This window comes from Rhopalosiphum padi, chromosome 4 (genome assembly GCF_020882245.1).
Source record: "Rhopalosiphum padi isolate XX-2018 chromosome 4, ASM2088224v1, whole genome shotgun sequence".
NCBI lineage: Eukaryota > Metazoa > Arthropoda > Insecta > Hemiptera > Aphididae > Rhopalosiphum > Rhopalosiphum padi.
In genome coordinates this window covers 27,475,219-27,596,642 of record NC_083600.1, presented here as the reverse complement: position 1 = coordinate 27,596,642, position 121,424 = coordinate 27,475,219, and the positions used below count along the sequence as shown (strand labels likewise).

Here is a 121,424-nt window from a genome sequence, read left to right as displayed (position 1 = left end):
TTTCTGATTATAATTTTTTGAATTTTTAGTATGTTTTATGGAGTTTTGATATTCAAACACTAGTAATAACTAATAATAACCTATATTAATGGATTAATTTATTATGTAAATATTTCATTTTTGTAAATATTGTTTTGATAAAATTTTGCCTAATACACAAAATTAAGTCTCCTTAAATTATATCAGTAGGTTTTCCATTCTTAAAACAGATAACTATGTATAAGATCTTCAATATTATTTTATAAATGGGATATTAAAAATAATAACTAGTAAAAGCACAATAATTTGATGTTAGATCTTATTGTAACAGACAACAGTATTACTGCTGTTAATTCTATAAAATCTAATTTAATCACTTAAAAAAATATATACAAATAAAATATATCTTTACCTTAATAGAGTTATAATACTATGGTTGTAGATGAATTCTGTGTACTATATAGGTTTGGAGATTTATATTTTTGCACCTTAGGTTATATTCATAATTTTGAACTGCTGTAGCCTACAAGAACAAAGTACTTTGTATTAAATTTCCAAGCTTTTTGACTTTCAAATGGGTATGTAAATAACTTATAAAGAATCAAAATATTATGGAAATTTAATCATTTGTAAACAATGAGTATAAATATGTTGTATAATATGTAAGGTTATTCATTTTTGTTGTAAATTATATAACAATATAGGTTATAGGTAACACACAATTTTGCCAAAAACTAGTGATGCATTTATCTTCCCAATTATAATATTTTTGATATTTCCCAACTATAATACTGTATCTATAAAGAATGAAATATTGAAAATATAAAAAATTGTTTAATTAAAAGTAAATCAGAACTAAATGAGTGAGACGAAACTAGTTGGTAGAAAATTTTATAAATACATACAAACAGACAGAATTATCCTCAAAGAAATTGAACATCTATTAATTTAATAAGTGTTAACTGCATAGATTTTAATCATAACACAACATTAAGGTATCACAAGTCTTAAGATAACAGTTATATTCTAAAAGAAATAATTAATAAACTTTTTATGTACATAATACAATACCTTTTATGTATATACTGCGTATTATTTTATTTATAAAAAAAAAACTGAGAATTTTACTTTATTTGTATTTTATTAAAATAGATTACATTTGAGTATAAAATATGAAATTAAAAAGTAATTAGATGCCTATTCAACAATTATTATGGTACCAATGTCCAATACAATTTATTAGACAATGAGCTGCGTATAAGGTATAACCATCTCCGTCACATTTTAAGTTTTCACAAGTTTAGTGTTCATATAGTCACTAAAAATGTGTTATCATAAACTATATAATATATAAATAGATTTCTATATTATATGCTATAGTTGAGGTACTTTTAATATTACAGAACAATATGGTATGTGTAACTACCTAATTTCTTAAGATTTGTATAATCAAGTATATAATTTATATATTAGTCACTTTAAAAGTTAAGCTACAGAGTACAAACATTGTTTTTAATTTTTATATTATTTACTATTATAAATTAAAAGTTCATAACCACTATAAATTATATGCAAATGTGAGTTAAAATGATCCAATTTGCACGAGTCGTTTTAAAAATGTTATCAACTTTTTTAAAATATTGTTCAAAATTAATTTTAATGTTTTATTTCCTGTAAGATTATTAAATCTAGTGTAATAATTTTGTGAGTAATTAAAGTTGATGCTTGAGAAAATGATTTATTGCAAATAAAACACTTGTATGGCTTTTCTTGCATATGAATCCAAGTGTGAGTTTTAATTGTTATATATCTGTTGACCGCATTGTAAATTGGACTAACTATCCGTTATTTAAAAATAAGTAAATAAGAATATTTACCAAAAAAAAACTAAAAAAGTTCGTTCGGCGATCAATTAACCATTAACCTGGCGACCAATTCACCGGATACCTAATTTAGGTACCTATACATATTATATATTTCAATCTTCATTTTATCTGTGTTCTGTAGTACTTACTAGTTACTATATAAAATTGTTTTGTAAATACAAAGCTTAATTCTTGTCTATTATTATTTATATTACTATTCTGCATAGTAAAATATTCTTCGTGACATTATTTTGTTCTTAAAATAGCAGGCACTGTTATGTTAGAAGATTTTATGAACAATGTTGGCATTCATTATTTAGGGAACGTTACACGAAGGCACTGTGCATTTAAGTCTAAAATATTTTTTACTTGTGTACTCCACGGTTTATAATTATAACTTATTAGTTATTAGTTAAAAGTTAAAAGTTAGCATCTATTCTGAATTCTGACTACCTGTTGCCTCGATATTAAATCAGAGCAGCAACTTACTTAATAATATATTAAGTTATTTTATGTAATTAAAAATAAAAATACTAATGAATATTTTTATTTTTAATGTAACATTCTTCATTTGAAATGTAAGTATAATAGTTCAATATTGCCTAAAAGATAAACTTTTAAATACATGGATACCTAACAATAAAATATATACCAGTAAAAATGTAGTCCAAGATCCTGAAAAATGTTCTTGATGAGTGATGGAGTGTGACCATATGAATTATTTAATTTTAATTGAGGGATTTTTGTTATTGTTATTTCAACAAATATCCAAAAAGATTATTTGTTTTGATGTTCTAAGTTGAACAATAAAAAAAAAGTCATCAAGTTATTTTTTTTATTTATTTATTCATTTTAATTGTTATTTTAATATATTGTGTATACTATATGTATTTCTATATATTTTTACAAAATTACTAATTTACAATATAGGTATTGTTATACATGGGAAAATGGGAAATCGTCTTTAACAATTACCTATAAGATTTTTAAGTGCTAAATATAATTTTATAATAATTATATTTGTGTAATATGTGTTAGTTTTTTAGTTGTTTGATTGGTCCTCTCGGGATAAGACTGTTTTTTGCCGTTGATTTTTTGGTGGAGTGTACTTTCAGTTTTATTTAATCTTTCGTGGAAGTTTATAAATTGGTTAATTATCTACGAAAAAAAATTATCTTGTAAGTGGACAGATAGTGTAGTACCTACAACAACTGTAGTCTCGTGTTCTTGTAAAGTAGCTTGTTTTACATGAATTATGGCGTGTATTTTAATTTTTTTTCCGCTTATTTTTTTAAATTTTAAATAAATTTATTTACAAATGTATAATCTATAGGGGTGTCTTTAATGCTATTTATTTTAGGTGATTTGAAGTTTTTAATTTTTGTTTTAGAAGATTAAATTAGTTGACACGGAGAGAAAATAAAATTCAATCAATATTTTTTATTTAACACCCGGGTACTGAAAGGTTCACTATCCCTGTGACCCTGTCATTGAGAAATATGATTTTTATTTTTAATATGATCATTTTCGTGTATCACCAAAATATATACTATATAATACTATAATATTACCTATTACCTATATTTTGTTTAACTTGAGCGCCTCGAACTCTTGAACATGAGATAATTTGTGGCCGATCGGCGCTCACTACTATGAACAAAAGGAATCGTGCAGTTATATTGAAATAGGTACATAGCGTTAAATCATGTGTTCACACGGGACAGAAAAGGAATACGTGTCTCGTTATCTAAGTATTTCATCAGTTCATCATCTTTAGTAATCTGAAATTATCCATAGATTATTAAGATAGAATATTTGGTTCCCAAGAGTTACTAGTCATAGATCGTTTAATCCAATGTGTATTTTGACGATATTTGTCGGCTAGTTTTTAAAATCATTAGTTTTATAAAATTCTTTGATAATAAAACAATATAAACCATAAGGTTTGGAAATGAATTCGATATTAGTCCATTATTTCATCAAAAATAATAATAATAAATGTACCTATGTATTAATTTTAAAGAAAAGAAAATAATTTTATACTGTAACAAATGTAAGAATAATGATGAAAATATTTTATATTTTGATGAGTGGGTGAGTTGGGCGTAAAAATGAATTAGATTTTGTGGGATATGATTAAACTTAAAATTATTTGTTATAATTGTTTATCATTTTCGTAAAAGTGAAAAAGTGAAAAATTAAATTTATTTATATATTATTTTTTTTAAATTTTCATTTTATATTACTATTTTTAGGAAATTAATAAAAAAAATGATTTAAAAACGGGGATCAAACATAACCCAACAGTTAATATTCGCCTCAGCTAAAAGTCTTATACCTTTCTGGGACCAAAATATGCACTATCTTTATATTTGCAGGCTGTAAAAAAAACGTCAGTAAGCTCAGTTTTTTGACGGGGACTAAATAGTAAGGTCGAAATGTACGTTTTAATAATAGCTGTATTCCTATTTATAAGTAATTACTAATTACCAATAAATTTGAATAATATTGTTTATTATAAAAAAATAACAATGACTAAAATATTACATTAAAATATTTGATGTTTGTTGTACGGTAGATTTATCATAGTTTGTATATTAATAAATACTCTTTTTACTTAAAATTAGGTATCGATTATCATGCTACATTATACCTATGTTTTAGACGTTTTAGTGCAGTAAAAAAGCTATAACACTATTATTTCTTGTAACTTAAGTTTGGTGCTTAAAATTTTTTTTTTAAAATACAAAAATACCTGCTTTATTAGTCCACCTAACTTCAACTAAAAGGAAAAATATTTTATCAATTTTATAAAATTTCATATTTTTAGGGATCTAAGTACAAGTGCAACCTGTTCTATTGATTTTTCGTCAGTAGATTATTCAAAGTATAGTGACGCAAATAACATTAACAAATCTCATTGTGATATTACATTAAACACCGATGATGCAGTAATTATAATAAAAGCTAATATTTAATAATGTTTTCAAACTTATTTTTGGTTTTATTTGAATTTTAGGATATATTTCTTTCAATTTATTGGAAAAATGGTATGTTGGGAGCTGCATCTTATAATACTCAATTATCTGAAGTAATCAAAAGTTTAATCAATTAATAAATTATTTTTTATTCATAATTTATATCTATATTTAGTATTTATAATAATATATATTTATTATTTTGAAAATTGTGCTAAGGTTCAAGTTTTGCATGATATCATAGAAAGTAATTTAGACTTTAAAATGTTGAATGCTTTATTTATGCAAGTTAGACCTGTGTAAGTTGTATTAATTTATTAATTTATTATTTAATATATTTAATAAAAGTGCCTACTCAATTAAAATATTAATATTTGTATAACAGAAATATTATAGTATGTAGTTTACAAGATGGACATTTTTTAAAAATTATTAAGCAATTAGCTCATAGTGGCGAAATAAATATCTATTCTAGTCCAACTAATATTGATGATTATAAATCAGATGAAAAAGTGCATATATTACCCAAACAATTTTTTAGTAAATATCTATATATTATGAGTATTTATTAACCTATACCCATCTATAATTGATAGTTTAAAGTAATATATATGTATTAAAAATGATACATTAAATTGATATTAAATTAAAATGATATACATTTACAATATGTATTAATATATATGATATGTATATATCACAACATATTTTTATAAGAACTAATTTGTTACTTGGATGGAATTGAGTAAAACAACTAGAATATAATATACTATATACATAAAGTTACATATTATAACTTATTCAACTATTAATCTTTGTAATGGTTTGATTAAATTTCCACACATAAATAATATTTAAATTAAAAGTTGTTTCACAAATTTAATAATATAAAAAGGGCAGTGAGGTATAAGCATATTTTTTTTTATACTACAATTAATAAAATAACTGTATACCTATATAATACATATATATTAGTTTAATCTATTTATTAAAAATAGATTTTTCTGTTTAAATAAATATATTGAATAAAGTATACTACTTTTATTTTTAGAGTTTAAAACATGTGAGCAATTAATTTTATCCATGTCATTGGCGTCTGCTCCAAAAAATGAAAAATCCCGCAAACTTTATATACGTAGTTTAGTTGATTTCACTCAAGAATTAGCTGTATGTGCACTGGGTGCATTATTACATTTCTTGGATACTCCATTGGTAAAATTTAATTTACCAACCAACTTCACAATAATGTCATTTAGAATTCTTAACATGGATAATTTACTTTGGCTTGGTATTAGTACATATGAGTCATTACAAATATTTTCTGCACATGAACACCCTTCTATATACAAATGGACCAAAAATTCAACTAAAGAAGGCCCAAGCATTTTTAGTTTATTGAATCGGTGTAACTCAGTTATGGGTTCAAAGTTTTTAAAGAATATTTTAGCCCAACCTACTAAAAACCTTGATATTATAAAATATAGACATGAATTTATAGAATTTTGCATAAACCCTTGTAATGAAAATGTAATACTATCATTGATTAATTGTATCAAACATTGCCGTTGTGTGTTAGTAAGTACTTTATTACCTTAATATTTTTAATATATCTGTTTAAAGATAATTGTACCAGTTATAAAAATATAAAATTTAGTATTTAAGTGTATAAAGTATAATATATACAGTGAAGATAAATTTAAACTTTTGTGTATTATAAAATATAACATTAGGTACAATTATTTTTTTTAAAACTAGAATTTTATCATGCATTAATAAAATAACATTTTATATTTTTAATATAATAATTTTAGTCTACCGTAGTAAAAATGAATAGCGGTAATGCTTCAATGTACCAATGGAAATTATTATATCAAGTAAATATGTATATTTTAAATATTCAAGCTAAATATAATATAATAAATAAATACAATTTATATTTTACAAACCACACATAATGATTACCTATTTACCTATTTCAATTTTAGACAGTTATAAATGCTGTAACAATTGGAGAAATTTGTCAAAGATATTCTGAACAAATAACATTTTTTACAAAGGTATGTTATAGATTTTTAAATTAGGTACTTATCATTATTTTTTTAATGTTTTACGATGTACTTAATTATTTTATTGAGCTATTACGTAGTTTAAATTATAGTTTTGTACCTTTAATAGTCTAATAAAATTATAGATTAAAGAAACATTAAAAGATAGTCTTTATACTATGGTTAATTCTATGTCATGTATAATTGATTTTGAAAAATCCACTATACAAGATAGATTTGTAGTGAAATCAGGATTCATACCAGAACTCGATGAAAGTATATTATCATTTTTATAATAACCTGTAGATTTTTAAGTTTTGTTAATAGATAGATACTATTTTATAGAAAAATCAAAAATTGAAAACATATCTGAACTATTGGATGAAATTACATTAAAAGAACTACAAGATTTACCTTCGTACATTAATGAGTGTTCAATTTGTAAAATGCCAGAAATTGGATTTTTATTGTGTCTTCCATTTTGGAAACCTTTTAATGCGATGACTGAAAATGATTATAAAATCCAAAATTTAGAATTTAAGGTATATTATTATTTATTAACGCAGTGAATTGTTTAAAATATAGAATATCTTTGTATTGATTTTAGTTTCATCTGACAGACAATGTGTACTACAAAACTTCAAGATGTTATGGTTTGTATAGTACATGTATTTTAATGTTTATTTGGTTTTTATTATTAGCTTATATACTAGAGGTGGCTAATTATTTAAATTAAACGCTACGTGCCAAAAATAACCTTTTTTTTCGAGCCATGAAAAATATTGTGTATAATATTTATTATTATTCAACATTCTAAGAAAAAAATTATTGTAATTTTATTGTATAATTAATGCATTACTATAAAAACGGTTAGTTTAGGTAAATAATATAATAACATTACTTTGTTAATTATTTATTTTCTTAATGTGATATTTTGTTTAAAACTTGATGCTAATTCGTTGATAATTGGTTTATAAAAATATTTTAATTTTTCACGTGCCATGGATTTGTCATCCCTGTTATAAACTATATAAAAAGGCATGACTAACCTTCATGGCAAGGGAAGCCAATTAACATGTTTTTTCCCCTTTTTCCTATTATAAGCACACTATAGTACCTTAACTGATAAATACATACACCCAAACTTATTAATTTCCTGATTTATAGCACAAGTATTCACAGGGGAACTTGATGGATATTTGACTACTCTCATAATTACACCTATGAGCAATGACTATATTATAGTCTAAATTAGGGTAACGGTATCATAAGATATCTACCTTAATTTATTTATTCTACATAATCTAAACCCACAAGCCGATAAATTTGATTAAATACTAAATATAAAATACAATTTACCAAAATATATACTGCAAAATTATAACTAATATAAAAAAATATAATTACCTAACCTTTTTTTTTTTAATTAATAATTAATAAAGTTTTAATTTGTGTATAGTTTATGGTAGATTATTTACAGTACCAGTGATATACATGTAAATTTCTTACAACAACATTACAAAAACTAGTAATTATGCGTTAAGCTTATTAAATTGTTTATAAATTAGAACTAGATAAATATTTTGGTGAAATTGAATCAAGTATTATTCAAGAAGAAATTCAAATAATGACAAAACTATCAGAGCTTATTATACAACACTGGATAAGCGATCTACATTTAATTTTAAGATTAATTGCTGAATTAGATTGGTATGTTTGATACAAAAAATTAAAATATTTTCATAATAAATCTACATTTTGTAATGTATCAATACAAGATTTTTAAAATATTATTTTGTTTAAACCACCCAAATGTATCACTTCAATGATTAGTATTAATTATATCATATACATGAGTTTTTTAAACAAAGTATAAAATGTATAATAATATTTAATTAATCAATTAATTAATTATTAGTTTAATAGGTTTTGCTGATGTTGCTAAAGATTTAAAATTAATAAAACCTAATGTACTTCCTAAAGAACACTGTATAATAAATATAATTAATGGTCGACATATTTTACAAGAAAAATATGTGGATAAATTTGTACCAAACAGTTATCATTCTTCAAAAACAAATCAATCTATCAAAATTATAACAGGATTTAATTCAAGTGGAAAAAGTATTTATTTAAAGCAGGTCCAACATTTTTGTATAATCTTATGAATTTATTTTTTCCTAATAAGCTCATTATTTCATATTTTTATATATTAATAGGTAGCATTAATATCATATCTATGTCATATTGGATGTTATGTACCAGCAGAGCACACAGAAATAAGTATATTAGATCATATTCATACTAGAATTCAATCAACTGAATCAGTTAGCTCTTTAATGTCAGCTTTTATGGTCGATTTAAAACAAGTTAGTACCAACATTTAAACAAGATTTATGAAAAATAAATATAAACCTAAAATAATCTATTTAAATCAAAAAGAAAATAATTGAATTATATGATTTATTTAAAATAAAAAATAGATGTCAGTAGCATTAAATGAATCGACATGTAGATCTCTTGTAATAATAGACGAATTTGGAAAAGGTACATCTGAAATCAATGGAATAGCTTTACTACTATCAAGTATTAGTCATTTTGTGCATAGACCATTACATTTATTGCCTCACATCATTATTTCAACTCACTTTCATTCTTTGCCACATCTTCTTCAACAGATTATAAATAAAGATATATTAAATGACAATATAAAAGTAAGTAAATAATAATCAACTGTTTGAATAATATAACAAATTAAAGGAATTATTTAACTAGTTTCTTAAATAAATGTTTTCTATGTAGTATCTAAGTATGAGTTACACAATAGAATGCTCAAAAATAGTATGCTTATATAGAGTAATCGATCAAATAAAAAACCAAAATATGAGTATGGCTCACACTATAGCAGAACAAAATGGTTTACCAACATCTATTGTTGAGAGAGCTACTGAAGTATAAAATAATATTTATTAACTTGTAAATTATTAATTATTATCGAAGTATAAATTAAGTTATGTTTTAGGTTCTTCTATCTATTCAACAAAATGAATGTATAAGTCCAATGACAGAAAACCTCAGATATAAATTATTTTATAGGTATTGTTATGAAAATAGTTTTATTCAAAATATAACTTGTAGCTTAACATTTATATTATTCATATTCAAAATCTTATAAAATAGATAGATGCCTGTCCAATTTTAGTTATGTAGAATGTTATAACTTATAAGTTTATAACCAATAATTGTAACCGGAGCTAATGGTTCATTATATCTATAACTTTACTATAATAAATAAGAAATTACATTACAGATGTTCATGTAAATTAAAGTTTTATTATGTACAAGTTAGGAATATAGTTTTCACTAAAGTACATATATAATGAATGTCTAAACACAGAATTTTTAGATATGTGTGTGAGGTAGAATTTCAAGAAAATGTATTACTCACCTTATTCAATATGCATTTTATTTTAATGAGCAACTTTCTTTGTTTAATTAGGAGAAAACATTTTATTGAAAAAGCACTCGAACTAATGCAAAACAAAATAACAGATGGTGCTTTTAAAGGCTTGGTAGATGATATGGAAAATATAAGGTATCCAAAAATGTTCAAATAAAGCTTAATAATTTTGTTATATTTACCTCATTCAAACTTTAACAACGTACAGTATATTAGTATAAAATGTAAAAACAATTGGAATATTAACATATGAAATTTAATTCAAGCTTATATCTATTTCTTACTAACTAATAACTATATATTATTATATTAATTCTATAAAACATTGGACGGGACTGTTCATAGTATAGGATTATTTTACTAGTCTAATATGTTTTAACATAATATTTAAACACTGGATACTAATGATTTTAAGTTACTAAGTTTTATCCATACATTTAAAATATTGTTAATACTACAAATAAAAATATATGTATAAAAATGTTTTCATTAAAATGTATACTGGGTAACTTATTAAAGTGTAGAAATATAATTATATTTATATTTGTTAAATTATAACAAATATACCTAAACATCTGAACAGTAATATACAATTTAATAATAATAATATAAGTCATGATAACAAATTAACTTAATTAAAGACATTTGGAATTATTTTAGAATTTATATAATATAGATTAAGTATTAATTAAAATATAATGTTTTTGATTTCAAACAGAAAATGTATTCAAAATTGCAACTCTACATGATGTATGTATTATATTTTATTAAATCAAAATGTATTAGAAATTGTTAAACTTTTCTAATTATAATCAAAGACTTAGTATACTTTATTTTATTTATTGAAATAAATAAGTATAAACTAAGCTCATTCTATTTCGTTATTATAACACGTAAAATCCCAAACAAAAGAAAAAAATATATATTTATAAGTGTTGGTAAAATTATATACTTGAAATATAATATTAGGAATTGATCCCACAGGGATAATACATGATAACATTAAAGAATAGTTTTGAAATGAACAAAACTATATTAAAAATATAATAATAACATTATTATAATTTTAATATATCAAATTTCAACAAACAAACATATTTTTTCATAATAAAAAGTGATGATAAATTATATATTTGGAATAAAATAGAAAGAATTGATCCCATTTAGGTAAATTCAAGATAACACTGATAAACAGAATTGGTATATACCAATACACCATATTAAAAAATATATAATAATACCAAAACTTTGTTCAAGTAGAAATAAACTAAACTTATTAATAAAATTATTTATTTTAAAATAGGTAGGTAGTAAAAAAAATTACTAACAACTATGGTAAATAGGATAAATAATTAAATTATTGATAACCTTTGGTTGTATGTAGTAATAATGGATGACTTTTTTCATGTTTTCAATATACTATGTCGATGTAACACCTCTTCGAGCAACTAATAAATTTAGTATTTTATGCTTCTTAATATAATCCACAGCTTTTTTATGGGTTACCATTGTAAAATCATATCCATTACACTAAAACACAATTTCAGAAAAAGTTAATTCAATTATTAATATTAAAATATTGTTGTTTTATACTATAAATAGGTACCTACTTGTAATATTTTATCATGTATTCGTAATCCAGACCTAGACGCAGGACTTCCATCATGTACTTCAGTTACATAAATACCCTTAAAAGTTAAAATTGTTCTATAGTTAAGCTAGGTATACATTACATTTTCAATAAATTTCAGTTCTCACATTATCTGTATATCCTTGAGGACTTTTCCTAAAATCTTGATCAATGCCTCCACCAATTTTGAACCCACATTTCAATAATTCACGACCATCAGTATCAATAGCAGATTCTTTTGTTAAAGTAATAGGTATCTAAAATGATAGTTAATAATAAATATACTTAAAAGTCTAATACACATAATTGTACATACTTTAAAGTTAATACTCTGTAATAAATGTATTTTAAATTGTAATATAGGTACTTACACTAAGGCACTCCATGGCAGTGCCAGGTTGATGAGTGAATGCCATTTTAGCACACATTGTATATTGTTTTTGATTAACAGTGCTCGATGGGAAATCTGAGGGACAAACCCCTTCAAAATATCAAAGTTAATACTTTCAACACAAATGTTGTTATCAGTTGTCACAGTAAAAGAGACATTGAATAAACTATAGAATTATAGTAACTCGAGTAGTTGTAGTATATACCAAACTACCAAAGTATAAATCTGTACTAATAGCTATAGAATATAGACTATGGACTGACTACTCACTTAATCACAACAGTGTGTCACTCAGTCACTGACCACTATGAGTAATAGTGTAATGTTATTGTTAAATTTATCACGGTGACGTCATACGATTGCTAAATCTTATCACTAATCAAACGTTGTTTTGTTAAATTCATAGATAATATTAATAATCTACAATCGACACACTCGAGACTCGACATTTGATCACAGACATGACGTATAAATCGTATAATATACATGTCTGTGCATTCGACTCGAATGATTCGACAGTTGTGATTCGTGATTGAGTACTGACTAGTGATTACTATGTTTAGGGATATATGGTTCATGTGGGAATATATATATATACGAACAGGGACAAATGGACGCAACCGTTTGGACGCGATTTTATTCGTAATTTTATATTAGGGTATACATATAATACAATTAAAAATCTAAAACAGTTATTAAAAAATACAAATTACAATACAATTAAAAATGTGATAATTACTAAGTTACTGTACAGAAATATTTTGGGCTATCCCTCTCAAAAATGACAAAATTCCACTCTGTTTATAATTTTGAACGATTTTTAAAATTCTCTTATCAACATCAATATATTTTTTTAATTTTTTAGGTGGACTATTTCCAGCTTCTAATTGACTATAATAAAAGTCTCTATCTGACTGTACTTTATGAAGACACGTTATAAAAGACCACAAACTTGGATGATTAACGCCCATCTCCATGTTTAGTCTTCGATTAGCAGCTTCGGCGTACTTATATTTAAATAATTGTAATATATCGTTATTTTACTCGATTTCGTAAAAAAATAAATTTCATACGCTCATAAAATTTTTTCTATATTGACACTGAAGTTTTTTTTTTTACAGTTATTTGAAGAAAACGTTATAGAGAACCTTGTGTTGGATTTTTTAACCTTAGATATAAATCAAAAAATGTCAAAAAATTCAAAATTCCTTGCAAATTTTCGTGATTTTGACATATTTTGTAAACATTTGAACTTTTAATGCTTATAAACAAAAATTGTGACTAATGATTCTTGATTTTTTTTTTTTACTACAATAAGAACAACTTATAATAAACCTTGTATTAAATTTTAAAGATTTTTTAGATAAACAAATTTTTTTTTATTGGCATTTCAAGAAAAAAAATTTAGAAAAATCGAAAATTTTAATGGCCTATAGTTTAAAAAAATTCTAAATATTTTGAAAATGTTATCGTAATTAGTTAACGCTAATATAAACATATTTCATATTACATTTAAAGTATTTACAATGATTTGTATTTTTGAGTTACAGCAAAATCAAAAAAATCGACTTGGTCGAAGTGGTTATGCGTAAAAATTCCCGTTTTTCCGTTACTTTTTCAGGATTTTTCCTGACGCTTTTGAAAACTTATTGAAGTTTTTTACATTTGACTCCCCCCAAGTACCAACTAGATTCAATTTCATTTTCAAAAGGGGGCTGAAGTCAAAAATCAAAGCACTATTACTAGTATTACTACTCCAAAACATGATGACAGACACAAAAATAAAAAAAACACATCATTGTAGATACATTCATCACTCCGTTAAGAATTTAAAAATTGTGTTTATTATAATTTATAGGTACATACAAAATTATTAATTATGTACCAATCATTATCATAACTACCTATTATTATAAAATTACTCGTATATTATATAATTTATTAATTATTATTCTATACTTATTATGTTATTATTAAAGTAATTCAATAGTAAGAAAAAATGTATACTGAAAACATTGCATTTGAAAATGTCATGATGTCGATCTTCGGTGTCAATAAAATATAAATATTTAATACCATGCGTTAAAAGTTTCAAGTATCCACAAATAATATTTTTAAATTACAACAAAATAACTAAAATCATTAGATAATTTTAATTTAAATATTTAATTTCATCAACATTTAAACAAAATGTTTAAAAAAAATTATATTTATATACTTTTTTTGTTACACGAAGAAGCAAGTCGCATACGTATTACTATTTTTCAAAAATGTTTGTGCAAATTTACTCTACAATATCTTTTTCGACGATAAATCTATTTTTCCCCTACTATATATTATGAAGGCGAAGTTATTGGTACAACTAAAAAAGTGATTATAATATATACAGAGATAATGATTTTTTTTACTTAAATAAAATCCAATTTACAAAATATGTAACAATTTATAACTTAATCTATACTACAAATATAATATATTAATAAGTGTAGTGTAACAACAACTATAATAAGTAATACAAAATGAAATAAAATATATAATGATATAATTTGAAGATGAGGTGACTCGGCGTTGGACGTAGGTACTGTAGTCAATAGTCACTACTCACTACCTATAGGTACTTAATTAAATACAAAACATTATTAAATAAATTTAAACTGAGACATATTGTTCAGTCAAAAAATGAATTGTCATATAGATCTATACATAATATGTAGTTTCGAATTATATTCTTTACATTAAAAAACTGTACATAATATTTAGACATATTTTTAGAATAAGTATATATTAAAATATATTATTTCTTTAATTAGTTGTGTTGGTTTTAAAATCTAGATGTTATATTAATTTTGTGCAATCTACTGCAATAATGTTAAACAATTTATAAAGACATTTCAAATTTAACACTTCAATCGATTATGTAAATACATAATGAAGATTATTAATCACATAAATTATCATAATTAGCCTTAGCACTCACTTAAAGTCTTCTATAAACAGTATAAACAGTATAAACATAATAATATCTTGTACATTGCCAATTAATGTAAATTATAAAAAGTTATCGTTTTGTATTTAAAAAAAATAATATTTAATTTATAAAGCATTAAAATAAACTACAAACTTGTTTATTCTTTGTGAGAACGAACTAAGGTAAAGTATATTATAATAATTTAAGTGTACTCGTATATCACCATTAACATCTTACTCTTAAAAAACCTCATAGTTTGGACAGTTTAGTTAGAGTTTTATAGTGATAGTTTTAATGTGTAATGTGTAAACGAAAATTCGGAAAATTTAGTTTCATGTCAAAAGTCATGCTCCGATATAATTTATTTCATTTACTCGAGTTATTTTTATATCTAAATTAGTTTCCCGTTAAACATTTATATGCTCAAGTTTTTTTTCATTATTTTAAAGAATTCTATTTATTACTTTTGAATGTTGTTCTAAGTACCAAATAGATCCAATTTTCTATCAAATACCTGCAGCCTCAAAGGTGAGGTTGATTTTTTTTTTTTTTAATTACACATCGCGGACATGTTCCCTCGCGAAATATATCAAATAAAACACTAATGACATTTATATAAATGATACGGAAGATAAATTTGATCGTAATTATACATTTGTATGTATTTTTTCAGGTGTCCGCGCTTATTACGTACCGATTTTTAGTAACGATACGGAGCAATAAGACGCCTACGATGAATGCTATTAGTAGCATCGCAGCAAAAACGATAGCGACACCCCTGCAACACGAGAAGGTGACGCCGGTGAATAGTAGTAACTGACCGCCGCGGACGTCTTTTCGGACATCGATGACATTTTTGTGCACGTCACACGCGTACCCTCCGTCACCGCCCACGGTCACCGCGACGCGTCGAAGCTGGTCGAGAACAGTGGCCGTGGTCGAGGAGGTAGGCGTGCACACGATTTCGTGCCGTGACACGGACGTAACGCGACAACCGCCCGTCGAGTTTCGAAAACGGACGGCTACGTCGTCAGCCGCGTAGCCCCGGCCCCGACGTCGGACGATGGTGGCCGCTGGTTATCACGACGGCGCCGTCGCGGATTTCGAAACCAACGTAAACGGGATCGGCGTACACCGAAAACGGACTGCGGACGGCGGTGATGGCGGACGACCGTAGCTGCAGCGCCGGCAAGTCGGACGCACGGTGCTCGCCGCAATACCGCGCGCCGAACTCCAAAATCCGGCAACGCCGCGGGTACGTGGACGGCGGGTCGTCGCGTGCCGCATGTCCGGCGAACGGCACTCCATGTACGTGTCGTTCACCACGCGGCAGCCGGCGGCGTGCTGGTAAATGACGCCGTCCCTGTCGTGCACGTAAAACTGTGCGTCCGCCACGCATTGAAAACGGACGCCGCGCACGGGCACCGCCGTGCCGCCCGAAACTGTGCCAGCGAACGTCTGTTCCGCGTCGAAGGCCGCGTCACCGCCCGCGCACTACCGTCCACGAAGCCGGACTCTGCACGTACTTGATCGGACCGCCGTCGAACTGGACCTTCACTCGGGCCGACGACACGCCCGCGGACGCGTTATAAAAATAATCGCCGTGATGGCGGACGGCCGCGGCGGTTCGGCAGACGATCGTGTGCCGGTCGCGCGCGACACCGTGTCGCACGTCATGATGACCGTTTCGCCCGCCTCTTTCTCGCCGGCGTCCGCGACGACGGATACGCGTACGGCGTTGCCGGTGTCCAGGAATCGGCCGCGTACCGTCAACGTGGAACCGCCGGACGCGGGCCCGCAGGTCGGACGCACGCTAGTCGTCCTCGGGATCGACGAAACCGACCGTTTTCCGATGATCTGAGCGCGAACCTCGTAGTCCGCCGCGACGACGATGACCAAGACGTGTACACGACTTCAACCGGACCGGCGGCGGCGGCGGCTACTGATGCAGACGACTGCGGCAACCGAGCACGTTATCGTCCGGTCGTCGTACATCACCGGTCCTCGCAGTGGCGTCCGGCCACCGCCACTGTCACCGTTCGATTTTCGGCCAACATCCGATGGTTTCGGACGGTTATCGTCATCGCGGTGGGTGCCGCTGCCTGTTCTCGGCGCGTACAGCGGCCGCACCGACAGGATGCTTAACTTGGCGCACCGTATGCGCACCACATCGTCGTCGGCGGCAAACCGAAACTTCATGTTGCCGTCCTCGTCCCGCTTGTCGTACACCCAATACGATCCCGTTGCACGGGTGGCCGGTCGGACACAATTTCAAATTAATGTTTGTAGCCCGCGTCGTTCCACAGGCACGTCGCGCAATCGTCCGCTGCAGCAGTGGTCACAGACGCCGCGCAGTCGCGGTCATAGATGGTGTAGTAGTGGTCGGCGTCGTCGTCGAACCGCAGTGTCTTATCGCCAAACATGACGTAGATGTAGGAGATCAAGGCGGTCGCGCCGTCCCGCGAAATACGACCGCGGCGTGCGTATCGCCACGCACACGATGGAGTCGTCGATCACCGATCCCCGGAAGTCGCAGGACTCGATACAACACGTGATTGTACTACTATTGAGGAACGCCGCTACCGCACCCTCCGCGTCGTTTAATATCCTGACGGTGTATTTAAAAGACGCGCCGGCTACGGAAGATTTGTTGACCACCGTGAACCACGGACAGTGTGTTTCGTTGTGGATTATCAGGTTGCTCCGCGGTGTTTGCAGCAGTTTGGTCTTTAAGCACGCCTGTAGTTCGACGGACCAACTGCACAAAGGTTTTTTTGTGCATGTCGTGCATGTATTAGATTCCGGGCAATCGATTTTCATGACCACAGATTCGGCTTTTAATGCGTTTTCGTACGTCGTTAACATAAGTACCTGCAAATGTGTTACATATATAAAAAGTGTGGATAATTATATTGAGTATAGTCGTATAATACACACTTAAAATATTAGTTTTGTGAATGAAAAAGCAAATGTTTTAGATCTTTGATTATAATATTTACTATGGGTATTTTGAACATGTTACTAAGATTTTTAGAAATTTCGATAGATTATAATTTATTATATTTAATTATATATTTTTATTTTCTAATAGTTATTTTATTGATCGATATACATAAAACTGTAAATTTTAATTTGTTGAATTTGTTTTCTTTCTACACAATTCAGGGCCAGATTTAGACTTTCAGATGCCCAGGGCAAATCTTTTATTTGAGGTTTATTTGAGTAAAAATTGCTTGTCGTAGAGGTAAAAATGGAGTGAAAATTCGGTCTTCATTGACATAGTTTAATTATTTAGTAATTAAATTATTCAAAATTTATTTTGTAAATGTGCGTCTAAAAATATAATACTTCCCACGTATGAGTATTAACATTAAACGTTGCCTTTATATTAAATGTATTGAAAATACAAATAACTAAAATTATTTTATAATATTTTAATAAAAAGTAAAATATGTACTACTTTAATGATAATTATTAAGACGCCAATTCATGAAACTTAGAATGGCTAAATACATTTTATACACAGATATTAAAAATAGGAACATTAGAAGTACTATTCAAATTCTAGTGATGCGTAAAATAACAAATTTTTAAGTTAAAATTTTAAAATTTAAAATACTATATATAAAAAAAAACACTGTATATTAACCATATAATTAATAATATTCAAATATTAATTTATACAATATATGAGTAAATAATAATATAATACATATGATATATTATATATTTATATAGTATATACTATACTTACCAATGCAAATATATGTAAAATGTTTTTAGTCGAAAAATGATCCCAAATATTTTCATTTTTTCTTGAACTTTTGCAGTCTACCATGTTGTTTTAAAGTGTAACGTAAATTAGGTAATCCTTTAAAAAGAAATAATAATGGTTTTTTTTTAGATACCATTATAATTTTTTTAATTTTTCATTAAAATTGAATAGAATATATAATTGGGTGTATTATATTACATGTTATTAAGGACATTATTATATTGTGTATTTGTGTACAAAGTACAAAATTGTGCTTTATAAATATAAAATGTTTATTGTTAATTAAAACGTATAAAGTTATAAATTCCAAAGCAATGCAAATTTCGATTTATCGGTTTACATGAAAATGTATTTTTCCAAAATAAATTTTTACTGTTCAATTTATCTAGATTGAAACTATTGGTGGCTTACTGGCTTACTTCTCTCCCTCCCCCCGGAATTCGCCTTAACGTCATACCCCATACAAATATCATAAGTATCCACAGGCTGAAAATCACAATTCCATAATATAATAAATTATTTGCTATGTACCTAATTACCTTACTAGTTACTACCTTAGATAGGCTATTAGTTATTACATGCACCTTGCACCTATTTTAAACTAGCTAGATCAATATATTAGAATATAAATGGACGTATCTAACTTCACGAAGAAACTAGAAAGAAATATTTTCTAAATTTCCTTGTTATTTTCAATAAGGATAAATAAATAAAAAAAAAAAAAATCAATATTGTAATAAGTACTAATTTAGCTTTAAATTTACAGCCATCCGCTTGCCTTTTGGATAAGAAATGGTCACACAACTCTTGTTTATAAATTTACAACTATATCTATTCTATTAATAACTATATTTAGAAAATATAAATTTCATTTGATAAATTACTACTTAATAATTAATAGTGTACCTGTAATACTATTAGTTTATGATAAGTTCGCACTATTTTCCTGAAACATTTCTGTAACGTATTTGGATAATATAATTGAAAAATTAGATGTTTCCATCTAATTCGCTGAAGTAATAGTAGTACTACAGCCTTTAAAGTATAAGTAATGACTATTTACTACAAAATAGTATTGATTGATTATGTATTGTTAATTGTTATGAATTATGAGTACCTACCTAATGACAGTATAATAATAAATCATGATCTACCTATATCGTTAAATTGTAGGCAATATATTAACATAATATAACTATAAAGCGCTATTTTAATAGAGAAAACATCCATAAATCCACTAACCAGATTCTTAAGCTATATCGATAATAAAATAGAATAAAATAATGTATCAATACTGTAAATTGTGTCAAACAGAACTATTACACATAATTTAGGTAGATATACTGTTTACTCATATACCTAAATACCTTACATAATCGTAGCCAAGATTTGGTAAATAAAATTTGTTTTTTTAAATTTGTTATATTAGTGATACTTTAGATACTTAATAGTCCCTCATAAACTTTTAATGATGATATCGTAACGACGTAACCATGTAGAATAGAATTTAGAATTTTTCAGCAAATAACATCACAAATAGCGAAATAATAGGTACATAGTATATTTGAATAAATATAGTTAGGTATACCAGTATGACTAGTATGTATATTATATAGTTGGATTTAAGGTATTATCATTGATTATATAGTTATAGGAGGACTAATATAGGTGTACTTATATAATGTACCTATTCTAATAAATGTATCGACAACTATTTTAATTATCCTATTATCGTGATACATAACAGAATGACAGGATTGTATTACTTATATAATATATAAATAATAATCTAAATAGGTATCTAATCATTAATGACTATCTTACTTAAAGATAATATTTTAGTGTTATCGTTATCATAATAATTACACAATATTTTAAATGTGGGATAAAATGCAATAAAATGTTGAAATATATAGTACAAAATGTTATAATATAATGTATGAATAATAGATAGTACTATTATGATTAAATGCATAAAGTATTATAGTCCCAAATAGACCTTATTATTCGAAGAAACTATTTTTTTTATTGTATTACATAAACTAGATCGTAATTTACTTAACGAGAATATTGATATTTAAATGTTTTTTTAAAAATCAACCACTTGACTTAAATAAATATTTTTACCATCTAAATTTTTCTAAAAATTAGTATTACAAATTGACTATTTTAAATATTTTAGAAATTTTTTTTATTGATTTTAAAGTTTTTTATTTTTGGTATTAAAAAATAAAAAATGTGTAACAAAAATGTAGCGCAAGTGTTTATAAATTATATTTAAAAGAAATTTTTAAAAATATTGATTTGAACAAAAGTTATTTCATTTGTCTGTAGATCCCCATAGGACACCCCGCGCGTAGTCCTATATCTTATTGAGTATATTGACGTATTGTTATTTAAACTTGTGTACATTATTTTTTTTTTTATCTATTTTTATAAATTATAAAATTTCTTTAAATTTTTACATTAATTCACAACCATTTTTTTGTCATACCAAATACTTCGCTCCTAAATACAAATAGGTAACATGTTTGATGTTAAAATATGGCAGTTCCGCCAGTTCCTAAAAGTGAAAAGTTGGAGTCAAAATTCTAATAATATGGGTACCTATTATAATTTTACAACTATAATACCTTTAAATTCCATAACCTAAGATTGAATCCATAATTTAGTGTAATTATTTTACAGTTTTTATCATCACTGTTATACCAACAAAATTGAATAATTACTATTAAATACTCGTATTAATCAATTTTACAAAAATTTAAAGAGAAAATAAATTTAGTGATTATTATATTATAATATGTATGAAAAATTATTATTATATTATGATAATAGGATTTATTGCTATATTCAAGTGTTTGGTGTTTTTTTTTCAAATTTCCAAGTTTTTGGAAAATAAATATTATGGTGCTAATTTTAAATGTTTATGATTTACAGATAACTTGTTATAAAGAATAAATTGTGCAACCAGGTCGGTAATATGGAAAAGTGAATTTATTAAACTCATTAAGTATATTAAATTGTTTTTGAAAGTATTAGCATTGATTATACATACTAGTATTTATAAATGCATTTACTCATAAAAAAATTCAAGTTAATTTTTTCTTTTTATAATAAATTTAAAAATAAACAATTTTATATTTAATGTAATAAATATATTTTCATTACCAAATAGTATAGTACCTAGTTATTTCATTTATTTAATAGACATTCTTAAAATAACTATCTCATTTTTGCTCTAAATCAGATTATGTAAAAGGTAGTTGTGCACAGTCAGTATATGAGTTATTAATTTAATATAAACGCAAAATTTTAATGACCTGTAAACAATCCAAGTCTCTTTCAGTACTACCTGTAAGATATGTCTTATGTAAATTCTCCCAATTCTGTAATAATTTATTTTGAACCTAAATTATAATTTATAATTTAATGTTTATAATAATATAAACATAGAATACAAAAATATAAATATAAACATTTAACTATTTAAGTAAATAATAATCTAAATTAATTTCTTTAGCTATGAGCTGTAGTCAAGATACTATACTACGGGAGAATTTACCATTACTTCCGTCATTTTCTCGCAGTTTTTACTTAAAGAAAGTATGTAAGCTCTTCCAAATATACATTCATAATTTGAAAAATCCAATTTTTATTATGAAATGTAGGTACTATAGGTAATAGCGAACAATACAACTTATGTGTGCACATTAATTGTACAACTCGTTTGCCCACAGATTATTTCTTGTACTACACTAATTTAGGCACAGATATAGAGTATATTATATAATACTATTGATTATAAATACTATAATACTAAATACTAGTATCTATAATCAATGATAATACTCTTTTTCAATTTTAAAATCCCTATGGAGAGATTCAAATCTAATATCTATTATATTTGGATGTTCATAATTTAGTTTTCCACCCCACAAGGATGGATCAGAGTTTTAATTATGTGAAAATATTTGATACAAAAACACAATAAGTGAAATCTTACAAAATCGTATATAATATATCAAGTTATTAAATATAGTTATTCAATTTGAAAAATATATTTTCTCAATTCGATAACAATTACGTCAAACTAAAAAAATATTTAAGCCATTACATTAACATCCATTTACCTAAACATCGGAATTATTATTTTTATACTGCCATATTAGTGAATTACTAATTTGTATTCTACAAAACTAAGACTTTGTACAATATACAGGAGAGATAGGTAAGCATTAATAATTAATATTGAATTTTGAGTTTATCTTTCAATACCGATATGATAAGTAATATCAAGTTTATATTTTTATAATAATTATTAATTAATAATAAGTAAATTTACTTAAGTAGCCGATTGAGAATGTGAAGCTAGTACCGAAGGGAGGAAAATTTGGTGTTTGTAGTGGAGACGAGTACAACGTATTTCTTTTTTAGACTTCATTCTCTCGGCAAATGATGATACGATGAGCTAAAATTTAATGTAATCATTATGAAAATTACAGTAATGTATCTATTTTGCCTATACTATACGCCGGGCAACACTTAATATTGACGTGAAGTATGTAAAATTATAAAAAAATAATTAATATTTTATATGTTCAGTGTTCACACTACCTTTTATAAGTTTTCAACGATTTTTAGTATAGTCTATACCAAATATGACAACTGATAAGTACCTATACAATATTTTATAATAATTTTAAATATAATATATATATAAATAAACTTCAATATTAATTAGTTATCAAGACTCGTTATTAGATCCAGAAGGATTACATAAATTAAGAATTCTAAAATAAAGTTACAAACTCTGCTTCTAAACACGTACTATTTTTACGATATTGAGATTTAGAAACAGACCCAATCGTATAATATATTGAACTATGAGTGAATAATAATATATAAACATAACGTGTTCAATCCTTCAATCATAATTTTTCATAAATATTTAATAATAATTTAGGGTATCATACTTATAAATTAAATAATCCACACTCATCTGAAATTCTGAATTGACTGAATTTGGATGAAATATTACTAAGTTTGCCACAGTTTCGACATAATATTCGAAATAGAAAACTAGATCACAACGAGTTCTACAAACTCGGATTCTTACACATCTTTTAGCTTTATGTCATAATGTCTATCGTCTATGACAAATGCCAATTTTATTATCGTAAATAATTAATGATTCTAATAATATTTTAATGAACAAAAAAGACATAGTCAACAATAGGCAAACAAGCCGTTACTCGCATATTTAATTTTTTTTTCATAGAACATCTAAATACTTCTTGTTCAAAACACGATGAAGACGGATGAATAAATCTATTTTATCGGCAGTGGTGTATTGTATGTCTGTACTCTAGAATCTAGATAATATGGTTTAGCTAGATTTTATCGGAAGAGTCAATCAGTCAATGTTTACTGAAAATAATTAGGTATAGAAAGTGGTCAATAAGTAAAAATTTAGTATACTATAGTATTTTAGCTAGAATATACTACAACAGCTAGGTAGTTCAAACTTCAAACTATGAAAATATAAAAATATGTCTATATTATACAGGTTGGGTGAGTGGAATATCAAGTCAAGAATTAACCGTATGTCGTATAAACAATAAAACAAAAAATCAAAGGATTTTTAAAATGGCTGCAAACGAGTTGTGTCCCAACTCCCGTACTGAATTGTATCCCGCAGTTTTTTTCGGGTTACGCGAATTGTGTCCCTAACCTCTTATAGGAGATGTTTTGTTTGCATATTTATATAATTTTCATTAAATGATAGAAATGCGTCAAATATTATACCTAGGTCTTTATTCTTGTAGACGGGAGCTACTTCTGAATCGTTTAAGTAATAATTATAAAAATATATGATAGTATGATACCCGTTTTTCCAGAAGGTTAATACTTTGGAAATGGCACTTTGTATTTTTGTGCCATTTTCACAATAAATCCCTTTGTCATTCGTTTCCATAAAATAATGTTTGTCGACGAACAATTTATTTACTCTTTCTATAAAATGTTCAATTATTGTACCTAATTCGGCTATTTTGTATTGTTTACAATATATATTTAATGATATTACTGATATTAGTAAAGGTACTGTAGTTATTTTAATTTTTATGTACCTATATATATTATATGCATAATATTAATATGTTACAATGTAACAGTTACATTGTAATAAATACTTAAGTAAGTTTGATAGGTATTTGGAAAATCAAGAAGCGTACTTACCTACTTGATAATCAATTTTAACGTAATTGATTTTTTATATAATATATTGATATATTATTAAGATAATACAGCAAATATTAGTTCCTATAGGTATTATTGTATTAATTTTAATACAAATTAAATTTGAATAAGTATTATTTAATAGTATATAACATAAGTATCTATTTTAAGGATAAAAAATTAATTTTTAAATATTTCTAGTAATATTTATTACCCGTACCCGCCTATTTAATTAATAATTAGATAATAATAATAATATATAGGTACATAGGTATGTTATTTTTTTCAAATTGTCCCTCTTTTTTACATTAGAAGTTGTACCAAAAAAAATTAGAAAACAATTTATCATTTGAAAATGTTGTATAAAAATATTAAAAGTATTTAATTAATAAATGTATGTAGAAGGCAAGTGTAAACGACCTCCAACATTCTAACTCTTTTTTCTGTTGTTAACTATAGGCACAATTTGGCTTAGCCGCTTAGCCCCAGCCCCCTCAAAAAAAAAAAACTTGTACTCTTTATGTTTTTAATGTTAACACAAGTCACATATCCATAATATTGAATAATAAAAACTTTGAGCAACTTTGTCCTCTTTTATTTTATCGATGTTATTAAATTTCGTGATTTCTAAAAATAATATAGAAGTATGAGTAATTTTATACAGACAAGCAGACAACAAAAAATTTCCTAGGTATAATCCAGAGTATAGTATCACAGAATAGATTAAAATATAATATATTCTAATCACTGACTTCTATACTATAATACACCACGATGACACGATGTAGAGAAGATACATACATTCTCTACATCGTGCTATACAGTATACACTCACAGTATAGGTATATGTTCATGCTCACGGCCACGGCTATACTAGATGTTATAAGGTAGGGCCGGTAGGGGCAGTCGTCCGAAAAATTATAATATATTAGCACGATTAAAGATATATCTTAAGTCGTGATTACTAGTTTACTACCATAGAATAGAACATTTCTATGATACAATCACTCATTTTTTAAATAAAACTTTTTACTTATTTTTTTTTTATTGATAATAACTCTGTTATCATTTGCAAAATCTATCATATTATAAAAAAAAAAAATAGTGATTCACTATTCAGTATTAAGTCTCTTGAAATTTTACATTAAAATTTTGCTTTACAACATTTTATAAGCTTTTATTTAGTGTTTTTATTCAACTAATTTTATTAGTTAAAAATTATATGGTGTCAACAATTATTGTTTTATTATATAAGTTCTAGATTAATTACATGTTATTTGTAAATTGACATCACTCTCTTATAATATAAAATTGTAAGTAATACTAAATTTAGAAATGGATACTGACAATACCGACAACATTTCTCTGATGTTTGATATGCAGACATTTTCAAAGGTATGTATGCAAATATTTTTTTGGAACAAATTAAACTAAATAGGTACCTATCTTATTATCAAAATATGTGTTTTTCTGCTGAATACAAAAATTATAAATGTTGTTGAATATTTTAAAAATTCAAAATTTATTAATACAAAGTAGATACATACTTTTTAGTACTATCATATTATCAAGTAGTTACACAAACTACCCAAGGTAGGTCACCACTTAAATTTTTATTGTACATTTTTTTTAATTTGGCATCAAAAATACATTATTTTTTTTAAATTAAAAGATGTCCTTAATAATCAATGAGTACAAATTAATATTTCTTAGACTTACTTTGAAAAGGCAAATTGTGTGACTACAGTCAAAGGTGTTAAAACCAATATAAAACAATTTAATTATACTATATCAGGCACCAGCAACCCCCGGCCCTCGGAACTTTTTGCTGCGGCCCACCAAATATATTTCATGGTGTTTAAAATTTCAATTTTATATCTTAAATTGATATAAATTAAATTTAATTATGACTTTAATATAACAATGTGCACATCTCATGACTAAAAATATGAGCAAGAACGTAATCTAATCGTTATAATGTATATATCGTAATATATTTATATATATATAATAAATTATACTTTTTAATATTTTATTTTTATATGTGGCCCTCAATGAAAAACTAAAAAAAAAATTATGGCCCGTGTAGGTAAAAAGGTTACCGACCCCTGTACTATATTATATATTATTCAATATTCCATGTTTTTGTCTACTTCAACTGTTAAGATAATAGACTACCATAATAGTATACTGAATATATCTTATATTATAATGAAATAATGAATAATACTAGGTATATTGATTGAAATTCTTTTAAGTAATTCAGAATTTTACTTCATGGTCTTTAACGATTAGGCCTGACTGCCTGAGGAAAATCCCACCTTTACTTGCATGTAAATACTATATTTTATTCTATACTGCTTCTAACCATTTCTCAATTTAAAGGTTTCAATCACTTGTCTAATATTTTTTTTTCTTGTATTTATTTTTTAAGTATGAAAACTATAATAATATGGTTTGAGTAAAAATAAAATAATTATCAGTTATTCAGTTATTATACAAAATATTTGAAAAAAGTAGCTACTCAGTGTTGGCAATTCATTATTTAACGAATTATCGTAAAAATCATTATTTTAATTGAATTTAGTGATTAAAGTTTATAAATTTTACAATAAATATTAAAATTTCCTAGTTGATATAATATAGAAGATATATTTATTTTAATGTTTTTCTTGAAACACATTGTTAATTTCTATTTTACATGTACTGTGTATCTGAATAAATACAGATTACCTAATTATTCAGTACCTTATTGAACATTAATTTAGTTATTAACAATAATCATAATAATAATATAATATATTTTGCAAAATAAACAAAGTGATACATTGTATATATACAAATTAAGTATAAATTAGATTGCAGCACCATTGGACCATCAAATTGTCTGAATTGTCTGAAATGTTTGTGTTTTGAGCAAATTTATCAAAATGTATTTTTTGTTAATAATTGAAAAGTATACTTTATCTATCAAGTATCACCTTGTATTCTACACCCAAAATGATCAAAATTAACTCAATGAGAGCTACAAATTAGATTGTATTTAAATGCAGCTTAAATTTTTTTTTATTAGGTACTTAAATAAATTAATAATTTCTTTAATATTAAACTCAAGTTAGATTGCATTTTAATTGTATTGTGGTTCTAAGAACTAAAAATACAAAAATTAAAAAAAAAAATCCAATTTCATATTAAACAAACATTTTTTTCTCTTAATTTGAAATGTTCTAATTTAGTCAATTTTGCATTTAGAATACAAGTTTGTGTGTAAAAATGAAGTCTTCCAATAAAGACACTTTGTCAACAATTTTTTTAAATAAAAATTGATAGCCCATACACTTTCTAATTTTATGTTTTGCAAACAAAATTATAAAATATGCATAAGGTACTGAGTTATAGAGCATTTTTTTCTGTGGACAGATGAACATGGTATAGAACAGGGGTCGGCAAGTAATTTCCATTGGAGTCCTATAGATTAAAATAATAAATCAATGAGGTTTTGTGAACAAAATCTTTGTCAAATCTTTAAATTTGAAAAATAACAGTATAAAATTAAAAATAATTATCTAGTTATTACAGCAATTTTAATTAAAAAATTACAATATTATATAGTACTAACAGGGTCCAGAGTTTTACCTTCCGCGGCACGCCAGTTGCCAAACCCTGGTATAGAATATAGAAGAATATATTATATAAAACAATAATAATATGTAATTATGTATATAAATATTATAATATTATATGTATGTAAATATTATCATATTATATAATATATATTTTTTTTTTTAGGAAACATTTTCTGTTGATGAATTTTTAACAGAAAATCGTAATAAAATGACACTAGAAAACATGCGAGTTGAAATGGGAATTTTTCTTAAAGACCTGCGTACTAAAATGATAAATTCACTCAATGATGATTGTGACAAGTATTTTCATTTATCTAGTGGATTAATTGGTATTGATCATCAATTGGCAACCATAAAGCCAGGATTAAGTTTGTTAAGTAACTCTGTTAATGTATGACATTATATATTATTTGGAGTAATTTCTAGAAATATAACAATGTTAATAATTTTATTCAGGAAGCTAAAAACAATTTGGAGAATACATTATGTTATCTGGATAATGAAATACTGTTAAATAAAAAACTATGTGAAGATAAACAGGCATTTCATGCTATTCTGAAAGTTCAAAAATCTCTAGAAAAATTAGATGAATTATTATTGGATCAAAATGATTGTAATATAATCATTTTAACTCGAGCTGTGGCTGAATATAATCAGCTTTCATCAAGTATGATACAATGTAGTGATATATTGAAAACCGCGCATTTGAAGGTATAAAATATAAAGTTTTCTTTAAATTTAATTTTATGTTTAAGCATAAATCATACTTAATCTCCATATAATTTTATGATTCATTTTTGTTTTCTTAGAAACAAACAATGCTGAATAATTTATTAATGAACAGATTAAACGAAGCATTTGTGTCCTCAGTATCAACAAACGCAAATATGGTAAAGCGTTTTCTTGAACTGTATTTATCTTTAGGTAGAATAACATATGCTGAAGACGTATGTAGGACTGATGTTGTAACACCAAAATTGAGGTCTATACTGAATGAAAATTATTTACGGAGTTGTAAAGATGGTTTAATAGAATTATACAGTCATTGTTATGCATTTCTTCAAGAAGATATGAAATATTTGCTTCAAGCTGCAGAAGAACAAAATAATATGTTTGTTTCATAATTAATATTATTTTTTATTTCAATAAAAATGATGTACATTAATATGTGTATTATTTACTTAGGAGTAACAAGCTTAGCAAGTTTAATTTTGTTTCAAAAAGTATCTGGCCTGTTATATTTGATCAAGTAAAAAATAATTTACAGTGCATCTATAACTTCAGAGAACCTGATATTTTTATAAAAGTATGATTTCTTAAAATATTTTATAAATTAAATGTATTTACAACTCTTAAATTGGAGCATGGATATTTTAGAATTATAAAGTAACATTTAATGAATTTATGAAACATTTGGTTGAATTATCTATCTCACAACATGAAAGTGAGCCATTAAACAAAGAACAAAGTTGGAATGATTTTAAAAAATGCTGGAATCTGCCAATTTATTATCAATATCGGTAAGCTAAAATATATTTAAATAGTTAATTATTATAATTAATGGTTTAAGATATTTTTTCATAAGCTATTTTAAATATTATATAGTATAAAAATATTAAAATTTTATAAGAAATACTTTTAATTTAAATTTAAACCATTAAATTCAAGTTTTCAAGAGATTGGATTTTGCGCGGAAAATGTTATGAATCACGAAAGTTATGAGTCATGTAATGATGAAACATTTAAACTAAAAGTCACAAAAGCAGTGTGGAATTCTATGTGTTCTTGTTTAGACCCAAATATCTTCATACATCAATTGAGCCACAGGTTACATGACTATTAATAAATTTAAAATTAAGCATCAATGTTTGTTATAAAATTTTATATACATTTTAATTTATTATTTTAGATTTTTCAAATTAATATTACAGTTAATATCTAGATACCAGACTTGGGCAGAAGATGCTAATATCAAATCTAAGACTGATTTAAAAAACTTTAGCACTCGAATTAAATTTCTTGAAGATTTGGAAACTGATTTAAATATATTTTATACTAAATTAAATGATATATATTTCATGTTTGAAGAATTATTACGTACTAAGGTACCTGCTGATGTTTTAGAAATACAAAAAAGTAAGTATACCAAATATTTGAAACATTATTTGTATTTTTATGTTCCTTATTTTTACAGGTAGTATAGTAAATGAAAATATAAACACATTAATTAATAATTTAAGCAAATGTAAAGTGCAATCTGTGACAGATGAAGCAATGTCTCATGTAATAAGAGTAACTGATGTTCCAAGGTTGTTCAGGCATACGAATCGAGATTATCCAACTGAACCATGTGCTTATATGAAATCAATTGTGGTAACATTAAAGACATTACAGAATAAAAATTGCAAAAAACAAGTGTTAGATCATATAGTAACACAGTAAGTACTTAAACTAATAAAGACAAAATATGTATGATTTTAATTGTCTATTTATACTATCAACTTTTATTTTAGATACGTGGCTTATGTTGATGATGTAATGAAAGCCATAAAAAAAACAGAAGAAAGCTTAAGAAAACTGAAGAAGATTAGAGATCCAAACTATAAAGTTAATTCTGATGATGATAAAATTCGTTTCCAGCTATCATTGGATATAGATTACTTGTTACAATCTGTAAGTTAAATTTATATTTGTTATAATCTACTGCTATTAATGTTATATATTATTTTATTTTCATTAAATGTGTTAGTTTTTAAATTAAGTGTAAAGGCGTAAAGCAATACCTATCGAATTACTTTAGTTAATATTTTTTTTTTTTTAAATATGAGGTAAAAATTATTTCACCTACCAATTGGTTTATTGAATGGAAATCGTATTTACTTGATACTCTATAACGGTCATTAATTAATCTCTAAGTGTTAAGTCAGATGGAAAATTTCAAAAATTAAAAATCTGAAAAAAACTAAATGTTTATAGGTATTGATGAATTTAAAGGCTTCTAGTAGTTTCATTGTTAAAAATTTAAGTAGCAATAAATATTTAGCTTATTTCTTCATTATAGTTAATTTTATCTTATTTATCTGAATATCTGTTAACCTATATAAAAAGATAGAAATATTTGAAAAATATGAAAGACAAAAATAAAATTGTTGACACATATAGTACCATGAATTTTTCTATTATTCATTACTATGGGTAATACGAGTATACATTATACATGTTATTAGTTTTTATCAATAAATGCTAAGTTGTATAGAATTATAATGTAATATTGTTTCAATTATAATAGTGCATTATTCAGTAGAATTATTACTAGCTATTGGAATTAATGAATAAGTACAACAAAAAATTGAACTGTATGCCTGTGTAATTTAATTTTAAATTACTTTTTCACTTTTTTTTTTAATTTATGCATTTTAGATAGCATTAAATATTTATTTAGATCCAAATGATCCAATTATCAATTCTTAATAAGAATAAATAACAATTGTGAAGTAACAATAATCATCCATATTGTAGTTAAAATCTTTTCTTTAAATTTTACAACATACTACATAGGATATGATTTACATATTATGTATTATATTATTAAAAATAACAACAATAATATAGCAAACAATTAAAATTCATCTTGTTTAAAAATTAAGAACTACAGCATCCAATTTTTACAAATTTTCATTTTATATTAAATGAAAAGATCACAAATAATAATGTAATGTTTTCTTTATCATTTATGTATAGAAATACATTATTTAAGTATAAGAGATTATTAGTGAATTCTGCAAAACTTTTTTATAAAACTGTATTTATTTTAAACTATACCATTTGATGTATACCTAAGTATAATTTATTTACATATTTTATTTCAGATTGGCGATATGAGTTTACCAGAAGTAAATGATATTGAATTAAAGTTGGACACTGCAAAACAAACAATCCTTGTTGATAAAGTGCCATAAACATTAGAAACATTAAAAAAAAAAAAAATTATACAGTTTAAATATTTATCTTTATTTAATATTAATAAAAAAAATTACTTAAATTATGTTTTTATCAACTCATTCGACAATCATTAAAATCATCAGATAATGGATCAATTCCAAATTGATCACGTATAGTATCCAAGTCAATACTGTCAGGTCCTTGTTCTGCAGTCCTCCTCATATTACGTAATATAACTTCAAATGGATCAGCCAGCATACGTCTTTGGTTTAATATAGCTGTTGCACTATAATTTTTTATTATACATGTGTTATCTACATCCTATAACATTACATTACATTACATTAAATATTTTAATTTAATTTTAAGCATAATCTTATAAAAAAAATATTTAATGATTTTACATCTGACAACGGACTCCATAATTTGACTTCATTATCAATACCACTAGTTGCTAACATAAACTCTGAAGGATGAGGTTGTACACAATTTACGATTGAACTATCACCTTTCAATATGAGCAAATTATTCTCTGTATTTTTATCCCACACAAAAAATAAACCATCATCTGATCCAGCTACTATGAATTGATTTTGACTATAAAAAATATAAATTTTAAATATTTAAAAATTTATAATATATTATCAACAATAACTTTACTTTCCAAAAAAGTTAGCTTCTTTGATGTCAGTAGATGTATTACAATGCCCATAATATCTATGATGATAATCTTTTGAGCGATTGCTAAAGTATTTTTCAAAGGTCTTCTTTTTAGTTTGTTCAATGTGTATATCATCAAGATATTCTGGCGGAGGATCAGGTAATTTTTGTTTTTCTAAATAGAAAATACATTAAAAAGTTAATTAATCAATAAATAATTTATATAAAATATTAAATAGATGAATACAAAAATACTAATAAAATAGTTACCAATTCTTTCTTTATTCATAGATTGTCCATTTACTAAATCTTTAAAAAGACATTTGTAGGCGGCACTAGTTTTGTATGATGGGTATTTCTTTGTGAACTGATCTAAATACATTTTAGAGTCTTTTAATTTGCCCAGTTCGTACAGGCATACTGTCAAACGAAAATGTGCTTTCATATGATTTGGCTCCAGTTTTAACGCAGTCACACAATCTTTAAGGGCTGCATAGAAGTCTCCATGCCACTTTCTTTTAATGTAAGCTGCAGCTCTATTTGAAAATAGTACACTGCATTTATGAATATCTATCGCTTCATTATAAAGAAAAATGGCAGCAGTGTAATCTTCGTTTTCAAATAAATAATTTGCCTGTAAATCATAACAATACTCATTTATTTACTGTTATATAATGCATAAATAAATGACATTACACAATTTATAATCTATATTTCATACCTTTAATTTTAATTGCTCTACTTTATCTGGTAGTGTCGAATGGGAAACAGGAACTGGAACATCTATCAAATCTAAAGAAGAACCTTCCCCATTTTCTCCTTAAATTATACAAATTATTAAAATTGAATGATTAAATAGTGTATAAATCTTATTATTGTACAAAGAAACTTACGAGGAACTTTCATAACTTTAGGGACGTTGAAAAATGCATTATCAGCTTGATCCATTAAATTATATAGATAAACATATTCACCACCATAATTAACCAATAACTCTTGTCCATCAGGACTAAAAGTCAAATAAGTAATTACATAATTCTTTTGTTTTTTGGGTAATATTTCATTATTGTATGTATGGATATGACCCGGTACAAAATATTGAAGTGCAGATTGAAATTTATTTAATGTTTCAGTTGCGTTATCATCATTACATTCCAAGACTAAATCCGAAGAATTTTTTGGAAATGCATATTTTACAGAAAATGATGACAGTGATCGAATCATCCTGCGGTCATACAATCTTACATACTGATCATTGGCACCAACTGCAAGCTGCTCAGTTTTAAGTTGGTTTATATCTAAACATTTAGCTTCAATCGTTTTTCCCAAATGACCATATATGGATACCAAAGTAATTTTAGATTTGTCATTAGGACATTCATGACTCATTCTCATATCATGTTGACTGTATTAACATCGACAAACAATTAAATGTCAATAATAATATTATGACTACATTGAAATTAAATTAGACACATTCACTAGAGAACCCATACCTGATGCATCCATCTTCTGAGGCACTCCAATAAACACTTGGTGTATCATTTGCTACAGCCAGACGTTTAATTCGTCCTTGAGAACAAATGCAATTGCTTAATTGTTGACCTGTTGTTACATTATATGTATGCGAACTCCAATCACCAGCACCAGTTGCAACTATATCATTATTACAACTAGGTATAAACTATATATAAAAAAAAAAATTAATATACCTATTAACCTACAATGTTTTTTGTAGCACATCAATTATAAAATAATATTACCGTAATTATTTATTTAAATTTGTTTTCACTTTTATTAACTAAGTACATTTACTTTGTTTGCCAAGAGAGTGTGGTTGCGCACAAACCAAAACAAATCATTTCCCACCATAACCACCCAAGTCCCACCTCCAGTCATATTCGCAGAATAACCACATTTGCTCAGCAAACAAAGCAAATATAGGTTTTTTTTAAATATACTATGGTGTTTAATATACCTTGACAGAAAATATGTTGCCACGGTGTAAAGTCTTAATAGTGGTTTTAACTTTTTGTAAAAATGGATCCCATAATATAACTTGATAGTCATCAGATGCTGATGCTAAGGTGCTGAAAAATGATATAACCCTTAATGAACATATCTTTTAATAATCATAAATTTCTTTTTAAATGAATATTTTCAATAATATAATATACCTTCCACTTTCATTCCATTGTAAGCAATTAACACATCCTTGATGTCCTTCTAATTGAGCGAGTAATCCAAGTTTTGAAATACATTTGTAATTCAAATTACTTTTTAATGCATACTTTGTGCTGATGTGATCCTAATTATCAATAATAGTTTTTAAATTAACCAAAATAAAATGTATGTTAGAATGTTAATATTACGTTCAATTCTCGATCCCTTATCAACTGTAAAATGTTCCGACTATTTCTTGCCGAAGACATTATAATCGATATGACAATTGACTTTCACTCCAGCAATCAATTCTACTACTTATAACATTATAACAGAATGATATTTTAAGGGTCAAGTTAAAATATAGAATTTAAACTACTCAAAACTACATTAAAATTGAAACTCTAGAAAAAAATAAGTTGAAAATCTCTAAATTAAAACAAAGAATAAATAAAATACGAAAATAGCATTAATCATTAGTCTTGGTAGCGTAGAGTAGATAAAATGTATGGTAAAAATAATTATATGCTTAATAGTTTATAATTATTACACATAGATTTCTGTGATCAATGATCAGTAATCAAATAGTAAAATGTAAATATTGAATACTGTGTTACACTATTACTCTATAAACGTATAATATTAAATATAAATGGTTACGACTTTAGATATCACAGAACAAACTGTCAGAGCTCAGAGTCAAGATTTGACTAATTTAGTACTTTAACATTTTCATAGTCAGTGGCCTGCAGTGATCATCGCCAAGATTTAACTTTAACAAAGTAATTAGGAAATTACACTGAACGACTGAAATTATCTTATATTATTGGATAATAAGTATAGATAATAAAGTAATATATATAAGTTAATGATAAAGATAATAAATGAAGTCAATATCCACCATTTTTGTGGATATTAACACATATGGATATTATCACAAAACATTCTGGCCACCTTAGATCATATACTGTGGTCTATGGATGCACGAGCCAACTAATGCCTCAATTCCGGTGGCAGAGATTACCTTGTTATCTTATATATATTATCAGTATTTTATGTTTATAATGTAAAATATTTAACAAATCAACCATTCTTATAAAATGTATCCAATGAATTTAAAAATATGAAAATGAAACCTAAATAATAGCCTGGGTTCAGTTTCGACCTTATTATAGTTTATTCGAAGAACTTTTAATTTATTTGTACGTTTAGTACGTATTTGTTTCTTTTTGCATATAATTTTCCTTCATGGTTAAATATTTTTCCAAACAACGCAAACAATTGTAGACACTTTTTACTTTCAATCTGCAAATAATCTTTTCTTTCAATACTCTAAATTCATGTTTGTATTACAACCGACATATTGCCTATAACAATAATCCCAATATTGAGGATATTGGCTCATCTATTGATGCCGGATTCTGTACATAGAGTATGTAGTATCATAGATATAATTCTATTATGTTTATGACACGATTTAAGATCTGTGGTTTATGACTTGTATGGATGTGGTCTATGTAAACTATATGTCTATATATTTGAAGTTCGTATTAGCATTGAACATTGGCGACGAGCATAGACATATAAAGAAATTATAATATATAATATTTATAATAATATCATTATGTCCAATTATATCATGATTATGTCTATGACGCACGATTACTATCTTAAATCGTGCTATGACGAAGAGTCTCTCGTTGAAATGTGTTATCTACTTTATTCTGTGTAACTACGCATGCGAGAGTATATACTCGTTGAATATTTATTTGAGTTATCACTCATGACTTACCATGCAGTTATTAGAATAAATATGCGACGAGTATATACAGTATACACGCTTGCGATGGTAACACGCTCAACTCGTCGCTTAATGCTTATATCAAAGTATTATTCTATGCTTACATTATGTGCTTCAAAATATCGGGACGTGTGATATGGCTCCATTCATAGCATATGATCTAAATTGGCCACGCTGGCTAGAGTTGCTACAAATACCTCGATAATCATTTGCTTCGATTTAATGTCTACTACTATGATTCGAAACTTTGAAAGTTTGAATGACGATTACAACTACTCCGATATACTATTATTCCGAAATTCTATATAAATTATTTATTATTATTATACTCGTTATAAATTGTTACGATGTGTAACTTACTTCGAGTATAATATGCTATTGCCCGTGGTCATATATTTACAACAAACTTGCTGTACTATTGCTTTTTGCCTTTTCTCCGAAAAGTAATTATTTTTTGTTTACTTGAAAAAAATATTTATAATAATCAGTATAATGTCTATTCTTGATATCGTTTTGTTTTTATTTTGTTAATTTTTATTAGCAAAAACTCGTAATCAAAACATGTCAAAAACTTACTCATAATCTTATGTTCATGACTTACGTGTTAGTGTGTTACGTTTTAAACGTTATCTCAGAAAATTAGAGAAAAGCGATTATTAGTTTTACCTATTAACTATTAAGATTAAAGTTCATTCTTCAGTCTTCACATACCCATACAGGTTAAATTTTACAAACATTGAAAGAATCATGAAAAAATAAGCTGAAATTGATTATCAATTTTATAGCTACACTGCTACAGTGTATAGGCAATAGGCATATTAAAAAAATTAATAAATCTGTTAAATTGTTTTACTCTAATAATGAAAAATAATAATCAAATGTTATTTCAGTTTTTAAATAATTGCATTTAACAAAAATTAAACTATTATTTATAAAAAAAGTTTATAGTTAACTGTCTTATACTCTTATCTTACAAATTGTATAGATTATATTATTATTTTTAAATAATATATAGGTATTTATAATATAATATAATATAATATAATATATTATTATATGTATATTAATTTCATTGTTTTTCTTTTTAAACTGAATAATTTTAAATTACTATAATGACGTTCAATTTCTTTAATGTTCGCAAAATTTGTACTAAGACTGTTTTGTATAAAAATGTTCAGTTAACTAAAGATAGATTTCCTAACATAAAAAGAGGATCTTATGCTATGGTAAACCCTACAGATGTTGACTATTTCAAAAACATTGTAGGCGTTAATAATTTTATTACTGGCGAAGAAGTAAAATCTTATAATGAAGATTGGTTAAAATCTATTTCTGGTAAATATTTAAAATGCCAATGATTATTGTTTTAATAATGTTTAAATTGTATGCATAGGTTTCAGTAAGTATGTGCTTAAACCAAAAACAACTGAACAGGTATCATCAATTTTGAAATATTGTTATGAGCGTGGTATAGCAGTTTGTATTCAAGGTGGTAATACTGGTCTCGTTGGAGGTAGTGTTCCAGTTTTTGATGAAGTAATTTTGTCTACTTCTGCGATGAATAAAATTATTAGCTTTAATAAATTATCAGGTAAATATAAATGTCTAATAAAATTATACTTATTAAATAACATGTTAAGAAACCAAATTTACTTGTTGCATACTTAATTGATGTGGGTTAAAATTTCAATTACATTATTTAGACTTTAGAGTGACCTACTTCCTACATATTACAATTTAGTTAGATTTATAAATTGAGTTTATTTAGGTGTTTTGGTATGTCAGGCTGGATGTGTTCTAGAAAATTTGATGAATTATGTTCAAAACGAAGGATTTATAATGCCATTTGATTTGGGTGCAAAAGGCACCTGTCAGATTGGAGGTAATTTAGCAACTAATGCTGGAGGTTTAAGATTAATTAAATACGGAAGTCTACAAGGAAGTGTGTTGGGATTACAAGCGGTAGTTTTGTTAATGGTTATTCCATATTATTATGAATTTAATATAATTGCATTGTTAATTTATACCTTTTAGGTATTGGCTGATGGACAAGTTTTAGATTGTCTTAATACATTGAAAAAAGATAATACGGGATATCATTTGAAACATTTGTTTATTGGTTCTGAAGGAACATTGGGAGTTATTACAAAAATTGCTATTCAATGTCCAAATACTCCAAAATTTGTTAATGTATCGTTTATTGGTAAGTTAAAAATTCTATAGTTGTTTTTTAAATGTATTATGTTCAGACAATTATTTTATATTTTCTTCTTTAAAGTGAAAACTTTAATATTTCAGACATTATATAAAAAAAATATAATTTTGTAATTTTAATAGAATTGTGTCTATGTGACAAAATTATAATGGAAATTACTTTTGGTTATTAATTTCAATAATATAACACATTCCATATTTTTTACTTGTTCCTAATATTGTGAATTTAAAAAAATAATAAAACTATATATTTATATAATATGGATATTTGGTAGGTATATAAGTAAATATATTATGTTTATAATTTTATCTTTTCACAATTCAGTTTTCAGTAATTTAAACTATACATCTACTTGAATCATAAATTACAAAAAATATTAATTAAATAAAATAGTAAAATACGTTTCTAATTAAATTTTCTCAGATACTCAGTTTCAGTTTATATTGATTTGTATTATTAGGTTTTTCACCTTACTACATATACATATATTGAAATAATACTTAATAATTAAGAATTATTTTATGTTATTTGTTTATAAATTACAAATACAAGTGCTTTTTCACACATACGTCAATCATATATGCTTATCGAGTATTATATGTATAATTGTATGAAATAAATCTAATTATAATGATTTTATATTTTTATATACCTAATACTTAAAATTTAAATGTTTAATATAAATATTATAATTCATATTTTAAATTACTCTGACACCCATTATCACACTTCATATCTTTAAAAAAAATTATTATTTTTAAATTAAATTTTTTTCACTTATTTAAGTAGATTTTTTTTTATCTATAGTATTTTTACTTGTGTTGTTAGAATATTGATTGTTAAAAGAAATTACTAATTAGAGAAACTGTATTTTTTTTATTTATTTTTTTGTAACATAGTTTTTTCTGATTGAAAAGTAAAATAATTTCATTACAATTTTATTTAGCTACCAAGTAAAGTAACTTTATGACTTATTGTATCCTTAAGTAATAATAATAATAATAATAATTATAGATCAATATTTCTTAAAATTAAAAAAACATTGAATTTAAAACTGTCAAAACTTGATGAAAAAAAATCTAACAAGGAGAACATTTTAGTAGCTATGTTTAAGCACCAAAGAAAAATAAATCAGCAACAGATTTTTTCAAAAAATATGGAATAAGTAATATTTTAATTCTAAAAAAATATAAAGAAACATAAATACATAATTATGCCAATAAATATGGACAATCAATATTCCCGTATCATATACAAATATTACATACGGCTTTATTTTTCATTATTTTATTTAAATTTCTACTTAAATAAATTTAAATACTTCTTTCAGTATTAACACTATGACATTATGATAGTTTTGAATTATTTTTTTTTATTTCTTATAAAATTTTAGATGCTGTCCAATTTAATTTAAATAATTTAATAATTTATTTGATTTTGTTACCTTAAATGGACACATATTAAATTAATTGTACCCTAATAATAAACCTAATTGTGTTTATTATTATTTATTTACAGGTTTAGAATCATTTGATAAAGTATTGAGTTTCTTCTCATTAGTACGAAAAGAATTTTCTGCTAGTCTTTCGTCATTTGAACTAATGGATTCTGTAGCTATAAAAAGTGTACAAAAAAATATTGGTATTAAATGTCCAATAAATGACGATCTGAAATTTTATGTTCTTGTTGAATTATCAGCTGATAATAATTACATTAATCATTCAATTCAAGAATTTTTAGAAAAAGCTCTCATTGAAGAAGTAATTTTAGATGCTACTGTAGCAGACCAACCATCGCTAATCCAAGTAATGAAGATTTATAGATAAAATATAATAATAAATAAATAGAGGTCAAAGTAAATTATTTTATTTAGAAAATTGAAAATGTTTAGAATTTATGGAAAATCAGAGAAAATATTCCTGAAAGTTTACTAAGATATGGATATGTTTATAAGTATGATATAACTTTACCTCATGAGTTCTTTTATGATATTGTGCCTGATATAAGAAAACGATTAGAAAAACTAGATGTCAAAGCTGTTTGTGGATATGGTCATCTAGGTAATAAACATAATTTATTGTTTTATTAATGTTATATTTTGATTTAATGATGTAATATTGTATCCTTTTTGTATGTATAGGTGATGGCAATTTACATTTAAATGTAGCTACTATTGAACATAATGATGAAATAGCTTCAGCCATTGAACCTTATGTATATGAATGGACTAGTAAATATAAAGGAAGTATAAGTGCTGAACATGGAATTGGATTTTTAAAGAGTAAATATTTAAAATATTCAAAATCCAATTTAGAAGTAGATTTAATGAAAAAAATAAAAAATAATATTGATCCAAAGAAAATATTAAACCCATACAAGATTTTTCCTCAAGATAATATTAATTGAGTTTTAAATTTTATATATATTTTTTTTTTAGAGGTATTAGAGTAGACAATTTTATTATTTTTTTAGACCTGTTATTTTTATTTATAGGTTACTTATTATGTTATCAACCATTTAATTCATTATTATAAATATAATATAAATATATTTTTTAACAGATTGTTCGTTTTTTTTTTTTTTGTAGCACAAAATAATAAATTTACTATTTTAGTCACAGATATAGATAATATAATTATTATCTGTGATTTCAGTATAGTCATAGAATTGAGAATTTAACAATTTCGATTAACGAGATAATAATATCTTAGTCCATGATTGAAATTGATAAAATTGGTACTATCTGGGGGTTTATTTTATTCCATGACACTCTTGATAGAGACGCATCGTGTGTTGTTATTCCTCAGCTTGACGGTGTGTAGACTACCTAAATCTTAATTCATACTTCATAGTGAATAATATTGTTATACAGATTAGTGATTACTGATTAGTGATTAGTGAATAATGAATATTAATTATTAAGTAAAACACTAAAGCATTGTGCCGCCGTCCATGTGTAGTGTGTTTAGTGATTTTTGATGTGGTTTTGTTTTTAGATTTACGTAAAATATTTATTTCTTGTCGGACTTGGAAGTAGTTACTATGGTAATGACGTATTTTAACTCTTAGAATAAATAATATTTTGTATTAAGTCGTGTACAAACATGTCCATTTCTGTGGATACATCTTTCTTAGTACCTCCACCTCCAATTAACTTTTCAATTCCGCCGCCTTCAACCAATACATCCATTCCGACAAACTACAGGTTTCAAGGTCCTATACCTTTACATATACGTGGTCCAAGTTTGGGTGGGCCACCAAGGCATCAACTAAACAAAAGTGCGCCACCAGTAGATGTGGATTTTGATGGCAAACGCTTAAGAAAATCAGGTCTCCGTAAAACTGTGGACTACAATGCATCACTTATTCGGATGCTTCAAAATCGTGTTTGGCAACGAGATTTCAGAGATAGGCCATTTTTACAACCAGATATATTATATACACCTCAACTTTTACCTCCACAGTGTTATGTGGATAACTCTGTAAACTCAGTTACTACTGCTTTTGTCAAAACTGTTACTAATAAAGTACGGTGTCCTGTGTTTTGTTTAGCATGGACTCCTGAGGGTAGACGATTAATAACTGGTGCGTCCAGTGGAGAATTTACACTATGGAATGGATTGACGTTTAATTTTGAAACTATTTTGCAAGCACATGATTCACCGGTTCGTTCAATGGTATGGTCTCATAATGGTAATTGGATGACTACTGGTGACCATACTGGTTTTATTAAATATTGGCAATCAAATATGAATAACGTCAAAATGTTTCAAGCACATAATGAAGCTGTCAGAGGTATTAGTTTTAGCCAATCAGACGATAAATTTGCAACTTGTTCAGATGATGGAACTATACGCATTTGGGACTTTTTTACTAACAGAGAAGAAAAAATACTTAGAGGCCACGGGGCAGATGTAAAATGCATTGATTGGCATCCACATAAAGGTCTTTTAATTTCTGGTAGTAAAGATAATCAACAGCCAATTAAACTGTGGGACCCAAAAACTGGACAATCATTAGCCACTCTACATGCTCATAAAAGTACAGTTATGGATGTAAAATGGAATGCCAATGGTAATTGGGTTGTGTCTGCTTCCAGAGATCACTTGTTAAAATTATTTGATATTAGAAATCTTTCCCATGAAGTTCAAACATTCAGAGGTCACAAAAAAGAAGCTAGTACTATTGCGTGGCATCCATATCATGAAAACTTATTTTGTAGTGGTGGTTCTGATGGTGCTATATTATTTTGGAATGTGGGAGTTGATAAATTTGTTGGATCTGTTGATCAAGCTCATGATAGTATTGTTTGGTCATTAGCTTGGCATCCATTGGGTGAGGTTCTATGTTCTGGTTCAAATGATTACACATGTAAATTTTGGACCCGAAATAGACCTGGAGATAAAATGACTGGAAAATATCACTCAGTAAACACAGTTTCTAACATGTTAAAAACAGATAATATGTGTGCTGATGCTCAATCAACTATTCCTGGAATGGGTCTAGAAGACATCGATGAAGAAGATACCAATAAACCAGTGATTGATAATAATACCATACCACTTTTAGATATTTCTTCTAGTGAAGAAACAGCTAAAGTTCGACAAATTAAAAAAATTCCTTATTCTAAACCTATTCCTAAAAATTTCCAAAAGTTTTGGAATGAATATAAGACTAATGATGAAATAATTGAAGATGATGCCGAAGAAAATCTTGGCCCAGATAGTGATGTAGTCAATAATGTTGTTGAAAGTTTAATGGATTTGATACCAGGCTCTAGACCAGCAAGTGAATTAAAGCCAGAATCTCTTCTTGTTTATGGACAAATGATAAAAGTAGATCAAAATTCACCATTAGCAAATGCAATTAGGGAAGGTAGAGATTCATTAATGCGTCTTCTTCATTCTGGTGCAATTCCAGAAGTACGGCAGCATCTTTCTTTTGAAAGCAACAAAGATCCAATTTATTCATATGCTGCCAAACACCTTCAAAAAGATCAAGACTTGCGTAGAAACCAATTTACTAATAATGTAAATGTCAACTTTCCTATCAATCAAGATGTTGATCTTCGAGTCAATAATAATTTTAATCCAAATTATGGTTCTACTAATTTCCAAACAGCTCCTAATGATAATTTTAATAGACCAGTTATAAATCAACCATCTAATGCAAGTGGATACAATCAACAACCAAGATCTTATTACAATAAATCACATCCTTACAATAACAATACACAAAATAATAGACCATCTCGACAGTATGGAAACAATCAAAACGGCATGCGAAATGGTCCACCACCTAATTTAATGGACTCCACCTTTTCAAGGCCATCCACTTACAGATCAAATTCACAAAGACCGCCTCAAAATTATAACAATATGTGAATTTTTCTGAGTGGATACCGAGTTGAGATATAAAACTATTACATGGTAATATTTCTATTTATAAAATATTGTAAAATACTTGTTCATGTTTTGCATATAAAATATAAAATAATTTCCTTATTATAGGTGTACATATACCTATAGTTATTTTATGTAAACATTTTTTTTTTTAGAATATTAACCAAACAATGTTGAATGTAACATTTTTTTTCAGATTTGTTGTTTATAAATTATTATTGTTTTATTGTATAAACACCTACAATGCATTTACTTATGAAAAGTTAAAAAAAGAAAAAGAGAAAAATAATAATTATATACTAAAATTTCATACTTTAATCCTGTTCCCGTTTTCTAAAAAAAAAAAAAAAACAAATGTATTGCTGCATGTAATTGTTTTTAATACAATGAATTTTTCAATTGTTGTTTCCAGTCTGAATCTAATTTTATTTTTCAGATGGAGCCCTCTTGGAATTAATCCCCCCCCTCCCCACATAATATCATGTATTTGCAAATATATCCGTGTCATGGAGTAAGAGACTGTTGATTACATAAAATCATTATTTATTTTAAATAAACTGTAAAAAAAATATATATACTTGGGTTTAACCATGATGACTTCATGTTTTGACCAAGACAGCACTATTATTTTTTATAATAAAATAAAAGTTAATTAATATGAAAAAAAGTTGTTTCTAACTGCTATTATTTTAGGTAAATATTTCAATGGGTTTGTTCAATAGGTAATTATTTTTAAACTTTAAAAAAAGAAACATAAATATAGAATTTATTTTAGAATTGTTAATAATTAATTAATGATTATTCAGTCGTCAGTGGTTGTAGTGGCATAATTGGGGTGTTGCAAGTTTAACTTCAAAACATTTATAAGTGTTGTAAAAGTATAAAACACTAAAAATATTCAAGTTCATTAGTTTTTAAATATCCATATAATATAATTATCCATTGTAACAGTAAACAATTTGGAACTCCAAGTACATACATATGATGGTGTGAATTTCAACTTTCCGCATTAAGGTATAACTATTTATTATTACATTTATATAAGCATAATAAATTTATAATTGATTTACCCTACTATCAAGTACCAGCCTATTGTAATACCTCCCTATGCTCCCTACATGTAGATATTTTACTTAATTTATAAACCATGTGTAAAAAGTATAAAAATATCGAACATATAAAAACTACAGTAACGATACTCCGATTCAAACCATAAATCGTAATAGTCGAAGATTACTAAAATTTATTACTCACTGTCGTGATATTTTTATAATTAGTAGTCGCCTTTCTACACAACCATAATGATAATATTATAGACTAATATAAGGTTTATTACGTCCGAATTTTAATACATTAAAATGTTCAAAAAAATCATTTATTGTAAAACTTTAAGTAGGTACAAAAGGGTGATTGGTATTTGAAAAATAAAGCTTTGTCACTATAGGACACTCCTTAATGGTTTTAAAATATCTGTAGATATCTTAAATATTGTCTTACTTATATTTAAATATCCCAAAAATTATATTCTGAATAAGTACATTATTGAAGAAAAAAGGGGTGAGCGTATTTAGAGAATACACAAATACACTATATGACTATATAACCATATTATAGTGGCTCTCAAACTGTACTCCACGAAGCTAGGGCTCTAATAGAATTATCTAGAAGCTCTGAAGACACATTTACACTAAATTCAGTATTTTTAGTTGAATTGCAATGAATAATGATTTATAATTTATTTAGATTAAAAATTAACATTTCTGGTATTTTAGTGATACGTTCGAAAAGTCAACTCTACTTATCCCCAATGTTCGAGGTATTAGATATGAGTTCTCTTCGCCGCTGTTCGGTAACTAGGAGTTGTTAATCTGAGTTAATTCTCGCGACCCAAGAAATATAGATAGGTTCATTTAACGATTTATTATTTTTTTAGTAACGTGAGGCCACCGTTAATCATGATTAAACAAGTTCGAAACCACTAAATAAATATATATTTATTTCAACTTACGTCTTTTATAACTCCTAACTCAAAAGTCAAAATTTAATAACATCTTTATGACTTTATAACAACCATAAAACAGAAAATATAGATTCATAAAGTATAGGTACCTGGCATGAATAGATACTATTTTAAAATAAATGTCGTTGCTTATATTACAATTCGGTGTTATAAAAAATAAATATAGATATAATAATAAAATAAAAAAAACATAAATAAATAAAAAATATATTATTAGATATAATAATGTAATATATGAAAAGTTTTAAATTCTCACGAAAAATATTTTTAAATTATAAAAAAATAATATATATTATGTATATTATATATACTCTAATTTATCGTTTAAACAAGTAATTTCGTCCAAATTGGATCTTAAAATCATTATTATAATTTATAATTATCGTCTTTATACATTTTTATATTTTTATGGTTTCAGTATGAATAATTTATGAGGAATTTCGTAATAAATTTTCAAGACTACCTATTAGATATAAAACGAGAGGTGTTTATAAATTTCTTACTTCAAAGTAGTTATCATTTTTTTTGCAATTTTGACGAATTTTGTCAAAATTCTAAGTTAAAATACACGTATAAAAAAAATGTAGGTACTTAAGTATTTTTAATATTTTTATACATATGTATACAAGAATAACTTTAGTAGGATCTTGTATTAATAGAATGCTACCCATAATATGTGTAATGTGTTGCTCCGTCTTACAATTTACAAATGTAACTACTAACTAATGTAATAAGACGAATGTAAACATAACAAATACTGAATACTGTTTTGCACGAAAAAGAACTGAAAAGGCTACAGCTAGTCACTATAGAAACGACATTTTCACCGTATAAAATAAGTAAAACTGTCTGTGAAATATCGTTTTAAGTTTTTCGATATCGGAACTATAAAAAAGTTCAACAATAAGAACTTTTTTTCATATAAGTAATATCGAAATAATAAAAACCATATTTCACGGATAATTTTTTTAAGAGGCCGTTATGGTACCTAGCGAAAAATCGAGCGTATAAACATGCTTTCGTACTTCCCATTTTCCTCAGCTCTCGATAGTTGTAGAAACATGATTTATACACCAAATTAAACCTGATACGTTCTTCTAGACGACCTCGTGCCATTTTTCAAACCGGAAATATTTACATTTGAAATTTTTAAAATTTTTAAAAAAATCATATACTTAAAATCGAAAAAAAGATATCAAAAAAATGGCACGAGGTCGTCTAGAGGAACTTCTCAGGTTTATTTTGGTGTATAAATCATGTGTCTACGAATATCGAGAGCTGAGGAAAATGGGAAGTACGAAAGCATGTTTTTGTAAGAAAAATCATAATTTTACGGTCGTCATGTGCTGCTCTGCTAAGTATAGCGGCAGCGTTCGAGAACAATGTATTATATGTATAGTATATTATTCTTAACTATTGTATATAAATTTTGAGTTTTAAATATCATTACAGCCTTAGTGGTTTTATTCCACACAAACCAGCTCTTGCTGTTTTACACGTGGAAAGCGGAGACAAGTGACGACAAAAATAAATATGATAGTGTTTTCTTAAATTTTCAAAAATGTTGACCAAATAAATAATTTTTATCGACATAAATGGAAAACAATTAAAAATTTCTCATACATATAAATAACTCAGTAAAAAAAATTAAAATCAATCATAATATGTAATGAAATTGATAATATAAACATTTGTTTTGGTTGAAATTTTAAGTAGGTAGATATTTTTTAAGTATTATTATTTTTTGAAACCCAATAAAATGTCAAAAAATGTTTAAGGAGGAATAATTTAAACTTGAAATGCTTATAAAAAATGATTAAGCTTTTAAGTAATTATTTTATTTTTATAAATAGCTTAAAAAATTAACAAAGAATCTAGTATTTAATTTTTATATCTTAGGTATAAAAAAACAATTTTTTTTTGAATTTTTAATTACAGAATAATTTACAAATTTTCGCTATTTTTATGATTTTTGTCAAAATTCTAAAATTAAATGCATATAAAAAATATTGTAATAATACTGATAATAGATATTCGATATTTTTTAATTGAGAAATTAACAACTTATGAGGATGAGCTTTGTATTAAATTGTCAAGAATTTAAGCAAATAATTTTTAATCGACATTTATAAAAAAAAAATTGAATATTTCTTATACTTCTATAATAAATACTTAGCTTAAAATAATCAAAATACTTTGATAATTTTATCATAAATAGAAAATAATAATGGGAACATGTATAAACTATTTACTTAAGACTTAGTTTTTTGGGAGCGTTTTATAGTCATACAGAGTTTAAAAGTGAGGTAATATTAAAAATGATGTGCCATTGATGTCTCCAAAGTCCTATCTGCTAAAACAAACTAAAATAATGTATTCTAATCAATTTTAGTTTAGATTCATTCCATTTTAAATTGTAACTACCTACATGTTAGATTAAAAATATACTTTTAAAATTTTATTTAAGTACCCTATAAACATATTTATTATGTGTTTAGAATATAACTAATGTAATATTACAGAGATAAAAGTTAATGAAAATTCATTTTTATAAAATAATAATGATGATTATGATATTAATGTTTCCTATCTATTCAACAGGTAATATAATAAATTAGTCGATAATTATTAAGTTCACGTCTAAAAAAATATTATTTAAAAAAACATCAAATGCAGTGAAGTATTGGTAGTAGGTTATAAAAATCAATACCTATGTACACTTTTTCATGTGGGTAAGTGACAATAGTAATTAGTAAAAACCTTATCATCTATATATATTACATAAATCAATCATAAAAAATATATATTTTGGTTCATTTCAAAAAGATATAGTTATATTTTCTTTAAATCATTCTAATTATTAATTAGGTATACACATTAAATATAAGTGTAATTTGTATTATATTTTACGAATTGAGATATATTTAAAATTTAAATTGTGGTTTGTATTTTAAAAAGCGATTTTTGGATATTTATTATTTTCATTTATTAGGTACCTAACCATCCTAACTTTAGGTATGATACATTTGTTAGGTATCTATTAAAATCGTTTGATGGAAATTCGTTATTTAAATATGCGTAAGCATCCAATTTCGTTAAAATTTAAACTTTAGATGCTCATAAAAAATATTTGTTGAATTACGCAATCACATTTTTTGAATAAATTTCTAATTATAAAATGATTTTCAAAGTTTTGCAACTGACGAATTTTACAAAGTTCTAACCAAAAGTTTAAACGCTTTTAAAATATATTGTGACTGACTGTATTTTCAATACCTATTTTTAATTAATAAGTACCTATATATAACTTAAAGTATATTTTGTTATGTAGGTAGTATTAGTTGACACATAATAAACATATTAAAATACCTAGTATAATCACTCATTATTTCATCAATATGATTTAAACTGTCAACTTTTGATTTTCAAATGTCAACCTACATTTAAAATTAATATTACTCTGTATAGACTATAGACTATAGAGTATAGAATCATTAGAATCTATACTATAGATTATAATTTATAGCACGGTGTAAGATATACAATTTTAGATACCTCATAAATTGTGGATTATAGATACTATATATTTAAGTGTAGAAATCTTTAAATAGTATGTTTTATTCCGTGTTATTATTACGGTTCACGTTTGTAGACTAGGTATTGTGGAAGTACGTTATTCTGTGGTGTTTTTTATAATACCTTGTTCATATTTCATAACTTCTAAATTTTTAATATTACAACTATATAATAACTATATAATCTTCAGTGAACAGGGATTGTACATTTTTTTAACGTGACTTGCCAAAAATTGCATGCTTTTTTTGTATTTTTGTTTCTTGTGTGCTATTTTTCAGGCAGCCGTGCCATTTATTTGCTGTATTCCTGCAATCAGTGGCGTATATAGGGGGAGGGTTAGGGGTTCAGACCACCCCTGAAATGTATTGTTGGTACGGGCATTGATTTTGATTATATAATAATTATATAAATTATTAATTATCAATTAAGGAATTAATTGAAATTTAAGAATGGACATTTTTTTAACCCCCCCCCCCTGAAATTAATTCTTATAAACGTCACTGCCTGCCATGAGTACCTATATTAATATATTATATAGGCTATATATCTTCTTATACAAAATAATAATAATATAAAGTTATTATGTCTATATGATGTATTGATGTATAGCTTAGATCATAGAGTAATACTAGTAAAAATTGTATTAAACTATAAAGTATAGACACAGTAGCTACAGATACGGCCACGTACACAATGATGATCTCTTATGTTCATGAATTCATGATGCATATTAGCATATTGTTACCTATACTTATATTATTATCAATGAGGATTTTATGAATTTTTAGATCCACTGGTTATTTCTTATTTTATTCCAAGCTATTTTATTTAATAATTTACGATTAAAGATACATAATAATATAATATATAAGGTATATCGTATATTACGGTATACTTATGTAGTTCTTTAATATATAAAAATAATTAATGATTTATCTTCTATCTTCTATGCATGAAAAAATAATAAAATATTAAATAATATTTTATAATAATTTATGAACTATGGAGCTATGGTATAAGCACAGGTGTATACTAATATAATATATACTAAGGGTGTATTAACCGTGGTGGGTTTGGAACATAAACATAATATTATGTCTATGGTTTGGAACGTCAAAGATAAGGTAAATGCATAGATAAGAATATGATTACACATTATACGAGAATTGGATAAACAACAAATCATTTCAATTTTCACTTTTTCAGTGTAAAAGACAACGGCTATTGTAGAGTTATAAAAGTTTTTTTTTAACAATTCAACATTTTTAATCTAGTCTAAATTCATCACAAGGTTTAATATTAATTTTAGATGTTTATCCTGTAATTTGTGTTCGTTGTTGAGTTTAATAAATGTCGATCGGGCACCTATCTATAATTGTAGCTCCACGTTCTGAGACTGAGTTTTTGTAACTATTAATAAAATTAGTAATAATGGAAACCGATGACAATCAAAGTATTCCATTTACCATATTAAACAAATATCATGATCGTATTGTTCAGGATATTCAAGGAGACGTTATCATGATTTTATTTAAAAAACAAGTGTTGACAGAAAATGAATATCGCAATATTAAATCTGAGGTAAGAAGGTTTTTTTAGTTAGTTAATGCTGTTGTTTTATAAATTAATCATGCTAATTATGCAATTGTGTCATATAATGACTCCTTTTAAAAATTTTTGAATTAATTATTTAAAACTGCATTAAACTTAGCCTAAATCATACATTTATCTCTGAATAGTAGGATTTTCTGATGTGGTAAATCTACTATTACAAGTAGTATGTTTTTTATTTCATGTATTTCTGAGTTTATCGTGGACAGTTTTTGGACTTCACTATGATCAATTTTTCCAAAGCCTTTGATTCTGTAGACCACAACTTGGTTTTTAAAAAACTTAGATGTTTGGAATCTACTCCTATCTAAGCTCTATCTATTTCATGAATCAATCATAGTTAAGCTAAACAATACCCATTCGAATCTAGTTTTATCTGGAGTTCCTCTTATTTTTTTCTGTTCAAGTCCATTTAAAGAACATACAAATCTAATGCAAAATATTTCCATTGTTAAAGATCTTGAGTTGTAAGTACTATTTTCTCTCTTTCTTTCCTTTGATCATCATATTTGCTTTGTTATAAAAATATTGTTTTAAGTCCTGGGATTCATAAAACATAACATCAAAGTCTTAAATCAGCCCATTGTTTTCATATTTTTTACTTTTTACTTGTCAGGTCTGTTCTCAAATATGATGTTGTTTAGCACCCTTTATTTTTGAAAGACCAATTTAACATGTTCTAAATAGATTCTATGCTTATGCTTTTTTTATTCTCAATAATCCAGCTCTAAAGTCAACTATCAAAACTACTCACTTATCCATGAAATTCTCCATATACAAACTTAGAGCCGACTAACTGTTTATTAATTCCCTTATAAATGGGTCTCTAGGTACTCCAAATCATTTCAAAAGAATCTCCTTGAAATCCCTTTTATTCTACCTGCAACAAGATTTTTTCTCTATCTCTACTCTCTAGTCATTTCATATTGTACTGCTATAACCACTTATTTCACCGCATGCTTAGTACATATACTGATATATGTTCTGATTCCTATAATTTTAAATTTGTATGATATTCATAAGTTCAAAACTATACTGTTAATTTAGATTATGTATTGTGTTTTTACCTCTTTGCAATTACTGATGAGTGATGACGTATGTACTGTAATCAATAAAATAATATTTTGTTTGTTGGTTATAGAGAAACCGTGAAAAAGAAGCATGTCGTTTGCTTGAATTATTGCCATCCAAAGGTCGAAATGGTATAAATCAGTTCATAAACTATCTGTCAATACATTATTCGTGGATAGCTGGTCTCTTACAACATTCCATAACAAATAAATATAATTACATGTTTTCAAAAGAAATACAGGAGATTTTAACTGCAGGTGAAGTACCGCAATTATCTTCAAGACATATATCACGAGTTGAACATGTATGTATAGTGTATAAACTAGATATTTAGTTGATGATATTTTTGATGTATGATTTATTATATTAGGTAAAAACATTAAAAAAACTATTAAGAGAGTTAGAAGCAAATAATTTTATTATTGTTAATGGTATGACTGGCTGTGGAAAATCTAGTCTAGTTGTTGAAGTGTTAAATGATCCTTTCATAACAATGCAATATTTTCAGGTAAATATATTACAAATATTATTGATGTTTTAGCTTATTAGTAAATTGTAAATTTTAATTTCTAGTTATAATGTAGTTTCATAAAAAAATCTATTATATTTACAAGAAAATTTATTTATAACCCATCCAGTTCATCTTGGCTATCTGTAACCATTTCAATTACCATCTTGTAATGTAAAGTAATACTAACTGTATTGGGAATTTGATGTCAGCAGATGGCTAAGATGAACTGGATAGGTTATAACTTATAATACATGTTTATAACATGATTAAAGTTCTTTTTTTTATAAAAATAAAAATAAATATATAAATATGTAATTTTTCATGAAATAAATTATGCTATACCTTTTTTATTGATTATTTTATTAAGTAATAGAATTTGTTCTGCATTCATCCAATACCAAAGCATATAATTTTTATAAGTAATATATGATTTGTATAAATATTTAATAAAATATCTTGTAAGTAAGAATAACAATTATTATTTTACATTAATTAATTGTATTTGTTTCATTTATAGGGATTTGTGCAATGGATAAATGTTGGACGAGAAAATTCATCACATGCTGAATGTATTCAAACTGAAATATTAAATAGATTAAATAACCAAGAACAACTTATTACACCTCCTCTAATTATAGATTATGAGGCTACGAGAAAAAAAATTCGACGTTTGTAAGTAAATTACATTATGCAATAAATTATATGTTTAAAATCAGTCATACTGGTACTTGTTTCATTAAAACTAAAGTTAACTTTTCTGGTTTTGCATAAAATGTATGGTGTAATAATTCTTTATTATTTTTGAAAAAAATTTTATTATTAACTAATTTAAATATGTTAATGTTGTAGCTTTATTTAATTGTTTAATTACAAATTATGCATATTAATTTGCTTCTTTTTCTATTTAAATAGATGGAAAGAAAAACAATTGACTGGTTTATTGATTTTGGATGATGTATGTAGTAATGAAATAGTAAAATTCCTGGATATCGGGTGTAAAATATTAATAACAACAAATGATATCAGTATTATGGATGGTATAATAGATACTCGAGTAAAATATTTAAAAGTAAATGAAGGGTTTGAAGAAAAGGAGACTTTAAATTTATTTTCAAAATGTTTAAATGTTGATTTAAAGTCTTTACCATCACATGCGTCAAAACTTCATAGTATATGTAAAGGTATTATAATTTTTATTAATATATTATGATTTGAAAATGTAATATATTTATTTATTTATTTAGGATTTCCATTAACTATTTCACTTATTGCTTCACAACTTGAAATGCACAGAGAAGAAGCCATTAATAATACCGATCGATGGGAATTTTATTTGAATAAGTTATCAGATAAAACTAGTAAACCTTTTAAGTAAATATTATTTTAAATATTTTTATTAGATTTTGTATAGCATACTTTTAATCAGTTTTAGTAAATTGGGGATATAACTCAATTTTCATTTATATTTAAAAATACATTTCTCTTCCCTGTTCTACAAGTAAACAATTTGTTGGGCTATAAAGTAAACTAGTTGTTAATAATTGGCAGCATATAAGGTATACAATAAAAAATTGTATGTTTAATTAAAACAGCTTCTGTACTTTAATATTATTCCAAAATAGAATAATATAAGTTCAGAATTTATGATAGTTTTGTTATTTTGGAGTAATAGATTTTTAAATTTGTTTCCATTATTTAAAAAGAAGTAATACAATATTTATCACTTTAAAAAAAAAAAATAGTATAATTTTATTTAGGAATTAAATATTATATTTTTAATTAACTTTAAATAATTAATTGTTAATTTAATAAGTCAAACCCATAAACATATGTATTTTTTTATAGATATAACTCTCATAGTCAAAATCAGTTGAAGAGTCTTGAGAAAACAATAGAAATGTGTATAAAGAGTTTACCAAGTGATCTTCAAAAGAATTATAGAGATTTTTCTTTATTTGTAGATGATTTGAATATTAAACCAGAAGTAATACAGAATTTAATAAGATTGCATCTATAAGAATATTTTTTATTTAAATATTTTATTAATATTTACATTTTAGGTTTTATCCATATTGTGGAATATAAAAAAAACTGAAGTTACAGATATTATGTCAGAATTAATGCGAAAAAGTTTAGTAGTTAGGGCTTGGAATCAACCTTTAAATAGTTATGTTTATTCAATACATGATTTACTTTTAAGTAATTTAAAAAGAATGATGAATCATCAAGAATATAAGGTATAAACTCAACATTCAGGGAAGTAATTTAATTTTTCTATAACTTATTGTGTTGTTTATATTTAGGAATTGCATAAAAAATGTATTGATCACTATAGAAATTATTGCAAAGGGAATTTTGCCAATCTTCCAAAAAATGATAATTATATATTTTTATATTTTGGTTATCATCTTAAAAATGCTGATATGCTAGAAGAATTTCCTAAGTGGTTTTTAAATTTAAGGTTTATTGAATCAAAAATATGTGCAACTGGTCCTGCTGATTTATTAGCAGATTTGAAAAAATACAAAGTATATATTGTTGTAAAGGTAATATTTTAAATATAAATATAATAAAAATAATTTAATGAATAAAATAATATTTATTTATATTTTAATTCTAATGTTCGAAAAAATATTTTTAGAGTATTCATGAAGAATATATTAAAGAAATTGAAAATTTTGTTAAACGCTATGGACCTAACTTATATCGAACTAAGTGTGATATTGTTCAGCTAGGTCTTCAAGAACCAGAAACATCTTTTATATACAATGAATCATATAAACTTGCAAAAGCTAGTGGGAAATTATATTTTTTCTACGAGTGAGTTAAAATTTTATTATGTGCTAAGCAAAATTTATATAAATAACAACTATTTTTAGTATTCGACCTTCTCAAAATTTTCATCCAGAACCTCATATATCTATTGTCAGAGATAAAATCGAGACAGTTATTTTTGGAAATCGACATGATGAGGTTTTAATTGCTACCAATAGTGGAAGTATAAAAGTAAATAAATATTTTAATACTATGTAATCATGGTTTGTAAGAAAATTAAGAACAATAAAATTAATTCCACCTTAATTATAATGTTACAGTTATGGAATATTATCTCTGATAGATGTTTATATACTTATAATGGTCATACCAAAAGAGTTACTCATTTGGCTAAAAATAAATTGAAAAATCTCTTTTTGTCAACATCTGATGATTCAACAATACGTATTTGGAATATGAACAGTTTCCCTGAATCTGAAAGTATACATTCTTTTTATTTATTTATAATAGTACTGTTTTCTTTAATTGAATATCTTTTTAAGATTCTCAAACACGTACACCATCACCCGAAACTAGGCAAGAACATTGGCAGAATGTTTTTCGTCAAGATTTTAAAAGACCTATTGAAAATACAAATGCTGACTGTATTTATGTGTTGGAACATGATTCACCTGTTATTTTTGCACAATTTTCTCCAAATGATAGACTAGTTGTTTCTTCCTCGACAGATAAAACTTTAAAGGTAATTTTTGTGAAAATAGTATTTTAATATTTTTGAAAATATTATCTTTATTAATACGTTAACTGTAGTTAGTATCACTCGAGGTATAAATTTTATATTTTAAGTTACGAATATTTATTATATTTATTATATTTTTGGAAAATAGATTTGGAAATTGAATGACGACAATTATAAAATTCAAAAGTCAATTATGCAAAATAATATCATCAATAGATGTTATTTTGTGGAAAATAAAACATGTGATAGTGATAAAATACTATTTTCAACATTTGGTTCAATTGTATCTAGTGGCATTTATGGATGTGAATTTCCTTTTGACCATTGTACTGGATTATTGTACTTTAAAGAAAAATTGTTATCATTTTTCCATCTTCCTAGTTCAGAAGGTTAATATTATTTATTGTTTAAAGTATACAATATACATACATAAAAAAAGGAAACACATTTTTTATATTTATTATTTTTTTTAGGACAAGATAAAATGCTAGTTATGACACCAACTTTATTGCAAAGTTACGACTTTAATTGGGAAAATGATAAGAAAACTACACCACCATTAGTCTACCCAAAACCAATAGGCTACCGGCAATACAAATTAATTTCTATTTCTGAGGAGAATACAAATAATTTTTCTCGGTATATAGCATTCAGTTTAAGTAACAGTACAATCAAAATTTGTGATTTATCCAATGGGTACAATTTTTTGGATTTGTATAATTCTAATGAGTAAGTATCAGTATTAGGTTTATTTAATATTGAGCTTATTTAAATTTTTTCATTACAGAGGTATATCAAATTTGGACTGGTTTTGGTCTAAAACAGATCAGAGTTTTTGGTTACTTAGTGCTGCTAACAAATCTATTAGATTGTGGTGTTTAAAAGATATTAAACAATATGCTTGTGCTCATAGAACAATTTCTACAAATCAATCCAACAGTAATATTGAAAATATGTGCAAAAATGAAATGTTATCTATTCAAAATTATAAATTATTTTCTGAAGAACAAAATTTATATTGTTACAAACTTCAACGAAATTTTGATGCTGTATGGCTGGATAATGATTCTGTATTAGTTGCAGCTGTTACTAAATGTGGGACATTAAAGGTAATTTATTGATTATATTCTAATTCTGAAATAAAATTAAATAATGTTCCTAAGGATTTTACACTATTTTGGTATTGGTTAATAAAATAAGAATGTTTTAGATGTTTTTTTATTACATGACATATTTATTTTATAAATCTATAACATTTGTTTAATTGTTTGATAAAAATGTCTATTATAGAGTGCATTAAATTTGTTTTGTAATATAATAATAATATTAAAACTCAAAATTGTATTATTTTTGGGCTATTGGGCATTTGATTAATAATATCTATAGACCGTGATTAGTATGATTATTATATCATAAAGAAAATTGTTTATATAATTATGTATTTATTTATTGAATCATATTAGAAAAAAAATAATCGGTGTATGTTTAATACACATGTATTTTTACTGAATATAAGTATTGTTTATAAAGTTTGATCCATTTTTAAATATTTTGTTTTTAATGAGTTTTTATTCCTTTAATCTTAATTAAAAACAGTTATTGCTATTATGAATTTTCATCGATTTTATGACAATTAAACATATTACTGTTAATTTATTGACCCAATGGATAAGGTCTGCAAATTTTTAGAAATTATAAACTTCCATCATCAAATCTGAGAGTAAAATATATTAGCATTATTTTGCATTTTTATTACACCTATATTTTAAGACTTGTTCTGATTATAAACTTATTATTCTTTTCAATAATAAGGGTTGGGTTGTGATAATACTTTTTTTTATTTTAAACTATGCCCACAAAGAAATATGTTATTTTAAAATTAGCTACCAATACTCAATACTTTGAAAATGTTTACTACAATTTTATTTTATTAAATTAATCACTTTAATTTTGGCTATACTGGTATCAGGTACCTAAAAATAATGCTATAAAATGATTCATTTAAGGAGAAGTATCGAGGATATTATGAAATAATTTCTTAGTGCTTTTGAAATCTTATAACTTCAATTACTCTGTGTCTCCGTGTAAAGCATTTTATAACGATAACTGTACTGCTTAAACCAGGTCTAAAAAAAGGGGGGCAAAGGAGGTGATCTATTTTATATGCAACCCTGTGTGAGACTACATATTTAAAATTTAAACTAATTGATTTAAAAAGATTTATTTCTAAAAGTTATAAAATATAAATATGCACATAAGTTATTGTTTAAAATATTATCTTTTATAATATTTGAAAAATCCTGTTTAAAATTATGTATAAAACAAACTTTTTTTTATTGTCCGATTGTAGTATAATATTATGCCATAATAATACTTTCAATTTTGGCTTTAGAACATAATTTATTAGTTTAAATACAATATGAAATTTATTTTTACCTTGTACATAATATATATTTTTATTAATTTTATGTGTGTAGATACTCTTTGAAGGCTTGGATCAATGGTCAATGATTAATGAAAGTGTTTTAGCTTTGACAATAGTACATCCACATCAATTTTTTGATCAAACAATGATAATTGTTGCATGTAAAAATTTATCCGTGTATTGTATGAAATTTCAAAAAGCAGAATATTTATTTAAAACTTCACAAATGGTAGATCAAATTTTTGCTTGTTTTGACCATGGTGATTTGACCATAGCATTTTTGTTAAAACAATGTATAAAAGTAAATGAAAAAAAAATTGATCAAGCGATAGAGGTAAAAAATTTTTATAAAGATTTATATGGTTAGTTTTTATAATTGTTTTTTTTTTAGATTTGGTCAAATAAAAAGAAGTATGAAGTGTTTGTTCACGATTTTATTAATTGTTTTTTATTTCATGATAAAGTTATTTTGCTGTACAACGTTCATGGAATTTATGTAATTATAATAATATTAATCTATTTTATTTCATTTTTTTTTAATGTTTTGTATTAGTTTGTATGAATATGATAATTTTAAACTCAGTTATGATTTTAAACACTTATTCTAGAACTATCTTATTTTTTAAAACTATTTACATTTTATTTCTTTTAAACAGATATTAAATCTATGTGATGAATCTAAAATAAAATTGGAAATTAATTGTATTAAAATAAATGGAAGCTTGATGCTTGATTCATCAAACTTAGCTGTGGTTGACAATGGCAATTATTTAAAAATATATCAATTAACCTCTGATTTTTGTTTAAATCTAATTGACCAGTATCCATTACCATTCTTAGAATATGAGGTCACACCCATTAGTATATCTAACAACAAGAAGTTAATTGCTATTGGTGGACAAAAACATATTGTTGTAAGTATAATCATTTAACATGTTTTATAATAAATATAATTTAATATTAAATCTTTTTTTTAAGTTAATTGACAACACATTAAAAACTAGAAAATGTTATAAAATTGGTTCAAATGTGAATAATATACAATCAATGGTTTGGTCTTCAGATAATACACGGATAGCTATAAAAGAAGACAATCAAATTATTACACTTGATGTTGAGTCTGGTAAAATATTAGCAAGTGTGAGATTAACAGTTGATAAGTTTTTTGTCAATTCTGTATTAAATAAATATATTGCAGTAAATACCACTGGGCAGTTAGTAAAGTTGAACTTATATAGTGGTAGTTAAAACAATAATTTGACTTTCAGTATTTAAGTATTATTAGACATTTAAATACTTAATAAATTTAAACACTTAAATACATTGATATCTTTCTCAAAAAGTGTACAATTTATGTATGTAAATTAATTTAATACTAAAAAATTGTCTGGTTACTCAATGAATGTATCAAAAATTAATAATAAACACATAACAGAGCCATCACATGAAATGTGTGTGTATATATTGTTTTACTTAGTCTCAAAATGGTGCTATAAATGTGTACAATTGGATAATACGCTAATACATAATTTTAAAATATAATTATTATGTAATTTTCCATTAAATGTAATGATTTGATTTTCGACAGTTTTCCTATTACTTTGATAGAGTAGTTTTAAAAATATTCTTGTATATTTTTTTCAAATAGTTTTTATTTTCTTATAAACATATTAAATTATTTTTGAAATAATAATTATGGCATCTTAAAAGATTTTTTAATTTTGAATATAACTTGCCCAAGAAACGATTTAGAGACAATAAAATATTATTTGCGATTTTTTAATTGACTGATCCAAAAATATAATTTTTAATTTTGTCAAAACTATAAAATAATTTAAATATATTGTAATCTAAAATTTTTACCAGTATTACCTTATTTTATTGTTAACATCACACTTGCTAGTTGCTATGTACTTATTTAGGCATTTAAAACTTTAAAAGTACAAAATAATAGTACAATTGAAATAGTTTGTTAATGCAAACTTTAAATATACTTATAATAGATATTTTTTTATCTAAACATTATATAGTTAATTTTTATACATAATTATGTTTGTAATCAATGATCTTTTTTAAATGTATTTATATTTTTGCGAACAAATTATGATTGTTTAAAAACAATTTTAAAGTACAAATTTAAAGTACATTTAGAAAATGTGATATTTATGTTAATATTCTCTACTGCTATTGACTATTATATCGAAAAACTATATTTTAATCCTGGCTAAAACTTATTGTTGAATAATATTTTTGATACTTTTTGTTATTTTATTATTTATATTTTGCAGCATTGTAAAATGTCTTACAAGGATTTACTAATTTAAAATTACTGGATAATTTAGTTTTCTATTTATCTCATATCATTTAAAATCATTGAATGTTTGTTGGATATAATTATAAGCATATAACTTATAAGATGATAGATGATAGTGTTTACTGACTAATGTTTAATCTTGTTCAATACAATGTTATAAGTATACAATTTTTTGTACTTTTGTATTTGATTAAATATTTCTATATTTTTATTTTTACTGTTAGTATGAATTATATTTGAAAAACATTAATTTATTTGTAATATTTCATATTTGTAATATATATTTATATTTGCTCAAATTGTTTTGATACCTTATTTGATTACTTATAATAATTACAATAGCTTTAACATATTTATAACATAAAACTGTGTATTTCATATCTCTGTTTAGTATTTTATTGATGATTATTAGAATGAAATGTGAATATTAACACGTCTTAGGGCAGCATGGCATTTCATAATTAATCTTTACACATGAGTAAAAATGTATCAGTAGTGTTACTAAGAGGGATCAGAGGGTGCGTTCACTCAGGAGACCAGAAACAATACAATGTTTTATTTAATTTATAATTTATAATAAAATATTAAACTATTAATTTATTTTTAATAGTTCAAAATTATTATACAATTTTGAACTAATAAAACATGCAACAATATTTTTAATAAATGTACAAAATAACTTTAGTAAGATGAATGTACCCTCCCCTTAAGACAGACCCCACATAATATCTGAATGAAGGTGGAGGCTGTTGAAAATTTATCTTCCGGGCCTATATTTTGAAATTATGCCAGTGAGACACAGTATACATTATACTGACCACTGGAAAATCAAATAGTTTGAAGGACATATACAATATCATACATAATATAATAATTTTATATTATGTTATGTGAATATGGGAGTAATACAAAGTAGTTTTTCATTACCAAAATATTTTTTTTCAATTTTTGAAAAAAGGTTCTAACATACTTTTGCAGTATGTATAAATATTAAAAATGTAGTTTTTCTTTTTTTCATAACTGTTTTTTTCATTTTTTTTTTTCTAAATTATATACCATATTCCCATTATTTATAAATTCATATCAAGTAGTCAATTGTTTTACTAACTTGTCATACCTAACATAAGACATAATTATTTATGAGTTAAATATTGTACCAATATAGTTAATTATTAATACTTTTAAATAATTAAATATAAAATTTAGTACACAACAGATTTCCAGGGTTATACTTTTTATAATGTTAATCCACTAGGCAAATAAACTTACTAGGTACACAATAATATAACCAAATGTTCAATATCCTTCATTTATGTTTAAAATTGTGCAAAAACATTAAGACGGGCGAATATTGGTTGTTATTTAAAAAGTTGATTGTGAGTCCTTATATAAATATTATTATATCATTGTGTAATGTAGGTAATAATTATCATATTTATTGAGAAAATTTTTATTTTAATTGTTAAAAATCATCAGAGACCGTAATATTAACAGTCATTGTTGATAATGACGAAAGTGGGCACTCATCTGTTGTGGACTTGTGGCCTTATAGCGGCTATAGGTAATATTAATATTGTTTAACGCGTCGAAATAATCACACTGTATAATAATAAATTGTTGTATTTGTAATGTTTGTGCATTGTTAGGTTTGTTCGATATAATCAACTTGCGTGTCAACCAGTAGTGTCCTCCAATTGACACACTGTTGACGAGACCATATAAAAGAAAGTCGCAGCATAACAAAATTATTATAACAGTTTTATAGTCGTACCTAATATTATAATTTATAACGCCTAGAGTAGGTAGTGGTAATGGTTATTGTCGGTTATTGAAACCGGAAAATTAGTTAAGGTATTAAATAGTAAATAGTTTTACTTTTATGGTAGGCGGGACGTTATTGATAGCGATAGGTCACAAACTCACAACTCACAAACCTTACGAAATACTCAAATACATGTGCGATACTATATAATATTATAATGCGTGTTATTACATCAACATCAGTCTTATCTATCTCACCCATATTAAAATTTTATTAATTTACCTTTGTATATACTATTTAGACATGTAGTACTACAACAGACAACAGCAGTCTGTTGTTGGTATATAAATATAGATTCATAAAAAATATAAATTATATTATATCATATTGAATTACAAAATATTTATTTTACAGCTAAACAGATATAACACGTTGTGTTAAGTATAACATATGAAGGACTGTCGGCAGATCAGGGTTTTATCTGTCAATAATTCAATAATTGTTTTCTAACTGAAATACTTTTCTTTTTTTTTTTTGTAAATTATATTGCAATTATCACTGAAAGTCGGATGGCACTTAATATTATATATATATACATATATATAGTATGCAACATTGGCTACATTATTCAATTTTTACTATTTTTTGTTGTTGGTTAAATCACTTAAAACCAAGTATACTCCACAGACAAAAATAGTAGTTTAATAATAGACTAAGATACATTTTAGTAAATCTTAGTCCGTGAGTATAGTAGGTAAAAATCAACTATCTTATGAATATATTATATCATAATTCTGAATTCATAGGAATGACTAGTAAAGAAAATAATTTTATGAACGTGATGGCTGTTTTATATCGTCACTGTAAAATTTATTAAAATCTTTCGAAAAATAAAATTTCAAATTTGTGTTATAAATATTAAAATGTATATTACAAGCTGTAATTCTATAGTATCGAGTGACGATAGAATAACCGGTGAAACACACTGTATGTTTACTTGCCATAGACTTAGACAAAGTCCAAACTATTATGTTTTATGATTACAAATTTACAGCTAACAGGTGTTTGAACTTATAATATATTTGACAATACGTTATGATATCGATTTTATTATTATTTATAATTTATAAATTATACAATTTCTTACTACAATACTATAATGGTAATGGTATTGTGTAATGTGTTTATATATATATATATATATATTAATTGGTGAATAAGTGGTAACTATTAAGTATTATGTATTTTGTGTAACGTACTAACGTATATAACTATTAACTATATTATAAAGATAATTTATCATGGTAGGACTACGGAAGTACAGAAACTTCGGTATACTCATGACAAAATACATTTTGTCGTAGGTATACTCGGCATAATCGTAGTTATAAAGAGTAGGGTTGTTGGTCTGCACGACTATTCGTGGTTGTTTGTTATTATTCATTGATCGTTCGGTGGTTATCAGTTATCAACCATTATCATTCATTGATAACCGACCAGTGAAACTGTGAAAGGCAAACGTACCTGTTGTCTGTACGCAATTGTATATTCTGTTGATTTTTACCTTTACAATTCGGAAGGTATATTGATATATTTAGTATTATTATGCAATTATATCGAGCATTGCCGATTGATAAGTAGTACTTAACACTGTTGGATGTTGGTAGGGTAGTCAGTTTCATACGTTTCAGTACACACTACACCACGACGCTATGTGTGCGTCGTCTGCCCTTCAAAAGGATTAGCGTTTCAACCACCATTATGTACTTTACGTTCGGAACGGACATCGATCCGTTTCTTGTGAAAAATTTCAACGTGCGATCTACCATTGGCAAGTGTATTAACATCAATGAGTTTTCAGATCTTTATACGTTAGTTTTTCGTTTCAATAGGGCTGGTGACATTATGTGTTGGTTTGTTAGCGCTGGCGGTGGTCTTCGAGTCACTTAAGACTGTACATTTCATGACGAGGGTTCACCGACGGTTGTTATGTTGCAGTCAGCCAGATTGCAAGGAATTTATCAATAAAGATGCATTTGTAGTAACATTTAGAATGAAAGTTTTTGAGTAAGAATCTAAAAATTATTGTCTTATTGTTAAGAAAAAGATCACTATTAATATACAAGATAAACACTTGAGTATTTTATCTTCTGTTTCTAAACACAAGTAGAATATGTGAACAATATTAATTTTATGTTATAAGTTTTATATTTTTGTCAATTTGGCATAAACAATTTTCATAACCTTTTTTTATTTTTGTCTTGTAATATATTATTATTCATCTATTTTTATTTTGACAATAATTTTTGCTTAAAAATTAAACAGTAAAAAACCATTCAAAATATATTATAATTCTTATTTTTTATCTAGCTGTTTTAGAACATTGAGTGTTTACATGTTTCAAATGTTGGTTGGATATATTTTAATGTGTGCAATAATGACATTCAATGGATATATTTTTTTTGCCACTGTTGGAGGATATGGATTGGGATACTGGTTGTTTGGCTTAACAATGATGCATTTGTCAGCAAGGAATTTACTGAAATCTCAAGATGTTCCAATCAGATGTAAAAACTGTACTAGAATCAGTAAGTGTTTATAATATTATCAATTATTTAGTAAGTACATTACTAGTACATACTTAATACAATAATACAATTTTTTATTTATTTTTTTTTATAGAAAAAGATACTACAGAAGATAGTATCAGTACTGATATAAGTGATGATATAGTACCAAGCACAAGTTCTGTGGTTGAAGTGGAAATACATAATAGATCATAATTTTAATAAAATATTATCTTCTTAGATTTTAAGAAACATGTTTTAACTTTTAATTTGTTATTAAGGTATTTAAAATATTTTTGTAGTTACCATTGTATCACAAAATGTTTATTGCCAAACCAAAGATATTATTTATTAATTAAAATCTATTTTATACTGTTGATACCATTATACAATTGAAATTTTAAAAATCTTTATAGAGTATTTTAAATGTCTATACAAGAATAACATAATTGTTATAAAATAATATATTTAATTAGTGATAACAAATACAAAATAAAAATTGCTCATTGTAAATTTTCAATTGAAGTGACAAAATATAAATGTATTATTTTCATAACTTAATATTAATAATTTCCCAATGGTTTTACCATAGCCTTATTAAATTTTATAAAACAGTTTATTTTTATTAAGCTAATACAAGAAATATAAAATGATTACTGTTAGAAGCATGTATAATATATTTTGGAATAACAATGAAAATTTGTTATATTCTCATCAAAAAAACATATTTTTGGTTTAATAATTTCATTTCATAATTCTTAATTGTTAAGTAGGTACATGCTATATTTTTATTTCATACATTGTTATTTTTTCTGATTTTATGTATAGTTGTTAACTAAGTTTAAGGTTCTTAATTTTATACTTACTAACGGAATATTTATGTCAAAAATATATTTTTATTATAAATTTTAAATATATCTGTTAGTTAATATCCCTAACTGCTAACATTTTGTATCCTTTAAAGTAAAGATTTTTTTTTTTAATACCCAGATCTTATAAAAATGTACTATATATATTTTTATAAGAGATAGCTAGTCGTATATTTATATTATACAGCTTACAAATAGAAAAGGAATATTAAATAAATATATTTTATATGAATTTTAATAAAGATTAATTTATTTTTTTACCAAAACGAAACTAAACAAATTGTACAACAAGCAAAATAGGTAAGATTACTCTAGTTCTTTGTAATCTTTCCATTCTTCGGGGTTCACATCGTAATCGACCATTATTTTTTTAAGGCCCCACCAGACATTTAAAAATCCTATGTCTATAGCACGCTTATGTACTGACAATATTGAAGGCTTTAAATATTTACAGTTTGCTTTGTACGCCTGTATATCATCATTAAACTCATCAATCCAAATGACTGAAAACAAAAGTAAATTCAGTCTTTTCACAACGCCCACATTATAACATTTTTCTATATATTCTAAATGTTGGACAGCAGATGGGTTCCTCACAGAAGGTGAAATATACAGCATATTGTTGGAGCAATCAATGATTTCAGACCTGTAACTGCGTTCGTCGGGGTTGGTTGTTGCGCAATAATACGCACAACTAGTAGTTACTGTCACCAACAAGCTTTTTATCGGATTCGCTTTAGCATATGTTCCAATGCCCACTGTCGATTCATAATAATCTTTTGCCACGCTTTCCCAATACTGTTTCCAACGTTCAACAATCGTACCACGGAAACGTTCAGGAAACGAAAATCGGCTAGTGCTGCTGGAAGTTTGCTTTAGGCTGCTGCTACCCACAACAGTACTGTATAACTTGTTCGATCGACGAACGTAGATCATGACTGCGGATTTCCGAATGAACGCTTTCAAGAGTCAGGACATCATCATTTTATCCCGTTGGAAGATTTCGGTCTTAGAATTTTGAACAAAACGTTATTTTGCAGTTTGCGACACACAGTTAAGTTGTACACTGTCCAATACTTCAATAATACAAAATACAGAATATAGTAAAGTAGTAACTACTAACTAGTAAATAGTAAGTACTTCAGACTAGTTTATATGGATCTTCATTATCAGTTTATCAACCGACTATTTTTATCATTTATCACACTACGAGGTGAATAAGGTGAATATATGGTAAATACCATGTATATAGTATATTCCATGCATATTCGCTTATGTTGGTAATGACCACAGATCTGCCAACATCCCTTGTTATCAAGAGCCGCAAACGGTATCGCGATAACAACAAGCCAAGTGTCTGGAGGATCCCGGACTCAAATCCTGAATCCTGGAAGCTGTTGTTGGAAGTGTTGTACTTCATTTTATTTTCTTAGTTATTCCACAGAATATTTTTTGAAGTGTATTATTTTTTTAAATTTACGTTATCATTTTACAATGATTTTATTATAGTAAATTATTTTTGTTAAGTAAGTTATTTCGTTCGCACATTTTACGCTTGACCATCTCAAAATGGTCAACCCAATCGAAATACCATTGAAGGACTCAGACGAGGTATGTAATGTTGTTACTTTACCTTCGAGGCTAAAATTTTCACTATAGTATACAAACCTAAAATTTCTTTTAAAGTTTATGGATTTTGGGTTTATAGACTATAGTTCTGTGCTATACAATTTATAAATGTTGCCTTTTAATGTACCTTCTTATTATATAATGGATAATTAAATAAATATGTTTAGAATTTGAAAATAAATATTATTAATTCACATAGTGGTATGTTATTTTGAACGGTATTTTCATGTTAAAATATTGTTGGATAATTGTACAGTTGGATGTTATTTTGAACTTTTTGTAATTTTAAATAAAAAAATGATAATAATTGTAAGACATGATCATAGTTACGATAATATTAATTTTTAAAAATAAATTATTACCTGAGATTTTAAGAGTACTCACCATAAATCACTGTATTCTATTAGTATAGTATAATATTATATTGTTCAACAAACATTGCATGAATATTATGGATATGTTTATGAAAAGCAGTTGATATCATGAAAAATATAAAATAAAACTAATTAAAGTTATTGCAATATTAGTTTATTCTATCAACATTACTATTACTTTTATCATTAAAAAAAACCCTACATTTTTATTTGTTAGTATTAATAATGTTTTTAAAGATAAATGTATGTTTTCCAAAAATAATACAATTTATTAATGGTGTATTATCTATCTTGTTTTGTTTAAATTATTTAATTTTAATAAATAATTATAAAAAAAAAATGTTTATTTGCTGTTTACATCCTATATATTCTATATTACCTGCAATATTTCATATTAATATCTAACTGAAAATATTAATATTATTTTTTTAGGTTATTGAAATACAACTAGACAAACTGCCAGAGTATGACGAAGTACTTGGCATTTTAAAGTCGGAACATTCAAATTTGCATATATGGGTCAATTTAGCTGTATGTCTTTTTATTAAATAAACTGACTTGAATAGAAATATAGAATAATTTTTTTTATAATAAATTTTAGTTGGAGTATTACAAAAGAGGAAATTCAGCTGCTTTAGTTAGGTTGTTGGAGTCATCACGTAGTAATGCAAGTTTAGAATATAAAGATAGTGATAAGGATCAAATGAGAGCTCTAGATATGTTAGCAGCATATTACGTGCAAACTGCTAATCGAGAAAAAAGTAAAGATAAACGCCGTGAACTTTTTACCAAGGCCACACAACTTTATACAACAGCAGATAAAATTATTATGTATGATACGGTAAGAATATTGTTACAATTTGTATATTATATCTATATGTTTTCAAAATTTAATTGAATTTTTTTAAAACTTATAGAATCATTTATTGGGTCGCGCTTTCTTCTGCTTATTAGAAGGTGATAAAATTGAGCAAGCAGATGCTCAGTTCAATTTTGTACTGAATCAATCATCTAATAATATACCAGCTCAATTAGGCAAAGCATGTATTGCATTTAACAGGAAGGACTACAGAGGAGCTCTAGCCTATTATAAAAAAGCATTGCGCTCTAACCCTCAGTGTCCCGCTGATGTTCGTCTAGGCATGGCACATTGTTTTTTGAAATTAGGAAATATAGAAAAAGCTAGATTAGCATTTGAACGTGCTTTGCAGTTAGACTCCAAGTGTGTTGGTGCATTAGTAGGTCTAGCTATCATGAAGCTGAATGGTGAAAATCCTGGTGACATCAAATTAGGTGTAAATATGTTGTCAAAAGCATATACGATTGATACCACCAATCCAATGGTATTAAATCATTTATCAAATCATTTTTTCTTTAAGAAAGATTATACCAAATCTGAATTACTTGCTAGACATGCTCTACAAAATACAGAGAATGAAGCTATGAGAGCAGAAAGTTGTTATCAAATGGCTAGAGCATTTCATGTACAGGTAATACGGTTTTTTTTTATATATATATATTATTTTACATAATTTTAATATGATACAATTTTTAGAATAATTATGACCAAGCATTTCAATATTATTATCAAGCAACTCAGTTTGCACCGGTTACATTTGTACTCCCACATTATGGCCTTGGTCAAATGTATATTTATGGAGGCGATATGGAAAATGTAATATTTATTCATACATTTTTTTCATCATATAAATTTATTTAAATGTATTATTTTGGAATTTTTTTAGGCGGCTCAGTGTTTTGAAAAAGTACTTAAAGCTCATCCAGGAAATTATGAAGCAATGAAAATCCTTGGTTCATTGTACGCCGATTCAAAAAATCAACAGAAGCGTGACATTGCAAAAAGTCATTTAAAAAAAGTATGATGTTTAAAAATTAAAAATTAAATGTAAAAACTTTAATTTATATTTTATGATGTAGGTTACAGAACATTTCCCAGATGATGTAGAAGCTTGGGTAGAATTAGCTCAAATATTAGAGCAATCAGATTTACAAGCATCATTAGCTGCATATGGTAAAGCCATGGTTTTAATGCGCAACAGTGCAAATAGTTACATTCCACCTGAAATACTTAATAATGTAGCTGCATTAAATTATAGGTATAAATTATGTCAAAGTCTTATAAATTATTAAAATAAAGATTGATTTAATTATTTCTATTATAATTACAGGCTTAAAAATATGGACGAAGCTCGTTCTAAACTTGAAGAATCTTTGAGTTTGTCCAAGAAAATGGTTGAAGCTGACCCACAGCATTATAATTCTATTGCTGTTACAACCACTTACAATTTGGCAAGAATTTTTGAAGCGCAATGCCAGTTTCAAAAGGCCGAAACTTTTTACAAAGATATTCTCAAGGAGCATCCTAATTATATTGATTGTATTCAAACTATTTGATTTAATTTTATGTTATGATTGGTATAGTTATATAATTTTAAATTGCAGGTTATTTGCGTTTGGGATGTATGGCTAGAGATCGTAACCAAATTTATGAAGCTTCCGATTGGTTTAAAGAAGCATTGCGTATTGACAATGAACATCCTGATGCCTGGTCACTACTTGGAAACTTGCATTTAGCCAAAATGGAATGGGGTCCTGGGCAAAAAAAATTTGAACGTGTGCTGAAGGTGAGTCAAAGTAAAGCTTATATATAATTAAAATATAATAACTGTTATTGTTTTAAGAATCCATCAACATTAAATGATTCATACTCATTAATTGCTTTGGGAAATGTTTGGTTACAAACTCTACATCAACCAACTAGAAATAAGGATCAGGAAAAAAGACACCAAGATTTGGCATTACAGTTTTTTACAAAAGTATTGAAAAATGACCCAAGGAACATTTGGGCTGCTAATGGAATTGGTTAGTGATTTTATATATATAATTAGGTTAGTCACCAGAATCTTGTTGAGTTTTGTTTAAACTGTGGTGAAATGAGGCATAGATATATTATTTAATTTCATACACAATGAAGTTATTTTAAAAATAATTAGAATTTTATTTCATTTTGTATTTGTACTATAATAATACAGTTAAGTGCAGTTTTTATTCTAGAATTATTTTGCTGGGGAGTAATATTACATTTAATTTATATTTTAATACATTTATGTATATAAATGAATAATAAAAGAATAACAAACAAATAATAAATTTACTAATTTATTACAATTTATTCAAAATAATTATGTGTATTAGGTTGTGTTATGGCACATAAACATTGTATAAATGAGGCAAGAGATATATTTGCTCAAGTAAGAGAAGCTACTGCTGATTTTTGTGACGTCTGGTTGAATATTGCACATATATACATTGAACAAAAACAGTATATTAGTGCTATTCAAATGGTATGTTGGAATTTTTCAGATTAAAAGTGTTATTAAATATGACTATATGTTTATATAATATGTTATAGTATGAAAATTGTATGAAGAAATTTTTCAAACATGATAGTGTTGAAGTACTTCAATATCTTGGGCGCGCATACTTCAGAGCAGGAAAGTTAAAAGAAGCAAAAACAGTGTTTTTGAAAGTGGGTAAAAATAATTATTTGTTTTATAAACTAATGCAGTCATGTACAATTTTTATTTGATGCTAGGCTCGAAGGGTTGCTCCTCAAGATACAGTTATAATTTATAATATTGCTTTTGTCCTACAAAAACTAGCAGCTCAAATACTGAAAGATGAAAAATCAAACTTGAAAGATGTACTGAAAGCTGTACATGAACTTGGATTATCACATAAGTATAATTACTGGTTTGTTAAATATTATCATAAGTACTATAATATGTATTGTTTTTCAGATATTTCCAATATTTATCTGTTCATGGTGACCGTATGAGATATGATGTTAGTTTGGCTGATATTGAAGCTAAACAGTGTCAAGATTTACTGTCTCAAGCACAATACCATGTGGCACGAGCACGCAAGATGGATAACGATGAGCGTGAAATGCGTCGTAAGCAGGAAGAGGAACGAGAATTATTCCGTGTTAAACAGATTGAAGAGCAGACTAAAGCATTGCAAAAACAAGAAGAACAAAGAAAAGAAATGCTGTTAAAACGTCAAGAATATAGAGAAAAAACAAAGAATGCTCTAGTATTTGACCCCGTTTTAGAAAAACCTAAGAGTAAAGGAAAACGTCGTGAAAACTACGGTTCAGATTCTGGTGGAAGTATTGCATCTGAACCAGGTGGAAATAGAAGTCCTAGACCTTCAAAATCTAACAAATCAAGGAAAAGGTAATATTTTTTACGCATTGATTTTTATTGTATTAATCAATTATGCGTGATTATAATTATTATTCATTATTTATTATAATCATCAGTTTTTCTTCAATTCAACCATTAAGTTATGAATTTAAATACATACATCACAATTAAATAATACTCATATTAGAAAATTATATTATTGTTTTATTGCAGTGGTGGTACTGGTGGAGATAAAGAAAAGAAAAAAAGAGGTGGATCTAAACGGAGAAGAGATAGTGTTGGATCAGGAGGGTCTGGTGGAAGTGATAGAATTGCAACAAAGAAAGGGCGTTCAGTAAGTTTTTAATTTAAATGTGTACATAAACAAAACAGTCTAATAAAAAATTTTGTGTTTAGTCTACAAGTAATAAGAAAGGACCTGTGTTATCATCTAAACAGAAACTTAGAGTTGTATCCAAAGCAACTATATCTACTAGTGAGGATGATAGTAGTGACGGTGAAGTAAAAAAACGAATTTCTGGACAGTTAGTATAATACTTTACTATTATTATAAATTCAAGTTATAACTTATTTGTTAAACATAATATTTAAAAATATTTTTTCAGTAGTTCAAAGAATACTAGAAGATCACATTCAAGGTAAGTACTATTAATTCTTTGTATGATATCTTTTGTATATATCACACACTATGTTATTATGATTTTTGACATTACCACAGCAATTAATCATAATATAATTTACAGCTCAGAGTCTCGTTCACGTTCCGGTAGTCATAAATCTAGAAGCCCATCCAGATCTCGATCTGGTTCACGTAGATCTAGATCAAAATCTAAAAGTGTTTCACGCAGTCGTTCAAGATCTAGATCACGTTCAGGTAGTAGATCTCGTTCTGGTAGCCGTTCACATTCTGGCAGTCGATCTCGGTCAGGAAGTCGTTCCCCTTCACGTAGTCATTCAAGATCTAATAGCCGATCTAGGTCTCGCTCTGCATCTGGTTCCAAATCACGCTCACAATCTCGTAGTAAATCTAAGTCAGTATCAAGATCACCAGCGCGATCAAAATCTGGTAGTCGTTCTGCTTCTAATTCACCAGCCCATTCAAGAAGTAGGTCTGCATCTAATTCGCACTCCAAATCTGGCAGCAGATCTCCTTCTAGATCTAGGTAAATATAGATTTTTATAGTTTAATGTATTAATACAAACATTTTAAGATGAATCATGTTTTAACATTATATTTATATATTTTAATTATTATTTATTTTATTGAAAATATCATTTAAATCAGTGTACTTTTGTTTTTAGTTAAATTTTATAATGTATTCATAAATCAGTGAAACTATAATAAATTATAATTTTTGTTAACATTAATTTCAATATTTAACATTTATTTTTATTTTTTATTTTTTGGCCACTGAATTTAACTCTTATTAGTTGGTTTCACTATAGCAGTGTTTCTTAAACTTTTTGAAATCACGGAACACTAAATAATAATATTTTTTAAGCGGAACCCCTATCAAAATTATCTTCAAAAAAGGAGTATACTACTAAACATGACAATAAACGGCAACAATGATAATATATCTAATATACTAAATACAGCAAAATGTAATAAAATTATTTATTTAGAAGGTATCATAACGTTCAAAAGTAATATAATATTTTACTTTTATTATAATTATAATATTGACCTTTCTTATATTGTATTAGTACAAAATAATATTGACTATATAGTATATACTATTATTTAACGTACATTTCATACTGTAATTAACTAAACGTAAAATAAAAATATATTAATATTTTATAAATAAATAGTATTTATTTATTTAATATTTTGAATATTTTGAAAAAAAAAACTTAAGTTTCGTGGAACCCTGGGGTTCCGCGGATCACAGTTAAAGAAACACTGCACTATAGTAGTATGTATAATTTATTAAAATTTAAAATTTTCTTTTTTCTGAATGTTAAAATACAACAAGTTTAAATAGATTACTAATTATTCACTATTTAAATTCTGGATTGGTTAACTTTACAATAGTATGTTGATGTAATATAAAATTATACATAGTTGGTAATTGCTAATTTTGATATAATATATTTTTTTTTTACAGGAGCAGATCAGGTTCTAGATCCGGCTCAGCTTCACCAGCTACATAATTAAACTTTATAAATGAAAAATTTAATATTATAACTAATTTTTAAAACCTAAAAAGTGTTATATTATTTTCAATTTTTGTTGACATTTATAATTCTATTCAAAACAAACTACAATTAAAATGTAATTTAATCCCAAAATAATTCATATTTTTAAACCGGGAGTTTTAAAATTATTGCATAGCCAAAAAAAATAATATCTATGTATATATTTTCAATTGTGTAAACATCTTAAATAAAAATATAAATAACAGTATGAAAATTAAATTAGAAATCAAGTTTATGTAATTTTTAAATTAGGTTTTTATTATTTTATTTATTCATCATAAAAAAAAACACAATATTTAATTTTTAATAATATTATTGAGTAATAGTTTTTTTTTTTTTTTTGCTGTATTAGTTTTACTTTTATTTGTGTGACATAACTACTCAAGTTCTCTGTACATTAATAAGTAAGGATATTTTTAATTTTAAAATAGTGTTATTTTAATTATTCTTTTTACCACTAATAACAATTTTCTGTTACATTCAATATAGTATTAACTCCTTATTGTTGTCTTTTTGACAATTATTAAGTGGATAATAACAGACTGAATAGGGAAATAATTGCTGTTAATGTAATAAATAATTATACTTCATATTTTTATTGATTTATTTAATGCATTTGTTTTGGTATTATTTATGCTCTAGTCAATTATCTTCAATGCTTTGTAGCTCAGCTTTCTCCACCAATTTATTGTATTTATATTCATATCATTCTAATATCTTAACTCAGTGATTATCAATTGGTGTGCCACAGAACACTAGTGTACTGGGACAGTGAACTGGCCTTAGATGTTCTGTAAAATTATTGGAAATATAAATAATTTATACATATCATAGTATATATATTGTGTCCCAAGATTTTCATAAAATGCTCAAGCGTGCTGTGAACAAAAAAAGGTTGAAAACCATGGCCTCGAACACAATTCACATCATCTAATGACTAGCGGTATATTGTGCTTTTCTCCATATTCTGTAAAATAATGGATTTCATGTTAAAAAATCACTCAAATTTATTTCTCCTAAAATAATACCTTTTTCCATACTACATGTTTGGTTTTTACCGTTTTTGATGAGGTTTAAGTTTAGGTACTCTCCTTGTTTGGACAATCTACCAACCTGACTTTTTTGTAAAAATGAGTTTTTGAATGCTGTCTTTATAAATATGAAAGGAACTTTTGAACAGTTCATATACCATTGACCATTGTGTCTGCAATTTAATTTTAGTTCTACTTTCTCAAAGCTATCCCGTGTTCACATCTCCATCCAAATCTACCAATTACAGACATATCACATACATGATATATATATATATATAGAGGCCTCCCTTGAAGTAGTATCTTTGTAGTTACTAGTTAGTGTTACTCAAAGCCAGACGCTTCAGTACTTAGGCGTGTTCCAGAAAACAGGGTGCAAACAGAATTGAAAAATATTTAAAGGGTTATGAGTGATATAGTGCACTCTGTTTTCTGGGACACAGTGACACACAGTATATAAATATATAATATAGCTCAAAAGTTCAAAGGAGTGAAGTTAACTGCAAGATTTTGGAGTAAATTGAAAATAAAATTAATATATGACCAATGATATATAAAAAAATCATAGTTGTAATTGTATTAATTGTTAGAATTTCAACGAAATATAAATAAAATGTTAACTATAATATAATGTATAACAATTAGTAATTACATATTATAATAGCTGGTAATATAAAAACAAATTTTTAACAACACGCTATTTTTTAACGAGCAATAATAATTAATATAAATGTTATATATATATATATATATTGATAGGTAAGTATTAATGTATTACAAAAATTCAATTTCAATATAATACGATTTTCACTATTTAGGTATATAATATAACCGTATCAATAGTTACTGTGCATTGTATAATATAACAATAAAATAAAAAAATAAAAATCACGCTGCAACGTGATTACACTCATAATGCCAACGGCCTCCATCGCATAGATCTCATAAATATCGAACTGTACGAATCGGTAAAAATGTCGATTACAGTATCTAAAAATTATAATAAAACTAGATTCTAATATTCAATATGTTTATGGTAAGTATTACTATTGTATGTATTACGAATCGATACGTTATACACTCACATATCTTATATAAGTTATAGGTAATACGGTATAAATGGGAAATTATAGGTACCTATATATAGCCATATTGGCGCAACTATCAAATAGGTGGCTTATGTTAAGGTTCGTCAGATATTTGTATGAGGGTGTTTAGTGTGTAGGTACTGTATAATAGGTTATAGTGAAAGTTCCACTAATATTTCATGAACAAAAATAATATACGTATAATATACACCCAAAAATAGAAAAAAAAGTTTTGGTTAGATGCAATTATTTTTTTTTTTATTTGAGGATGCGCGAATCAAAAAAGTTTGGGAACCGCTAGCCTAGGAACTAAGGTATAGTTTATGCGCGAGCAAAGATGTACACTATTCGACAATGTTTACATTTCCCGGGCTAATTAAAGTACTAATTCAAGTACTACCCAATTATTTCGATATGTGATGTCGATAAAACATAGCTTTAGCCAAATATGTAATAATTAAATTTTAATTTTTGTATAATTTAAAAAAAAATTAAATATTGCTTCTCCATTAGACGTGACACCCTTCATCCCTTTAAATAAATTACAAATAGTATAGAGTATACTCTATAGATTTACACAATTAAACATTTTATGTAGCATCCCTTGACATTTTGTAGAATAATATTGTAAAATTAATGAAAATATGTCAGGTTAATACCTTTTAATCGTATTATAATTGGCGACTCCTTAAGTGCTATATTATGGATATTGGATATACAATAATATACTTTATGCCTAGCCGCCTAGGCAATAGAATTTATAAATATTTTAGTAACAAAATAGTAATTAGTAATTATACCTACCTACACGAAACACATATAGAAAAATAATATTCAAGCTTGTGGAACATAATGGGTACTAATGTACTATACAAAAACAAAAAAACGTGTTGTAATATTTAATGAATAACTTATTTACTACATATAGCTGAAAACTGAGAGGTAAAACGACGTCTTTACCACCACTACAAAATGTCAGGGGATAACTGCTTTCATCACACCGGATTAAGCCTATGATATTATGTATTGTCCGTATCATATATATAGTGCAATAGTGCAGATACATATGTGTGCCGGATGGATCGTGGGTGTATGGAGATGATGGAAATAAATTAACAAGTGTATACAATACATATAAAATAACGCATTGTCTGATGCAATTTATTCATATTATTGTCGTTGCATTACGAACACCTTGGAACATAACAATAGCATACTATGAACAGTTCGAAATCTTTGAAACCTGTATACATTGTATAGGTACCTACCCCTATCAACATTCTACATAATAAATAATAATATTATAGCCAATACTCTTTAGGTAATATAATAGTAATATTCTCTTGGTAGGTATACAGTAGAATCCGCTTAATTGGGACACATTGGGCGGTGACCTATTTGTCCCGATTAACCGAATAACTAATAAACCGATACATTCGTCCGGGACTATGACAATCTGTCTCTATTAAGCGGTTGTCCCCTTTATGTGGTGTTCCAAATAAGCGGATTCTATTATACTGTATATACTTTTATGTATAATGTGTACCAATGCTCGTAGTTCATCAACATTTATAGTGGAGGGGGAATTATAAGGGATTATTACTCTCAGATTATCTCACGTTTGACGAGTGTAAGGCTTATATTATTTTTTATATACAGTAGAATCCGCTTAATTGCATGGGACACATTGGGCGGTGACCTATTTGTCACCATTAACCAAATAACTAATAAGCCGATAAATTCGTTCGGGACTATGCCAATCTGTCCCTATTAAGCGGTTGTCACCTTTATGCGGTGTCCCAAATAAGCGGATTCTACTAAACTTTGTTTTTGTACCTAATATTTGTAAATTTATAATATTGGAGCAATACAATTTCAAGTATTCAATTCAATTAATACAAATTAACTTAAATTAGAAACTTTTTGATTTTTACTGTTACACAAATATATGTTTGATTATTATGAGCTAGTAATACTACAGTCTATATAGTTACCCATCAGTCCCATCGTTATTTTTAGATATAATGTCAAATATCATTGTTTTATTATCTATTATTCTACGATAGGTAAATATAGGTAATAATTTTTATAAAAAAATGAAGATATTTGAAAAAAATAGGGGAGTGTTGTTATACCTAAGGATTAGTTGGTTCCTTAAATGTGAGCTTAATTGAAAAATATTTAGACATCCACCACATCTAAACTTTTGCTAAATTATCTATGCCTACATTAGGTACATGTGTTATTTTACTCGACAAGTTTATAAAACTAGCTGAAGAATTAAAAATAAATTTTTAAATAAGTATACACAATTCGAGTAAGAAATTATTCACATTACAGCAAATATCCTTAATATAAAATGCATTTTTATTAGGATACCTAACTGATATTTAGATTTTTTTTAATAGTCTCTATATTAGCCACTATACGTTAGTACCTACACAAGATCTTTGACGCGCAAATCTAACCCAATCGAATAAGTACATAATATTATTAAATTAATACACTTGAGTGTAGGTATATTAATATTATTATATGTATAAATGTAATAACAACAATAGTAATAATAATAAAACAACGAATAACATAATTAATAATGTAATAATAATAATAAGTAAATAAAGGCAAATATTATAAACAATAATAAATACAATACTAAATAATATGCAAAATTTATATTAATAGGTAACCTAATAACTTGTCAATGTATACGCTAGGGCAATACGTAGTGTCTCAACGCCGCGTTCGAGCCCATCAATAACTATAGGTATAACTAATTAGGTATCAATATTCCCTTTTAAACTTTATAATTTATTTTTATTTAAAATCTACGATTACTGCAGCATAATGTAAATTTATGCCATATTGCGGGAGAGCTACAAACGACTGTATAAAGTTCGTAGTGTTTATACTCTATAAAGTCGGAATAAAACATTTTGTCTTCGAGTTTCCTAGCAATTGCAGGAGACGGGTCTGCGCATGTAAAATTTGCTGCAATTTAATTCGTGTAAATATTTTAAAGGTTCAACATACGAGTAATAATATCATATTATAATATTATTTTACGAGGGGCCTTGGTGGTATACTAAACATTCGAAGCATTCCAAATCACGTGCACTGCGGGCCGTAAATATAGGCATACTGCAGGTACGCGGAAGGAAATGCAACGCGCAGAGACACGCCCATGAGTAGATAGAACGGAGTTTACTGACTGCGGCTATCAGTGGCGGCGAATTCTCGACCGATGTCGATGGTCTGCACCGTGGCACTGTCCCCGGGCAACAGGCTCAGCTTCTCGGGCTCCGTGTCCGGCATGATGATGCACATGAACGTCTTGCCGGACGCCCTGTCCCGCGGGTACACCGTGACCGGCGTGAACGTGACGTCCGGGCCGCCGTCCACGTACTCGCACAGCTTCTGGTGCACGTCCGGGAACTGGTGACGGAGCTCGACACCCCTCTGCCGGAGGTGCCGCTGCACGTTGACGAAGCACACGCGGCGGGCGGTGCGCACGTCCCGTCGGTCGCGTCCCGGCAACGAGGTCAGTATCAGCGTGTCCGGGGCACCGGCCGTACCGTCGTCCGCTGCTGGTCCGGATGCTTCGGCGGAGGCCGACGGCGGTGGATGAGTAACAGCGGCGCGCAGACTCTTGTCCAGGTGCATCTTGGCGCACTTGTACACCACGTGCCGCTCCCACTGCACAGGCCCCGGGCCGGGCACCTCGCTCAACACGCACACAGACACGTGCAGCACGTACCGCGTGTCCGGGTTGTACGTCTTGCAGAGCTGCCCGAGCGCGTCCAGGTCCGGGTCGATGTCCGTCCACTTGGCGTACACCGGTTCGCACTGCATGTCGTCGCCACCGCCCCGCACGAACTTGTCAGCCAGCTCGACGCCCGAGAAATAGCACTTGACGGCCCCGCGGCCGTGCGTCAGATAACCGCGCCGCGCGATCGTCGACAGCCGCTCGGCGCACCGGTCGTTCGCCCTGATCGCGTCCACGATGGACGGGCACAGCGCGGCCGTGCGCCGGTTCAAGCACGTTTTCCGGTGGTTCTGCCAGTGCGCGCGCCGGCAGCGCCTCGAGCAGTACATGTGATTGCAGTTGTGGCACATCTTGAACGTGCGCCGGGCCTCGGTAACGGTGGCCGTCAGCTGACACTCCGAGTACCGGCAACGGATCGCTCCCGCAGAGACACCCGGCAGATGGGGACCCGCCGCTTGGTGTTGTTTTTTTGGAGGCGCCGATGCTGATTGTGCCACAGCCGCCGACGCGTTACCTGAAACTGTACGCACCGTACGCACACGGTTCAACATAGATTAGACTATAATGCAACGAGGAGCAAGACTCTATATCTAGATATGGTATATTATATGATGGTGATTTTTTTTTGTTTTTTTTTTTTTGTCAGAGATGGGTTTTAAAATTATTCTTCAAATACCTCGGAGTTTAAGAAATTTGCGATGAATTGAACTTTGACTATATTATCAACGTAATCAAGTTCGAAATGTTTGAGTTCAATGACAGATTTAATCTAATCTTTTTTGTTTTTTCGCAAGTGTCAATACGGTTTTATTGCTATTGTGCTTTGAAATTTGCTAGGGTTAATTTTTAAAAATTTGATCAAGTTTCAAAGTTTGAGTTCAAACAGTTAAAAAAAAAATAAAATTAAGTTTAAGTTTGGGTTTAAAACTTTTTTAAAAAACAAGTTCGATCAATTCCAATTTTTTTTTTCAAAAATTTCTAAAACGATACTATATAGCACACAAACACGACTAAAGATACTATACTAATGCATATAATGATATAATATTTGTATTGTACGAATTATATAGGTATAATAAATAGGTATAGTTACGTCTACTAAAATATATAATATTATACTACATAAAACATTCACACAGCAACTACGGTTGAAGAATAAATAGAAATAATACTGCTGGAATGGCGGGGAAAATGATTTTGATTTAGTCGTTGTTGCGATTTCTATACAAACGCATTTTTAACACACTTACACGTTGGCCATACCTGAAGCAGCGTAGGGCCTTCGTCTAAGGTCTCTACCGCTGCTTTCGTTGGCATCGCTGCCGCGACGGTGTTGATGATACCTAGCGTTATTAGCGGTCGTCCCTTGAAGCTGCAACCCTAACAATGAGTTTAGGACGTCGTCCATAGTCGTCGAACCGGGACTGGGCCGATCTGTAATTATTCGTGCCGAAAAGTGAATTCTCAACAATCGCAAAAGAAATAAAAAAATTTTTCTCAATATAATAATAATAATAATAATAATAATAATCAAAATTAATTTTAATGAACGACATGATAAAGCTCAATATTTTACAGCAGGTTGAAAACAATATAATAAATAATGCATATGGCGCAGTGAAATAATAAAATCGCGTTGAGAAAACACATGCACGAAATGGCACTATATAGAATATAAAATGGAATGGCAAAATGCACAATCAACAGTTTGGTTGTGTTGTACCTCACAATTTAGGAAATATTATTAAATAACTTCATGAAACATTAAAAAAATGTAATTTAGCTGTGAAAGCAATTTATTTTTAAACATTTAAAATTGTAAACAAAATACACTATTTATTATTGTCTTATTGTTATTAATTTTTTTTGAGGGGGAGGGACAAGCGCGACTTACATTATATATAATATAATATATTATATTTAAATAAAAAAAGTACATATAATAAAATAATTTGCATTATTATACTTATATTATACTTAAACAATATTGTTTGATATACCTATACGGCTATTATATTGTAATTACAAAACTTAGTAACACATTTTGTGTATTTAGTGAACAAAATATTTATTAGGAAGAATAAATAAAACTATTAGTCTATAATAATATAGTTTTACTGGCGAGGTAAAAGAACAATATTATAAAAATCAATTTAGTATAATTTTATAATATATTAGAAATTACTATTAATTAAAGATATGAGGGAAGAATAAATTATTTAAAAACAAACTAATATTTTATTGAGTTATATCCGAACTAAAGTAATATTTAAATGTAAAAAAATTATAAATTATAATAATATAATGTGTAAGGTTGAAGTAGGATTGCTTAAACATTAAATTATTAATATTGTTCGTAATATAGTATGTAAAAAATTTAAAAATGTAAAATTCAATTAATAAAAAATAAAATAGGTTTATGGTATACTGACCATATTTTAAATATTTTTGGGTAAAAGCTTAACTTTGAAGTTTGAGTAACAAATATTTAGTTCACCGGTAAAAAAATGATTACATCAATCATCATCATGTTTGAAATTTGGAAATTTTTATAACTAGTCACTAAAATTAGCTTATTATTAAATCATTATATATGTACATAATAATGTGATAAAAAAACATTTAACTAGTAACATTAAAAAGCAACATATATATATTTATTATATAGAATATAATTTATAAATAATTATAAATTTTGTAAATCAAATACAATTAAAAGTACATGATAAATACATATTTGTATACAACAATGTTTTTAAATTTCAACTGAAATGATGATAGTTTGCAGCACCGAGGGAAGTATGTGAGATACATAAAAAGGTCATCTTTGTAATAGTATCTAATTTCAAATTTTCTTTATTATTAAATAATAAATTATGAATAAACATAATGAATAAATGTAATAAGTATGAATTATGATTAATGAAAGTAAATGTGTTGTTAAGTTTCTAAAAAATAAAACAATATTATAATACGTTTAAAAGCCTATTCAAATTCATGAATTTTTTAAATAAATTAGCGTATTATATTGAAACTAATAACGCAAATAGTACTGCGCACAAACTTAGGTAAATTTAATTTAGAAAATTTGAAAATAGATTGAGATAGTGGCTTCCATAAATGGTTTGATAAAATATTAAAATTTATCTAGCACCATATATTCATATTATATTAATTACAGTTATTGATGTAAAAATAAAAAATATATTTGCAATTTCTTAATATTTTTAGCTCCACAAAATACACAATACACTTCAAAATCAACATAAAAATTAACTTTAAATAATAATTAATAAGACTTGTCAATATTTGACAATATTTGTATACAATGTATAGGTTTATTAAAAATGTATACTTCACTTGATTTTTTTTTCATTTATAATGTCTCAGTTCATTATAAATCAATTGGTTTTATAATCAAGTAACAATTAAATTCTTATTTAAAGAAATATTTACACAAAAATGTATTGAAATGTCCCAGATAGTTTTCTTTTTAATTAGATATTACCTTTTTTTTTCATTATAACATCATCAATTGAAATCAATTAATTAATACTAAAAAGAATTAAACATACAAAAAATAATCATTAATTTTGTCATGCTCTACGTTTTCATTCAGCTTATTTATAAATAATAATAAAAAAAAATAATCTACAATGTTTAAATTTTGCTCGAGTGCAACATACATAAAAAAAAATAAAACATTTTTAACAACTAACTCGCTTATACTAAAACGAAAACAAATTACAAAATAAATAAATAAAATCTAAAGGTAGTCCAACAAAAGCTGTTCAAGTGCTATATCATATGATATTGTTTCGATAAGCATTTTATCGGCTTCTACACAGCAGGCAGTGTCCAATTTTTTGTACGTGGCTGCAAGCCTTGTCTACGTATATTCACACTCACCATTGACCCAACTGCCATTATTTTGAATTTGTCTGACAGGTGTAGCTTTTCGATGTGATGGTGGTGTGGTTAATTCTGATGGTGGTGTGTCTCTCGTTAAACTGGGTCGCTTGTTTCCCACAAATGAACTTTCCAACCAACATAAGCGACCTGTGCTACCTTTAAATGATGGGCATCTAAAACAAAATCAATTCGAAATAGATTCAATTCATTATATTTTTACATTGTTATATAACTAATTTTTACCTAGATGGGGTATCCTGATCAGTATTCAGCCTTTCTTTACTTCCATCTGGCGTTGACGACGATACATAGTTGGCTATAGCTGATGTTACTTCTTTAATTGATGACTGTACTTCAGATAAGCTTGTTTGACATGTCTTTATAACAGAAAAATTGAACAATAATCCAATATAGAATAAATAACTAAATACATCAATTAATTACTATTTAAAATTGAAATATTTGATTTTTATGTTTTTAACTAATTAAAATATTGAAGTAACTAATAAAAGTAGATTTTAAGTAATGAAAATTTATTAGTATTAAAATCATAAGCTGTAGATAGTACTTCATTAACTATTTAGTAATCTATTGAACTATGGTATTTTTAAACATTAGTTCTGTTTGGAGATGATATGAGTTATGGACGTTAAAATGTAAAGGTTGTAAACTATTGAATCATCTGTTTATTATTTAATAAAAAAAAATTAATATTTACAAGGTTTATGCAACAGACCTAAAATTACTAAAATGATAAAAATCTTAATGGTTAGTTATAAAAATTACCGGTTCGTGTTGTTGTTGAGCAAGTAATCCAGCAGCAAGTCGTTCGGCTGGGGTTCTGGGTTTGGACAATTTTTCCTGAGATCTCCAACCCAAATATGGTTGACGATAGTTAAATGACGATCGTGTGGAACTACAAGGAGATGTACTATTTGAATTTGATCCATTCAAACGGCTAGTACTCCAACGTGAGAAATTCTTAGTTGCAGCATGTGTTTGGGGGCTAAGCAGTGTATTATCTGAAATAACAATAATTTTTAATTTTAAACAAAAAAAGAATATTGCAATGTTTTATTTTAAATACTGCTTACTGTAATTAGAATACATTTTTGGTGACTGTGATTGGTTTGATGATAGACTAGACATACTGGTCGTATAACCAGCATCACTATGTCTTTTCAAAATAAATCCTTGAGCCGGTACATTGCATGTTTTGTACCATTCAGGAAGATTGAGTCTTTGCAAAGAACGCTGTATGCGTAACTCATGTTCAGAAAGTATCCGTTCTCCACTGTTAACATTTACTTTACGAAGTTCATTTTCTGGAGCCTAAAAATAAAAAATAAAAATATATAGTTTATTAGTTGGAAATTAGTAGGAATTAAAAAATTTGCAAATGACATCACTAATAAGGCACTGACACTATAACGGTATTCTGGATTTTCATAACGATTCTTTTTCATGCGAAACACAGACATTGGTAATCGTTTAAGGTCCCAAATTATACGACTCTCAATGTAAGCGTGCATTGATTTCGTGAACAAGTATTCATCTTCGTCCAACCATTTTCCAATTCTATCCATGTTAAATTTTATAGAAACTTACGAAATTAAATTTAAAGAACGACGCAGAATACAAAAAAATACTACTAGAAAAAATTAATGTAATTTAAAAAATATTTTATAAATTTAATACCGTTCGATCTGAACAGTGTGCAACGTCTAAAATTGCAATGACCGTTATTCCCTATTTTACTGTTTGAATGTTTGATTGTTAGTGTTATCGGGGCCTATATCAATTACCTAATTACCTTCCTCACCAAAGGTCGGTGTATACAATAGTATATACTATTTTTAGATAATAAAGGTACCTATATACATTGTACATTAAATATTGTAGTTAACTTAATGGTTTAATCATGAACTAAGATAGGAACCTTTAATGAAAAGTTTTTATTGATAAATGATAAGTATTATACTGATATAATATACTTAATTATAGGCAGTTAGTATAAAATAATATTTGTATCAAAAGTCCAAGATAGTATTATTAATCTACAACTATACGAACATTTGGTTACATCGCTATACGTGTGTCAGGAGGGTTTAACATCTATTATTTCAAAGAAATATAATATAAAGGGATTAACTGAGTATTAAAAACAAAAAGTTGAGACCTATAACTCCTTATTAAAAAATTAATCCAAAACTGTCTCCAAGTAATTTTATATAGCCTCACTCCTCCCAAACTAAATCAAGATATTCAGATACAAATTAGTTATTAAATAATATAATACAATTATATTTTACAATTTTCGATAATTGTACAAAGTATCAAAATGCCTATTATAGTGTTTATAGTACTATAAATCATGTATGTATATGTATGTACTATGTATAACACTAAAATATACTAATGTATGTATATACTATATGCACAAACGTAATACAACGAAAATAAAAATAAAAATATGAAAGCTAAATAAATAAGATATTTTAAAATAAATTAGCCGATAGAATATATTTTATACAATTTATAATTGACAAGAAAAAATACTAACACTGAAACGACTTGTTTTAAATGTATGCTACATCTGTTTATGTAGTCTCCGTCTTAAAAGTCGTTTGTATAGCAAGTTGTAGGTATCTTCACAGCAATCCATTTTACTGTTTATTTATTTATTTTTTAATTCAAGCTAATTGACATATTATACAATTGTATAGGTAATAATATTACGGAATATCAGAATTTTCTATTTAATAGATTTTTATATCAATTTATCCTAACCTTGCATTTATTTTAATTTTTTTTTAGCTAATACCGTACTTTTATTATTAGTATTTACTATTTAGTTTATAATATAATAATTAAAGGTATCATAATATGAATATGACATTTAAGTTCCAATATGATGTCAATAATGAATGTATATAATATATATACATGTAAGTATTCTTACTATTTATTACTTATGTGACACATTTATTGGTTGAATAATAAATTATTCTTGACTTTTTGTAAGCGTTCAAACAAATGTATAAACATGATAAAGTAGTTTCTCCATAATACTATTTCCTAATTACTAAAATGGTCACAACTCTTATACTATTTTTATCACGGACGTATTTCGGATTCATGTTTCATCCGTTGAACATAAACACCATGAGATTATTTAAAAAAATATATATATATGTTTTGGAATGTGTTTTACTGGGAGTAGCCGTTTTACACTGCATATAATTAAAATGTATATTTAAATATAAATGTCTGAAGAATGTAGGCATATTAAAGAACTTGGGATTTTTTTTTACACAATTATATTATTATATATTATATTTACTTATATATTAATAGAAACATTGAAATACATTTAATGATTTATTCATCTTAAACTCAATTTTGAATTTGTTTGATAAAATTTATCACACTACCATGTTTTAAGGTCAACAGAGGCAAGTGAAATAGGGACTATGACATTACGTAGGTATACCGATCGATTCCATTTCTTATAATTTTATAAGGCCCGCACAATATAGTCTCTGCATGTATGACCACATAATACATATTATTTGACAGTATGACCTATCGTTTAGCATAATGATGTCATATGATGGATGATAGTGTATATATAACTAGATATTAAAAATGTATTGGAAGCAGAAGAAATGATGATAAGTGCTTTATTATTGAACTAACTAGTTGTTAATGCTGAAAATATATTTTTATTATTTACCATTTCTATTTTTATAATATATATCTAAATGAAAATTTGTACCTACAATGTATAACTTTAGTGTAAAGTATAAAATTAATGAATTTAATGTTTCTAGTATTAAGATAATATTAATATAGATACATATCAAAAATAAAATAACATAAAAATCATAAAATGAAAATAGTGGAATCTGATTAAAAACTTTTTCCTTTATAATCGTTATCAGATAGGTGAACAATACACATGAATGTCAAATAGGTTGAATCAATTTCGATCGTGTAACAATTAATCGTCTACTTTATTAATTGTTATATGATCGAAATTGATTCAGCATTTCAGCCTATTTGAATAAGTAGGTCACCTTATACATATATTATGGTAAGTAGTATTTCAGAAAACATTTAAACGTAACACGCAAAAATGAAATAAAAATTGAAACACAAATAACCTATTAATAAAACCAAAAATAAATTAAAGTACCATTACATTAGAAATCCAATTAAGCAATAACAATTAAATAAAGGTGGGCAAGTAGGTAACCGTTCTGTGGTACAATAGGTGTCAAGTGTACATAGTCATTGATTGGGTCTCTGTAATAGTGTAATGGATGTATTAAATTTCAATTCAATGATATACTTCCCTATCCTAGTATAAGAAAAACGATTCTAAGCGGAGAGGGTCTACCTTATTGGTAACCACGGTTACCGAACAATTATTTTGGTAGCAATATTAACATTTTTTAATAAAAGTGTATTTTTCTTTCTTTTTCCTGATTATTTAAAAAAATAATATTTACTTTTGATTTACCAAAGTCCAAACTACATTATAGTTATCAGAAATCTCCATCAAAGTTGATGAGATTAGAAAATTTTTTTTTACTAGAAAAAGTGTTTTTAGACATAGCAATAAAAACATACATCATAGTAAAATCAATACATTCCACTGTAACATATATAAAGATTAACGACATCTTTTAGGAATAATTTATAATATTAAATATTTAAAAAAATCTTTATTATCAGAATTAGCCATCAATTAATATATTAGCTGTTTATATAATATATAATGCAATATAAAAGTTAACTACTATGAGTAGAAAAAATACTGTGCATAAAATAATAAATATAATATAATAATGACTATTTGCAACCTACGAAAATGTTTTAACGAACACAACAAATTTAGCATATATGTATAAAATACCTCGAGATTTTTTATTTTACAGCGATACAGATAGCACGGCTGTTTAATTTGATAAAAGTCCATATGAGTAAGAAGATATTACTTGAAATGTGGGTAGTACATATTTTTTCTGTGCAGCAAAGACCATGTATAGGCTTTAGCAGACTGCAGTTCTAAAGAGACTTTAAAACAATACACGGAAGGGCTTGACGTTTGACAGTAATCAAACCGACTCCGCCTACTCGGCTTTTGTCTTTAAATATTATAGCGTGAGCCATATTTTTCATGACTCTACAGCGTTATTCGGATACAAAATATCATGGAAAAATGTGAAAGTAAATTATTAATTATATACCTAATAATTAACTTGTTTTATTTAGTTACTGCGTTATAATAATTTTTTAATAATTACTTATGCCTTATAATAGCATGCATTGAACCTATCAAGATGTAGATCATATTATCACAAATAGTTTATATCCTTGTATTAATAAATTAAGAATCGTGTAAAAAAATTAGATATATCTTTTAAAATAACGCTTAAAAAATTCTACTTTTTAAATAAATAAGTAATAACAGATAATATTGGAGACAAAATAAAACAAAATTACAAATTTTAAAATCTTCATTAAATAATGCAATATTATGGAGAGTTTAGACTCAATTAATTTATAATTCGAGTATAAATATTATCAATACACAAATACTTCGGCATTTATATAATTATTCGTATGTACGTGAAAATAGAATACTCTATCATTTAAACAGAGGGATAAATAAGAATCGCACTTGAAAAATAATTGCTAAGTAAAATGTACAAATTAGTTAACAATTTATAATAGTTTAATATGTAATATAATATACAAAATACCAATACTATTTAAGTATAATATAATTCGATCTAGTTAAAAAACAACAATAACAAATAACAATAATACAATAATCATACAGATCAATGATTTATATATGGTATTTATATATGGTTAGAAATTAGAACAAATTGTATGCAATCACTCTGTACATAGTTAGTTATCTCTAAGTTACGAACTAGTGGTACCGCCTACCTGTCACGATGAGCCCTAGTTTGAGCTGACACACACGACATTGTCAAACAGTGTGCGTGAATAGAGGAGAAGGGAAGGGAATTACAAGGTGAACTTTTATTTCAAAACCGTTTTTAACATAGCTATAGCGAAGTAAATTATATCAGTAATTTATGGAAAGTTGTGGTAAGGGATGCAGTTTGATTATTTATAGATGATTCAACAAACTTAACTGTATATATTAGGTGATGTGTCTTTTTATATGTGAACAATATGGGTTATAATGTTATATCATTTACATAATATGTCATATATAATTAATATATTATACATAATATCATGTTGTTTGTTGACATTAAATTACTCAAGGTATGGGAGAAATTTTTAAGACAGCTTACTTTTTTTAAATTAATTTTTTGAATCAAAAAATTACATTTAGATGTGTTACAAAAAATATACAACTAAGTTTCAAAAATACGGTCAGTAAAAAAAAAACAATATACAATGTGTAGTTAATATTGTGTAGGTATACAATATAAATATATATATAGTGTATTACTAAGTAATAAATTATTTTAAAGTTTAAGATTTTTAGGAATTTAACAAAATATTTATCAAAAGTGGAAATGTTGACTAATAGACAAGTAGGTACGTATTTATTAACTTATATATTATAAAGTAATAAGTTTCTTTAAAGTTATAGTTTTTATTATAATAACTATGCAAATTTTGAATACTTAAAAAAAACTAACCATGTCTCAAGTAATTGTTTGGCAGCATTTACTATTTTTAATGAATTAAGACAATATTTATAAAACAATGTTAGTCAAAATTGATTTTAGATATATTATAATAATGAAAATTAATGGACTTAGTTTAATTTCAAATTCAATTTTTTTTAAATATTTATTTATTATTTGTTACTTGTCAAATTCGTTTAAGCCTTTAGTTTATAAAATTAAATATACAAGTAGTCACGTCATTAATAATCTTAATTTGTATGAAATAGACTGTAGACAATACTATCCTAGTTCTAACCAGTCATATTATACTCATATATGGTGTGTACTGGATTTGGCAACAAGTCCTATACAAACCATTTTTCCTGGACATTAAAAATAAACAGTTAGGATACTCAACGGAGTCAGTAAAACCAAGACTAAAAAAACAAAAATGAACTGTATTAAAATAATGTACACAATGCATGTTGGCATGTTGACAATATAAGAAGGGGAATATGCAGTAGGTGGACTTTATGAATTATTGATTGGCCTACATGTGCATAGATATCCTATGTGCGGTTTTATAGGCATTGTGCTTAAGTAAAACATTGAAAACCATCAATGGATCCACAACATTAAAGTTAAATAAAAGTAAACATTTACTTGAAATCTTAAGTCTGAACATATACGTAGATAAAGTCCTATAGATTATTTTTACTTTATTCTGTCAAAAATGTAAACCAGCCCCTTAAAAACGACGTAAAAATTTCGCTTTATTTTCAAGTGTTTAACTTTAAAAATAATTTTAACCTTATATGTCACGGTTTTTCAATTTTTTTAATTTTATTCTACAAAAAATAAAACAAATCTTTTTCAGCTATTTTTAATATTTAATATTTTAATAGTTACTATTTTTATAACAATAATTAATATGGTACAAATTCAAAAGCATATATGCATATATCACATACATGCAAATAATATGCATTTTACCGTAATTTTATTATGGCGACAGTCAACAAAAATGCACGCATACAGTTTGGTATTTGTGAGTAGGACAGTTGTAGGTAGTGGGCGTTTAAGAAGTGGAGGCGGTACTGTAAGTATAAATTATAATCAACTGACTATGTGGAATAGGTGTATTTCTCATTTTATTTTTAAAGGAAAAATTATCAATAGATCTATTTTTCAACCAAATATCAAATAATAATAATGAAATGTTTCAATATTTTTATAATACGATCATTAAATTAAAATAAATATAAATCTACGAGTTTTTAATATTTTAAAATATATTCTGTTTAATTAATTAATAGATAAATGAAAAAATTCCAATAAATATTATATTTATGCAATGTATTATTTAATTATTATATGTTTAGTATAAATTGCATAGCACTGATTACAACTTTCACAATAACCTACAAATACTTTTATTGTTTACAACTATAATCACTCAGTGATATAGCGTTAGAAAATTTAAAGTAACCTAATGTCGTTTTTAATTTAATTAGTACATAAAAAAGTAAATCACATTACGCATTTTTGTACACAAGATTATACATAATATAACTGTCTTAATATTATGAAAATTAAAAACCATATACAGATGTTTATTTTTCCACTGTTATAGTATACACACATTTTAATTGCAATGCGCCAATACAAATAAATTTACAAAAAGTTACATATGCCAGAACTAATACGCATAATTAATTTATATGAAAGAAATGTATTATGAGAATATAATGCTATAGCTTTGGATTCAACATTAGATAAATAAATTATATTACATAGAAAAAAATATAATTAACACGTATATTATTTCTAACCTTAATATTGAATTAAAACCCCGATACATTTTTTAGTAGTTTTAATAAAAAGATTTGTATTTTAACATTTTAATTTGCCATTAGTGTAAATATCTATTATTGTATAGTATAATATAAAATATAAAGTATAATTAATAATTATATACTATTAAATATTATTTTGTAGTACAACATATTTAGTTATACATATAGGTATAAAAATGAAAATACAATACTGTCAATATTAACAACCATCGAAAAATGCCTAAAAATTAAATTAAAAGAAAAACTGTAAAATTAGTTATAAATCGTATTATGAAGATTTTTCAAGCTACACAATTGTGAAATTAAAATACGCATTATTATTTAAAATGTAATTAGTATGTATCCGATGTCGCTACCACTAATAAACGATATAGGTATATTATTAATGCAAAATTCAAAGAACAATTGATCTGAGTTAAATAAAGCCGTAAATAATTGTCTAAGTTACAAGTAATGACTACTGACCATTGACCAAGGTGCTCATCTATAATTTAGTATTCGCAGCCAGGAATCTACTGTTCTTTGTGCTAAATTAATTAATAATTATTATCACGCTTTTGTGATTCATCGAAAACCGTTAAAGTATTTTTCCCCGTGTTTATTACTCTTTTTAATAAACATAATATTATCATATTGTAAAATCATTGAATGGGAAGGACTTCGAACACGCGTTTTAGTGAAATTATTGACACACGCATGGGAGGCTATTATGTAGAAAAGGGTTCGACGATAGACGATACACAACAATAATGTAAATCACTAGACATATTATCGAAATTGTTTTATGTGAAAAATTTAACATAAATAAACTAATAAAATACAGTTGATTTTAAAAATGAATAATATTTATTTAATAGAAAATATATTTCATATAACTATGAGCTCGTCAAAATATTAATAACCCCTATGTTTATACATACTAAATTAATTTCTTATTTACTATCTCTTAAAGGGGAATGTACTAAAAAAAATATATATATATCAGAGTACCGAGAAGCCATCAGAGAATTTTTCCTATTTGTGCTACAAGTACCAAATATATGTATAATAGCGAGTAATTATCATTAATATATTTCCATCAGTGAATTTTTTATGGCAACTTTAAAATCTTTAAAAATCTATAAGATTAAAGAATGACTGTTGACCGTTTGTAGTGTTTGTACTGAGCCACGATGCTGCGCTGAGTGTATTGATTGCATTCTGACAAACGGCCCCTCTCCCCACGTGTACTGAATGACCCACAAAATTCGCTACCACCCAAATTATTCCCCCTGACCTATATATAAATAATTTTTGTTTAAACCATCTTTTTTTTTCGATTAACATAAGATTAATGTCAATAATAAACTTATCATTAATTCAACTGTATACATATACATCGTATGCTCGGTTTCGTATACTTAGGGGTGTGTATATTGCGAATACCTACACAGTTACATTAACGATTTACACGTAATTTATAAAATGACTATAATTTCTTACCTGAACGGCAGCTTGATTTTCCTTATCCAACAGAAATTCCATGGATTTAGCCCTGTAATCGGTTGTGTTTGAGGACGACCCGTCGGCGGACGATCTGTTCGAGTCATTGGGGGCCAGTGACAATTTTGCCGACGAAGCGCCCAAGTCGAGCAGACTACGGGCCTTTTTGTTGGGGCTGCAACCACCACCGCCCATCATGAGCGATGACGACGATGTCCTGGTCACGTTAGAATCCAAGTCGGTTTCGAGTAGACCGGCCCGGTGATCCGGACGGGACATGGCAACGGCGGCGGGCGACCGCGATTGCAGAGACGCACGACTGCCAGCCGTTGGCAGTGCCGGCGGTGGCGGCAGTCGGCTACCGCGATTTTCGTCATACACGAGGCGCCGGCGCGTAACATACCCATCTGCTGATGGGGGTTGCGGGGGTAACGGCGGTTTTTTACCCCTATCGGAGGTGGCGGCAGCGGTCGCACTAGACGGTCGTCCCGCGACGGGCGGCGGGGGTGGCGGTGTATCGGGCCTGCAATTATTATTACTCGACTGTGCAGACACCGCCGCCGTCGCGTTGCATTCCTCCGCTTTTTGTTTCTTCTTGTCCTTATTTCGCCGGCCGCTCAGCCTGCGCAAAGAGAACCGCTGGAAAAATCCACCGAGCTTGTCGCCGATCGTTTTCGATTTAGCGGACATGACGACCACAGCGGGCGCGTCAACTTCGGTCGGTCGCGGTTGAACACTGCGACCGTGGCTGTTGGAACCGGTGGCCGCGGTGTTATTAGTGGGCGCGGCGACTATCCTATGCGACATTGGTGGGGAGCCGCCCGTGATGAAGTCCAGCCGTTCGCGCAGCTGTTGTTTTTCCGCCACACTCGGACGCCTGGTTTCCGACGGTAAACCGGTCAACAGTTTCATTACCATAGTGTCAATGTTTTCGTCGACTTCGTCACTGACCCGGTCATAGTCGTCGTCGTCTTCCGTTTCCGGTGGTTCGTCCGACCCGTTGTCGTCTTCGCCCGCACCGCCGCCACCACCGACGTCGGTGCAGCTACTGCTACTGAAGCTCTCGCGCCAATTCACTTCCGACACAACCGGACAAAAGTGCACGCCCTTGTTGGGCGTCGGCACGGTGGCCAGATTCACGAAACTGGTAGTTATCAGTAGATTGCTACCACGCGAAGAAGCCGCGCTCAGAGCCGACTCGCTCTCGTAATGTATGCGCTTCAGCGAGTGAGATCTGTCCAATGACACGGTGGAGTCTAGCAGCTTTTTGGAGCGCAAATAGTCACCGTCAGTGTGCGCCAGCAAACCGTCGGCGCACAGGTTGGGTGTGCTTGACATTGGCATACGTGACGCCATCGCGGTACCGTCGCGGTGGTGATGATGGTGGTGGTGATTCCGGCGGTTTTCGTCGTCGTCGGTCGTAGGAGATTCCGTAGTCACTGACGGCCGATCGCCCAGTTCGGGATAGCTGTGCCAGGCTGCGCTAAATTTAGATTTCATCTCATCGTCGGCGTCGTCGTCGTCGTCGTCGTTTGTCCCCTTCCCCTTGGCGGCGACTGAGCACTGTGCGGCCGTGGCAGAAACGGCGGCGGCGGCGATCGTCACGATACTCTTCGTCGACATCTCAAAATAGTTTTCGTCCTCAGCAATGGGTTTGTACGTTTGTTGTGCGGCAGGACCGCGGGGCACCTGATCCCCGAAACCACTATCTTCGCTCAAGTTCTCGGACGATCGTTGCTGCTTACATCCTACGCCCTGTATGACGTCTTCCTGTTTTTTACCATCCGTTTCGTCTTCGTCGTCATCGTCGTCCATTTTTCCGCAATACGCTGGGTCGATGAGACAATCGACTGTTTTGTACATGCCGGTGGCAGGTTGCGACACGGCGCACGTCGCTCCGACAGCCGCCACCGCCGAATCGTATTGCCCGTCGTCCCTACCGCACATACGCAACTCATCAAGACTCTGCGACACGTCATTGACGCCGTCCCTGCAGTTGTTGTTGCATCGTTTTCGGCTGGCGGTCGAATGTACGCTCTCCATGCTCTTACTTAGCGACTTTATGCTAGATCCGTCGCCAGCGTAACTCGAAAACGGCGTGCTGCACAACACGGCTTCGTCGTCATCCATGGCGGCGGCCGTGGAGGTGCCGCAGTCATCGTCTAACGTCGGTTGATTTTTCCAGTTTTGCCGGCGTGGCACGCCTGCCGGACGTTGGGCAGTGTTTAGGGACTCGGCGCTGTTGGTCATGAACGGCGTCGCAGTGGCGGTCGTCCGGAACACGGTTTGTTCGCATTGTTTCTCTAGGCTCTCGAACTGCAATAGGCTACCACCCCCGCAACCGTTGGTCAGTGGCCCCCCGCTGGCACCATTCGTCCACAAATGGTGATCCTGCAGGTTGTCCCTGTAGAACAACACAGTATTGTTGTCGTCGTCGTCGTCATGCACACCAGGATCGTTGTTATCATAAAGCATCCTGACAGGCATTTGTTTATTATTATTGCTCGAGTTGAACAAGTTAAACGGATCGCCACGATTTATCACAGACCAGTTTTCTTCCTTTATGAAATCTGTAAAAGGTCAGTGAAGCTTTAGAAATAAAAAAATCACATACCCTACGCTGAAGGAAATGAAATTAGTTTGCGTATGAATTTAACCGTACTGATAATTATTTCAATAACGATCTTATATTATTATATGTAGGTATAATATATAGCAGCAATATAATAACACATAAAATAAAACTTAATACAATAAAACTATAAGTATTTACTATTTAAGTGCTTATTTTTATAGAGTTTCTACAGTTTATAATAGTATGTCATTAATTCTATAGCCATTTTGTTTTGCCATATATTCAATTGTTTACTTAATCACGTAATATATGAAAAATTAATTAATATAATAACAATTTGATTTAATTTTATATAAATTGGATTAAAAATAAGAAATTTTAAAAGATTAATACACATTTTTATAATATAATAAGAATTTATGATCGTCACATAAAATAAAATAATGAATAACTATTAGGATTGAGAAAAAGACACCACACTATAACATACGTTACATTCCTATTGACAGTAAATCGATAAATGTCAATTATTATTATTATTGTTAAATAATATTACCTTATTAAAACTACTAAAAATGTATAGAAGCATATACAATAATATAATCATGTATATACAATGTACATGGATATGGTTGTCATATAATTTTTTTTTAATGTAACAGCATTATTTATAGTGTTTTCTAAACTAAAAATTATTTTATTTTATGTTGTTCGATAAATTTATATAATTACGTTTCATGTAATTATTTTCAGACATTTTTCAATTTTAAATAAAGTAACGAATGTATTGGTTTACAGTGATTTATGACCTCGTATTAGGGAGTAGGAAAAAAGCTTCTGTCTTTTGAAGATGTTTTCTGAGCATAGCCATTTTTCTCCAAAAACGTAGTTATGGTTCCTGTAAGTTACTGCTAAATATTATTTGGGAACCATGCACAAACGTAACTATCACATGTGTGCTGGGCTTACAAAGTCACAATTATACAAGAAAATGTTCTAATCATCGTATAATATTGCACATCACATTCGTAATGAAGTTGGATATTCAAATGAATAAATGCGTTTTTTATATAATAATTTTAATTATTTTGTGTCAATTTAAATAATATTAATCCTAAGAACATAAAACTTTTAATGAAAACTAAATTTTCAAAATATTTAGACAAGTTCAACTATACATCAGTTTTGACTTTATAAGTTAATAACAGCAATATAAAATGATATGATTATTATTTTATATATCTGTGATATTTTTGACAAAAATTAGTTCAATTTACCGAATAACCAATAATAATATAAATAAATTATAAAATACACTTAGAAAAAAGAGGCTATGAAATCTTCGTTCAGAATTGTTTTTTGTAGTCGATGATTTATAATTTAATTCAAATATAACACATATTATAGTTACCCATGATGTATACTTAAATTCTACTATTCAGCAGAGTGACAACCCCGGATTTTTAATAAATATAATCATAATATGATACTATTATTATTTTAAATGTTTTATTCACCATTATTTATAAACTCCTTTTATTTATTATATAGGCCTGTAAACTGCATGTGTGCTATTTGGGTTGCCTGATGAAATATTTCAAGGAACGATACAAATTTAATATCAAAAGTAGAATCCAAAATAATTGGAATTCTAGGTATGCAGTTTAGGATGAGTCACGACGTGTCTTAGACTAGTAAAACCATTTGTGCATGCCATAAATTTACAAATGAAAAAAAATGGGTGTGAGCTCCTGTGGTTATTAACCATATCGTCCATATTATTTGTTGTAAATGTTGTAATATAATCATATAAACACATACGTGTATATAATATATCAACTCTTTTATAATACTCTTTGTATTTTTCAATGTCAAGAACAATAATAAAACTATTAAAACCAATTTCTAATACATATGAAAACACAGTTAGTTAATAAACATGTTTAGATAGAATTGTTAAAATGCCATACAATACATTTTATATTTGATACATAATAATTGTATGCCTCGTATTGTTTATATTTTATATGCGATTTGAACACGATGTAATATTCATGTATCGATTTATAAAAATTCAAGTTCAAATGTTCAAAACATATTTTGTTGTGATAAAAATCATGTAACAGTAATAAATCAATATATTATATGATTAGTTGGTTTATTATTCATCGATAAACAGTTAGCGTTTTATTCATAATAATATTAAATTATTTGATGTTAGCATTAATTTGTAAGAAGAACAAGGAATGGTTTATTTATTAGGAATATTAAACCAATTAATATGCAATAAGTGCTAAAATGCCTTATAGATAATCGCAGAGGTATAAAGTATAATAACATAAAATATGTTCTTTGTATTATATACTTTTTTACAATTTTTAAATTAGTATTATTTTAGATTCTGAACGAAGTGAGAAATATATTGATTTTATGATGATGTATTTTGTTTGTTGTGTGTGTGTCATCACTCATCAAGTTCTGAAGTAGAAATGATATACTTTGATTTTTGACTTCATCCTCTCTTTGAAAATTCATCTAGTTGGTACTTTGAGGGGTGAAAAGTAAATAATTAGGAAAAACCCTAAAAAAGCAACGGAAAACGGGAATTTTTACGCATAATCAGTTTTTGACAAAATCGATTTTTTCATTTTGCTGTAACTTAAAAACGAATTATTGTATATACTTGAAATTTTCACCAAATTATTATATTAGCGTTATCTATTTATCGAAATTTTCGATTTTTCCAATTTTTTTTTATTGAAATGCCTACAAAAAAAATTTAGGAATCCAAAAAATCTTTAAATTTTAATACAAAGTTTATTATAAGTTGTACTTATCGTATTAAAAAAAAAAACAAAAATCGTTATTCACAGTTTTTGTTTATAAGTATTTAAATTTCAAATGTTTACGAAATATATCAAAATCGAAAAAATATGCAAGGAATTTGAAATTAAAAATTCGTAAAATTTTTGTGATATATACCTAAGATTAAAAAACCCAATGCAAGGTTTACCATAACTTTTCTTCAAATAACGGCAAAAAAATTTTTAGCGTCATTAAAGAAAAAATTATATGAGCGTATGAAATTTAATTTTTTACGAAATCGCGTAAAATAACGATATATTACAATATTTAAGTATAGCTAATAATATAATATATCCTACTGATTATCATAGACTGATAAATCATTTCCATTCAGAATCGTTTTTCGTGATACCTGTTATTGCATTCAAATTTAACACATCCATTATAGTGACCTACTCCCCATTTCTACCATACAGCAGAGCGATACCAAGTTGGTATAAGTTGCCCACACTTATTTTTTAATTTTATTTTGAAGATATATACAAAAAAATGTGTACCCTATTTTTAAGCGTTTTTATCCAGCAAAAATTATTTTACCGACATTTAAAGAAATAAAATATAAAAAAATATGAACAATCTATATAAATAGCTCTAAAAAGGTCAACATTTTAAAATTATGAACTTCGAATACTCATAAAAAATAAATATGACTTTCCACTAAAGTTTTTTTCAATAGAAGTAGAAAAACTTGTAAGGAATCTTGAATTAAATTTTAAATATTAGATATAAAAAGAAAATTTTTAATGAATTTCATCAAAATTATAACTTTATAAACGCTTATAAAAAAATATTGTAACTATTAATTATATTTTTGATATTTTTTAATTGATAAATTTACAATCCATGAGAATCTTGTATTCAATTTTCAAGCTTTTTAAATATTACATTTTTTATTGGAAAAAAGCATTAAAAAAATTTAATTTAAAATTTCTATAAATAGTCTAAAATTGTGTTCTGAAAATGTGAATATAAATATTTGGTTAAATTTTTCAAATATATAATATTATGGTTACTTCAGTTACACAAAAAAAAAAATTTTAATAGAATTTTTTCAAATACTGTTTTTACGTGAAAATTCCCATTTTTTTTTTTTTTTTTTTTTTTAGTTACTTACTGGGTAGTTTTTTTACCATTGATGATCATTCTCAAAGTACCGACTAAATCCAATTTATTACAACTACCAAAATTGAAAATTGAAGCATTTTTACTATCCTAAAAGATGATGCAAGCAAAAAAATCATTTTTGATTGATATTATATTAGTACCAAATTATCACTCATTTTATAGATAACATTAATTACTTAGCAATAATTATTATTTTATATAAAAATGTTACCTTCTTCACTACTTCTTTCTGAATCCGTCCGCAAATCGTCAGAAGTTTCTTCGAGAATCGTTTCTAAAAAAATATAAGACGTGCTGCTTACGATGTTTCCACCATAACTACTTTGGTTGAACGATGACCAGTTATCTTCTTCACCGTTATCGCAAAGATCGTCTTCTGTAACACGGCCAAATGAATTCAATCAATTAGTATCAAATAAAACTAACTTGAGTACACGACGTCAATGGGATGATAAATGGAATAGATTGTGTTTTGTTTGATATTTAAATAAACTTAAAAATTGTTAGTTTAATAGTATTATTATGTAGTTTTCTAAGAAATTTTAAACACGTCATTATTTGTTATACTGTATTGTTTCTTAGTTTTACAAGTCACAGCAGTGACACAGCCGCAGTGTTTATTATCTATAGAAATTATTTACAATTCGTACAGTTATTTGTTATATAGGCATATAGAATTGCATAATATTTTGTCAATGTGTCGGCAAATCGTTTAACATATTTCGTCGGTCATTAATACGGAATATACACGTCGTCCTACGTGTTTATGTACCGTAATAACTAATAAGACAAAAACAAAGACACGTGATCAACAATGTACGCTACTACAATATATAATATAGTCTATAGCCTGTTATTAGGACACAAAAACTACGCGCGCATATTTACTTTGACAGGAATCTGTACGGATATATACAGAATACGGAAATGAAATTATACGAAGCCGAGGCAATTACTGTCCAGAAAAGGAACCAAAAAATATACTAAAACCAAGTATAATATAGTAGGTGTTAAATATTTGTATTCATATATAATAATTATATGTCCTAATCATGATGAATATTAGTAAAAAAAATTTACAATTTCAGGTTTTTATTGTAAATTTCGAATTTCAATTACCATAATAGATAACGTACACATAAACATCACGTTATTGTTATTTTTAACATATTATATACACTCGTGCATACATATGTTTTAGTACAAGATTATACAAAAAAAGACAATACGAAAATATTTTTAAAACTGTATAAAATATTTCTAAAAAACGATTAAAATAGAAATTGCTCAGTGGCACAACTAAGAGGAATCAGAGAGTGCGGGCGAGTCCGGATCTGTTTGCTAGGAGGCCAGAAGTAAAACAATGTTTTTCTTTTAATAATTCAAAATTATTATACAATTTTGAGTTAGTAAAACATACAATACATTTTTTTTTAATTTATAAAATAATTTTAGTAAGACAAATGCACCAACCCTCCTCAGACAGTCAGACCTCTGTATAATATAATGCTCGGATGAGGAGCGGGGGCGTTGACATTTTTTTTCCTTGTCAAAATTTTAAAGTTACGTCACTCAGATTGCTAGTAGGCATTTTAAAATATAATATTTGTTTTTTACTTAGTTGATTTAAAGATTTCGTGGTTACGCTGTTTCTATAGAACTGAAAGTTATCTATAAATTAAAATATATATAATAGTATATATTTACTATTTTGTATTAAATTGTTTAATTGGTCATTATGACCATTTATTAATAATTAATATATATTATATATATATATATATATATCTAAGTTAATTTGAATGATTATTAATTATTAGTAGGGCTTGGATTTATATGTATTAAATAACCAAAATATGTAAATATATATATAATAACAAATCGCTTTATATGTGATAAAAAATGAAAATATGGAATATAAAAAAATTACAAAAAAACATAACTTATTACATAAACATTTAAACGTTAATTAATTTAGAATTTAGAATCCCCCTGAAGGAATTTAATTTGGAACACAATTATAAAATAAAAATTATTTACATCAAGTATTACTATAGTAATCATTAGCTGTGATTATTTAAGTTTATTCTAAACAGGTGATATAATATAAATTAAATAAACTATATACCTATAAGCACTTATTTTATTAAAAATAAATTTTAATTTTTAACATGAATCTAGCAATATTTCTTATTAATTATTTAGACATACCACGTATGTTTTGGAAGTATATATACTTTGAATTGTAATATTATTTAGTTTTTTCATTATTATATTAAAATAATAACAATAAACAAAGAAACTAGAAACAAAAATTAAATTTATAATTTAATTGAAAAATATACATACATTTTTAATGAAAAAATACCGCTATTCAGTTTATTTAAAAAAAAAAATGCCGTTTTCAATCAACTTTAAACCTATCATTATATTTAATCATCATTAGAAATCAAAACACAAATCACGTTTACGGTGTTTTATTTCCAACATAAGGTCATCACGCTTTATGAACATTGTATATATTGTACATGGTCCTAATTTAAACGTCTAACTTGTTCAAAATAATATAAATATATAAACAATAAAATAATATAATGTGAATAATATAGATTCACTAGATTAGTGTCCACTGAACATTGGCCATTTTCATGTATTTTAAGATAAAATATATAAACATATTATTATATAATCATATTTTTACCATGAAAATATGAAATATCTAAATAATTGTCAAGTTTAACACGGATGATTCGTTTTTTGCAGTAATGATATTTTGTTATCATATAAGAATGTTGTAAAAAAAAAACTAGCACGAGTGAACGGTGACGACGAGAACAAGAAACGGAATGGATTTAAAACTGCAAGTAGTTTCCGTGAAGCCAAATAACGGTAGGTAGATACTAGGTAGTAATATTCTGCCCCGTTGTTGGCCTCTTTTTTTCCGAGGTTTGAGCAATTTTTGCCAATATAATGTACGATAAACCATTTATATTGATAATAAAATTCACTAACTATTGACATTAGTTAATGACAAATATATCAAATAATATAACTAATAGCCAATAAGATTTATGAGAATAATGAATTATGTTTTAACATAATATAAAACAAAAGCATATAATTACATTTTGAAATAAGTTACAAAATATTACTATTTAACTAACTGTTGAAATACATATAGTTTTATGTCATTTATACTTAAATTTTATACTAGTTATATCCAAGCCAATAACTATTATCATTGATTATAAATACTAGGTTTTTAGTACTTATTATCAATGCAATTATGTACTCTTATTACATAAATTACATTGTACACATATATTAAAATTTATAAGTATACCATTTGTAATAATTACCTATAGTAAAATATAATTCAAACAGAATTTCTCAAGAAGATTTAAATTATAATCATCTGTTTTACACTTTTTTTTATTAAAGTTAAATTCATAACTATTGGCTATTAGCTCAAAATATTCTGTAAATAACTATTTCGAAAAAATAAACAAATATTAAATAAAATTATTAATAAGAAATTGAAATTTATATAATTTATTAAAAAAAAATAAAATAAAATGAGTGTCGAATTTCCTATTAAGTTAATCATAAAATAAAATAACCTGATTTTACAACAAACATTTAAATAATTTAAGCTATTATTTTTGTTCCAATTTAATAACAAATAAAACTGCTAATACAAATGTTTGTACAGACTACAGACTAGTTCCAACTAAAAGTGTAATACAAACATAAGGTATATGTTAACAATATCTTAATAAAAACTACCAAATTTTATAAAAATCCAAAAACACTTCACAAACAAATTGTTAAGTAGTTTTATCATGCCTAATACGTTGTATTAAAGTTTTATTTTAAATAATATTGTTATTCACACACACACATGTGTAATTTATTTAAAATCCATATTAACATAGGATTGAATACGATTTTACTTTTTTTTGAATATTTATTATTTTTACTATAGGTTTATACAAAAATTAATTATTTAAATTACAAATATAAAATAGAAAGTGTTATGATGATAAAATCGTAATTGCTATAAAAAATATTTTACATTTTATGTGTTTATAATAGATTATTATGTATATTAAACGGTTTTTTATAAAATAAACATTAAATTTACTATAATTTATGTTAATTCAGAACATAATATGAAAATACCTTGGAATTTCAGAATAATTTAACTTATATAGTCATATAGAAATCATTAATAAAAAAAATAAATAAATAATTTGTACAACAAAATGTTTCTATTATAGTACATGCATTTTTCAAACTTTATGCAATAATGATATTTTCAATCATAGTTTTATATATTGTACTTTAACTATAGGTATATTGTATATTATGTACCTATAATTGATTAATATAGTTGATTTTACAATTAAACAAATAGGTAAGTACTTTGTAAAAAAATAAGTAAGTATTCATTTAAAAATAACAACATATAAAGATGAAAGAATACAGATATTATAACTTACAAATTAATATTTAAAGAAAAATTATACACAGCTTTTAATATTCAAAATGTGATAGTAAATAAAGTGTAATATTTTAATAAAACAATAAAAGGAAGATGTAAATTCATACCCGCAAATGTTATTTCCGTCTTAAAATAACAGACAAATTATTAAAAACGTCCAGAAGAATCAATTTACACAGTTATTCTTAATATTAGAGTGAATAGAGTAATAGACTTATCAACCTTAAAGGTATTACTGGTATTAGGTAAGACTTTTTTTATATTTTAATTTGTTCATAACTTGCTTTAAATTATTAAAATATGCATGGTATGCATGTAAACATGTTGGCTTCGTGTATTTAGCGCGTATGAAATTCGTACTACGAAATCTACAGTGTGAATCAAAAAACGCGAATATAATATGCCGCGTCGTATCATACGAGTAACATTGAAACAATCTTCTTAAACATAAACAGACAGATACAATATTTACTACTGATACAAAAAAAAAAACGCTTGCCAAGTCAGAGATCGGCATGTAAACTTTCTTAATTTTCAATTTTTAGAAATTTATTAATTTTATGCAATACCTATATGTATGTATAATGTATTTTATTTTCATTTTCATTTAGTGAGATAGATCTCTGAAACCGAAGAGCGGATTTTGTTGTTTGTGGTCTTGTTAGATTCACATTGGCTAGGATAAGTACAGTGAAGATTTTCAGAACTTTTATAGTTAATTCACTACAGAGCTTAAAAAAAAATATTAAAATACATTTTATTGGGCGATTTTTATGTTTTTCAGCTTTATATAGCTTTGTAGTGAATTAACGATTGAAGATAAAGTTCTGAAAATCTTCATAGCACTTCTAGTCAATGCGAATCTAACAAGATCCCAAATAACAAAATCCGTTCTCAAGTTTCGATAATCTATCACGCTAAATGAAAATCTAGCAAAAAATAACTATTTTTTTAACTGTGAAAAATTAAATAAATTTTTTTGAAAATTTTAAATTTCACATTTTGTATCTACTTGATAATCCCTTTTTAAATATATATCAACTAACTTTTTAGCTATAATATTTTTGGAGAAAAGTTAAAAAATAGAAATTTTAGACTATTTACGCCGACGTTTTTATGGATTCAAATAGTTATAGGTACCGCTTGGGTATGATATCGGATAATTATCCACCTACTCATTACAACTGAGTTACATTTTTATCATTTTCCTATTTAACAAAAGTTCTTAGTTTTAAAAATTCAGATTTTTTCATTTCAATTACCATACTTACTTAATTAAAAATCAAAAAAGTAAAAATAACGAAAAATATTAACGTTTGATCTACATAATAATTAATAACTTGTCACTCCAGATAATAGGCATAAAAGTATATTAGCCATTAGGTATACGTAAGAAGACACTTAACGTAACCATAGACAATAACTAAAACAACAAATTTGGTCTTGTTAACAATTGCAGTCGTTTCTTCACGCAGTTCAACGTATGTACTTATTTTGATTGAACATAGGATATGTGACGGAGTGACGAAAGTGCTTACGTTGTTCAATAATCCAATTTTACGTGATATCTGTTCTTGTTAACTTCCATTTTTATATGATTATTATAATGAAATTTACTTCGTACCCTTCGTGCCCTAAAAAACCTTAAAATATACATGCATTTATCCCCTAAAGGACCTAAAGAACTACTAAATATGCTATTAAAATATGCATTACAAAAATAAAAATCATAATATCGAATAAAATCTTTTTATATTAATTTCAAGATAATATTTGCAAAATTATAAATTATTTATTATTATTTTTCTTTTCCGATTTATTTTCTTTGATTCGCGCTTACAATGGACCGATAAGCAATAAACTAATAATAATGCAAGTGGTTGGCGAGAAAAACACAAAAACTTATTTTAAAATATTTATTTTGTATAAATAAAACCACCATACTAATATCTCAGGTCCAGAAAATTTAATTAAAATTAATTTTTTCTATATAAAATTATACCTTTATATAAATAATTGTCAAATATGCACTTATAAATGAAAAATGGTCAAATATTCAAAATATATATAAATATAAATTTTAAATATATACGTATTGCTATGAAACCAATTTATATTTTACTTAGCTATGTTTTTAATGATTATTGAAAAACATGCAAACCTCTTAGAAGTCCCTAGCCCTAATCATAAATCATTCTTTTTCTTAGGCTATTTAATTATTAATTATTAGACGTATTTATTGTATACATATATTTTTAAATATGAAATTTGATATGATCACATTTTTCAATTGGTAGAAAAGCACCGTGCGTTCATAGTTAATATTCTTTTATTTTTTTACATAAAAACTTTAAAAGAAGGAAAACTTCATTATGCTCACTTGCTAAAATGTCATCAAATTGACCAGTATCGTTATTTTTTTTTTAGTTACACACTAATCATAGCCTGGAATACAATAGATAGCCTATATGCTTGTCTTGGCTGAAGACTACGTGAACAAGGTTTTGAAAGGAGGTTTAACACATGTCTAAAGTAACTATTACAGCAATAATACAATATAGCCATAGATATTGCTGTGTGTGTGTGTGTGTGTGTGTGTACACCTATATATAATATATTTATATACAATATAAATACGTAAATCTATATAATGTATATTATACGTGTATGTATTTATTATACAAAACGTATACGAGTATTATAATAGTGTGTTATAATTACCATTGTTGTCGTCGAAATAGTCAGTGTGGTCATGAGGGCCAGAATCGAATGTGGGATCGTTTTGTTGGTGGCCATTGCCAACTATCGCCACTGGCGGTTGCTGGAGCCCGTACGCAGGAAGCCAATGATTAGTTCCAGCAGTGTCAAGCTTTTCCGACCAGTCACTGAACGCAATGTTTTCAGCCATATTCACACACTAATGCTAACTAATGACCTGTAAATACATTTTATTATTGGATCATATAGTTATAATGTAATCACTATTTTAATCATATTATATTATTAACACATTATTCCAGTATATTTATGCAGTTTTAGCGTTCAACAAAAAATTTATGAAAATGTGTATTATTATTATAAAAAATATTAACTATCACTTTAAACTATCACTTATAAACTACCCAGTGTTTAAACAAGACGTGTTTATATTTAAACTAAAAAAATTTTTAACACAATTTTATATTTTTATATGCAATTTTACATAAATATATAGTTAATTTGATAAAAAAATATCAAATAATATATATAACAAAATATTTGCTATGATTTAATATACGATTATACCTACATAGTAGGTACATTCATTTAAATATATAATATCATGATAGTATGCAAAATGCAAATATTATGCTGTGTATATTGGCATACGAAAACACATAATATAAATTGGTGTACCGTGTACAAGTACAGCATATTTTAATAACCGTAGCATAATATACAGGTTACTAGATTGAACTTAAAATTAGATAGGTACCATAAGAATAATTTTTAATTTATAATCTTAATCCAAGCCATACATTTTAATTATAATTGTACAAAATTATATCTAAATAAAAAAAATTCATATTATTTCATATTTAGTTACTTAAGAATAATGTGAGGACTACAGTCTACATTTTACATATTATATATATAAATAATCGTTATGTATAGTCGTATACAAATATATAATTAAGTAGTTTATACTTACATATAAACGTCACACAAAACATAAATTAATAATATTTTAAGCGATACACGCATTGATACATTTTAAATTAACAAAATTAATGTTAACATGATGTAATACATATGAATATCTAGTTGACTATACCTAGTAACAAATGGCAAATGCTACCAATATTGACACTTATACATGTAGTGAAAAATATAATTAAGTTTATTTATATCAAGGACATATAACAATTTATTATGGAACTAATGTAATTTTCTATTTTATTCGAAATAATATAGGTTCATAAAAATAAGTATACAAAAGGTACACAGATGAGATAAATGATATTTATAGGTAACACAAATTCACAACTATACACAAATCATTTATTTTTATACATAATTATTTAAATTTAAGTGAGTAATTAGATGAAACTTTGCATAGAACATGTCAATAGTATTAGGTATTTTGTTTTACTGCATAAACGTATAGGTAGGTATATAGTTAATATTATATTGTATATAATATTTATTATTATATAAATAAATAAAAATCAGGAGAAATCAATTTTTTTTTAATAAGTACCTAATTTGTTCTCCTAATACTATATAAATATGGAGTATGCTAAATGCATTAATTATATTATATATATAATATTAATATAAATCGAATTCAAGTAATTTTAAATTGGGTCTATTATAAATATTTACCATACAAACTAATGTTATCATATTGAAATATTTTATTACTATTCTACGAAAGTAAAAGTTATTTCGGTGACGTGCATTAGTAGTAATATTGTAGTAAACAAAAATTTGAGATTATGTGATATAATTTTTAATTTTATTATACCTTTATTTATTATATTTTTCACATCGTAGTACCCAACAACAATTAACTGTAACTCATTTAAAAATATAAGTATAAAGTACAAGTTGGGTTTTGTTATAATTTTTCAAGTCTCATAGTTATTGTGTATAATCGTATAAATTGTTATGTATATGTTCATCGTAAATTATACAAAAATTTACATTTCTCCTAAATCCTAATAAATGCACTATACCATAAATGTAGTCTTAATTGGAGAAATAGTAAAAACATATTTTTTATAATAATTTTTACAGATAAAACATTCTTTAATTGTATTTTAACTATGTTTAGGGTTTATATAGTTATGTATATATATTAATATGTGGCTCATTAGAAATGAGTGAAAATATTTATTTTTTAAATTTTCTCCTGTAGTAGCCAAAGTGGTATAAAATACAGGAATTGAAAATATGCGTATAATCCACATTTGTCATTAAAATTATCAGGAATTATTTTATTTTAAACTAAATAATTGTCTTAGATACAATTGCATGATATTCATCAAGGAACATTTAAAAAAATTATATTTACCAACTACCTAAATAAAAAAATTCTAAATGGTAATTGTAAATATTGATTTAAAAAATAAAATTTTTTTTTTCGTATTTTTTCATATGAATCCTTATTTTTTTAAAAGGATCATTAATCGATTTTAAGCACAGAAATTAACAGACAATTTTCAATTTTCTTTATAAATAATGCATTATATATTTGCAAATATCCCGTTTCTCTATATTAGGTTTGTGATAATTTTTTTAATTATTATATAGTGCAGGTGTATCCAGGTCCGGGGTGATGCTAACTCAGTTACTACTTAGATATTTTTGAAATATTTATACGTTTTCCAATTCAATTGACAAATTATATAATATCATAATATTATGTTAGCTCTCTTCCAAAAAAATGACTAGAGATTTATTCATTATTAATATTTTAGAAAAATACGAGTAATTTAGATCAATATTGCTTTAGAGTTTAGATAATAGTACAATTTATTAATTTTTGGTTTTACTTTATACGGTCAAACTTTAAACAAGACAATTATTTTTTAGTATTGCCATTTTCCACTAATTATAAATACCTACGTAAATACGTATTTGTATTTATTATCAATAAATAAGCTATAATAAATAGCTGATGAGAAGAAACTATTTTTTTATCATTGTTATTGCTCTAATTTATAAATTCAAAAATAAATGCAAATCTTTTATCTTATAATTTAAGAAATAAAAATAATTTAGTTATCAAAATCGAAACATATTCCTAATTTATAAAATTTTTATAATCTATTTATTAGTTAGTTAGTTAGTCTATTTATTTATTAGTCGTTTTTTGTTATCTATCACAATCGTACTTTAACTAAATGCAAATTTATCTTTTTCTTAGATTTGTACCTCTACTTATTCCGACGATGTGCTAAAAATTTGTATTTTATTGAATAAAATAAAATTTAATTTAATCTCTCATTATTCCGTAGACCGTCGAGGTAAATTAACTCAAAGAATTTAACAATATTATTGAAGAGTTTAGCTTAATCGCTATTAAAAACAAAATGAATATAAACACTAATAATTAACAGTCTATTTCAAAACATATTGTTTATTGTACTATTTAATTAGGCTTGTTTATTTATTATTATAATAATCTATATAAAACAGTACATGTATATTGTATATATTATGTGCATTGATATTATAAATTCCTATTAAATACGCACATGAGTATAATTAAGGGGATTGGAATCGATGATTTCCTGTCTTTATCTAACACACACGCAACATAGGGTAATAGACGTGTTCTATTTCCAACGTACCGATTGATATAACGAAGCGATAAGAATTCTGAATACAGATTTGAATTCGTCATCAAGTCTACTTGAGATCGACTTTCCCGCATTTTTGATTTTATCCTCCCAAAATCCGAAAAACGTTATATTAAAAAAGAGTAATTAAAAAATTGACATATTTCAATATTTCGAGTAGTAAAAATCAAAAAATCAAAAATGTGGGAAAGTCGATCTCAAGAAGACTTGATGACGAATTCAAATCTGTATTCAGAATTCTTATCGCTTCATTCGGCTTCAATCGGTGCGTTGGAAATAGAACACGTCTATAATCCTATGTTGCGTGTGTGTTAGATAAAGACAGGAAATCATCGATTCCAATCCCCTTAATATAATATTTTAATAAATAACATTTCTATTAAGGTGTTTAAAGGTGATTAAAGGATATTTTATTTGAACCCTCAATTTTTCTTATTTTATAGCAATGATTACGAAAACAAGGAGAAACAGAGGAAGTTGTTCTACTTTATAGTAGGTGTCAATATTCCACGACATAGAGTAGGTCAATGTAATATTATTAAATTTGAATTCTGTAATAAATCATTGCGGACACAAACTGTCAAACTATATTTTTATAATATAGAGTTATACTGCTATTTGGTGTTTATTTTTCTATTATACATAATACTCATAGTAGTTAATATACAGACAGACGTACGGTAACTGAACTATTTTGTTGTTGTTTCGCATATATTCTATAATTATAATTTTCAGCTGTTATAAATTTGTCTACAGTCTACGAATGATATTATTTTTAAATTATAAAATCGTTATTATTTGTTTAAACTTGAATTGTCTACATGAGATTTTAAAGCTACAGTTTTAAAAATTAACAGCTTAATGATTTTTTAACTACTAAATAATGAATATTTTTGTGATTTGACAATTTTTGTAAAAACTAAGAACGCTTATAAAAAGAAAATCATGACCATGTATTTTTGATATTTTTTTTTATTAATTGCTGTAAGAACAATTTACGAGGCACTCAATATCTCAAGATTTTTTACTAAAACATTTTATCATACATGCTTAAATCAAAAATAAACTAATAAAAGTGAATAATTTATAATATCTATAAATTGTACAAAAAGATTCAAAATATTTTGAAATTAATATCATGTTTATAAAGAACTAATATTAAGTTTTGATAAAAAAATATAAGAAGTTTACACAGAATACAGAAATTAACAAAATCGATTTTGTCAAAAAATTGTTTTATGTGAAAATTTCTATTTTTCTCATTTTAAAATTTTTCTTGGTTTTTGTTTCTCCCAATTGTTTGATACTCTACTATTTCTATAAAATACTACTTTCAAAGTAAGAAAATTAAATGTTTTCTATTTTAAAAGAAGTGTTAATAAATATTAACACATAATTTTTAAACCAAAGCATTTTTCGCTCCACTAAAATAAAATAATAATTACAAATACTTATATGGTTTATATTTCTACATGTATACAAAAATATTATAGTGTTAATAATTATAGATAGTTTAAAGGTAAACTCAATTTTTTAATAGTTTTACAAAAAAAAAATAAAAAAATATAGAAATCCTACGTGGCTAGTATACCTTCGCCAAAAGCAAGTAATGTTCTATTCTGGTATTTTTAAAGTATATTACAATCGTGAGAATAGCCGAGTAGGTACCAAGTGAAAGTTCTGAGACAATACAAACGCAGGCCATGAGAAAGATGTATTCGTTTCCAAGTAATTGTAACATTCAAAATCCTGTTTCGATGAAAATGGTATCGTCGTAGGTGGTTATTTCTTACGTATTTATATAATAGTATGTTTAAAATACTTTTCGTGGAAATTAAATTTATTTAACTACACTATGTTCTGATGTTCATAGTTCATGTTAGTGTACATTGCATTAATAAGAATGTATATTATATTCTAAGATGAAGGAAGTAAAATGGAGGAATATTATTCTTGATATTAAATAATATAAAAAATAAACTGTGATAAACGCGTTATTTGTCGATTTTATACAACTGTAATATTAAATTTTTTTTAAAATTAAAACTATATATATAATCTATTTACTCTCTTATGTCATTTACAAAGTCGACGTACATCATGTATATACTATATATTATGTAGGATACATGGTCTGTCAGAGCCTAGATGACAGCATGACAGATGTTTATCTTTAAAATAATAGGGTGTATTATGTTGACCTAAGTACATTTTATTCCCGAAAACCATTTACAGCCACATTTTTAAGTAATTTATAGATCAACAAATCTACTTCAAAACTTAAAATAAATTATCAAACAACAAACTAAAAAATATACATTACAAACAATAGCCAGTGTATTTTGGGTTTTGATTCATTTAAATACCTACATTATTTAATTTACATGATCAAAAGGATTTCAACTTTGAATTTTAATGAAAATAAAGCTTTATTCGAAATCTAAATTGCTAGGTACTTCATAATATTCTACGGCATAAACAATAGTTGTAAGACTAGTAATCAAATAAATAGATTTTACCTACTTCCTACTTGCTTAGATCAATTAAACCGAATTCCAGGAATTTAGCGGGATTGATTTATACAAACTGTTATAAAATTAAAAAAACATTTGGCGTTGAATCTCGTATAAAATTGAACCAGAACTAAGTATCTATATATACGGTAAATATAACTGTAGGAATGTTGAATCTAACCGACATTGAAGTAAGACTAAGACAGAACAAAAGATTTAGAAAGGCATCATGTGATGAACGGTTGTTTAATGGACCCCAAAACCGAAAACACTATTCGTCCTCTAAATAGACAAAATACACGGAATACACATTGGCTAGGTAAATTTAACCCAATATCTTTAAAGCCATAGATGACCTGTATTCTGTAAGCAATAAAATCTTTAAACACTAATACGCCGATTATCATAAAAAGTTGAATAATGTAATGAACCAATTATGCATTACGTATAAGGGATAATTAATATAGTTTGCTCACTATTGATTCATTAAATGTTTGGTACCTAATTCCTAATTGTTTATAAATCTCGACAACCGGCATAAGTAATACCTAATAAGTTGAGTAATGAACAGGTAGATATCAAAGTCGTGGATCTCAGACCGAAAATAATATTACCAAACAATTTCGCGATTAAGTAGGTATTTTGAAATGTTTATTATAATACAATATAGTACGTAGGTAGGTACCTCTAATCTGATATCGATCACACTTACAGACAATATTATTTAATGTTTTCACAATATTAATCCGTCGAAAGCATTCGCTCTTACATCGACGTACACTGCACACGCGCTGGACGTGGTTCCCACAACATAATCGCGTAACACGGTAATATTTCACTCGGTGCGGCACATTCCGTCGACGGCCCCGGGGCCGAGATGGTCGATACCGTGCTCGCTGTACTGCCGATCCGGTACTGACAACCGAACCGCGCCGGCAAGAGTATCGTACGTGAAGAAATCGTCAACAATGTGTCGCGAGATTAAAATGTGATTGTCGACACGTTCTTGCGGGAGAGATAACCGCCGCACAGGAGAATCGGGTAAGCGACGACTCCGGCGACCCACCGAAGAACAACAACTGACAATTGTTGTTGAACTGTGGTCTCGGTTTTTGTCCGTTCCGGCATCCGGTTTAGGACGCGACCGCAACAGTGTTCGCCGCCGACAACTAACAACACAGTACTGCCGTTCGGCACTTCGGCGGCGGCACCACACGACGGCGGCTGCGGCATTGCGGCCCAACGCGGAAAACGACGAATGGACAACGTCGCCGCCCCGGGTTCCGGCGCAAACCGGTCTCGGGTCAAACGCGCAGTGTTACCGCAGTGTCCGCGATAATACCGGTACACGGTATTATCACGCGCGTACCTGCCGCGTGCACCGCGTAAAACTAATAATGTGATAGTAGTACCACTACTCACTATATAGTACTGCGTTAGCGTATACTGCAGATTTGTAATAATTGTATCATTTGCAATATTTGCATTTTGCATCCATACGACCGTACGATTATTTTTAAATGTGCAAAAAAAGCATATTTAATTCATAGACCTTCTAAGGTCTAAGATTTAATTTGAATAAAACAGTCAAACTTAAAATAATATAACTCAAGTCTAAAAAGTAAAAACTCTTTAGATTAATTAATATTATTTTATATATTTATAATGATTTACAATTTCTTTATTTATTTTTAACATTAAATTGTAAGGGGGCACTTGTCCGCTCGGCGCTCTTTCCCCCATGTAGCGCCGACCCTGCGTTTCAGATATTGTTTCTTCGTTTAGACTTTAGAATATTCAACTTTATGCTTTCCTTTTATCTAAATCAATATTAAAGATAAATAAATACCCCTAATTAAATAATAAACTAGGGTTTCTTTTAATTATTTAAATTTTCTTCAAATCAATAAAACAATAGTTAATAATAAAAAGTGGGCAAGCGGGTATCGCTCTGCTGTATACCTAGTAGAGATTGCGAGTAGATCACTGGTCACTATAATGGATGTGTTAAATTTGAATGCAATGACGGGTATCATTGTATACGAAAAACGATTCTGAACGGAGATGATTTATCAGTTAATGATAATTAGTTGGATATATTATATTATTAGTTATTACCTATATTTAAAATGTAATATATCGTTATTTTACGCGATTTCGTAAAAAATTAAATTTCATACGCTCATAAAATGTTTTCTATATTGACGCTGGGATTTTTTTTTACGGTTACTTGAAGGAAAATTTATGGATAACCTTGTATTGGATTTTTGAACCTTAAGTATAAATCAGAAAAATTTTATGAATTTTCAACTTCAAAATTCATTGCAAATTTTCGCGATTTTGATATATTTTGTAAACATTTGAACTTTAAATGCTTATAAACAAAAATTATGACTAACGATTTTTGATTTTTTTTTTTACTTAGATAAGTACGACTTATAATAAACCTTGTATTAAATTATAAAAATTTTTTGGATAGCCAAATTTTTTTTATCGGCATTTTAAGAAGAAAAAACTTAGATAAGTCGAAAATATCAATTGTCTATAAGTAGCTTAAAAAAGGTCAAAATATTTTGAAATTTTAATCGTAAATAGATAACCATAATATAAACATTTGGTGAAAATTTAAAGTATTTATAATGATTAGTTTTTGAGTTACAGCAAAATAAAAAAATCGATTTTGTCGAAAAGTGGTTATGCGTAAAAATTCCCGTTTTTCCGTTATTTTTTCAGGCTTTTTCCTGACACTTTTGAAAACTACTGGAAATTTTTTACTTTTGACCCCCCAAAGTACCAACTAGATGAATTTTCCTATTCAAAGAGGGGCTGAAGTCAAAAATCGAAGCATTTTTACTACACCAAAACGTGATGACAGACACAAAAAAAAAAAATTAAATTAAAAAAAAACACATCATTGTAAAATCAATACATTATTAGTATATATATGATATAATATAGTCATATATCATATATATTGTCATCACTCCGTTAAGAATCTAAAAAAGAAACATTTTTAAAATGGTTATATATATATTTCACACATTCACACATCTTATAGTTTTAAACACGCTGCATCTCTCGAGGCTTTATATAACACACTACACATTTGTACCTTGTACGTCTGCTCTATCCACGAACACGATAGTGATTTTGTGAGCTTCCTCTTATCCTCTACTGTATATCCGCTTAGGCTTTGCCAAATGATTGAAATAGTTCTAAGACGAATTCTATATGCTGTTGCAATTAATGATTATACAACATAATATCCCCTATCCTCCGCACGACTACACACCAATTCAAGATTTCCTCTATTTCTCAAAATATTGCTAAACAATATCATAAACATGTAAATTTATTAAATTTTTTGTTTACATATTACATATATACATGATGTAAAGCTAAAATATCTGTCCAACCTTCTAACCGGTAAAGTCGACCCCCCAGATTCATAGCTCTCAAATTTCAATGCGCATTGCTGCTCTAGCCATTTATATATGTTACGGTCAAAGTGGATAAATCAGTCATTGTAATATAATGCCCGGACATGGACATTGTATACAATGTCTAAAATGTTTGGGCAAAGTAAATATAATACATATTTATAAAATTTCCACATAGACTAGACATTGTACAGTGTACACAATGGCTAGTACTGAAAGTGCCAGGCGAACAAAATACATATATTATTATTGACGTACCTATATAATTTTATTTGATTTGATTAGTAAACCAAATGAAAAATATTTTATTTATATTAATTTTTATTGAATATTGAAACTATTTATTTTTACAAGTATTACCATTGTGGCATTTAGACACTTTAGAGTTGCATAGAATTCCTGTAGCTTTACATTTGCATCTTCTTGTTTCACATTTCTGGACTTCTGGTTACAAGTACAGCGGTCATAGTTATACAGTATAACACTCTTAAGATAATATTCACATTGCCAACACCAGTATTAGAATTGTTTACTATAACATTGTATACAGTGACTAGTCTATATGGGAATTACATATGTATTATTTATATTGCCCAAACATCTTAGACATTGTATACAATGTCCGAGTATTGTATTACAATGATTGATTTATCCACTTGGGCCGTAACATATATACCATGCTCTGGTTGTTCTATACTACTATAATCAACTTTACTATATTAACAATTCTCCAATCATTCACCTAATACACACTGTTAACCACAACCTCTTTTTTCACTCAAATTGCATATACAATATACATATTACATATATATTTACCTTGCTATATATTATTAACTGTTTACAATTACCCGATTACTCCATAAATTTTTGGGTTTGTCATATACTAAAAATAAAATAAATCTCCGCCCATGGATGTATTCTGCGGAGTAGTGGACACACATTTTGCGGGGTAACCCCGTACCACTCCTCTCCGCTTGTCTAAACTTTAAATACGTATAACTCATAAACTACTCGTCCTAAATTCGATTTTTATGTATCAAAATACTCAGAAAATTATTCTGCTTCGAAATATGAAATTAAAACTATGTTGTCATTCAAAAAAATAAAAAATAAAAAAAATATAAGGATAAAAAATATTTAAAAATATAATTTTTTAATAAAAACGTAGGTAGTCTTTATAATAACTTGAAACTAGGTATGTAAAAAAATATTTTCAATAACATGAATACTTTTTGAAAAAATGAGTGTTTTATGATTAAAGAATCACCCTGTATATAACAGTATACTTTGACACGGTTATGATGGTAATATCTGTTACTTGAAGATTTTGAATTTTCTATCATATTGTTATCGATTTTTGAAGAAATTTGTTTAATTCTGATGTTACGATCTTATACGGCCCACATATTCAATCTAAACTATAAGTGGGTATATAGCCAATATAGGTACCTATATAAATATTAATATATTAAACGAAAAATTATTAATTGGCAATATAATATATTAATATATAAGCTATTTAGTTATATATTAGGTAGGTAGGTTGTATTTCGTATATACGTGCATACGTGCATACATATTTACCATTTAGGTACCTCAGTACCTGGTGTCCACTGTCCTGGTTATAACTATATATTACTTAAAAGCTGTCGGTCAGGGTCAGGTTTACAGAAATTTGGCACCTAAGGGCAATATTAAATTGACGCCTACCTATATGCAGGCTGCTTAGATACAACCTTATTCCTTTCGTATAAATAACACTTATCAAGTGAAAAATAATAATAGTAAATATAACTATTATATGCTAGAATATAATTATTTTCTTTATTTTTTTTGCAGACTCTGGTTAAGTTCACTACAGATAAGTTGGTGTATATATTAATATTTAAATACTTATGTTTTATTTCATGTAAGTAGCAATAGATAAAAAGCATTTAAATATTTTACATTTATTTAGTATTATTCTATTTATTCTTTAGTAGTTTAGTTTATCTTTATTTCAAATTACCTATGTCACAAACCATATTGCTTTGAATCATTCAAATAATAACAAATAGTAATTAGTAAAATAGTAAGTAGGTGTTAGTGATGGCAATGATGGCTTTAAGAGTAGGTATATTATAAAAAAATATATTTTCAAATTGTGATTCATACTGCGGGATATGGATGCTGGCTCCCTGAAGAAAAAACTTGAATACTTTAATTGAAAATAAATAGAAAATTAGAGGCGAACTGGGGCAACATTTCAGCCTTGGAAATTTGTTAACACTTAATTTTTTTCATCGATCTCAAATATAATTTGAATAACTCTACAATGAATAAATGAACCCGAACCAAACTAAACGGCAATTGCTGCATATTCATCTACGCTGTTAACTCCTCTAAAAAAATACTAAATAGGCACAAACATTTACTAAGAATATTACCTACTTAATACT

At 27.0% G+C, this 121,424-nt stretch overlaps 11 protein-coding genes across 16 annotated transcripts; 7 read left to right on the top strand and 4 right to left on the bottom strand.

Moving 5' to 3' along the window:
- Positions 1 to 3,906: 3,906 nt before the first annotated feature.
- On the top strand, positions 3,907 to 10,484 carry LOC132928866 (mutS protein homolog 5-like). Its single transcript, XM_060993796.1, has 15 exons — positions 3,907 to 3,938; positions 4,675 to 4,795; positions 4,864 to 4,935; positions 5,042 to 5,121; positions 5,208 to 5,362; positions 5,874 to 6,034; positions 7,014 to 7,143; positions 7,213 to 7,409; positions 7,475 to 7,582; positions 8,781 to 9,008; positions 9,087 to 9,236; positions 9,351 to 9,581; positions 9,670 to 9,819; positions 9,890 to 9,963; positions 10,367 to 10,484. The coding sequence occupies exons 1-15, from the start codon at positions 3,907 to 3,909 to the stop codon at positions 10,482 to 10,484; spliced, it is 2,007 nt and encodes a 668-aa protein (XP_060849779.1).
- LOC132930855 (tax1-binding protein 3 homolog) lies at positions 10,482 to 12,677 on the bottom strand. The gene is made up of 4 exons (XM_060996938.1): positions 12,329 to 12,677; positions 12,086 to 12,214; positions 11,938 to 12,015; positions 10,482 to 11,857 (listed from the first exon to the last, which is right to left on the bottom strand). Exons 1-4 carry the CDS (start codon positions 12,383 to 12,385, stop codon positions 11,747 to 11,749), a joined length of 375 nt encoding a protein of 124 aa, XP_060852921.1. The 5' UTR covers positions 12,386 to 12,677; the 3' UTR covers positions 10,482 to 11,746.
- A 13,752-nt stretch (positions 12,678 to 26,429) lies between these two features.
- LOC132929254 (conserved oligomeric Golgi complex subunit 2) lies at positions 26,430 to 32,999 on the top strand. The gene is made up of 11 exons (XM_060994462.1): positions 26,430 to 26,726; positions 29,121 to 29,348; positions 29,414 to 29,668; positions 29,767 to 30,068; positions 30,143 to 30,263; positions 30,335 to 30,477; positions 30,626 to 30,784; positions 30,867 to 31,093; positions 31,152 to 31,395; positions 31,471 to 31,630; positions 32,827 to 32,999. The coding sequence occupies exons 1-11, from the start codon at positions 26,667 to 26,669 to the stop codon at positions 32,914 to 32,916; spliced, it is 1,989 nt and encodes a 662-aa protein (XP_060850445.1). The 5' UTR covers positions 26,430 to 26,666; the 3' UTR covers positions 32,917 to 32,999.
- LOC132929253 (WD and tetratricopeptide repeats protein 1-like) lies at positions 32,615 to 36,652 on the bottom strand. Its single transcript, XM_060994461.1, has 10 exons — positions 35,932 to 36,652; positions 35,737 to 35,867; positions 35,538 to 35,649; positions 35,056 to 35,243; positions 34,453 to 34,964; positions 34,281 to 34,378; positions 33,830 to 34,193; positions 33,560 to 33,734; positions 33,304 to 33,496; positions 32,615 to 33,220 (listed from the first exon to the last, which is right to left on the bottom strand). Exons 1-10 carry the CDS (start codon positions 35,989 to 35,991, stop codon positions 33,011 to 33,013), a joined length of 2,043 nt encoding a protein of 680 aa, XP_060850444.1. The 5' UTR covers positions 35,992 to 36,652; the 3' UTR covers positions 32,615 to 33,010.
- A 902-nt stretch (positions 36,653 to 37,554) lies between these two features.
- On the top strand, positions 37,555 to 42,300 carry LOC132930382 (D-2-hydroxyglutarate dehydrogenase, mitochondrial-like). Of its 2 annotated transcripts, XM_060996229.1 has the most exons (8): positions 37,555 to 37,966; positions 38,702 to 38,858; positions 38,917 to 39,114; positions 39,292 to 39,485; positions 39,558 to 39,726; positions 41,257 to 41,543; positions 41,630 to 41,798; positions 41,879 to 42,300. In XM_060996229.1, exons 2-8 carry the CDS (start codon positions 38,747 to 38,749, stop codon positions 42,142 to 42,144), a joined length of 1,395 nt encoding a protein of 464 aa, XP_060852212.1. In that variant the 5' UTR covers positions 37,555 to 37,966; positions 38,702 to 38,746; the 3' UTR covers positions 42,145 to 42,300. The 2 variants fall into 2 exon arrangements, with proteins under 2 accessions (XP_060852212.1, XP_060852211.1); XM_060996228.1 differs by lacking the exon at positions 37,555 to 37,966 and having other exon boundaries at positions 38,524 to 38,858.
- A 224-nt stretch (positions 42,301 to 42,524) lies between these two features.
- Positions 42,525 to 45,728, top strand: LOC132929552 (pre-mRNA 3' end processing protein WDR33). The gene is made up of 2 exons (XM_060994978.1): positions 42,525 to 45,167; positions 45,577 to 45,728. Exon 1 carries the CDS (start codon positions 42,843 to 42,845, stop codon positions 45,120 to 45,122), a length of 2,280 nt encoding a protein of 759 aa, XP_060850961.1. The 5' UTR covers positions 42,525 to 42,842; the 3' UTR covers positions 45,123 to 45,167; positions 45,577 to 45,728.
- Positions 45,729 to 51,893: 6,165 nt separating this feature from the next.
- On the top strand, positions 51,894 to 62,481 carry LOC132929822 (apoptotic protease-activating factor 1-like). Its single transcript, XM_060995410.1, has 20 exons — positions 51,894 to 52,317; positions 53,489 to 53,722; positions 53,789 to 53,926; positions 54,447 to 54,601; positions 54,842 to 55,110; positions 55,174 to 55,300; positions 55,775 to 55,913; positions 55,990 to 56,166; positions 56,233 to 56,475; positions 56,571 to 56,749; positions 56,809 to 56,935; positions 57,025 to 57,184; positions 57,247 to 57,446; positions 57,592 to 57,832; positions 57,917 to 58,172; positions 58,231 to 58,552; positions 59,921 to 60,202; positions 60,260 to 60,364; positions 60,525 to 60,782; positions 60,847 to 62,481. The coding sequence occupies exons 1-20, from the start codon at positions 52,168 to 52,170 to the stop codon at positions 61,114 to 61,116; spliced, it is 4,032 nt and encodes a 1,343-aa protein (XP_060851393.1). The 5' UTR covers positions 51,894 to 52,167; the 3' UTR covers positions 61,117 to 62,481.
- A 2,917-nt stretch (positions 62,482 to 65,398) lies between these two features.
- On the top strand, positions 65,399 to 67,424 carry LOC132930088 (protein SLC31A2-like). 2 transcript variants are annotated; one of them, XM_060995757.1, is made up of 5 exons: positions 65,399 to 65,524; positions 65,612 to 65,775; positions 65,837 to 66,011; positions 66,315 to 66,532; positions 66,627 to 67,424. In XM_060995757.1, the coding sequence occupies exons 2-5, from the start codon at positions 65,706 to 65,708 to the stop codon at positions 66,725 to 66,727; spliced, it is 564 nt and encodes a 187-aa protein (XP_060851740.1). In that variant the 5' UTR covers positions 65,399 to 65,524; positions 65,612 to 65,705; the 3' UTR covers positions 66,728 to 67,424. The 2 variants fall into 2 exon arrangements, with proteins under 2 accessions (XP_060851740.1, XP_060851739.1); XM_060995756.1 differs by having other exon boundaries at positions 65,429 to 65,775.
- A 188-nt stretch (positions 67,425 to 67,612) lies between these two features.
- On the bottom strand, positions 67,613 to 68,537 carry LOC132930087 (mitochondrial import inner membrane translocase subunit Tim29). The gene has a single exon (XM_060995754.1). It carries the CDS (start codon positions 68,314 to 68,316, stop codon positions 67,687 to 67,689), a length of 630 nt encoding a protein of 209 aa, XP_060851737.1. The 5' UTR covers positions 68,317 to 68,537; the 3' UTR covers positions 67,613 to 67,686.
- Positions 68,538 to 68,717: 180 nt separating this feature from the next.
- On the top strand, positions 68,718 to 76,420 carry LOC132929352 (RNA polymerase-associated protein CTR9 homolog). 2 transcript variants are annotated; one of them, XM_060994663.1, is made up of 19 exons: positions 68,718 to 68,991; positions 69,816 to 69,914; positions 69,985 to 70,224; positions 70,301 to 70,873; positions 70,939 to 71,058; positions 71,129 to 71,260; positions 71,322 to 71,500; positions 71,573 to 71,781; positions 71,847 to 72,028; positions 72,086 to 72,266; positions 72,600 to 72,748; positions 72,817 to 72,933; positions 73,000 to 73,145; positions 73,205 to 73,642; positions 73,826 to 73,946; positions 74,009 to 74,136; positions 74,221 to 74,250; positions 74,356 to 74,775; positions 75,724 to 76,420. In XM_060994663.1, the coding sequence occupies exons 1-19, from the start codon at positions 68,950 to 68,952 to the stop codon at positions 75,767 to 75,769; spliced, it is 3,552 nt and encodes a 1,183-aa protein (XP_060850646.1). In that variant the 5' UTR covers positions 68,718 to 68,949; the 3' UTR covers positions 75,770 to 76,420. The 2 variants fall into 2 exon arrangements, with proteins under 2 accessions (XP_060850646.1, XP_060850645.1); XM_060994662.1 differs by having other exon boundaries at positions 68,719 to 68,991; positions 74,218 to 74,250.
- LOC132929351 (uncharacterized) lies at positions 76,228 to 116,796 on the bottom strand. 3 transcript variants are annotated; one of them, XM_060994660.1, is made up of 10 exons: positions 116,256 to 116,793; positions 109,405 to 109,618; positions 102,391 to 102,555; positions 95,615 to 98,184; positions 86,706 to 86,943; positions 86,398 to 86,633; positions 85,855 to 85,988; positions 85,609 to 85,784; positions 82,950 to 83,133; positions 82,076 to 82,219 (listed from the first exon to the last, which is right to left on the bottom strand). In XM_060994660.1, exons 2-10 carry the CDS (start codon positions 109,589 to 109,591, stop codon positions 82,210 to 82,212), a joined length of 3,900 nt encoding a protein of 1,299 aa, XP_060850643.1. In that variant the 5' UTR covers positions 109,592 to 109,618; positions 116,256 to 116,793; the 3' UTR covers positions 82,076 to 82,209. The 3 variants fall into 3 exon arrangements, with proteins under 3 accessions (XP_060850642.1, XP_060850641.1, XP_060850643.1); XM_060994659.1 differs by lacking the exon at positions 82,950 to 83,133 and having other exon boundaries at positions 76,228 to 82,219; positions 116,229 to 116,796; XM_060994658.1 differs by lacking the exon at positions 82,950 to 83,133 and having other exon boundaries at positions 76,228 to 82,219; positions 116,256 to 116,796.
- Between the last annotated feature and the right edge of the window lie 4,628 nt (positions 116,797 to 121,424).

Excerpts from the sequence above, each read along its gene's own strand:
- LOC132928866 (XM_060993796.1), top strand. The coding sequence starts at position 3,907 with ATGATGAAAATATTTTATATTTTGATGAGTGG. Across the intron at positions 4,796-4,863 it reads CATTAAACACCGATGATGCA|GATATATTTCTTTCAATTTA; the intron begins GTAATTATAATA and ends TTTGAATTTTAG. Across the intron at positions 7,583-8,780 it reads TATTAGCTTATATACTAGAG|ATTAGTTTAATAGGTTTTGC; the intron begins GTGGCTAATTAT and ends AATTAATTAATT.
- LOC132930855 (XM_060996938.1), bottom strand. The coding sequence starts at position 12,385 with ATGTGTGCTAAAATGGCATTCACTCATCAACCTGGCACTGCCATGGAG. Across the intron at positions 12,016-12,085 it reads CTCAAGGATATACAGATAAT|GGTATTTATGTAACTGAAGT; the intron begins GTGAGAACTGAA and ends TTAACTTTTAAG. Across the intron at positions 11,858-11,937 it reads TACATGATAAAATATTACAA|TGTAATGGATATGATTTTAC; the intron begins GTAGGTACCTAT and ends ATTGTGTTTTAG.
- LOC132929254 (XM_060994462.1), top strand. The coding sequence starts at position 26,667 with ATGGATACTGACAATACCGACAACATTTCTCTGATGTTTGATATGCAG. Across the intron at positions 30,478-30,625 it reads CCAATTTATTATCAATATCG|TTTTCAAGAGATTGGATTTT; the intron begins GTAAGCTAAAAT and ends ATTAAATTCAAG. Across the intron at positions 31,094-31,151 it reads TGTTTTAGAAATACAAAAAA|GTAGTATAGTAAATGAAAAT; the intron begins GTAAGTATACCA and ends TTATTTTTACAG.
- LOC132929253 (XM_060994461.1), bottom strand. The coding sequence starts at position 35,991 with ATGTCTTCGGCAAGAAATAGTCGGAACATTTTACAGTTGATAAGGGAT. Across the intron at positions 35,244-35,537 it reads GCAACATATTTTCTGTCAAG|TTTATACCTAGTTGTAATAA; the intron begins GTATATTAAACA and ends TTTTATATATAG. Across the intron at positions 34,194-34,280 it reads TAGAGCAATTAAAATTAAAG|GCAAATTATTTATTTGAAAA; the intron begins GTATGAAATATA and ends TATGATTTACAG.
- LOC132930382 (XM_060996228.1), top strand. The coding sequence starts at position 38,636 with ATGACGTTCAATTTCTTTAATGTTCGCAAAATTTGTACTAAGACTGTT. Across the intron at positions 39,727-41,256 it reads TGTTAATGTATCGTTTATTG|GTTTAGAATCATTTGATAAA; the intron begins GTAAGTTAAAAA and ends ATTTATTTACAG. Across the intron at positions 41,799-41,878 it reads TTGTGGATATGGTCATCTAG|GTGATGGCAATTTACATTTA; the intron begins GTAATAAACATA and ends TTGTATGTATAG.
- LOC132929552 (XM_060994978.1), top strand. The coding sequence starts at position 42,843 with ATGTCCATTTCTGTGGATACATCTTTCTTAGTACCTCCACCTCCAATT.
- LOC132929822 (XM_060995410.1), top strand. The coding sequence starts at position 52,168 with ATGGAAACCGATGACAATCAAAGTATTCCATTTACCATATTAAACAAA. Across the intron at positions 54,602-54,841 it reads AGAAAAAAAATTCGACGTTT|ATGGAAAGAAAAACAATTGA; the intron begins GTAAGTAAATTA and ends CTATTTAAATAG. Across the intron at positions 60,365-60,524 it reads ACAACGTTCATGGAATTTAT|ATATTAAATCTATGTGATGA; the intron begins GTAATTATAATA and ends TCTTTTAAACAG.
- LOC132930088 (XM_060995757.1), top strand. The coding sequence starts at position 65,706 with ATGTACTTTACGTTCGGAACGGACATCGATCCGTTTCTTGTGAAAAAT. Across the intron at positions 66,012-66,314 it reads TTTAGAATGAAAGTTTTTGA|CTGTTTTAGAACATTGAGTG; the intron begins GTAAGAATCTAA and ends TTTTTTATCTAG. Across the intron at positions 66,533-66,626 it reads TAAAAACTGTACTAGAATCA|AAAAAGATACTACAGAAGAT; the intron begins GTAAGTGTTTAT and ends TTTTTTTTATAG.
- LOC132930087 (XM_060995754.1), bottom strand. The coding sequence starts at position 68,316 with ATGATCTACGTTCGTCGATCGAACAAGTTATACAGTACTGTTGTGGGT.
- LOC132929352 (XM_060994662.1), top strand. The coding sequence starts at position 68,950 with ATGGTCAACCCAATCGAAATACCATTGAAGGACTCAGACGAG. Across the intron at positions 71,782-71,846 it reads GCATCCTAATTATATTGATT|GTTATTTGCGTTTGGGATGT; the intron begins GTATTCAAACTA and ends TTTAAATTGCAG. Across the intron at positions 74,776-75,723 it reads AGATCTCCTTCTAGATCTAG|GAGCAGATCAGGTTCTAGAT; the intron begins GTAAATATAGAT and ends TTTTTTTTACAG.
- LOC132929351 (XM_060994659.1), bottom strand. The coding sequence starts at position 109,591 with ATGGCTGAAAACATTGCGTTCAGTGACTGGTCGGAAAAGCTTGACACT. Across the intron at positions 85,785-85,854 it reads GATCAGGATACCCCATCTAG|ATGCCCATCATTTAAAGGTA; the intron begins GTAAAAATTAGT and ends ATTTTGTTTTAG. Across the intron at positions 82,220-85,608 it reads TAATGGCAGTTGGGTCAATG|TTTCAGGTAACGCGTCGGCG; the intron begins GTGAGTGTGAAT and ends CGGTGCGTACAG.